Source organism: Cryptomeria japonica, chromosome 2, assembly GCF_030272615.1.
Source record: "Cryptomeria japonica chromosome 2, Sugi_1.0, whole genome shotgun sequence".
NCBI lineage: Eukaryota > Viridiplantae > Streptophyta > Pinopsida > Cupressales > Cupressaceae > Cryptomeria > Cryptomeria japonica.
Window position 1 is genome coordinate 105,819,243 of NC_081406.1, and position 144,179 is coordinate 105,963,421.

Below are 144,179 nucleotides of genomic sequence, written 5' to 3' on the forward strand. Positions count from 1 at the left end.
TGAGGACTTAACACTTTGAGGTCAAGAATTGGCGAGTAGCGGTTCAGTTGCCCTCAGTCAATAGCTCTTGAGGTTAGGAAGGTTTAGTGTTTTCAGCTTGTGAGCTAGAGATAGAGTCATAAGGGCTTGTCGCTTGGTCACAAGATTTTCTAATGGGAAGTCTTTCAAGAAAAGGGTTGACAACTGTGTGTTATGTGTTTTAATGACTTGACAGGGACTACCGAGGTGTATAGAAACAGAGGGTTGGGACAAATGATGAATTGACATATGGATTACTTTGGCGCCTTTTGCTGAGTAAATATTAAAGTGAAATTTTATTCTAAGATAGTTTATAAATTTTATGTATAATTCATTATGAATTAATGACGTTATTATTTTTATGACTAGTAGCCTAGTTTGCAGTTTTAAATTTTTAATGGTCGAATGCATGAGCATTAATGGCCGAGATGACGGCCAAACAATTATAAAGGGAGGATTGTGTTAAGGATTTTGCACACTCGCAATGATTTATGAGTGGTAGCTTTCTCTCTGCAACTGCAAGTTCTAGGCCCTAGGGTTGTGAAGGTGTCAAGTTCTCTGGTATAGCTATAATTGTGCAGAATTTGAAGCTATGTTATGTAAGAAGATGAGTAAAGCGATGAGCAGCAGTAGTTCTCAGGCGTCAAGGAGGAAATCAACCGGAGAGATGAAGTATTCAGAAGAATTAATTGAATTTCTACCAAGGACATCTAAGGGGTTGTCCACGAATGAGTATGCCTGGAAAGACACATGCAGATAGTGTAGAAACTCGGAGACCCCTAATATTTTTGGTGCTTATCTATTTTTCATACATCTGGAACAACAGGGTAAAGGGGGTGCCCATGTCTAATCCTTGGGACTTTAACATGGCTAAACTAGTTGTGCCTAATGTATACATGGATGTGGACCTCGTTAGAGAGTTGGCAAAGGTATATTGCCCTATAACTAGGGTAATTTGAAAGAAGGATAAATCTTCCCTAGTTACCATCAATAGGGCCAGTTTTGTTGAAGCTTTCCAGATATCTGGTGCAACTTGCAAGGATATAGACCTAGATAGAGAAAAGTAGGATTACGAGAATCATAAGAATGTTCTAAAGAAGCATGCAATTCCTCGATACATGCCTAGGTCTAGCAATTGGTCTCTGATTCCAATTCCTGACAATGTGGAGGAGTCGATTGATTTGAGTAATTTCCATTTCTATATGAAGTGCACAATTTATGGATTATGTAAGGTGTTGGGTATGGATGGGAGCAATATGGTTCTAGCTGAGCTTCTGATGATGGTAATGAACATCCAACACCCAGATATCAATGTAGATTATGATTTTGTGGGATATTTGGTGCTGAACATCCATGACGTCTTGGTGGACATCTAGAAGAATGCTTTTGTCATTAATTTTAAACATTATTCCATATTGATGCACCTGATTTTGTACTAGAATGTGAACAAGATGGACAAAGAATTGGTACTAGAAAGAGTGGAGGTCGGCATGCCTATGCCAATACAAAAGTGGACATAAGTGTGGAATAGTAGCACTTATGATTGCTCTTTTCTTTATTTTCAAAATTGGATTGTTTTACCTATCATAGATATGGTAGGAACAAACAAAGAAAGACTTATCTTGTGTGTGAGGAGGCTTTTGAGGCCACAACAATTTGTCTATAATTGGTCCATTACTGATAACTAGGGGGATATTTATTTCTCTGATAATTTTACTGTCATGAGGGTATATGGGTGTGCTCAATCCCCACACATTTTACCAAAATTTGTTCCAATGAGATTAGCCATAATTGAATTCATTTGGCAGCTTAGTTTAGTTGATAAAGAATATTTATTAACTTACAGAAAGGGCACTTTTTTTGCCTAGGTTGTGGGTATGTAGTTCCTGACTTTAGCATTGGCAAAAGAGCCTTAGATGAAATTAATAATTGGTTAAAACAATATAGAATGGTAACTGCTTATTCGAGGTTTTGTGACCCTAGGCACTTTATCAAAATTGCACTAAAGAGAATGACACCTTGGGCACAAGTGAAACATCATGAGCCTCTTGATGAAGAAGATGTAGTAAGGAATTTGATGGAAAGGACTGTCGTGCAAGAGAGAATAAGGAAATGGGGTAATTTGATGAGGTTAGAACAAGAATTCAAAGAGAGTGACCCCACTTTCATTGGTTTTTATCATCAAGAGGGTTATTTGGAAAGAATGGAGAAAATGCTCAATGCTTATGAGGACTTAATGGCTCAAACACCAGGACAAAAGGAGCCACAAGAACCAGAGAATGAATTGTCCTATTGATCAGCTGGTAATGGATGTTGAGATTGTTGAGAATGGTGATGAGGTGGAATCTATGAGGGAACCACCTATGAAAAGATAGAAGGTTAGGCAACGGGGAGCATTGGTAAGGAAGGACCTTGCTAAGGAAGTGGTTGTTGAGAAAGGTAAATACTTTCAAGCTATCAGACATAGTCTTAGGGAGAAGCTAGCTGAAGAAGAAGTGGGAGAAGTTGATTTACCTTTGGCTACTCACATGGATGAAAGGATTATGCAATCAAAGTCTTTTATGGAAGATGGTTCTTTAAAAAAAACAAATGAGTTCAAAAGTTTCCTTGTCAAACTTAAGCAGAATGAATTGAGAAAAGAATTGGATTTGGGAGAGGGAGGTAAAGAGAAAAATGAACAAATTGTTCAAACCCTCCTGGTGTATGATCCCGACAGTGAGTATTTAATGGTAGAACAAGTAAGATTCCTTGTAGATAGAAAATAGTGGAATGTTGTTGTTGCCTGGGTGGGACATTCACTTCACATTCATTATTGATCAAATCAGAAGGCAATCAGATCCACTTTTCAGATTAGAGGTTGATGTAGGAGATTTTGTAAGAGGATCAGGATTTGATCCCAAATCCAAGAGACTTGCAATCTGGTCACTTTCCCTTGCCACACAGAAGCCCCATCTCATGAATATTCAAGGGGAGAGAAGGGGAGATAGATTAACTTGGAATCTGCAAGACACTGGGGGTAATGAAATTGTAGATTTAATGACACATATCTCCTATATGAATAAAGCTAAAATAGTGGACTTGCAGAAAAGAAAAGTTGAAACATATAAGGAGCTAGTTTTAATTGCAAAGATGTATGAAGTAGAGATAATGAAGAGTGCAGTGATGGAGGATCAAATCAAGGCGCTGACTGAAAAATTGGCCAATATGCAGAGTACATCCCATGGCCATACTGCAAAGATGGTGGATGCTGCCACCAATGTACCTAAGGAGTTTTTTCCTGTTTCTACTGAGGTTGCATTTCCTGACCAGATCAAGATTCAGGTTGAGGAGTATGTTGGGAGGATAGACATGTTGGAGGAAACCATAAATGAGAAAGGGGTGTTTTCTCTATTGGATGTTCTCCAACATAGAATTGATATGTTAAAAAGTCAAATTAAAGATGTTCATAACTTTCACATTTCTTGAAAGAGAGCTGGTGATGTGTGTTTTTCTACCATCTCATTTTTGGAACCATTATTCAATGTGTGGTCAGGAAGGAACAAATTAATGGATAAATTGGAAGTTGCTATAGTTTACAGGGATGACCTACCAGAGAAAATAAGTGACACCAAGGAGATTGTACGCACTATGAACTCTTTGTTTTCATTCTTCAAGGGCAAGGACTAGCTAATAAAGGGAAAACTGTAGAAATTAGTTTATGGCTATAGTGTTTTCGTTCCTACCATATATGACAAAGAGGGAAATCTGAAGCAAATGGATGTTTGGAAATATGAAATGGAGATGATAGTAGAAAATACAGAGACTTTACTACACCTAGGCAGTGCCATAGATATTCATGGTTTTAATGAAGTGTTGGACACACTATGCAAGGCTGAGGTGGATTTTTTAAAGTTTATTGTTGATGCACTGGCTATAACTGATGCTTGGTGGAATGTGGTCGTTGGATAGTTAGAGGGGGTTAATAATTTTTCCTGGCCTATAGATAAGGAAGTAGCCAGATGGGAAATAATTATGAACAAGGGCAAAAGGGCCCAAACTGAAATTTGAATGATTATTTTGGTTTTGTCTGTTCTGAGTAGTAGAATGACCTCGCACCTAAGTGATGCTAATAGGGAGGATACATGTTTGAAAATGAATCTTGATTTTGATGTGACAACTGTAGATGACATTCATTGAGTTAAAGACATTATCCTGAATACCCATAGACAAAGGTGCCAAGTCAAAGTTTTAGTGGTTGCTCCAATTTCCAATTTCCTAAGTGATCGGTAGCTTGTTTGCATTCCTTGATTAAAAGGAATACCATGATCACTTAGGAAAGGCTGAGAAATTTTGTAAAGTCTAGGTTCATTGAGTCATAGGTCTTAGTCATTGATAGGAAAGATACATGGTAACATGTGTATTATGTAATTATTTATAATTTTTTAGAGAAATATAGAAGTTTGAATAGTGTTCTTCGAGTCTTTGAGTTGCAAATTTTGAATCTCTGAACATTGTATGATGGAAGTGATTATATAATATCAACACAAATATGATTTACAACTTATTTATCTCCTTTGTGTCAAATTAGTGAGTTGTGAATAAGTACAACCTCCACAAGTAATAAAAATAGGGAGATGTCACAATATAAGTGATCCTTCAATTGATATAATAGTTGATTCATTGTGGATGAGAATGTTTTCTTTTTTATATGATCATTGTCTCAATATGAATAACATATATAGTCTATTATACCATGATACTTGCATCATTATGGAGATGTCACAAAAGAAGTGACCTTCCAATTATAATAGTTGATTCATTGTGGGTGAATATGTTTTCTTGTTTGCCTTTGATTATGAAAGTGATTTTTTTGAGATCTGATTTTATAATTGCATTCTTTTTATATTAGATTTGATTAGCGTTTGGATCTACCCTCATTCGTGTTTCATTATTACATCTTGCTTAGGGTTTGGGCTTTCATTGTGTTGTATATATTTGATCTCACCTACCCAACCTTAGACTGTGTTCTTACTTCTTTGTATATAACATCTATCATGGAATTGGATCCTCAAAAGATATTCCCTTTAATTGAGTTGCATGCATGTGTTACTAATTATGTTGTATTCATATCTATTGTGGTGTTTGACCCTTTCATTCTTAATACTCTTATGCTTTTATATGCTATGGCTGTTTATGTAATATATGTGGAGGTTTTATATCATGTACATGTTTTCCCTCCTCCATAAAGTTGGCATTTCCTCATGCCTATAATCAACATGTATCTCAACCTCTATATCCTTGCAATTATATGTGTATATATGAATATAAATTATATATATATATATATATATATATATATATATATATATATATATATATATATATATATATATATATATATATATATATATATTTGTGAACATTCAAGATTTCCTGTATCTTATCCATCGATATGTTCAACAGGTTTTGGGACGTCAAAACCCTCTTCCCTTAAGTAATCCACCCACCAATTACAATGAGGTGCATCCTTAATATGATTCCAGACTAACAAAAATTTTGCATTCTTGGGCATAATAGGAAGCATGAAATGAAAAATTATATACAACAAATGAAAAAATTCTTGATTTTGTTCATTTGAAAGATGATAGAATTATACACCAAAGAGAAATAGATCAGAATTTTATTTCTATTGAATAAAATTACTACTTCTATCACAAAATAAATTTACATATAAATCCTTCAAGAACCTGCACAAAGCTTGACACTAAATGCTTTTCATTTTCTCTATAAATGACTATACAACTTTCTCCCTTCACCTAGACTCACTACTGGAACTAGAAAAGGAACCCCAAAGGCACCAGAATCTCAGAACCCTTAAGAGACCCCCCAAAAAGGAACCCTTATAATGGCCTTGATTTCTCTATTTATAGAAGAAAAGGGAGCAACAAGCTTCAAGCCAAGAGACACATGTCAACAGAACATTTACTCTCAACAATTATGCCTAAAAGGCCATATGCAATTTTGTTACAAAAATATTCTTTATCAATGTGTTGGCACTCGTGAATCAAAATTTTCAACTGAAAATTGGTAGAAGCAAAACTGCTTGAGTCATGTCATTATCACCCTGATGACTTTGGATGTAGTGTGAGATGTTAGGTTTTGTCCAATAGAGTGTTTCCCTTCTCGAAAGAGATACTAGGTCCTAGAAAGAAGTAAAGCCACCCCTAAAATAGAGGAAGAGCTTTAGCCTTCATGCTCAAGATCAAAGAAAGTGGAAAGAGGAGCTCAAACCTTCATGGCTAGGATCAAAGAATGTGGAAAGAGGAGCTTTAGGGTAAACATAATATGTTGGGGAGGAGTCACAACTTCCATGTCATCACAAAGATGACTGACTGCCACTCCCCACCCAAACAAATCGTTCTTTCATTCCTCTGTGGGCTTCTTCTTTGAACACCCTGCCATCTAGTGGCAGGGTAGAAGCAAAGGATGTGCCATGCATGACCTTTCTTGATAAGAAAAGGCTTTCACGCCCCCTTTGGAAATGCTTCTCACTTTCACAACCCCTCTGACAATAAACCAACTCACACAGGAGAACAAAAAAAAAAAAAACACCCATTCGATATCACAGAGCACAAAGCAACTCCATGCACGATCCTACTCAAACATCATCTTCCTTTATGAGGGAAAAACCAATCTCAGAAAATGAAAAAGGTTTCTTTTCTCTTCAACCAATTAAGTCACCACCCCTTTGTATTTATAAATTTTTAACACTTCATCTGGTGATGCTCATTCATGTGAAAAATTATCATTTTGGTGCTTTTCAACTCACCCTACCCGCTATGGACTCTAGAAGTCATGCATATCAAATCCACTACATCCTGCTAAGGCTCATCTTATGTGAATGATTTTGTTTTGATTTTATTCCTCCTTGATTGTACAAATTCTTCTTCAGAATCCCTGACAACAAGCAACCTCTGATTTCTCAAAAAAATATGTGATCTCCCATCTCTAACTTAGAAGCTATCAAATCCTTTTATGCCTCTAAAATCATCGTCCTTTCTTGTCTAATCAACCTTGACTTAGGAGAAACCTTCAAACTAGTCCCTTAGGAATGAGTCGGCATCCAAGCCTTAAAAATTCCTTGTACATAATAGCTTGCCACCAAAGTTGTTGCTAGGTCTCATGTTTGTTTAATGTTAGCATTTTTAGGTCGTGAACTAGCGACTAGATAGTTTGTGGTTAAGATTTATGGTTATCGCCAATTCGTGAGGTTAAATGTTTGAAGATGTGATCAAGCTATGAGCTGGCGACAAATTGGTTTGGGTTTAAACCTCGAGGTCTCTAGATTTCTGGGTGTTAGCATTTTATGTTAGCGAGCTAGATATTCTTGATGAAATTGCTTTGGTTGAGAGGTCTTGAGTTTGTCTGATGTGATGCATTATGGCCGTGAGAGTTAGCGAGTAAGTCATTCCATATAGCTGTCGCTAGCTCTCATGTTTGTTTAATGTTAGTTAGCATATTTAGGTCACGAGCTAGCGACTAGATAGTTTGTGGTTAAGTTTTATGGTTATCACCAACTCGCGAGGTTAAATGTCTGAAGAGGTGATCAAGCCGCGAACTTGTGACAAGTTGGTTTGGGTTTACATCGCAAGGTCTCTAGCTTTTTGGGTGTTAGCATTTTACATTAGCAAGCTGGAGATTGTTAATGAAATTGCTTTGGCCACGAGGTCTCGAGTTGGTTTGATTTCATGCATTATAGTTGTGAGAGTTAGCGAGTAACTCATTTCATACAGTTGTCTCTAGCTCTCATGTTTGTTTAATGTTAGCATTTTTAGGTTGTGAGCTACCGACTAGACAGTTTGTGGTTAAGTTTTATGGTTATCACTAGCTCGCAAGGTTAAATGTCTGAAGACATGATCAAGCTGCGAGATTGCGAGTGAAGTGCTAGTGGTTAAGAGTTAAACAATTTTATGTTGGCGAGTACGCGACAAGGGTTAAAGTTACCACTATCTCCTGGTCACTGCAGTGATGTGGACTTAACGTTTTGAGGTGGAGAATTGGCGAGTGGCAATTCAGTTGCCCTCAGTCGCTAGCTCTCGAGGTTATGAAGGCTTAGCATTTTCATCTTGTGAGTTGGAGATAGAGTTGTAAGGGCTTGTCACTAGGTCACAAGATTTTTTAATGGGCAGTCTTTTAGGCAGAGGGTTGACAACTATGTGCCATGTGTTTTAATGACTTGATGAGGACTGCTGAGGTGCCAATATATTTTTTTTACATTTTGGAAAAAGGTTGAAATCGCCAATATTTTTTTTTTATGGTTTGAAAATAGGTTGAAATCGCCAATATATTTTTTAATGGTTTGAAAATAGGTTGAAATCACTAATATATTCCTTTTATGGTTTGAAAATAGGTTGAAATCACCAATATATTTTTTTTATGGTTTGAAAAAAGGTTGAAATTGCCAATGCAATTTTTTTTTTTGGTTTTAAAAACATTACAATTCGCTAGGATTTTTCACAAACTTTGAGCGATCATGAATGATTCACCAATGGAGATTATTATTTTTTCTCCGTAAACCGCAAAATTTCGCCAGTAAAATTAATATTTTCCTCGACAATTATACACCTTTCGTTAGGTTTTTACACCTTGTCTAGGGGGGGGGGTGTTTCTTAAAGTTTTCCCTAAAAAGGACCCATCTTGAGGCCTCATAATGGTCACCTAATTTGGGTGGGGACCCAGATCCTATGTTGGCCTGTATCAAAAATTCAATTTATTTTTTGACCTGCAAGTATAAAATAACGTCTACCCCTCTCATTTTAAATGTAACAATCCTAATTCGAATTCATAATCAACTCAAGAGAGAAAAAATGAGGTTCTACATTCAAGTGAGCAAGCAATTAGTCTTCTATTAAGTGTTGGAGATGAAATTCATGTTCTACATTTGACGAAGGCTATCTACATGAAACCCTTATTCTTTGTGAAACAAAAAAACTTCATTAAAGGTATATCATTAGCTTTTCATTCATTTTCAACCTTTCCCTCAAAAGGAAAGTATTAAATTACTACATTACCTAATTTACATTTTCAATTCAATTTTATGGTTAATTCCAAAACTAGGGTTTGACCTTAGGAAAGCCCCTATTCCCAACAATTCCCCCCTTCTTTCTATGTGCAAGAAACAAGTACATAGCTATGTTCAAGGGATTAGCAAGATTCATAAAGAAGAACATGTTCACCTTTTGACGACGAGAAATTCAGAGGACCAAGGCAACCGGCTGCACAGTCCCAAAAAAATAGGCCAAACTTCTAGAAACAAATCTGAACCATCCTCTTTTACTCAGATCCAAGTTGGTGGCTCTGTATGACATCGGTAGCTCACTCTTTTGCCTGATCTCCTCAATAATTTATTATTTTTCCCTAATATTTAACAATTCACATTCAATTCAATTTAGGGAAGAAAGAGCCCCATTTAGGAGGCCTAGAATCTAATTAGAAACTTGGTCTATCAAGCCTAGATCTATTAGATTCCATATCTCCCCTAATATAATGGTAAATTAGGCTTGTTAGTGGTTTTATTATCTTAATTTAATTATAACCCTAATTTTGTCACCATTATAGTACAAATTAGTGGGAGAACATATGCAAAGGTAAGAATATGGAAGACAATTTTTTGTCACTTATGGGGAATGAGTTCATCCATCTATTAAATTTTTTTAATATATTGTTGATAGTTCCACATACTAATAGATGTACGATTCATACTAAGTGATTCTCATGCAAGTTTTATAGTTGGGGCATTATATAAGACAAATGTATCTCAATACGTTTCACTATTATTTAATGCTTAGTTTGTTCTTGTTGTATACATCTATATGGCTATAAATTATGTTTATTTTGAATAAATAGGACTACTTACCTATTCCTTCATTCAGCTATTCCTATATTGATTGTATATCAATATCATCAATGTAATTCACTTATTTGTTTGATTTTGATAATTGATTCACCATATCTGACATAGCCAAAAACTAACTATCTAACCCAAATAATTTGAATTGTGTATATGAGAGATTATCCTCATAATAACAATATTGATCTTTACAATAAAAAAATAGAAGAAATCAATTTAGCCATTTGACTCCCTTTTACAATTTGGTATAAATTTGGTTATAGGAAAAATAAAATATAAATATACATATAAATTTGCATTCAATTTAGGAAAACACAAAATTCTTGAATTGCTATAAATTTGTAATACAAGGACATTCAATAAAATAGTATTTTCACATACATACAAACCACAACCAATCATATACACTCTAGTGTATACCTAGAAATCATTTTAGAGTTAATTGGCATGTTTGAACCATGATATCTATAAATCTATATTTAAATATTGTGGCCTTGGTTGAATACCTTAAGATCTTGAAAGAGGGCGTCATTGTTTGGTTGTATATATTTTAGAGCTCACAAGGCAAAATCTAGATATAATTAGAGATTATATATATAAACATGGAACAAATTTATTCTAATAAAATAGATCCAAAATAAGAAAGTTTACCTAAAATAGAATATAAGAGAATTTTTTTATTTTCATTCATATACATGACTATCTAAGACATGCATATTTGAAATGCATAGATATCACCATCTTTAACAAATGACATATTTACTAACCACAAAATTAAAGTAATCTTTCTCTTCATCAATTACTATTTAGGTGTGATTGTACTTAACATATCATATAACATGATCTTATCCACTCCTCGAACAACTCAAGCTAATCTAATTTAATATTTATAATTAGATAAAATAAACCAACATTTTCCCCATCATACCTAGCATTGGAATAAATATATGACAATTTTAACACATGTTTAGAAAGCATTGCCAAACAAATGCTGTCCAACATCGAAAGAAATTAATCCAACCGCTGACATAATTTATCTAATATTAAACTATTATAATTATGATAATATTTTTTGTGGGATTAAAGAACATTAAAGAAAAGACATTATCAAAGGAAAACTGAGTTATGAATATTGAGAACATTTAAACTATATCAATATAGGCACTTGAAAACAGTAACGGCCATATTGATGTATGCAGGAGAGTCAAACCGTAACTATTTTCAGAGCTGACTCACCATGCGATGTGAGAGGAGCATTATATGGAAAGACCTGCAATTGTATACCCAAAGACTTGTAGAAATCCACAATCACCTTATCATTGAAATCTTCAGCATTCAGCTTTGTCCTAGGCTTCACTGGTATTGGTTGGAACAGATTGAACATCATATTCACATAACTTTTTCCTATGTTTGCAAGCCAAGACTTTATAGAAATCTTTACCGCAGAACTAGTAAATATGAGCTTTAACTTTTGCGGAAACTTGAGTTTACAAACCAGCTTGCCTTTATACCCACCCAGATTCACTATTCTCCACTTCTTTCTTCTAACATTAAACTCATCAAGCGCTTTATATGTGCATTCTCCATTAAATTTATCAAGTTTTCTGTATCTTAGCCTCTGCATAAATCTCGTCCCAGACATGGAAAAAATTCTAGTAGCTGAAATCTCCATCATCGTCAGTATTATCTTCTGTGCTCACATTTTCTTATGTCTACGCTATTTATACTTGTATGAGGTCTACTTGGCGATAATTTCATATCTTACTATATCTCTACATAAATTATTTGTGAGTAGGAAATTGCAGTATACCACGTGGAAGGTAATTAGTATAGTGTTGTAGAGAATGCATGGGAAACTCAGCTCTTACAAGCTTGGAGATAATCGCTCACTAAATGGACAAATAGATGGGATTTTCAGCAGCTTGGAATTATGTCCACAGTTAAAATTAAAAAAACAAGATTGTCTCAGTCGAATTTACACGGCTGATTTAAATCAAATTTTCTTGTGTTTAATTCATGATGGTGTTTCTTTCAACAAGTGACAATGTAGTGGATGCTGTTTTTAGTTTAGGTTCTTATGGTGTCATGTTTTGGTTCTTGAAACTAAAATTTACATAGAATGAGAACAAGCTCCCCTTTTCAAATCAAATTTGTAAATCATCTTTATTTTCGAGTGCAATCTGTCAGATGAAAATTGAACGAGGTTAATGCTATGACATATATTTTGACTTTCAAATTTAGAATTTAAATTTCACCCTAGTCTCATGTAGACTTAGGTTTATCTAGTAATTATTTGTCAACATCTATGTGAAAACATTGAAACTATATGCCTAGGTCATGTATAAAAAGAGACATTGCCACTTAATCATTTATGAATCATTGATAGTATAGCATTAACTATCACATATTGTATTCTTTCAGAATCACTCTTGCCCTTGTTGTAATCTCTCTCTAGTGTAGCGGATTTTGTTGCATCAAATAGTTGTCAAAAATGTTTCTAAAAAGCCTATTTTAATAGTAGGTCATTGCATCACCTTACTGCATTTTTTTTTTTCTGATAAAAGTAGATAAGACCACTGCATTATATTAATAATTTTTTTTTTTTTTACACGTGTCTGGTTCAAGGAGCACTGAAGGGAAAGAACCAGTAAGAAAACCATTCAATATTTCTCAAGATAACATAAGCCTATCTACCCATTACAAAAAGCCCAAGGGCCCCAAAGAAACCTTCCCAATTACATAACCAGCCTCATTAGATATAAAGGAAGTTGCCAGAAGAGGCATACAAAAGAGAACTTGTGAGAATGAAACATCAATCAGAAGTGCACCGATCCCAGAAGAATCGAAACTGGATCACCCTTGTCTAAGAAGCACAAGCCTCCAACCCATTGATTAGAATGAAACCAACAACTAGAAGATAACCTATGATAAGTGAACCCGCCAAAACAAATATTGTGAGAAAACATAGAATAATCTAGATAAGGAGAAGGGAAGGATGCTGAAGACCCTGAGGAACCAGAATAAGACCAAGCCAACACCCTCAGCAACAACCCTATTGGGGATAGGGCTCCTAGGAAACTTCCTTTCAAGTTGTGTTCTTTAAGAAGATGAATAAAGCAATGAGTAGCAGCATTTCTCAGGTGTCAGAGAGGAAATCAACTGAAGAGATGAAGTATTTAGAAGAATTTATTGAATTGCTACCAAGGACATCTAATGGGTTGTCCATGAATGAGTATATCTAGAAAGACACGTGTAGCCAGTGTAGAAACCAAGAGACCCCTAATATGTTTGGTGCTTATTTGTTTTCATACTTCTGGAACAACAAGGTAAAAGGGGTGCCCATGTGTAATCCTTGGGACTTGAACATGGCTAAACTGGTTGTGCCTGATGTATACATGGATGTGGACTTGGTTAGAGAGATGGTGAAGGCATATTGCCCTATAACTAGGGTAATTCGAAAGAAGGATAAATCTGCCCTAGTTACCATCAATAGGGCCAGTTTTGTTGAAGCTTTCCAGATATCTAGTGCAACTTACACGGATATAGACCTAGATAGAGAAAATCAGAATTACGAGAATCATAAGAATATTCTAAAGAAGCACGCAATTCCTCGATACATGCCTAGGTCTAGCAGCTGGTCTCTGATTCCAATTCCTGACAATGTGGAGGAGTCATCTGATTCGAGTACTTTTCATTTCTATATGAAGTGCACATTTTATGGATTATGTAAGGTGTTGGGGATGGATGGGAGAAGTACAGTGCCAGCTGAGGTTCTGATGATGGCAATGAACATCCAACACCCAGAAGTCATTACACATTATGATTTTGTGGGATATTTGGTGCAACACATCCATGACACCTTGGTGGACATTGCTCGCAATGGGCCAGCGTCACTTGTGGGGATTCACGACATGGTTTAATAGCCTCTTGTGGATTCTATAAGTGTAGTGGTTGTATTGTGCATTGACAGGTCGATCTTTTGGTGCAACGACAACCCTAGCTTGTAACAAGTGGTATCAGAGCTTGGTCATAGGTTCAAATCACATAGGCCATGACGAGTGACACTGGGAGGAGGATTGTTGGCAGTGGGCCAATATCCCTCGTGGCGATTCGTGACATGGTTTAACACCCTCCTATGGATTTAATAAGTCGAGTGGTTGTATTGGGCATTGACAGGTCAATCTTTTGGTGCAACAGCAACCCTAGCTTGTAACAGACATCCAGAGGAATGCTTTTGTCATTAATTTTAAACATTATCCCATATTGACGCACCTGATTTGTACTACAATATGGACAAGATAGACAAATAATTGGTACTGGAAAGCGTGGAGTTTGGTATGCCTATGCTAGTACAAAAGTGGACACAGGTGTGGAATAGTAGCACTTACGATTCCTCTTTTCTTTATTTTCAAAATTGGATTATTTTACCTATCACAGATATGTTAGGAACAAAGAAAGAAAGAATTATCCTAGGTGTGAGGAGGCTTTTGAGGCCACAACAGTTTGTCCATAATTGGCCCATTACTCATAACTGGGGGATTTTTATTTCTTTGATAATTTTACTGTCATGAGGGTATATGGGTGTCCTCAACTCCCACACATTTTACAAAAAAAATTTCAGTGAGATTAGCCATAATTGAATTCATTTGGCAACTCACTTTAGTTGATAAAGAATATTTATTAACTTACAGAAAGGGCACTTTTCTACCTAGGTTGTGGGTAGTTCCAAACTTTAGCATTAGCAAAAGAGCCTTAGGTAACTGCTTATTCTAGGTTTTGTGACCCTGAGCAGTATATCAAAATTGCACTAAAGAGAATGACACCATGGGCACAAGTGAAACATCATGAGCCTCTTGATGAAGAGGATGTAGTCAGGAAATTGATGGAAAGGACTATTGTGCAAGAGAGAAGAAATAAATGGGGTAATTTGATGAGGTTAGAACAAGAATTCAAAGAGAGTGACCTCACTTTCATTGGTTTTTATCATCAAGAGGGTTATTTGGAAATATTGGAGAAGATGCTCAATGCTTACAAGGACTTAATGGCTCAAATGCCAGGACAAAAGGGGCCACAAGAACTAGAGGATGAATTGTCCTCTCAAGGCAATAAGCCTATTGATTAGTTGGTAATCGATGTTGACATTATTGAGAGTGGTGATGAGGTGGAATCTGTGAGGGAACCACCTGTGAAAAGATAGAAGGTTGAGAAATGAGGAGCATTGGTAAGGGAGGACCCTGCTAAGGCAGTGGTTGTTGAGAAAGGTAAATACTTTCAAGCTATCAGACCAAGGTTTAGGGAGAAGCCAACTGAAGAAGAAGTGGGAGAAGTGGATTTACCTCTTGCTACTCACATGGATGAAAGGATTATGCTATCAAAGTCTTTTATGGAAGATGGTTCTTTCATAAAAATAAATGAGTTCAAAAGTTTCCTAATCAAACTTGAGCAAAATGAATTGACAAAAGAATTGGATTTGGGAGAGGGAGGTAAAGAGAAAATTGAGCAAATTGTTCAAGCCCTCCAGGTGTATGTTCCTCACAGTGAGGATTTAACATTGGAACAAGTAAGATTCCTTGTAGAAAATAGTGGAATGTTGTTGTTGCCTGGGTGGGAAATTCACTCCACCTTAATTATTGATCAAATCAGTAGGCAATTGGATCCTCTTTTCAGATCAGAGGTTGATGTAGGAGATTTTGTATGAGGATGAGGATTTGATCCGAAATCCAAGGGACTTGCAATCTGGTCACTTGCGCTTGCCACACAGAAGCCCCATCTCATGAATATTCAAGGGCAGAGAAGGGGAGACAGATTAATTTAGAATCTGCAAGACATTGGGGATAATGAAATTGCATATTTAATGACAAATGTGTCTTATATGAATAAGTCTAAAATAGTGGACTTGCAGAAAAGAAATGTTGAAATATATAAGGAGCTAGTTTTAATCACAAAGAAGTATTAAGAAGAGATAACAAAGAGTGCAGCAATGGAGGATCAAATCAAGGACCTGACTGAAAAATTGGCCAATATCATGATCACTTAGGAAGGGGCTACGAAATTTTATAAAGTCCGGGTTTATTGAGTCATAGGTCTCATTCATTGTTAGGAAAGATACATGGTAACATGAGTATTCTGTAACTATTTATATTTTTTTAGAGAAATATAGAAGTTTGAATAGTGTTCTTCAAGTCTTTGAGTTGCTAATTTTAAATCTCTAAACATTGTATGATGGAAGTGATTATATAATATCAACACAAATATGATTTGCAGCTTATTTATCCCTTTTGTGTCAAATTAGTTAGTTGTGAATAAGTACAACCTCCATAAGTAATAAAAATAGGGAAATGTCACAATATAAGTGATCCATCAATTGATATAATAGTTGATTCACTATGGATGAGAATGTTTGTTTGTTTATATGATCATTGTCTCAATAAGAGATCACATATATAGTCTATTATACCATGATACTTGCATCAATATGGAGATGTCACTAAATAAGTGACCTTCCAATTATAATAATTGATTCATTGTGGGTGAATATGTTTTCTTGTTTTCCTTTGATTATGAAAGTGTGATTTTTTTGAGATCTGATTTTATGATTGCATTCTTTTTATTTATATTTGATTAGAGTTTGGATCTACCCTCATTTTTGTTTCATTATTACATATTTTTTTAGGGTTTGGGTTTTATTGTGTTGTATATATTTGATCTCACCTACCCAACCTTATACCATGTTCTTACTTCTTTGTCTATAACATCTATCATGGAATTGGATCCTCAAAAGATATTCCCTTTAATTGAGTTAAATGCATGTTTTACTAATTATATTGTATTCATATCTATTGTGGTGTTTGATCCTTTCATTCTTAATACTCTTATGATTTTATATGCTATGAATTTTTATGTAATATATATGAAGGTGTTATATCATGTACATATTTTCCCTCCTTCATAAAGTTGGCATTTCTTCATACCTATAATCAACATGTATCTCAACCTTTGTATCCTTGCCATTATATGTGTATATATGAATATAAATTATATATATATATATATATATATATATATATATATATATATATATATATATATATATATATATATATTTCTCTGTGAACATTCAATATTTCCTATATCTTATCCATCAGTATGTTCGGCAGGTTTTCTGAGACCTCAAAACCCTCTTCCTTTAATTAATCCGCCCACCAATTGCAATGAGGTGCATCCTTAATATGATTCCAGCCTAACAAATTTGCATGAAATGAAAAATTACATACACCATAACAATACAACAAACGAAAAAACTCTTGATTTTGTTCATTTGAAAGATGATAGACTTATACACTAGAGAGAAATAGATCATAATTTTATTTCTATTGAATAAAATTACTAATTCTGCCACAAAATAAATTTACATATAACTCCTTCAAGAACCTTCACAAAGCTTGACACTAAATGCTTTTCATCTGCTCTGTAAATGACTATACAACTTGCTCCCTTCACCTAGACTCACTATTGGAACCAGAAAAGGAACCCAAAAAAGGCACCAGAATCTCAAAGCCCTTAAGAGAGCCCCCAAAAAGGAACCCTTATAATGGCCTTGATTTCCCCTTTTATAGAAGAAAAGGGAGCAACAATCTTTAGGCCAAGAGACACATGTCAATAGAACATTTACTCTTAGCAATTATGCCTAAAAGGCCATATGCAATTTTGTTACAAAAATATTCTTTTTCCATGCGTTGGCACCCGTGAATCAAAATTTTTAACTGACAATTGGTAGAACCAAAACTTCTTGAGTCGTGCCATTATCACCTTGATGCCTTTTGATGGAGTGTGACATGTTACGTTCTGTCCAACAGAGTGTTTCCCTTCTCGGAAGGGATACTGGGTCATGGCAAGAAGTAAAGCCACCCCTAAAATATAGGAAGAGCTTCAACCTTCATGCCCAGGATCAAAGAAAGTGGAAAGAGGAGCTTGAACCTTCATGGCTAGGATCAAAGAAAGTAGAAAGAGGAGCTTTAGGGTAAACATAATATGTTGGGGAGGAGTCACAACTTCCATTCCATCACAAAGATTACTGATTGGCACTCCCCACCCAAACAAATCCTTCTTTCATTCCTCTACGGGCTTCTTCTTCGAACCCACTTCCATCCAGTGGCAGAGTAGAATTAGAGGATGTGCCATGCATGGCTTTTCTTGATAATAAAAGGCTTTCACGCCCCCTCTGGCAATCCTTCTCACTTTCACAACCCCTCTAACAATAAAAAAACTCACACAGGAGGAAAAAAACAAAAAAAAACACCCATTCGGTCTACAAAGCACACAACAACTCCATGCACGATCCTGCTCAAACATCATCTTCCTTTTTGAGGAAAAAACCACTCTCATAAAATGAAAACGGTTTCTTTTCTCTTCAACCAATTAAGTCACCACCCCATTGTATTTATAAATGTTTAACACTTCATCTAGTAATGCTCATTCATGTGAAATATCAGTATTTTGGTACTTTTCAACTCAGCCTACCAGCTATGGACTCTAGAATTCATGCCTATCAAATCTCTTGCATCCTGCTAAGGCTCATCTTATGTGAGCAATTTTTTTCTGATTTTATTCCTCCTTGACTGTACAAATTCTTCTTCAAAATTTCTGACAACAAGCAACCTGTGATTTCTCAAAGAAATCTATGATCTCCCATCTCTAACTTAAAAGCTATTCAATCCCTTTATGCCTTTGAATCCATCTTCCTTTCTTGTCTAATCAACCTCGACTCAGGAGAAAACTTCAAACTAGTTCCTCAGGAATGAGTCGGCATCCAAGCCTTAAAAATTCCTTATACATATTAGCTTGCCACCACAATTGTCGCTAGCTCTCATGTTTGTTTAATGTTAGCATTTTTAGGTCACGAGCTAGTGACTAGATAGTTTTTGGTTAAGTTTTATGGTTACCACCAACGCACGAGGTTAAATGTCTAAAGACGTCATCAAGCCACGAGCTGGCGATAAATTGGTTTGGGTTTAAATCTCCAAGTCTCTAGATTTTTGGGTGTTAGTGTTTTATGTTAGCGAGCTAGATATTGTTACAGAAATTGTTTTTGTTGCGAGGTCTCAAGTTTGTCTTATGTCATGCATTATAGCTGTGAGGTTTAGAGAGTAAGTCATTTCATATAGTTGTCGCTAGCTCTCATGTTTGTTTAATGTTAGCATTTTTAGGTCACAAGCTAGCTACTAGATAGTTTATGGTTAAGTTTTATGGTTATTGCCAACTCATGAGGTTAAATATCTGAAGAGGTGATCAAGTCGTGAGCTTGCGACAAGTTGGTTTGGGTTTACATCGCGAGGTCTCTAGATTTTTGGGTGTTAACATTTTATGTTAGTGAGATGGAGATTGTTAATGAAATTTCTTTGGTCACAAGGTCTCGAGTTGGTCTGATGTCATGTATTATAGCGGTGAGAGTTAGCAAGTAACTCATTTCATACAGTTGTCGCTAGCTCTCATGTTTGTATAATGTTAGCATTTTTAGGTCGCGAGCTAGTAACTAGATAGTTTGTGGTTAAGTTTTATGGTTATTGCCATCTCACGAGGTGAAATGTCTGAAGACTTTATCAAGCTACGATCTTGCGAGTGAAGTGCTAGCAGTTAAGAGATAAATAGTTTTATGTTGGTGAGTACGTGACAAGGGTTAAAGTTACCACTATCTCCAGGTCACTGCGGTGACGAGGACTTAACATTTTGAGGTTGAGAATTGGTGAGTGGCGGTTCAGTTGCCCTTAGTCACTAGCTTTCGAGGTTATGAAGGCTTAGAATTTTCAGCTTGCGAGCTGGAGATAGAGTTGTAAGGGCTTTTCGCTTGGTTGCGATATTTTTTAATGGGTAGTCTTTCAAGCAGAGGGCTAACGACTGTGTGCCACGCGTTTTAATGATTTGATGAGAACTGCTAAGGTGCCAATATGTTTTTTTTACGTTTTGGATAAAGGTTGAAATTGCCAATATATTTTTTTATGGTTTGAAAATAGGGTGAAATCACCAATATTTTTTTTTTATGGTTCGAAAATAGGTTGAAATCACCAAAATATTTTTTTTATGGTTTGAAAAAAGGTTGAAATTGCTAATGCAAATATTTTTTTCTGGTTTTAAAAACATTACCTTTCGCCCATGGAAATATTTTTACAATTCGCCAGGATTTTTCACAAACTCTGAGCGATCACAAATGATTCGCCAATGGAGATCATTATTTTTTCTCCATAAACCACAAAAATTTGCCAGTAAAATTAATATTTTCCTCAGCAATTATACACCTTTCGCCAGGTTTTTACACCTTGTCTGAGGGGGGGGGGTTTCTTAAAGTTTTCCCTGAAAAGGACCCGTCTTGGGGCCTCATAATGGTCACCTAATTTGGGCAGGGACCTAGATCTTATGTCAGCCTGTATCAAAAATTTAATTTATTTTTTGACCTACAAGTATAAAATAACATCTACCCCTCTCATTTTAAATGTAACACTCCTAATTTGAATTCATAATCAACTCAAGAGAGAAAAATTCAGGCTCTACATTCAAGTGAGGAAGACATTAGTCTTCAATCAAGTAGTGGAGATGACATTCATGCTCTACATTTGATGAAGGCTATCTACATGAAACCCTTATTTCTTGTGAAGACAACAAAACTTAATTAAAGGTATATCATTAAGTTTTCATTCATTTTCAACCTTTCCCTCTAAAGGAAAGTATTAAATTACTACATTACTTAATTTACATTTTCAATTCAATTTCATGGTTAATTCCAAAACTAGGGTTTGAAGGAAAGCCCTTATTCCCAACAATTTCCCCCTTCTTTATATGTGCAAGAAACAAGTACATAGCTATGTTCAAGGGACTAGCAAGATTCACAAAGAAGAGCATGTTCACCATTTGATGACAAGAAATTTGAAGGACCAAGGCAACCGGCTACATGGTTAGAAAAAAATAGGCCAAACTTCTGGAAACAGATCCGAACCATCCTCTTTTACTCAGATCCAAGTTGGTGGCTCTACATGACATATGTAGCACATTGTTTTTCTCTATCTCTTCAATAATTTATTATTCTAGCCTAATATTGAACAATTCACATTCAATTCAATTTAGGGAAGAAAGATCCCCATTTAGTAGGCCTAGAATCTAATTAGAAACCTGGTCTATCAAGCCTAGATATATTAGATTCCATATCTCCCCTAATGTAATGGTAAATTAGGCTTGTTAGTAGTTTTATTATCTCAATTTAGCCCTAACCCTAATTTTGTCACCATTATAGTACAAATTAATGGGAGAACATATACAAAGGTAAGATTATGGAAGACAAAATTTTGTCACTTATGGGGAATGAGTTCATCCATCTATTAAACTTTTTTAATATATTGTTGATAGTTCCACATACTAATAGATGTACGATTCACACTAAGTGATTCTTATGCAAGTTTTAAAGTTGGGGCATAATATAAGACAAATGTATCTCTATACATTTCACTATTATTTAGTGCTTAGTTTGTGCTTGTTGTATATATCTATATGGCTATAAATTATGATTATTTTAAATGGATAGGACTACTTACCTATTCCTTCATTGAGCTATTCCTATATTGATTGTATATCCATATTGTTATGAGCACACAATCCCAATGTAATTCACTTATTTGTTTGATTTTGATAATTGATTCAACATTTCTCACATAGCCAAAAACTAACTATCTAACCCAAATAATTTGAATTGTGTATATGAGAGATTATCCTCATAATAACAATATTGATCTTTACAAAAAAAAATAGAAGAAATCAATTTAGCCATTTGACTCCCTTTTACAATTTGGTATAAATTTCGTTATAGGAAAAGTAAAATATAAATATACAAATTTCAATTTAGGAAAACACAAAATTCTTGAATTCTTATAAATTTGTAATACAAGGACATTCAATAAAATAGTATTTTCACATACATACAAACCATAACCAATCATATACACTCTACTGTATGTGAATCACTTAGAAATCATTTTAGAGTTAATTGGCATGTTTGAATCATGATATCTATAAATCTATATTTAAATATTGTGGGCTTGGTTCAATAGCTTAAGATCTTGAAAGAGGACAACATTGTTTGGTTGTATATATTTTAGAGCTCACAAGGCAAAATCTAGATATAATTAGAGATTATATATATGAACATGGAACAAATTTATTGTAATAAAATAAATCTAAAATAAGAAAGTTACATAGATATCACCATCTTTAACAAATGACATATTTACTGACCACAAAGTTAAAGTAACCTTTCTCTTCATCAATTACTATTTAGGTGTGATTGTACTTAACATATAATACAACCTGATCTTATCCACTCCTCGAACAACTCAAGCTAATCTAATTTAATATTTATAATTAGATAAAATAAACCAACATTTTCCGCATCATGCCTAGCATTGGAATAAATATATTGCTCTAATATTAAACTATTATAATTATGATAATATTTTTTGTGGGATTAAAGAACATTAAAGAAAAGACATTATCAAAGGAAAACTGAGTTATGAATATTGAGAACATTTAAACTATATCAATATAGGCACTTGAAAACAGTAACGGCCATATTGATGTATGCAGGAGAGTCAAACCGTAACTATTTTCAGAGCCGACTCACCATGCGATGTGAGAGGAGCATTATATGGAAAGACCTGCAATTGTATACCCAAAGACTTGTAGAAATCCACAATCACCTTATCATTGAAATCTTCAGCATTCAGCTTTGTCCTAGGCTTCACTGGTATTGGTTGGAACAGATTGAACATCATATTCACATAACTTTTTCCTACGTTTGCAAGCCAAGACTTCATAGAAATCTTTACCGCAGAACTAGTAAATATGAGCTTTAACTTTTGCAGAAACTCGAGTTTACAAACCAGCTTGCCTTTATACCCACCCTATACCCACCCAGATTCACTATTCTCCACTTCTTTCTTCTAACATTAAACTCATCAAGCCCTTTATATGTGCATTCTCCATTAAATTTATCAAGTTTTCTGTATCTTAGCTTCTGCATAAATCTCGTCCCAGACATGGAAAAAATTCTAGTAGCTGAAATCTCCATCATCGTCAGTATTATCTTCTGTACTCACATTTTCTTATGTCTACGCTATTTATACTTGTATGAGGTCTACTTGGCGATAATTTCATATCTTACTATATCTCTACAGAAATCATTTGTGAGCAGGAAATTGTAGTATACCACGTGGAAGGTAATTAGTATACTGTTGTAGAGAATGCATGGGAAACTCAGGTCTTACAAGCTTGATATAATCGCTCAAAAATAGATGGGATTTTCAGCAGCTTGGAATTATGTCCACGGTTAAAATAAAAAAAACAAGGTTGTCTCAGTCGAATTTATACGGCTGATTTAAATCAAATTTTCTTGTGTTTAATTCATGATGGTGTTTCTTTCAACAAGTGACAAGGTAGTGGATGCTGTTTTTAGTTTAGGTCCTTATGGTGTCATGTTTTGTTTCTTGAAACTAAAATTTGCATAGAATGAGAACAAGCATTATATACTCTCCTTCTCAAATCGAATTTATAAATCACCTTTATTTTCTTGTGCAATCTGTTAGTAGAAAATTCAACGATGTTAATGCTATGACATATGTTTTGATTTTCACATTTAAAATTTAAATTTCAAGTAGACTTAGCCTCATCTAGTAATTATGTGTCAACATCTATGTGAAAACATTGAAACTATATGCCTAGGTCATGTATAAAGAGACATTGCTACTTAATCATTGATAGTATAGCATCAACTATCACATATTGTATCTTTCAGAATCACTCTTGCCCTTGTTATAATCTCTCTCTAGTGTAGCGAATTCTGTTGCATCAAATAGTTGTCAAAAATGTTTCTAAAAACCCTACTTTAATAGTAGGTCATTGCATCACGTTACTGCACTTTTATTTAAATACAAATTTCACAATTCTAAGCTATTCTAATTATTCCTATTTGCTTTCATTACACATTTTCTTCATTTATTCAAATAATTAAATTGATCAGGGAACTCTCAAAGATCTTCATTAACAGCATCCATTTTTAAATGCAACTCCTCAGACCCAAACAACTCATTGTTTGTAAATATGAAAGGTTTTCATAGAATAGAATAGAATTTGTAGTGAACGTTTAAATGAAAGAATTAGATTTCTATATGTAGATCGAGATCAGTTTGGAAACGAAAAAATTGATCCAAAGTGTAAGCCCACCTTTTTGTTACAGTTACTACAAGATGTATATTAATGTTTTTTTTGTTGACATTTAATAACTACAAAGGAGAACATGATATTTTATTTTTTTATGTTAGCTTTATCTTATGATTATAGTTTTCTCAAATTTATTTTTAACTTTTGATAATAGCAGCAATAGGTATATGATGTCATCACCTAAATTATGAATTATGTCATAATATTTTAACATTCTAATTTATATGAATTTATTTGGATGTATGTGTTTTACATGTAGTAATTATTATGTGGATCTAAGAATCCATAATTATAATGAGTGTTATTAAAATAGTATTGCATATTAGTACATTAGAGATGTGTATGGCATGCATGTATATGCATTATTCATTAGAATTTGGTTATTAATCTTTCTTTTTATTTGTTTAATATATAAAAATCATGAATAAGCTAATGAGAATTAATCTAAAATTAGTAATATTGATGTGTTTCCATCATATTAATCCACTTGTTAGATGAGACAAATACATATGGAAACCAATATAATGACATGTCTGAATTAATTATGACCTTAAAAACCCTTATCACTTTCTGATAAATATTTTAGATATTGTCTAATCTTTTAGTTGATAATGATGGGTTATGATGTTCAAAGTAATAAGCTTAATAAATTATTTACTACATTATAAGGCTTTGCCTTTTTTGTATTTTTATATCTACTACATTATTTTTATGTATATGAGGAGTATCTCTCCCATTAGGGTGTTTAGAGGTTTTGTGCGTTTTAACAATACACTCACTAATGGAGATCCCAAAGAATGAATGTTCGACCATGCAATATAGACTTGAAAAAATGGAAAAGAATAAGTATAAGAAAAATAACTTATCATTAACTCAATATCATTAAATCATTACAATTGGATCATTAGAATGTTTGATGTAGATTATAAATTTAGATTGGCTCATATGCCACCATGGTTTTAATACAAGTTTTCATGCACATTTACAACCAAAATAGTTGTTATGACTATAAATTGTCAACTACCCATTGTCTAAATATTTCTCAAAAGCTTGTATCTATTTCAAAATCAACTATTGGGTTCTTTATATATTAACTCCAAGCTCTAGGAGGTATTTGTAGCCAAGGCTGGCTAAAACTTAACTTTGATGGTTCCTATCATGAGAATCTAAAGTAGACGAGAGGGGGTGGTGTCCTATATGACCATGCTAGGAGGCTCATTTTTTCTTATGATTTCAACTTGGGGTTACAAAATTTATACATTGCTAATGTGGTTCTAGTTTTGAGGGGCATCCTCATTAATAAAAACAAAGCCCGATGAGAAATATCAAATTATTGAAGGTGACTCAATGAATTTTTATCAATCTATTGAGTAAACAAGTAAAATCTAGCTAGTAGGTGAAATATTTGATTGACGATGCATGCTCAAATATCTCAGCTTTCCAAAATAGCATGGTCCTTCATGATTTTAGAGAAGGCAATAAGGTTGTGGAGCTACTTGCCAACCTAGAAACATAAAATTAATCATTACACAATTTTGGAGGACATGTCCTCACTATCAACTAACTTCATACAAAGTTTACAGATGGACAAATATGGCATTTCAATTTAAGTCTTGTCACCTTTGGTGAAGGTGAAATGTATCAAAATCATAATAAATTTTATATTATTTTATTTCATTCCCCATGGTTCTAGAACCCACTTCTATCTCTTTCGTATGGCTTTGGTGTTGAATATTATTCTTTGTTGTGTCTACAACCTCGTGAGTATGAGTATTGTTTTGGTTCAAATTGAAGCAAAAGAGAATGAGAATGCAAATAAAGACTAGAAAGTTTGGGATATTTTGGATGTGGGAAACTTTACTCCCCACATTCTATCTATGAAAGGTTTGATCCAACCCAACCTATGGAGTTTGTCGGTTCATGAAAGAAGGGATTGGTAATGGTGCATGTAATTTTATTCTAGGTCTCAATAGAGACTATTGCACTAGTGATAGGAATCCCAATTGACGGTGTGCACTTGCCTACAAAAACTAATGGAGATTATAAAGAGGCTATGTGGAATTTTTTTAGAAAAGGCAAGAAAGTGAACTATCTTCAAAGTGGCTTCAATTTTTAGAATCTCCCATAGGCTTGGATAGGAGTTGTAGAGATTTTAATGTGTTATGTCACCTTGAAAGGAAATAATAAAAGGTTTCATGTCTTCTTTTTTCCAATGCTTAATCATTTTCCACACTAGATGACGTTAAATTTTCATTTTTGGTTTTCTACTTTTGTAGAAGAGTCTATGTCAAAAATTGTTGGGTCTCAAAAATCTCCTCTTCACTAAGGGTTAATTGTGTCCTTGTTTCAATAAAATTTAGCCCACACTCTAGCTATTAATCTCAAACCTATAATTGCAAGCCCATTCAATCTCACGCAACACACTAGCGCTAAACTCCCCATTCTAAGCACCGATTCCTCATCTGCTAATCTATCCCTCGAGTTGAATTTGAACCCCTCTCTTAGGGTTTCCACCTTAGCCCCAACCTTTATTGTTGACCTCACCATAGAGTCTTCAAAAGATAAATTGAAAGGAAAAATGGTGAGGCTTTTTCAACCCCTGGGTTGTTATTTAGAGCCCCAAAACAACTTCTATATGTTGGATACAAATTGTAGTGAGGTTTCATGCCCACTTTTCACATGATGGAAAGAATGACACAACCTAAACTCACCTACAATTTGTTTTAGTTAGACACCTCAAATAGAACTCCGATGTTATGTAACTTGAAGTTTCAACAACCATAAGTCCCTATAACTAGTTTGTGCACCTAATGACACACACATCATGAGACCAATAACATGCCATCCCGAAGGTGGGGTGTGGTAGTTTGATTACCAAAGCATGAACTTTTCCAATTTCCTGCCCTAACCAAGGTAGGAAACCTAAACATTAAATAACAATTAACTATGTTTAAACTATCGTAAAATAATCCTCATTATGGGATCAAACAAACCTTTCCATAATAGAAATATAAATTTATTTAACTAATTTAATTGCCTAGTTTGATTGGACCAATATACATTACTATGATTAATACTACAATCTTCTAAATTTGATATGGTATCTTTTAATTATCTTATGTTTAACCATTTTTGTTTTCTTATTCACTTTTTAGAGGCCAATGATGAAATTAAAAATAATAAGTCATATTACGCGATAAATAAATTCACCAACAACCTAACTTAAACTTTAAAGTTATTTTAGTTTAGAAAATTTTCAATTAACAAAATTGAAATCAACTAGTGTAAATAAAATAAAATAATTTACAACTTATTTTAATTTTGTAATATACCAATGCAAAAGCTCCTAAATTTTAAATCGACATAAAGCTAAGATATTACATATTAATTACTCTTATATGTATAATGTATCTACAATTATTTATCACTTTATTGAGCTATACATTCCATATTGTTTTCAAATAAATCTCTTATATCAACAATTAAATTAGAATTCCAAGATTTTCAATTAATTATTATGATGCTTATCTGTAAATTAGAAACATTCTATAAAATAAATATCTTATTAAAGAACAATTAAATAACATAATTATTAAAATTCATTATATTAGAATTTAACTAAGAAGGTCTTCAAGATGCACTAAAAAATTAGAAACTTTATTTAAATGAAAAAACCAACAAACCTCAACAACTATTTAAATTTAGCTTCCTACATTGGTATAAAATTGGCAAGTGGATGAAAGTTCAAAGGGATATAAAGTGTGTGTGTATATGATATGAATGTAGCATGAAAAACACAGTTTATAGAGAATTTAAGGAGGGCTTTTTAATGAGTGAATGTATGAGGGTGATTGCTATCATGCTGTAAGAAGAGGATTGAGACCTACATACCTAAAAATCGATAGTTGGTAACATTTTTGAAGGCAAGTGTGAGGTGAAAGCTCCTTCTGGAGGAAAAGTTCATGATTCACGTGACAAGGCAGAGGATAAGTCTGAGTTTGTGGCACACAGGACTTTATCAGTTTTGTGTTACTAACAAATCTCCATACCATAAAGCTATAGATTTTGATATACATGTTGGCCATATTCCATACTATGAGGAGCATGCGAAAGATGATCATTTTAATCCTTTTATGCAACAAATTGCTAAATTTGAAGAAGCCCTCTACAATGTACAATTTGAGCAGCATTGGCTTGAGGCTCAGACTGAACGTCAAGCAAGATTGGAAACACAAGAGTGGAGCTTAGTTTTTCAACTCATTTTGGAAATTTCCTAGATTTTTGGTCACTTGGGAAAGTTGGGAAATGAATTCTGATAAATTGTAACTCTCAAATGGTACAAATCAAAGTTCTCCCCATTTTTATGATTTATGCAAGCTTTCAGTTTCAATTGAACCGGGATTTCTTAGTTTCTAACAGAATTTTAATTAATCTAACTTGATAGTTGTATAATGCTTATAATTTTAAATAATGACTTCAAAAAAAAAAAGTTGGCTATGAGGGAGATCTATAGGAAAATATAGTTGGAAAGTGCCTCCTTCAACATTGTTAATTGTGTTTTTGTCTACAAATCCCTAGCTAGATTATAAAAGGTTTAATTGAAGACACATTACGGATTCTAAGATTCTTTGATAATTTTAAAATATCCCATGGGTAAGTGTACAAAGATGGGGGATCAAAAAGGGGTCTTAAGATGCCACTTTTTTTTTTCTTTCTGAAATTAGCGAAGTTAGTGAAGTCTGAACTTCGACAAGAGAATGACCATAGTTACACTCAAAATATGAGAATGCAGCAAGAACAAGAGTTATAGTACTCTGAGTTTACTTTCTAAAATACTATTTTTTTTTTTAAATAGTGAAGATTAATGGTCTCAAAAAGGGGGAGCACACAAAGTGGTGCTGTTTTTTTAGAAAAAAATAGCATAGCACCTAGTGTACTCCCCCTAAAATGTCAACTTTTATTTTGGAATTTTATAATCACTCTAGTGATAAATTAGCTAACACCATGTAGTTTATGCCAAATTTTTTGGATAATGTTTTAATGACAATATGGTTTTTTTACTAATTTTTGAAGTGGACACATCCTAAGAAACAAAAAATTGAGTGTACTCCCCCTAAAAATTTGTGAAAACTAATTAAAAATCAATTATTTTTTTAAAATTGTGTAGACTGGAGTTTAGTTTCTAAAATTTTTTTTTTTTCAAAATTTGATAAACGAGTGAAAATTTATGGCCAAAATCCTAAATGTTGGTTTTTGACGAAAAATAGATACACTAACAAAACAAATTATTGATGAAGACCTTAACATTATAAAAATTTGAAAATAATTATGTGGTTGGATAGCTAAGAGAGTGTTTGATGATTGTATGTTGTTTTTTTATTGCATTGAAACATGTGAAAATATGACAGAGAGCATAACCAAAAAGGTAAGAAAATTTTCAATACTTGCTAGAAAACATGTCTCAGGTCTGAGAAGGGTGTCCAAGCCTTTGGGTTGGATTCCCAAGGAAGATCCAACCCTTTGGCTTGGTATTTTCTAAGGTAGAACATTTGGCACATGCTGAATTTGGTGTGTGCCAAATGAAAAAAATGATAAATTCCATTTGGTGTGTGTCATATATGTCCCATGGCAAATAAGGCACACACCAAATGTATTTCATAGCAAATTTTCATCTTAGAAAGAACAAAGTGTTCTCTCTCTTAGAATATATGAATAAAATATAACATTTAAGTATATATTGTCAAGATGTTTGAGAGTGGTTCAATATCTCTAGGAGTTATAATGCAAATTCTAGTTTTTAGAGTATTCACATAAATTTCAAACAGTCAAATTTTAGTAATCAACATGCTCGTATCAGCATTATCTCTTTGGTATTTTCCCTACTTTCCCCCCTCTACCCCCTCTCTCTCTTAGGTCTCTCCCTCTCTACTTTCTTCCCTCTCTAACATATCTTTCCCATCTCCCTCACCCTCTCTCTCTTTTGTCTATCACTCTCTTTCCCTCTTTCACTTGGGCTCTCTCTTTCTCTCCCTCTCAAGTTTCTCTATCTTTCACTTGGGCTCTCACTCTCTCTCTCTCTCAAGTCTCTCACCTTCTCTCTATGGGTAAGTTCACAAAGATGGTGGTCAAAAAGGGGGTATAAGTGGACACTTTTTTTTCTGAAATCACGAGAACCTGAATTTGGAGGCAACATTTAAAAGTCATCCACTCAAGATCTAAAGATAATCAAAGAACAAATATTGTAGTACTTTGAATCTAGTTTCCAAAGTACTAAAATTTTTTCAAAATTGAACTTTTTCAAAATTGGATAAGATTAAGGGGGTCAAATCCTTCGCACACGAAAAATAAACTCTGATTTTTTCTGAAAAACATAACATAGTGTCTAACGTGCGCATCAAAAATGTCATAGTTAGATTTAGTATTTTGACAAATCCTTTGGCAGAAAGATAGTTAAGAGTTAGCATTAGAAGATGTGTATTTTTTTGTAATTTTTTGTTGAGAATTTTTTTTTTAATGATTTTTCCAATCGAACACATCCTAAAAATTATATACCTATTTGTGCGCAAAGCATAAGTTGCACTAAAAAAATAAAAAATACAATTTCTTTTAGAATTGTAAAGAATCAAGTGCACTACAATAATATATAAATTTTTTTAAATTTGGATAAGTATATCAAAAGTTATTAAAAAAATGGTGCACGTATGTTTGTGAGAACTATGGAGACACTGGTAAAAGAAATTCAATAATAATATGTTATTGTTGTTCAAGTTTTAAGAAAATTATATGGTTAGAAAGCTCACTAGATGGGTGAAAATATGGTGGCAATTTTAGAAATACCTACTTGATGAAGTGTAAACCTGATGATGACAAATTCGAGAAACCAAGTTGATAAAATAAAATACATCAAAAAGGAGAGAAATGGAGGGAAATCAAACTTCCAAACCGTAGCTTTGTCATCCAGGCCTATTTCAGAGCCTAAATGGTCAAAAGCGCGTAAGGGGTACCTATGGTATAAAAAGAGAATAAGGGATACTTATGGTGTAAGAAGCATGTAAGCTCTATCTTAACTATAAACAGCGCATATGTGCTACTTTTGTTTAAATTCTGGGAGTGTGTATATTATGATATTGTATATATAATATGTGTATATACATATAATATATAATTTATAGATAATATATAAATATATAATATATAATATTTATATATATGTATATAATAATATATAATATATTAAGTATATATACACACATATGTGTGTATGTATGTGTATTGTCTCCCTCTCTCCCCCTCTCAAGCGTGTACAAGGTGACTCTCTCTCTCTCTCCCTCTCTCCTTCTTCCTCTCTCTCTCCCTCCCTCTCCCTCTCTCCCCTTCTCCCTTCCTCCATACTCTCTCTCTCTCTCTCTCTCTCTCTCTTCCCTTCGTCTCCCTCTCTCTCTCCCTCCCTCTACCTCTCTCTCCCTCTCTCCCCTTCTCCCTTCCTCCATACCCCATCTCTCTCTCTCTCTCTCTCTCTCTCTCTCTCTCCCTCTCTCTCCTATCTCTTCCTCTCCCTCTCTCTCTCTCTACCTCGCTCTCTCCCCTTCTCCCTTCCTCTATACCCCATCTCTCTCTCTCTCTCTCTCTCTCTCTCTCTCCCATTCTCCCCTCCTCGATACCCCTTCTTCTTCTCTCTCTCTCTCTCTCTCTCTCCCCTCTCCCTTCCTCCATTCCCCATCCCCCTCTCTCTTATTCTCTCCCTCCCTCCCTCTCTCCTCCCTCTCTCTCCCCCCTCTCTCTCTCCCTGCCCCCTTCTCTCTCTCTCTCTCTCTCTCTCTCTCTCTCTCTCTCTCTCTCTCTCCTTCTCCCTTTGTCCATACCCCATCCTCTCTCTCTCTCTCTTTCTCTCTCTCTCTCTCTCTCTCTCTATTCCTCTCCCTCTCTCTCTCCCTCCCTCTCCCTCTCTCGCCTTCTCCATACCCACTCTTCTCTCCCTCCCTCTCTCTCTCCCTCTCTCCCTCTCCATCTCCCTCTTCCTCTCCCTCTCTCTATCTACTTCCCTTTGTCCCCTTCTCCCTTCCTCCATACCCCCTCTCTCTCTCTCTCTCTCTCTCCATACCCCATCTCTCTCTCTCTCCATACCCCATCCCTCTCTTTCTTCTTCTCTCCCTCCCTCCCTCCCTCCTTCTATCTCCCTTCCCCCTTCTCTCTCTCTCTCTCTCTCTCTCTCTCTCTCTCTCTCTCTCTCTCTCTCTCTCTCTCTCTCCCTTATCTTTACTACAAATAGCACATCCAAGGTACTCAGCCTATTAGTTCGATGCCTTGCCATAACATTTTTTAGGCGTAGGAGTGCATATGCGCTATTTATGGTACTAATGACACACACGCGGTTACTAATATAGTGCATACGAGGTACTCAAATATAGTTTTACTTTCCCAAGAGCCTCAATGGCCTCAAAAGAAGTTTTTGAGGTCGTTGAAGGCCCCACTGCAACTGTATCTACACTTCTATCACTATTTTATACTTAGAAGTAAGTGATTTTTTTGTTTTTGCATGATTTGAATTGATTGAATTATTTTTCTTATTAGTTTTGTCAATATTATTATGACTATTTAATAATTTTAATTAAAAAAAATAATGATAAGATGCATATTTATGATTATTTGTTTGTTTATGAACTTTTCTTTCTATATATATGTAATATGATTCTATTTAGGACAACCGATATCAACCATGGGAAAGAACAAGTTAGGAACGAACAAGCGAGGAATGATGGAACAATGAGAGGCTGAAAAGGAAAGACAAAGGCTTCTTATGAAGAAATTACATGACATAAGAACAATGGGAGAAGAAGGTATGTCATCCTCAACATCTCAATTCGGTTTACCAAATGAACATAATGCACCTAATGCAATTGAAGAAGATACCACATTGAATATCAATTAAATGATGAACATACACCTTCTCTATTTGATGAATTGAATGTACACAATGCACTGATGTTAACACCTCCTAGAATCATTCGTAGGAAACCAAAGTATCTAATTGACATTGATGAGAATATATTAAAGTCAATGCTCGATAAAATGAATGAAAGAACTTGTAGGAGAATGGTTAAAAGAATATGGCAAAACTATTTTGAAAACTTAAATCAAACCGCAATATGTTAATTATCATCTAGAAGTAACAGTGAAAGAACTATTGTGAGAAATCTATTTGATGCATATCAAGCTATTGGTTCAAAATCATTCACTAAAGATTCTAATGCTACTCGACGTGTCATTACATCAACCATAATGAGGAAGAAAATAAAAAAAGATCGTTTGATAAGAAAAAAAAGTAAGTCATTAAACGTTAGTAGAACAACATTAAGTAAAGCATTACATAGGCAAGAAAAAATAGAGGAACCTAACAATAATTCTCTTTGAGCATCCTTGGGTAGAGTACCACACAAAGACAAGGTTGTTGTTGATGCACTAACAACATTAACTAAATTTTTTTGGCATGATAACACAAGAGTTTTTCCCAACCAAAGAGATGTTGTTAGAAGGCGAATCGGGTCTAGAAATTGTGAGCCACATGCCAAACACTATTTGGATATGACTTAAACAAAATTTTTATGAAAGATATCTTCAAAAGTTTCCTCAAATAAGAATTTCTCAAAGATTTTTTGAAATGGAAAAACCCTTTTATATTAATATTAATCATGTATGCACCACGTGTTGTTGTAGGATGAATATTGAATTTTCCATTCACTATTATATTTTTTGTCATATTTGTTCTACTTTTCACACTAACGATGTTTTGCAGGAATGCAAAATACAAGAACCTCCTAAGTCGGTAAGAGAATTTATTTCAAGTGTGCTATGTAATAGACATGATGGTTGCATTTATTATAAGATGTCTTGTTTGGAAGGTTCTTGTGCTATATGTGGTGATTTGCAAAATTTACTAGGATGCGTACATTTGGAGAGCACACATGAAATTGGTAGGAAACTAGTTTCTTTTGGGCAACACAAGACAATCACATATGGAGTTAAAAATGCAAAAGATTTTAAGAGATGTGAGCTAGTGAAAAATGATATGTGTAGCTGAATTTATGAAAATGTTTCAAGAGAAACTAGTTTATGAGTACATAATGCATACACATAGAGCTCTATGGTTAGATGAGAAATTCAAGTTATGTAAGGACACATTTCCTCTTGGCACCATTGCCTCTATTATTGATTTTCCTAAAAATTATACACTACAACCTCAAAATGAAGTGCAATCTATGTATTATTATTCTACACAAGTTTATTTTATTGTACACAACATTCAAGCATGTAGATGATAGCACGAAGGAGGATAGAAAGGTTGTAAGACAGTATCACTTCTACATAAGTGATGATTGTACTCATTCATCAGAGTTTTTACAAGGATGCTTTAAAGTTTTCTGTGATAATTTAAAGGAAAGAAACATACAATACAATCGACACATAATATGGTCAGATAATTACACAACACAATTCGAGAATGCAAGGATATTTTATTGGTTGATAAGGATGCACATGACAAGTGGTGGTACAACATTTTTGGAATTTCACTGAGGCTGGATATGGTAAGGGAGACCATGATGGTGCAGGAGCATGTGTAAAAAAAGCCCTAGCTAGAGAAGAATTGAAGTACGAAGGTGGTGTTGAGTTGATAGATGTAGAAACAATTGTGCAACGGTGTGTCTACGATGGGTCTAGGTAATCCACATACATCAATGGTTCATAGATATTTTTGGTTGATCACTGAATATAACATTGAAAACTATCTAGATTGCTGTGTAGTTGTAGGATCGAGTGACATGCACTCATTTATGAGTTCAAATGCAAGTTCACTATTAATTTATATGAGATAGATGGTATGTTTCTTCTCTTCATGCATGTATTGTTTGTGGGAAGAATGTGAATCACAAGAGTGGGTTGACAAATGGTCTTGTAGACCGTTGGTTCCCATTGATACATATCAAATTTCCAAAGCACTACAATTGAGCCAGATGTAGACATCAGTGGATTTTGACTATGTATCCGACCTAGTGGATTCAGGTAATTTTTTAGTTAATTTTTTTGCAAGTATTCTTTTTGGTTCGTTTTGTTGTACATCAAACTTTATTTTTGGTATCAATTATCACTTTATAAAATGCAGGTCATGTGTATGTAGTTGTTGTAGAAGAGAACAATGAAGAAGGAATGGATTATTATTTGTGTGGTTGTGTTGAGCCTAAAACAAAATTGACAACCACAATCATTGACGGAGAGGGTATTGAGTACCCAATAGGGTCCATTGTCGTGACAAGAACATGGATTAGGAGATACCCTATCAAGCATTCTAATGTTTGGTTGTTCGGGGACTTTGAAACAAACAGACATATTCTTCATTTCTCTAACCTTTTTGTTGTAACAAATATTCAATTAATGAAGTATCGTGGTAGACCTCATAACAAGATTTTATGGAAAGTTCATGAATCTGACCACGAGGCAATACTTGACACAATATGGGTTAGAGCCAATTCTGAAGGCTCACTTGATTGATTCTATGGTTTAGAGTAGAATGATTTTGAGAATTTTCTATATATCATCGACGAATTGTTCTATATTCATTTTTTATATATATAAATTCCCATGAGCTGATTTTTACATGTTTAGGGGCATAATTTTGTATATTTATATGGCAATGAGCTGATTTGTACATATTTAGATGCCAAATTTTGTATATTAAAATGACGATGAGTTGAATCACACACATTGTAATGCCAAATTTTGTATAAAAACTCATGAGATGATTTGTAAGAAATTTTGTTGTATATTCAAATAGCCAAGAGTTGATTTGTCCATCTTTAGAGGCCAATTTTTGAATATGTGACAATGCTTTGTGACTATTTTTTGTGTCTATGTTTTGTGACTATGTTTTGAGTTTATGTGATGTGATAAGGTCAACCATGACCATTATTGATAAGGTCAATCATGAGCATTCTTGATTATTGTATAATCATGGAGAATTATTTGAGTCATTATTGGGTCATAGGAGTCATAGATTGAGTCTAGATACAATTTGAGCAAAAAATTATTGTCATTATTGGGTATGACTCTCGATATTCCGATGCTTTGGGATGCACGAGACGAGCATGCCTAGCGTAAACAACCCACGCAAATGCACTTGTGACATCGTTTTGTGCACATGATGAACCAAATCAATTCTAGCCTCTCTTGCAACTTTGCATTGCATGCAACTAACGGTTTTTGTAGCAGGCGAAAAAATGCTACCAATTGAAAATGGCTCTGATTCGTCAAAAACTAAGATAGGAAATTATAGAGGAGCCTCATGCAACCCCACTTGTTCAAATGGATCAATCATATGTGTCTTGGATACGAAGAAACAGTCCATCAAAGTTTGACAATTTTTTGGACTCAGGTACTTGAAATATCGTGTCGGTAGGCTATGACTCTCAACGTTTCAATGCTTTGGGATACACAAGAGGAGTATCCCAAGTGTAAAAATACCCACCCGAATGCACTTGTAATGTCAACTTGTGTACATGACTAATCGAATAAATTCTATCCTATCTTGCAACTTTGCATTACATACAACTAACAGTTTTTGGAGCAGGTGAAAAAATGTTACCAATTGAAAATGGCTCTAAGTCGTCAAAAATCGAGATAGGCCATTGTAAAGGAGCCTCACAAAAACCCACAAGTTCAAACAGATCGGTCATATGTATTCTAGATTGGAAGAAATAGTCTGTCAAAATTTGATAATTTTTTGGACTCAGGGCACTTGAGAGATCGCATTAGTAGGGTATGACTCTCGACGTTCCAGCACTTTGGGATGCACTAGAAGAGAATTCCTAGCATAAGCCTTCCCCCCTAGATGCACTCGTGATGTGATTTTGTGCACAGGATAAATCAAATAAATTCTAGCATGTCTTGCAACTTTGAGTTGCACGCAACTGATGGTTTTTGTAGCAGGCGTAAAAACGCTACCAATTAAAAATGGCTGCAATCCTAGAGAGAGAGAGAGAAAGAGAGGGGGGAGAGAGAGAGAGAGAGAGAGGAGAGGGAGCAAAGGAGAGGGAGAGGGAGAGAGAGAGAGAGAGAGAGAGAGAGAGATTAAGACATCATAGGACATCATGAACCCTTATGACATTAAGACATCATGAACCCTTATGAGATTAGGGGAGAGAGAGAGAGAGAGAGAGAGAGAGAGAGAGAGAGAGAGAGAGAGAGAGAGAGAGAGAGAGAGAGAGAGAGAGAGAGAGAGGAGGAAGAGAGGGGGAGAAAGAGAAAGAGAGAGAGAGAGAGAGAGAGAGAGAGAGGAGGAGGAGAGGGGGAGAAAGAGAGAGAGAAGAGGGAGAGAGAGGGAGAGAGGGAGAAAGATAGAGACAAAGATAGAGAGAGAGAGGAGGAGAGGGAGAGAGGGAGAGAGACAGAGAAAGAGACAGAGACAAAGACAGACATACAAACAAAGACAGAGATAGGGACAGAGAGAGACAGAGAGAGAGGGGCAGAGAGAGAGACAGAGAGAGAGGGGGAGAGAGAGAGAGAGAGAGGGAGAGGGAGAGAGAGAGAGAGACCATATGACCCCTAACGACATGATTTGGTGTCTTAAGGGGTCCTATGGTATTGTTAGGGGTCATATGGTGTCCATAACAGTGTCATAACGGGTCATATGGTATCCCAAGACACCATATGACCCCTATGGACAACATAGGACCCCTTAAGACACCAAATCATGTTGCTAGGGGTCATATGGTGTCCTAAGGGGTCATATGGTGTCCCATGAACCCTTATGGCCTCTTAGGACACCATATGACCCCTAATGAGACCATATTTAGTCGCTTTGGGTCATATTGTGTCTTAAGGGATCATATTGTGTTCTAAGGGGTCCTATGGTGTCTGAAGACACCATATGAACCCTATGCACACCATATGACCCCTAACAACACCAAATCATGTCATTAGGGGTCATATTATGTCCTACAACCCCTTAGGACACAATATGACCCCTAACGACATGATTTGGTGTCTTAAGGGGTCCTATGGTGTCGTTAGGGGTCATATGGTGTCTTTGGACACCATAGGGGTCATATGGTGTCTTCGGACACCATAGGACCCCGTAGGACACAATATGACCCCTTAGGACACAATATGACCCAAAGCGACCCAATATGGTGTCATTAGGGGTCATAGGGTGTCCTAAGAGGTCATAAGGGTTTGTGGGACACCATATGACCCCTAACGACATGATTTGGTGTCTTAAGGGGTCCTATGTTGTCCATAGGGGTCATATGGTCTCTTGGGACACCATACGACCCGTTACGACACCGTTATGGACACCATATGACCCCTAACAACACCATAGGACCCCTTAAGACACCAAATCATGTCGTTAGGGGTCATATGGTCTCTCTCTCTCCCTCTCTCTCTCTCTCTCTCCTCCTCTCTCTCTCTCCCTCTCCCCTAATCTCTCTCTCTCCCCCTCTCTATCTCTCTCTCCCTCTCCCCTAATCTCTCTCTCTCCCTCTCTCTCTCCCTCTCCCCCCTTCTCTCTCTCTCTCTCTCTCTCTCTCTCTCTCTCTCTCTCTCCTCCTCTCTCTCTCTCTCTAAAATATGACTAATAAAATACGATATTGGATTTTATCGGATATCAAATTTCTGCCATCGCCATTAATGTGGCAGTTCAGTAAATAAAAGGCAGCAACGGGAAAATTTTTGGGAAATCAGATATTCGATTTTTGTAGTCAAATTTGTGAATTTCAAATTTTGGCTCAGGAATGCTTTGGTATTTGGCTTGGAAGTGACAAGCGTGGAAAGTCAACTGAAAAAAATGTGTTTTTCAGTATTCCTTGATTTTCCAGACTTTACACTAGTGGCTGACAACTTTTTTTGTAGCCACAATTGATAAAATGAAAAGGGTTTTTTAAGGACATTCCCAAATTTTCAACAGTATAAGGCTTGTCTTATTTTGACTTTAATAAACAATTATTATTTATTTTCTAATTGAATTCTGATAATAGTCCTGATTGATATACTGATTGAAAAACACTCATAACTTTCAAACGGTATAAGATTTTTTGAATCTAAAATATGTGTCACATCCTATGCTTTGTCTACTATAGGGAAAAATTAAAAAAAATTAAATTTCATAAGGTTTTGACCAAGTTAAGGTGGTCAGATGTAGGAGTTTCTGAATTTATGAAAAGCTGTAGCAAAAAATTCATAAATAATTATTTACTTTATAAAAAATTAAAACAAAATATGTGTCACATTCAGACACGAGTCTAATACTTATATTATAAATATTATAAAAAAATATTATGATTTGATTGTGATTAGGGTGGTCAGACATATGTCTACTTCTTATTTTTTTCTTGAAATTTTAGTACCACTACATTGAAATTTGAAATTTTCATAAAATAGGATTTTTTTTTTCCAAAAAGCAACTAGTAGCTTAGAAACTACATTCAATTTTCTATATATTCTCTTCTTACATATTTTAAAAATAATATTCACAACTTATTCAAATTTTCATGTTGTGTTGCATAACTCTGATTTTCTGAAATTTCATTGCCACTTAAGAGCCTGTTTTGGCACACCATGATCCTGCACATACTCTATACATGTCAGTATATAAATTAAGTGCATGTCTTTTTTTTTATACAATCTAATACTTCATTAAATAAATTTGGTTTATGTAGATAAAGACTACACCAAATGTTCGAGTCAATATTGCATCTACTCCTACACAACTTGGCACACCTTTTGGGGTATAGTATCAATTTCTATCTAGACATTGTACTAGCTTTTTAAGTTAATATATTATCATCGTATACTATATAAATTTTCATGTTGATACATTGAATGATTCTTTCTCCAGGCTTCAAGTCACGAGGGACCCTCTACATCACATCGAGAAGAGGGTGTGACAACTGTGACACCATCTATTGTATGTATCTTAGAATTCATAAATTAAATATGTTCTTACAACATTGTAACTTAACTTGAAATTATTTAATACACATATATATGCTCAATAAATATGATTTCATTAAATGCATGTTTGCAGGTGGACACTACTATCAGGATAGGTTATCCTAATCAATTTTATCAGAGCCAAATTGAATGTCCATCAACATCCTTTGAGGTCTTAATATGTAATACTTTATTTGACTTTATTTTGACTCTTAATTTGACATTTAATTGGACACTTTGAATTTGAACTTGTACAGGACTTAGCTAGCACTACATTTGGTGTTGATTTCAATTTACATACACATTAAGGTGCACAAGATACTGTTAGACAAGATGAGCAACCTTATGTACGATATTTTATTATATGATTTTTAATTTTTTTTTATAAAAGGGGTTAAAAATTTATTAAAGATCAAGCAAAAAAATTACAAGGAGGACTAGAGCCCCAAGGCCACAAAAAAAGCCCTAGGCCTAGACCACGATCAACAAACATCATAACTCTCCATGTCCTCAGCAAGAATCCTCCACAAAACTTGACAGTAATCTTGGGGGAGATGCTCCCAACCTTCAATCTTCCAGTCACTCTCGTTTGCTGAAGCCCACTTAGCCAAACAATCAGCTACTCTATTCCATTCCCGAGGAATGTGGATGAAGGACACCTGCTCCATTAAAGAACTAATCTGAAGAATCTGATGAACAATCCCATCCAACTGCCAGTTAATCCCACTCACCTTCTGCCCAGTCAACAGATTAACAATAATTTGTGAATCCGACTTACAAATAACCTTCCTACTACTGAACTCCCAAGCCTGCTCAAGGGCATAAAGAATAGCCATTCCCTCCATATAATTATTGGACTGCCTCCTTTTATGTATAGAAAAGAAGAAAATGACCTCTCCCATAAACTTCCTACCCACCCCACCAACCCCAGCAGGGCCTGGGTTACCCCTAGAGGAGCCATCGGTGTTAAACTTGATAATCTCATCCTGAGGGGGTCTTCACTTCCCCACCCTTTGGACCTTCTTCATAGCACATCTACCTCTTCTGACACAAGCGGAGACCAGAGACAACTCATGCCAGCCCAACCTACTCACAATATCTGCCTCATCTCTATGCAAAGGAAAATTCACCTTACATTTAGCTTCAACCATCTCCCTAATCATAACCATGGTTCTAATCCACACTTACTGCACTAACAGTCTGGCCTCACAAAAGATCCTTCTGTTCCTCTCCAGCCAAATCTTCCCGAGTATGAAGATGGGCCCAATATACTAGACCATCTGGAGGAAGGAAGACAAGATAGGGGGTCTACCTAGACTGCTCCAAAAATCCACCAGAGAGTCAGCATGAATGCACGAAATCTTCCACACCCCCCACCAATAGTGCCAAATAAACATAGAGAAGGGGCATCTGAAGAACAGATGTGAGGAGTCTTCCTCCCCATTACCACACAAAGCACAAATAGAAGGCCCCAAGAATCCCTGCTTGTGGATATTATCCCAAGTTAGGCATTTGTTCAAGGCCAAAGTCCAAGCGAAGCAATTGCAATTCAGCCAAGAAAAGTTGTTCCAAATCTATTTCCACTAGTGCACCTCTCTTCCCTCCAATCTTCAGTTCAAGAGTTCCCTATACCCACTAGCCACAGTATAGATTCCCTTAGGATTCGGAGACTAGGCAAGTCCATCCCTACCCTTGAGGGCACTACAGTGTCTACTCGCCAGGATGTCTTGCAACTCACCACACTCTTCCTCCATCCCAACAATTAGCCACTAACTAGGAGTCTTCCACCTTTCTAGCTCCAGCCGCCCACACTAGTAAACAACCTTAAATTCCCTCACCCTTGACCACCCTGCCTCCAAAAATCTCTGGCTAAGGATCCCAAGATTAGGAAACTGGACAAGGATGGGGGGGTACCCATCCCAAGAGTCGATCCAGAAAAGGACCTCTTCCCCCCTCCTGCAGATCCAAAAGAGTCCCTCTTTGATAAGAGAAGCCCCCTTCTTGAGAGTATACCAAATCGTTGAGCCTTTTCCCTCAAGCGGATATCTTGGAACCTCCTGAATGGGGATCCTCTGCATATATTTGTAGGCCAAAAGCTTAGCCCAACCATGATCCTACTCGACACACCACCTCCAGTACAATTTAGCTACCAAGGCCTCCCCAAATAAGATAGCTTGCCTTAAACCAAGCCCCCCTGATTGCTTCGGGCTACACACCAGGTCCCAATTGACAAGACTCCATTTGGAGGAGGATAAATTGCCTGCCCATAGGAACTGCCTTGCCAGAGAGTCCAAACCCTTCAAGAACCACATAGGAGCCACTTGAAGCATACAACAATAGATTGGGAGAGCCTGAACCACTGACTGAATCAGTTGCACCCTCCCAGCGAAGGATAACCATCTCTAAGTCCAATGTTCCACCTTCGAGTGAAATTTATCCAAGATACCCTGCCATGACTCCTGAGGAGAGTTACCAAGAGAGATAGGAATACCAAGGTAAGTCAATGGAAAAGTTCCCACTTGGAACCTCAAGATAAGAGCAATCCTCCTTTGAATAGCTCTAGGAGTGTTGAAGAAAAGAATAGAAGACTTATCTTCATTGATCAACTGACCCAAGGCTACCAGATAAACATCCAAAACCTTCCGGAGATTCATAGCTTCTCTGATCCGAGCAAGCCCCATCAAGGCCGTGTCATCCACAAACTGCAGATGAGACTAGGGCTGCAAGTCATTACCCCAACTCCACCCCTGAATACTACCTAGACCCACATTATGCTTGATCAGCCTCCCCAGACCATCAACCATGAGAATGAATAAGTAAGAGGAGAGGGGATCCCCCTGGCGAAGGCCCCTAGAAGCACCAAACAACTCAGTGTGATCACCATTGATTAGCACTGAGAAAGAGGTGGATGAAACACAACTCATAACCCATTGGATCCATTCCTCAGCAAAGCCAAAAGCCTTAAGGATCCTCTAGAGGAAGGACCAACAAACTCTATCGTAAGCCTTAGCCATATCCAACTTGATAAACATAGCTTTTTCCTTGGAGGAAGCCATAGAGTGAATGGTCTCCATAGCAATGACCACACCATCCAAAATTTGACGCCCTTCTACAAACCCGCTCTGTTCCTCTGAGATAACTTCACTTAAACACTTCTTCAACCTCTCTGCAATTAGTTCAGAGATGATCTTGTAAATCACATTACAGAGAGATATAGGGCAAAATTGGCCTAACCTATCAGCCCCATCACACTTAGGGATTAGCGCAATGAAGGTCGCATTCAAGGCCCGTAGCATCTGTTTGTTCCTTTCGGACTCTTGGACTACCTCCAGTAAGTCCAATTTGATGATTTCCCAGAACTCTTGGAAGAATTCAACTAGGAAACCATTAGGTCCAGGAGCTTTTCCTTTCCTCATGTGAAAAACAATCCTCTCGAGTTCTTCCAACAAAATGGGGCCCATAAGCTGCTCATTCATTTCCCTACCAACAAGAGGAGGGATGCAAGCAAGAACCTGGTTTTCCTCCTCCAATTCCCCCTAAAAATACTCACTGAAGAGGGATCAGAAATACTGAAGAGCCTCCCTAGAAATCTCATTCAAGGATAATAACATCTTACCTCTATCATTGACCAGAGCAGGAATGCAGTTTCCATGGCATCTCGCTTTCATAGAATTGAAAAAGAAAGCAGTGTTCTTATCGCCCACTTGAATCCAATCAATACAAGCTCTTTGTTTGCAATAAATTTCTTCCCTAAGTTCCCATTCCTCTAAAACCTTGAGATCCCTATCCTCCTTCCTAAGCAAGGCTTCAGACAAACCCTGCTCTCTGATTTCACTGGTGATACTGTTTAACACTATTTGGGAAGCTTTCTTAGCATGAAAAATATTCTCAAAACCTTGCCTATTCCATTATTTCAGCTAGAACTTGACAAACTACAGCTGCTTGGCAAAAGTATACATAGAAGTGTTGAAGGCCGACCTCCCCTTCCTCCACCACTACTTAATAAGAGCATGCAGATCAGGACTCTAAAGCCACATAAGCTGAAATTTGAAGGAAGGGGAGCACACAACCTTGGCAGAAGAAGGGACTAGCTTGATAGGCTAGTGGCCAGACCCTCTCTAGTCGAGAATCTCAGAACTTGTGGACCACCCCCCACCGACCCAAGAACTGGAAACCAAGAATCTATCCAACCTCTCAACAATCCAACATTCTCCCATTCTCCTATTGTTCCAAGTGAACAAACCATTGCCAGGCTTAATGTCAACTAGATGCAGCAAGGATATACTATCCCGAAAGAGAAGAGAAGAGGGATCCAACCGCATGACACCCCCCTTCTTCTCACTCAACTCAGTGATAGCATTGAAGTCTCACACCATAATCCAAGGATAAAAAGGGGCCAATCTTCGCATACAAGAAATATGAGACCATAAGTTTTGCTTACCCTAAAAATCGATGGGGGCATAGATATTAGTAAACAAGATAAGATCTCCAGTCTCAAGACTAGAGGCCACCCCGGATAACAAAAATTTGGAGGCCACCTACCAGATCAGGAAAATCTTTGAAGGATTCCAAAGACATGCCACCCCTCCGGAAGAGCCAGTTGCTCCAATGCACTGACACTCACCTCGCCCCCAGAGCTTCGACACCAACCCCATCATACTCTCCACCAAGAGTTTAGTTTCTTGCAAGAACAAGATATCAGGTGAATGATTCCTAATCAATTCCTGAATAGCTTTTTGTCTAGGGTCGTTGTTCAAGCCCCTTACATTCCATGAAAGCACAATCATTTAGGAGGGTTGGAAAAGTGAGAATCCAAAGTCTTTATAGACCCTGACTCAACAAAATTCTCTCCCATCAATTTGATTTTTTCCAAGTCCTTCTTTCTGCCAACCTTTGAATTTTTCTCCGAAGAACTTTTCTTAATATCTTTCTGATGAAGACCCAGATGAACAGAAGACTTGTTAGTTTTAGCTCTGGCCGGATCCAATTTTAGAGTAATTGGGGAGCCCTCTCCCCGCACCAAATTCACCTCCGCAACAGGAGTAATTCCCACCTTGGCCCCTACTATCTGCTCTGTCTCCATAAGTTAGTTGCCAATCACTAGCAAGGCCTGGGTAAAATCCTCCATAACTCCTTCCGGACCCCCCCTAAAGCACCTTGGTCCTAAGAGGTTAACCCCGGATTCACTTCCTGTTGGCTGAGCTCATCCAATACTTCAAATCTATTAAAGGTGTCCTCCTCTTGTCTCTCCTGAAGGGACCTCTTCTGGCCACAATTTTTGTTCCTTGACTTAATTGAAACAAACCCATCAGCACCCACAACCTTGGCCAACATAGTAGCTTTTCCTTTATCAGCCTTATCTTGACTTTAGGCTGGTTGTTGCGGTTGGCGCACCATTGGTTTATATCTAGGGCACTTACGCAGTAAATGACCATACTCATGACACAGATGACAACAAAAGGGTAAAGTCTCATAGTCTAACTATTGCACCCATGAGTAAGAGCCTGCATACATATCTATAGCATCTGGTAAATGTTTACTCAGATCAATTTCAACACAGATGCACACAAAAGTCATTACCTTTCTCCCTAGGGTTTGCGATGAAGATCCCACTGGCTTCCTAAGCAAAGCGGCCAACATCCATAACACATCCTCTCGATAACACTCCACTGGAAAGTAGGGTAAATGAACCCACACAAGAACTCTATTTGGGAGTTCCTCCAAAGGGTTAAACCCCACATGCCATGGTTTGACGAACAACCCCACCTGCTTGCAAAAATATAGACCCCCTTCAAAAACCCTATTGCGATCCTCCATGCAGTTGAAAGTAACCATGAAATAGTTGTTTGCTAGCAGCATGATCTCCATCTCCCCATCTAGTGCCCAAGTCCTCTATGCCCAATTTTCCAGGAACTGTGAGGATACCCTCATTCCTAAAAATTTGCAATATAACGAGTGTTTTGAGTAGTACTCAACGTCCTCAGCTATCATCTCAGCAGGAATAACTAGCTTCGGCCTCTCACTGCATCTCTCTAGACACCCATTAATCTTCAAAGGGCGAGAACTAACACCACTCCCATCCCCTGGTTCTGATGAAAAAATACTATTGGTAAATATCTTCAAACTCTGAGGTAGGGGTTTTGAGCCCACCGTAGCACGAAAGTCCATGGCAAGAGCCGCCTGCGAAGCCTTGCCACCAAAACCTGACATTGGAATGCACAAGAAAAGACGAAAGGGAAAAAGGAGAGCCTAGGACTCCAACCCTAAGGTCACCTAATGGATGCGCAGCCTCCAAGACTACACCCCTCCCGAGCACCTTCAAAGGGAGAGGCCCACCGAAGCCCCCAAAGGCATGTGAGACCCATGGGAAGCAGTAGACCTGAACCCCTCTCCTGCGCCGGCCGAGCTCCCCTCAACTACCACCGCCACGACCCACTCACCCCCGGCCGAACCCTACCCTCCGCACTTCCCCGCCTCCCTGCACTGCATCCCCCGTCGCACCTACACAATCGCCTCCCAAGAGCTAGGGCCTCAAAACCCTAGCTCTGCCTTTCGCGGTCTCCTACATGCGCAACATGTTCCTCAACCCACTATTATATGATTATTTAATCAAATTATAAATTTTCATTTTTATATAATAAAGAAATAAGCACATGTGTATGTTCTCATGTTTCTTATCTTGTATATAGGACGACACAACTCCTGAGCATATAGTACATGTTGAACAAGTTACTAGAGTTGATGTGCACACACATACTGTAAGTTTGTAACTTAATTTATGAATTCCAATTGTATTTGATAAATGATTATTTTTTAATAGTTAATCAAGTATTTTAATATTATTTTTTTCTTGTACAGCATGAGACAGGTGGATCTGGTCCACGTCCCGAGGAGAAGACACCACGAGATATTATTGATGATAGCACTTATATTTTACTATTTATTTGGCTCTAATATGATGTACATGTATTATTTTATATGATATGTATGTTTTTATGGGCTTTACACATTTGTTTACACATGTACTTATTTTTTAACATTGTACATATTGTCTTGGATGTGCACATATTTTATATATATGGATAGTTGCATAATAGGATTAGATCATATATATTTTTTGGACTATATATATATATATATATATATATATATATATATATATATATATATATCTATATATATATATATATATATCTATATATATATATATATATCTATATATATATATATATATATCTATATATATATATATATGCACATTAGATATTGTTTCGAGTTCATCATGTTACCATCCAGATATATGGATTAGATATTATATGGATTATGTGGACTTGAAATTTTATTTATGGAATTTTATTTAAATAACTTGTGATTAGATAAAATAGAGGTGTACATCATGAACTAACAATGATGATAAGACCAAAGTATCAAAATATATCTTATAATTGTAACATATTTTAAAATAAATTAAAAAGTATTAATCATCATAGATATGCAAAATATATAATTACCATTACAATAATAATGATGATAAGAGCAAAGTATCAAAATATATTTTTAAATATATAATTACCATCTCAATAACAATGATGATAAGAGAAAAGTGTAAGGAACAGAGTAGGTGGTATGGTGGGGTCCAACAAGTAGAACCAGTGTGTTATGTATGAAATTAAATTTACCCCATAGAATATATAATATATTGAATAGAACTTAATTAAAACATAATTATCTCGTTCATAAATTTGACCAATAGTCTCTCATTTATGTATATTACACAAAATGTAATCAAGCAGACCTATCTAAAATCTTTGACTCTATATCCTAAGGGACTTGCAAAAAAAAACATATCGTATAAAATACACAATCATAATTCAACATTCAAGTGAAAGAATATTACTTTACTCAAGTAAAGTTTAAAAATTTAACCTTAAACATATTTGTAAATGCACAAATAACAGTATTCATTGATGCCATGTACATGTGGAAGACCTGAAATAAAATAAAAAATAGTCTATTTAAATTATAATAATAATGATATATCTCTCAAAATACTACATAAAGTATGCACAAACAATAGTAGTCATTGAGGCCAAGTCTACTTTGAGAGACCTAGAAAAAAAAAATACATATGATTAGTTTTTATAATGGTGATGCATTCAATTTAAAATACAACATAAAGCATACATCATGACTCTTAAAAGGGAGTTGCCTTAAGGGTACAAAACTTTAACTTACTTGTAATTATTCAAAATGAACATAAAGTATGCACAAATAACTTGGTTTTCATTGATGAAACATAAAGTATGCATAAATAACATAAAGTGTGCACAAATAACATAAAGTGTGCACAAATAACATAAAGGTTTTATAATTAGCATGCATGATTTAAAATGTTATATAAAATATACATTACAACTTTTAAAATGGGGGTGGATTAAGGGTTCAAATTATAACTTACTTGTATATATTCATTTTGTTATACCATCTGCATCCTCTCTCTTTTGCAAAGCATCTATAATTGTCTCATGCTCTTCCATAGAGAGAGTCCATAAATGTTTATTAGCAGGTCTGCCACAATATCTATACAATTTTATATTAGTTGCCACTACCAAATGCGAGTAATGTATAATATTCTTCTCTAATTCATAATCTTCAAATGTTGGCAATCCATTATTTCTTGTTAGATATTCGCGTAACCAGGTGCCAACAACAACCATAGATCCTGTTGGATAGTCATAACCATCATCATCTACTCGAGGAGTGGTTAGCTTATGTTTTGGCTCTACATAATCGATCCAACCAATACTTTGTCCCCTCTTCATTGTCCTCTAGTGCAACAACAACATAGACATGTCCTGTACACAAAAAAAAATAAAAAATATTTAATGAGATATAAAAACAAAAATATACACTGTAAGATTTCATATATGTACTATTTAATAAATCAAAACAAATTTCAAAAACAATTTTACCTTGTTGTATAAGATCTGAAATGCAACCATAGTCATTTCATGCAAACATCTGATCCATATCTTCATCATTTATTTCATGCAGATCATTTGCATCTATGGGTTTTAATGATCTTTGTTGCCATTCTTCAACCCTTTCTTTATTCTCACAAAATTCCCAATCTCCAAAAAAACATAAATGACAAAAGCAAGCAAGCTCCCTTGTGAATATAGTCCATGTGTTTGAATTAGAACTCTTAAATGAATGCCATTTAGCTGAACCAATGATGGTATTACAATCATGTTGAATAGGAATACTATCTTCCTCTACCAACCAGAAGAAATGTCAAATTGTAGAGTTCTCAGTTGATCCTTTTGACAAATTTGAATTGCACCAATCTACAACTACACGAGCATCCCTGAATTTCACTACATCCTTGAATTTCAATTGTTCTCTAGCGAGAGCTCTTTTTACATAGCTCTTTTTACATAGGCACCAGCTCCATCGTGTTCCCTCTTACCATGTCTCGCTTCAAAAAACTCCATAAATGTTGGACATTTGTTTTCTTGTGAACTCTGCATAGCCAATAAAACATTCTTGCATTTTTTAATTGTCCAGTGTAGTTATATGACCATTCATATGTTGTTTCATGTCTATTTCTCTTTCCTTAAGATTATCATGAAATACCTCGAAGCAATGCTGAACAAACTCTGACGAGTGTAATCAATTATCACTAACATAGAAATGATACTCCCTGAAAAAAATTTGTTATCTTATGTACTATCATTGTCATGTCTATATATAATGTGCACAAATATGGCTAGTTGCATTGAGTTGTAGTATTGTGATTAAATTTCCTCTTGTGGTTTCAGAGTATAATTTTCTGCAAAATGCACAACTGATACTATTGTTCCAACTGGAAATGTGATCTTGTATATGTGAAACTATCCATCAAGCCATTGGGCATGTTGGGAATGTTTCACATATTTTGGAACAATCTGACTTCTAAATTCACTGATAAATGCATTCACACTATTTTGTTCTGTAATCAATTCTAAATGTTTCCCCATCTTTCCATCCTTTAGAGGGTATTCTATATTTTTTAATCTCCTAACATCAACCATTTTTTGTCCAAACTCAGATGAAACATGTTCATACAAACATTCACCTATCAAAGAATAGTTCCCACATAAATTGAAAAGGCCATAAATGCATTAACTGGAAAGAAACAATTGCTCATTAGGTGGTTTACAAAATAAACTTGCAATAAAATCTTTTATAGTTTCAGGTGGAACATAAACATCACAATCCTGTACAAGATCGTTACCATGCAACATACAATGTATATATCGAAAAACATCATAATAGTAACGAAACTGAACATGAGTTTTACAACAACAAGATATTCTTTGGTTATTCATTTTAACATACCAGGGTTTGCATTTTTCAAATGATCTTTGACTAATTCATAAATTCATTAATACAGATTCATTACTAAATTTTTTAAAGAATTCAGTTTGAGTCATGTCAAGAAGATGTTTTGGATGAGGATCACAAATTTTTAATCTCATCTTTAACTTTAAAACATCTCTATTATTTGATGAAACTCTAGTGTTATCATGCCAAAATTTTGTGATTAATAGTTTAGTTTCATTGTTTAATTTCATGTTCGACCTTTGAAGTCTACCATTAAAACTCCAACCATGGTTTAATGGATCAATTTCAATTGTGTCTCTTCTTTTGGCCGCTCTTGACAAGGTTCTACAATGTAAGTTTAAATGGCCACTTATATCACTTAACATTATTTTACTAACAATTGTTTTGTCAACTATAGCAGTTGTTATAAGTCTACGTGTCGTATTTTTATCTTTAGACCGACTTGTTTTTTCTGAAAGAATCGATAGCACTAGAAACAATAGATACAACTTGCTTATATGATTCATCTTTTTTTTTTGGTTTTGCATAAATACCTATTTTTTTCATGACTTTACACATTTTTAACATTTTTATTAATTGTACCATTAATTGATATTGGAATCCTAACTTTTTATTATAGATTAATTGTTTATATAATCTGTTCACATGTGTTCTAATTTGTCTCCAAGAAACTAACCCATTAAGATTATCTACCACATTGCTATCAATAGTAAACAAATTAAATTCATTTTCTTTTAGAGAGGGTGGTGTAGTAAAATTTAATTTTTATTTCTTTTCGTATTGGTGTATTAAATTTATATCCAACTTCATTTAAATCAGCAATTTTATTGGCATCATAGTCTTGGGGATTTTAAAACATACCAGGATTCACATCCACATGAACATTTTCATCAACATTCATACTCGTGTTTGATTCTACATTGCTTGCATCCATCATGATCTCTTCAATGGTCTCATCTACAATAGGCACTGAACTAGATGCTTCAGTGTTCTTCAATTGTCGTTGTTGTGATCTTCGATCTCTTTGGCGTTTTGCCTCCTCTCTTTGTGCTTGAATTTCGTTCGTTGTCATTGTCTTCCTTTGTTTCTTCTGACATTTCTTTGAACCCATATTTACAAACTCCTCTTCAAAAAATAATATTTCCTTTTAGCGAGTTCTTCTCAAATTTGTGTAAAAAAGATAAAAAAAGTAGTGCCAAATGCTGTAAAAAATGTTTGTCAGTATGGATTCCAATGATAATATGGTAAATTGATGCAATCTATCTTTTTTTTGGACAGTAATGGTAATTTTAGGAACGGACCCCCATTTTCAAAACGAGGGCCGGTTATTTATATAATGGGCCCCCGTTTTAAAACCGGGGGCCTGTTCCGAAAACCAACAGTTAAAAAAGGAACGGGCCCCGCTTTCGTAAATGAGCCCCCATTTTCAAAACGGGGGCATGTTCTATGGAAGTTGATTCCACAACTTGCCACTTGCCTCGGGATTAGGTCCGGGGTAGACCTGGGATGGCCACACCTAAGACATGGACCTGCAAATTCAAATCTCCATGAATGAAAGCACAATTATGAACTTCTAAAATAGTTTGCGTGTCTCTAATTAGAGAATTTTAACACAAAATTAAAACCCATTTCAGATTATACTGTCTAGATTCTTAATATGTAATTTTAATTTTTTTTTTATTATTTTAACTATTTTTCATTTAATATATACTAAATCAGGTCCATAAACTTGAAATATTAACTAATTTTGTTAATTTAATAAATTTTGAAAAAAAAATTACATGTCATCAATCTACACAAAATTATTTTCTATTAAAAACAAAAAATTGAAAAATGTTAAGTTTACGTCAAATTATATGGGCCGTACACGTAAATTTTTTTTAAAAATAATTACTGTCATTAAAAAATCAATTTAAAAAAATATTTAAAAAAATAAAAAATAAAAACATGCTCATCAATATTCAGTGTGTTACAAACCATTTCCCAAAATGGTTTGAGAAAATAATTTCAATTGTGTCAAAAAGTGTGGGTCGTACACATGCATGGTATGGTCCTGAAATAGACATTTTTAAAACATAGTTTTTAGAACTCCATTCAAAAAATTATTTTTTCTTATGTGGGTATTAAAATAAAATACATATTTGGAAAGTAGACTCAGAGGGCTATCTTTTATATTACTGACTTTTTCCAAGATTCAATCTCCATGTGTTTCAAAATTTAAGCTCAAATGAGACAAAACCTGAAAATTAGGGAAAACACTTCTTGCACTGACCCACAAGAAAAAAAGTAGAAGTGTCTCAGATCTGATAATGGAGATGAGTATTGCAGTAAATCATTTGCGGATTACTATTCTTTCAATGAAATTTGAAGGCAGAAGACAGTTCCACAAACCCCACAAGAAAATACCGTGTCTAAGAGAATGAATAGGACCATTGTGGAGTGTGCAAGGGAGCATGAGATTGTATTTCTAGGCAGATGTTGTACATACCATGTTATTATTTGATAAACATGGGACCTTCAAATCCTTTGAATGGTGGCATTCTAGAGGAGGCATGAACTAGTAAAAAGGTTAATTATTCTTTTCTAAAAAACCTCTAGTTGTGAAGCTTTTGTCCATGTTGATAAAGAAGATAGAACTGATCTTGATGCTAAATCTAAAAAATGTACCTTCATTGGATATAGGATACATGACTTCGGTTATAAATTATGGGATTTTGAAAATCAAAAAATAATTATAATTAGAGATGGTATATTCAATGAGAAGCTCATGTATAAAGAATAGATGTAGGAAAAGAAGCATGAACTGGTCAAATAAGGAATATGTGGTGTTGGATGAGATTCCTCAAAAAAAAATGCCATCGATACTTGATGCTTAGCAACAAAAAAATATCTCATAGACTTCTGCAAGTGTTAGACATTCTACGAGGTTAAGTAGACCTCTTGAAATATTTTCTCCTTTTTATTCTATTTTATTATTTGATTCTGGTGAACTAGAAGGATATGAAGAAGCAATGCAGGTAGATGCCAAACAATAGTGGGAGCTAGGCATGAAAGAGTAAATAGATTCCTTGATGCATAACCAAACTTGGGACTTAGTACCATTACCTATAAGAAAAAGAGCCTTGCCAAATAAATGGGTTTAAAGGAGGAGGATGGAGGTACAGAAAGATATAAGGCCAAACTTGTGGTAAAAGTTTTTCATAGAAAAAGGCTATAAATTTTGATAAAATATTTTCTGCAGTTGTAAAAATGAATTCAATTAGAACTATTCTAAGAATAGTTGCATCTTCAATAACAATATGTTAAAATAGGTTTTCTCCATGGCGATTTGGAGGAGGAAATATACATGAAACAACCATAGGGATAGGAGGTCAAAGGTAAGGAGGAGTTAGTGTGTAGGTTGAAGAAGAGTTTGTATGGCCTAAAGTAAGCACCCTGGCAATGGTATTTGAAATTTGATAGTTTCGCGGCTGAATAAGGTTACCACAGATGTCATTCTAATTATTGTGTTATTTTAAGAGATTAGATAATGACAATTATTTTATCCTATTACATTATGTTGATGACATGCTCATTGTTGGGTCTAACATGCAACATATAAATGAACTTAAATTGAAATTAGCAAAGTCATTTTCTATGAAGGATTTAGGTGCAACTAAGCAAACTCTTGATAGGAGGATTTAACAGGACAGGAAAAATGGAAGATTACCTTTGTCCAAAAGTGAGTATATAAAGAAAGTGTTGAAAATATTTGACATGCAAAATGCAAGATTAGTTAGTACACCTTTGGCTAGTCATTTCAAATTGACTAAGGAGATGTGTCTAAAGACATAAAAAGAGGTAAATAAAATGTCTAACATTCTATATTCATCAGTTATTGGTAGTCTAATGTATGGTATGGTATGCACATGGCCAAATGTTGCACATGTAGTGGGAGTTGTGAGCAGGTATATGGGTAGTCCAGGAATAAAACATTAGAACGTTGTCAAATGAATTCTCAGGTATTTGAGAGGTACTACTACTAGGGCATTATATTTTAGAGGATCAAACTCTTGACTACAAGGATATGTTGACTCTGATCTAGTAGGTGATATTGATACAAGGAGGAGTATTACAGTGCATGTCTTTACTATAGAGGGAATTGTAGGTAGTTGGATTTCTAGACTGCAAAAGGTTGTTGCACTTTCAACCATTGATGTTGAGTATGTGGTTGCTACTAAAGCTAGCAAGGAGATAATTTTGTTACAAAAATTTCTGGAGGAGTTAGGAAAGACACAAGAGGATAGCCCCTTGTACATTGATAGCTAGAGTGTCATTCATCTTGCTAATAATTCTACTCTTCATTCAAGGACAAAACAGATTCAGCTCAGGTACCACTTGATACGTATTTTTTTGGAGGATAGCCATTTACAACTTGAAAATATTCATGCAAGAGACAATCCTATAGATATGTTCACAAAGGCATTCACATAGGAGAAGTTTACTTCTTCATCAGTTTCTATTAGTCTTCTTGATTGAAAATTATGAGACTAAGGAACAACTAAGTCTAGGTGTTTTATCCAGTGGGAGCTGCAAGAGCAGTTGTGTAATCCAAGATCAACCTCCAAGTGGGAGATTATCTAGTATGTGGTGACTACTCATACAAGTACTATGCACTCATAATGTATCCTTGCTATGATTCATGGGCACTCTTGAACACAATGTACCACTAAGAGGGGGGTGAATCGGTGAATCAGTGGTTCGTAATTCCTTTCTCTTCAAAGCAACCTCAAAAAATAGATTGTTATCCTAAGCACTAAACAATCAAACTAGTAAGACAAATGAGAATACCAAAAGAGACAATCATACAAATGCAACCCATAACACTAGATGTACGAGGAAAACCCAATATGGGAAAAACCTCGGTGAGAAAAAATGCTAGAGACTACTGCTCCAATCCATCCTCATGAGTGAAACACTGAATTACAAAGATTTAGATCACCAACCCAAGGAGCACCAACAAAAGGAGCACCAACCCCTTCACCAAGCTCCAACTTGGTGATGTATATTAATATACAATTTTGATGCAATTATAGCTTCTTCTTGTAAATGAGTTCTCCAACTCTTGATCTAATAGATTACTGTCAGTTGACAATATTCTCTTCTTTACTAGATCTCACACTACCAGTTATGAGATCACTCTCTCTGATTCTTGGCCTCTCTTCTCTCTCTCACCCATAGCCTTACAACCAACTATATCACACTGGGATGCCTTCTTGATCAATCACACCTCACTGGTTAGCTTGTCTGTTATACATGCTATTGTTTGTCGGTACTCTATCACTACCAGTTAAACCCTCACACCAGTTTTCTTGTTACCTCACTTTGCAACTTTTTTAGAATAAATTCTAAGGAAGATGATTCTTCTCTGCACTCAAGCTCTCTTCACTCTCCTTCATCGCATCAAGCATCAATATTTTTTGTTTCAAGCTCATCTATATATAATCTTAAAATTTCCACCAAGAACGCATTCAATCACTGTTGTTTTAGGTTTTACTTTCTCCAACTCGATCCAAATCTGATTTTATTTGATCAGCTTTTATAGGGATAAGATCTTCCTAACATTTATCAATCACTAGCAAAGCTTCGCATTCCAATGTGCATTTTCTAAATCTGGAGGTCTACAACAGACTTTTCTTCTTTTCTCTTTCATTTGCCATTAATGGCTTTTCTATTTCCTTCACCAAACGGATACGAAGATCAAATCTTCTAGCAGGATCAGTTCAATCACTTTTCTAGTTGGCCTTCCTCGAGCCGAAATCCTTTGGCATCCTCTATAACTTGCAGGTCCCTCATTAAAGTCGACCTGCTTGTAGATTTGTTATGTCGATGCACACTCCACTGACTTGTGCAATACCTCCACCTGGCATCCAACTATCATGCGAGTAAGTGCACCAAGATGGTGAACAAAAAAGTGGCCACATGCCAAAAAAAAATAAAAATTTCATAACCTGTGTGGATTCTAAAATTTCAAAAACATGCTAGGCTTGGTAACACCAAGCCTAGAGAAAAAACAATTAAAAAAACCAAAAGTTCCTCAAAACCCGTATGGGTTTTGAGGAACATTTTTTTTAAATAAATTTTTTTTACGGGTTTTGAGAAACATATTTCTTTTGTTTAGGCCACGGGTTTTGGCCATTTTCAATGCCAAAACCCGTGGAACAATAGCAAGGAGAAGCCAAAAAAATCATTGAACCCCCACGGGTTTGCAACAATTTTTTATTGTCCCATCATCGAAAGCAATTTTCAACAATAGCACCCCGTCGAACAGGTAAGATTTGATTTGTTTGATTATTTTTCTTTGCATTTTAATTAAATTAGGGTTTTTGAATTGATTTAAGTTTGGTTTTTATTAATTTGATGTTAGATTCTTCAAGCAATCCCCAAAATCGAAATAGACAACAAAGACCTCCTCCTGCACAAGCAACACAAGAAAACCCTGTTAACATTGCACAAGAGCAACAAGAAAACCCTCAAAATCCTAAAAATATTGCTCCTCAACAACCATCACCACCCCAAAACCCTCCACGTCCTCCATTAGATCATCTAGATGCCACACAAGAGAATCTCATCAATCTCCTTACACAAAATAGTGCCCAAATTTCTATATTGGTGAATAGGTTGAGGACCTCTAGGCTTGAGCACCACTCAACCCATACCAAAACACTAGAAACAATGGCTAATAGTGCAAATGAGGTATCTAGGGACGTTATGAAATGGGGTTCATGGAGGGATAGATGTCGAACATTTTATGCAGATGGGTTGTCATATGATCAAGTGAAGAAAAAGGGCATAGTTAAAGCTGACATATGTGCTCTTTTCATCGATCCTGTTACCAATAACAACCTAGAACTAAATACGACTCAGTTTCCTATACATTGGTGTGTTCATGCTAGGTTGAAAGATGCTTTTTGGGATAGGTGGTATATGGTCTTTGACCAACCACCTTATAATAATTGGGAGGTGCCTCTATATTTTTTGAGAAAGTTGTATTGTGAGTTTATCCTCGGTAAGAAGCTGAATTACTTTGACATCCGACAATTTCAGGGCAGAGGGAGAGGCTCTGCGTAGGATAGACCTGGGGCCCATAGGGTGGTAGATCCACAAAATAGGAGGCATACAGCTCCTAAACCCATGGTTCATGTCACTATCCCTATATCCTTGAAGGAGTCTATGGAATTACACACTCTTCAGGTAGCTGCATCATTGACTGATGTCATTGTTCAGCATGGCACACAGCTGGTCAGAGTAGAGGATGTACCAGCACCTACAACACCTCCTTCATCAACGAAACCTCCTTCATTAGCAACACCTCCTTCCTCAGCAACACCTCCTTCATCAGCAGTACCTCATGCATCATTTGGCACGAGCCAACCCATTCAGCATATGTGCCCCACCTGCCAGGGTGTATGTTTTGGTGTAGACACTGACGCGGACAAGGATGGTGGGACATCTCATTCATGTACATGTTGCAGGAGTAGATGACATTCTTCCACTACAGAGGATGTGGCCTTGACCAATGAACTACTCAATATGTTGTACCATCTCTATCAGGCACAGGTGCGTTTAAATCTGTTTATGACTTGTTATCAATTAAGTGACTAAATCTTATAAAAAGAAATGAATTTTTATTTTTAGAACAATTTAAAGAGACATATAAATAAAATGCATTGTAGGGTGCAACAGGTGGTGGGAGTACACCACATACTATTCGGTCGACTCCATGGTCACGAGTAGTTTCACCACTAGAGGTAAAGATTTGTAAATTTGTTAAAAATATAATAATACATTGGATTCAAAATATATTTTGTTAATTATATGTATCATTACTTGATATTTTATAGGGCTTATCAGTGGCTGAGATGTCCCAACTTGATGATATCACGCTTTCAGCCATTGACTTTGGCCAAGATAGCTATGCGGTACCATTTAGATTTATATATTTTCTACTTAAGTGATATATTAAATACATTCTCTTTTCCCTTATGTTAATTTTTTTCCATTAGTTTACCCCACCTGCCTCGAGGAAATCTCATGTGAGAAAGCCATCCTCTAGCACTCCGAGGCAGAAAAAGATATCCTCTCGGACACCCAAATGACAGAAGGTAATTCACTACAATTTAAATTCAATTATTGAAATTTATTATGATTAAACATGTATATGTAGATATTGATAAATGCACTTAATTTATTTGTTCTATATACAGAAACATATGGGGTTTATGGAATTAATGAATGCACCTAATGTTGATGAGGTTCAATAGAGGGAAGAGGTGATATCTTCATATTCACTTTGGATTGCATTCTTGCTTGTTCAAAATAACTAAATCCTTTTATGTCTATATCATATGTTATCATTTTTCATACAAGAAATGGTAATAGCTGCATCAGATTCAACTAGGCCTCCTAAGGTTATAGGAGAACTATACGAGGCTTCGGTGTGCATTTTTTCTACATATGTTAAAAATATTTGTTTTATCTATTTTGTCAACAACTTTGGGTTATTAACTTGTATGATTGTCTTTAAACTATTACAGGCCCCTTCCAAACTTCCTACTGTTATTCTACTATTCCATTTCAGTAGAAGTCCTACACGTATATTATGGGATCCAACACGACCAATGCAAAAGGTATGTCTATCTTAGATCAACTCCTTTTCAGTAAGTGCACAACGGAGTTGAAACCGTCTAGTTAACTCCTTTTAGATCACTTACCATGGATATAGGAAATGGTCATAACTGATTCATCTATGACTTTGTCTTCTACGACCACAACACATCCATCTGAGGCTCTGGTATGCTTTAGTTTTTTAGTCTATTCATTTTTAGTTATTATGTGTTATTTGACATATATGTCATTAACATGTATTAATGTTGTTATACCAGTTACAACCTCCTGTAGGACATCCCGTAGATCCTCAGCCTCACCGAATTGCAGAAGATAGAGATGAGGTAATCAACATTTCAACTTCAAACAATTTAGAATTCAGTATTTAGTTATTTTGATGTTATATTGAGAAGATATATCTGATTAGACATTTGAATTGTCCTTGTGTAGCCACCTGCAGAGCCACGTACTTCTTCAAAGAGGCTTGATTTTGATGATCCGCCATAGTCATAGATACCGATAGAGACATATAGTTATAGTTGTGGTCATTGAAGGGCCAATTTTTTATATATTAGACATTTGTATATGTATATATCAGCTTTGATAGACATGACACATGCCACATTTTTGTAACTATTATTGATTTGGTATCTATGCCATTTTTTGATATATGTACACGATTATTGTTCATTTTGATATATATGAAACCTGATATTCGATCCAATTTGTTCATTGATATATATGAAACATGGTATTCCTGAAACTTAGTTATTTGCTATTGAAATGTGATCAAATTTGTTAGTTGTGTATATGTCTTGAAATGTGATCCAATTTGTTCATTACTAGTAACTCATATGGCGTATACTTTTAAACTATCTATTGCTCATATTGTGTATACCCAAGTACTGATACTGGTAATGTTGATATTCTGTATTTTGATTGAGTGAATTTGCTTTGAGCCCTTCATGCATGAAGAGAATGGAGTGAAGTTATTATTTCATAAACTCGTTCTTATGGAGTGAAGTTCATCATTTTAAAAACCAATTAAGACATTTCATGCTTAAGTTCATCATTTCATGCTTATGGAGTGAAGTTCATCATTTCATCACCTATAAAAGAAGAGTTGAAGCACTTATGGACAATCTATTTGAATCTATGGGGTCGTGTTGTCGCTGCCTAAAAAATCCTATCTCAGTTTCCAGCAACTCGATTCCGTTTTCTTGTGGTGAGATTTTTTCTGTCGCATCAAAAACTGTCAAAAGTTGTTAGTGAGAGGTGGCAAAATAGTGCATCTTTTGTTCTGCTTGTCGTGGGAATTAACCGTCAATGCGAGCACATCTAGGTGAATGGGTTTATGCTAGGTGTGCCATTGTCTTGCTCCCAAAGGCATCCGATCGTTACGAGCCACCTCGTAGCTATGTTTTCCCTTAAGCACTCAAAGTGGAAAAAATGGTCAAACTTTGACATCCCGTAACTCAGAGACCGTGGCACTTATGGATGATCTTCTTGAACCTATGGGGTCATTTTGTCACTACCTACAAAGTCCTATCTTGGTTTCAGGCAACTCGATTCCATTTTCTTGTGGTGAGATTTTCTCTGTCGCATCAAAAATTGTCAAAAGCTATTAGTGAGAGGTGGCAAAATAGTGCATCTTTTGTTCTACTTGTCGTGGGAATGAACCATTAGTGTGAGTTCATCTGAGTGGCTGGGTTTATGCTAGGTATTCCCTTGTCTCGCTCCCCAAGGTGTCTGATCATTACGAGCCACCTCATAGCAACGTTTTCCCTTGAGCGCTCAAAGTGGAAAAAATGGTCAAACTTTGACGTCCCGTAACTTGGAGAACATGGCACTTATGGATAATCCATTTGAACCTATGGGGTCATGTTATAACTACCTACAAAATTCTATCTCAGATTTGGGCAACTCGATTCTATTTTCTTGTGGTGAGATTTTATCTATCGCATCAAAAACCGTCAAAAACTATCAGTGAGAGGTGACAAAATAGTGCATCTTTCGTTCTTCTTGTCGAGGGAATGAACCATCAGTGAGAGCACATATGGGTGGTTTTTTTTATGATAGGTGTACCCTTTTCTTTCTCCCCAAGGCATTCGCTCGTTACGAGCCACCTCGTAGCGACGTTTTCCCTTGAGCGCTCAAAGCAGAAAAAATGGTCAAACTTTGACGTAGCCTAACTCGGAGACCCTGGCACTTATGGACAACCCGTTTGAACCTATGGGGTCATGTTATCACTACCTACAAAATCCTATCTCAGATTTGGGTAACTAGATTTCATTTTACTGTGGTGATATTTTTTCTGTCGCATCAAAAACCGTCAAAAACTGTCAGTGAGAGGTGGCAAAATAGTGCATCTTTTATTCTTCTTGTCGTTGGAATGAACCATCAGTGTGAGAACATCTGGGTGGTCAGGTTTACACTAGGTGTGCCCTTTTCTCACTCCCCAAGGTGTCTGATCATTACGAGCCACCTTGTAGCGACATTTTCCCTTGAGCGCTCAAAGTCAAAAAAATAGTCAAACTTTGACGTAGCGTAACTCAGAGATCGTGGCACTTATGGATGATTCATTTGAACCTATGGGGTCATGTTATCACTTCCTATAAAATCCTATCTCAGATTTGGGCAACTCGATTCTATTTTCTTGTGGTGATATTTTTTCTGTCGCATCAAAAACCGTCAGTGAGAGGTGGCAAAATAGTGCATATTTCATTCTCCTTGTCATGGGAACAATCGTCAGTGTGAGCACATTTGGGTGACCAAGTTTACACTAAGTGTGTTCTTTTCTTGCTCTCCAAGATGTCCGATCATTACGAGCCACCTCGTAGTGATGTTTTCCCTTGAGCGCTCAAAGCGGAAAAAATGGTCAAACTTTGACGTAGCCTAACTCGGACACTGTGGCACTTATGGATGATCCATTTGAACCTATAGAGTCATGTTATCGCTGCCTACAAAATTCTATCTTGGATTCGGGAAACTCGATTCCATTTTCTTGTGGTGAGATTTTTTCTGTCACATCAAAAATCATCAAAAACTGTCAGTGAGAGGTGGCAAAATAGTGCATCATTCGTTCTACTTGTCGTGGGAATGAACCATCAGCGCAAGTGTGTCTGAGTGGTTGGGTTTACACTAGGTGTTCCCTTGTCTTGCTCCCCAAGGTGTTTGATCGTTACGAGCCACCTCGTAGCGACATTTTCCCTTGAGTGCTCAAAGTGAAAAAAATGGTCAAACTTTGACGTAGCGTAACTCAAAGATCATGGCACTTATGGATGATCTATTTGAACCTATGGGGTTGTGTTATTTCTACCTACAAAATCCTATCTCAGATTTGGGCAACTCGATTCCGTTTTCTTGTGGTGAGATTTTTTTCTGTCACATCAAAAAGTGTCAGTGAGAGGTGGCGAAATAGTGCATCTTTCGTTCTACTTGTTGTGGGAACGAACCGTCAGTGCAAGTGCATCTGAGTGGCTATTTTTACACTAGGTGTGCCCTTTTCTTTCTCCCCAAGATGTCTGATCGTTATGAGCCACCTCGTAGTGACGTTTTCCCTTGAGCGCTCAAAGCAGAAAAACGGTCAAACTTTGACGTAGCGTAACTCAGAGACCATGGCACTTATGGACAATCTATTTGAACCTATGGGCTCTTGTTATTGCTTCCTACAAAATCCTATCTCGATTTCGAGCAACTCGATTTCATTATCTTTTGGTGACATTTTTTATGACGCATCAAAAACTGTTAGTGAGAGGTGGCAAAATAGTACATCTTCCATTCTGCTTGTCATGGGAATGAACCATTAGTGCGATTGCATTTGGGTGGCTGGGTTTATGCTAGGTGTTCCCTTTTCTCACTCCTCAAGGTATCCAATCATTACGAGCCACCTCATAGCGACGTTTTCTCTTGAGCGCTCAAAGCGAAAAAAAAGTCAAACTTTGACGTAGCGTAACTCAGAGACCATGGCACTTATGGATGATCTATTTGAATCTATGGGGTCATGTTGTTTCTTCCTACAAAATCCTATCTCAGTTTTGGGCAAAATCGATTCCGTTATCTTGTGGTCAGATTTTTTGTATCGCATAAAAAACCGTTAGTGAGAGGTGGCAAAATAGTGCATCTTTTGTTTTGCTTGTCATGGGAATGAACTGTCAGCGCAAATGCATCTGGGTGGCTGGGTTTACACTAGGTGTTCCCTTGTCTCTCTCCTCAATGTGTCCGATCATTACAAGCTACCTCGTAGTGACGTTTTCCCTTGAGCGCTCAAAGCGGAAAAAAAGGTCAAACTTTGACATAGCGTAACTCGGAGACCGTGGCACTTATGGATGATTTGTTTGAATCTACGGGGTCATGTTGTCACTTCCTACCAAAATCCTATTGAGCATTTGAACTATTCCTACTAGCCCTTCAAATCGAGTAATTCAATAATAAGTCGAAACTTTCCCAAAACACTTGGAAAAAAAATTGCATATTCATATTCAAAATTTGCAAATCAGCCCCATGGACACTTTCATATATAAAATTTGGCATCTTATATAAACGATCAAGCTCATTACTATTTATATTTATAAAATTTTGCATCTAAATATGCAAATTACAACTTGTTGTTGGTTTTTTATACAAAACTTAGCATCTAGATATGCACATTACAACTCATTGTTGTTTTTTTATATAAAATTTAGCATCTAGATATGCACATTACAACTCATTGATGTTTTTATATACAAAATTTGGCATCTACATATGCACATTGTAGCTCATATGCATATTACAGCTCATATGCATGTAGAGCACATCCAAAAAAGTGAAGTTACAACGTTTCGCAAAAGATATATACAAAATTGTCAAAATTATTCTACCATATTGTAGAATTATTCTTCTAGATGGCCCAAAATAATCAAGTGAACCTTTTGGATCAGCTCTAACCCTTAGTGTCTCAAGTATTGCCTCGTGGTCTGATTCACAAACTTTCCACAAATCCTTGTTAAGAGGTCTACCATGATATTTAATCAAATGAATATTTGTTGCAACAAGAAGGTTTGAGTAATGAAGAATATGTATGTGTCTCAAAGTCCTCAAACAACCAGGTATTAGAATTTTTGATAGGGTACCTGCATTTTATAGAAGAATAATGCCAAAATCAATACAACGACTGCTAAATAAATGATTTTAAGAGGTCTCAATACAACTCAACACAACAACGTGGTACCTTTTAAGCCATGTCCCTGTCACAACAACAGATCCTATTGGGTACTTAATACCCTCTCCATCAACCAGAGTAGAAGTCAATTTCTTTTTTGCCTCAATACAACGACACAAAAAATAATTTGTTCCTTCTTCATTGTTCTCATCTGCAATAACTGCATATACATGACCTGCATTTAATAGAAGGATATAAGTTAATACCAAAATCAGCATAAGTTAATACTAATAAATTAAGCTCAAAATTGTAGCAAATTGCAACCCTTTACCTGGTTCAACTATGTCTGATACATGGTCAAAATCCACTGATGCTTCAATCCAGTTCATTTTTAGTGCTCTAGGAAGTTGATATGTATCTAGGGTTTGCATAGGTCTACAAGACCATTGGTCAACCCACTCTTTTGATTCACATTCATCCCCCAAAAAATGCATACACGAAGAGCAAAAGCATGCAATATGTCTAGTATAAATAACTAGTGATGTTGCATTTGAACTTCTAAATGAATGCATGTGCATGTAACTTAATCCAATAAGTGTACAACAATCTAGATAGTTTTCAATGTTAGATTCACTTATTAACCAAAAATATCTAGAAACCATAGACTTATCTGCATTACCTAGTCCCACCATAGAGCTACACCATTGCACAATTGTTTTTGCATCTATTAACATTGCACCACCTTCGTACTTCAATTCCTCTCTGGTAAGAGCTCTTTTCACACATGCTCCCGCACCATCAAGCTCTCCCTTTCCATGCTTTGCCTCAATGAAATTCCAAAAATGTTGCACACCACTTGTCACATGCATCCTAGTCAACCTTTCCCTTAAACTATCATAGAAGACTGTAAAGCATCCTTGCACAAACTCTGAGGAATGTGCACGATCATCACTAATATAGAAGTGATATTATCTTATAACCTTTTTGTCCTCCTCGATGCTATCATGTGCATGCATGAATGTTATGTGTACAAAAATTGTAACTTGTCTAGAGTGGTAATACATAGATTGTACTTCATTTTGCGACTCTAGTGTATAATTCTCAGCAAAATCAATGACAGAGACAATAGTGTCGAGGGGAAAACTATCCTTACACAACTTGAATTTCTCATCTAACCATCTAGCTCTATGTGTGCGACCTATGTACTCATATACTAGTTTCTCTTGAAACATCTTCATAAAATCAGCTATGCATATATCCCTTTTCACTAACACACACCTCTTTAATTCTTTTACATCTTTAACACAATATGTTACAGACTTATATTTTCCAATAGAAACTAGTTCCTTACCAATTTCATGTGTGCTATCTAGATGTAGGCATCTATGCAACTATTGCAAACCACCACATGTAGGACAAAAACCTCTCAAACACATCATCTTATAATAAATGTACCCATCATCTCGTCTACATAGTACACTTGAAATAAATTCTCTTGATGACTTAGGAGGTGCTTGTCGACCACATTCCTGCAAAACATCGTTAGTGTGCAAAGTACAATAGATATAGAAATAAATATCATAATGCATGGAAAATTCAACATGGACCCTACAACAACATGTAGTACGTGCATGATTAATCTTAACATAAAATGGTTTTGTCATCTCAAAAAATCTTTGACTAATTTTAATCTGAGGAAAGCTTTGAAGAAAATTTTCATAAAATTGTGTTTGAGTTGTATATAAATAGTGTTTTGGATGTGGCTCACGATTACTAATTCCAATTTGCCTTCTAACAAAATCTCTTTGGTTGGGTAAAACCCTTGTGTTGTCATGCCAAAATCTCTCAATTAACGTTCTTAGTGCATCAACAACAACCTTGTCCTTGCGTGGGAGTCTACCGGAGAATTCCCAAAGAAAATTATTGTTAGGATCCTCAATTTTGTCTCGCCTCTCTAAGGCAAAGTGTAATATGGTTCTACTTATCCTTAACAACTTGCTTGTTTTGCTTATTAAATGATTTTTTCATTTCCTTTCCCATTATGGTTGATGTGAGGACACGATGAGTAACATTAGCATCTTTAGTGCGTGATTTTGAACCAATGGCTTGGTATGCATCAAAAAGATTTTTTACAATGGTTCTTTCACTATTATTTTCGGATGTTCTTAACCCCAAAATTTTCATTGTCTCTCTAAATTTCAGATTTTTAATCATTTCAACAACTAATTGGCATCTTCCACTTTGATTTAAGTTTTCAAAATAGTTATTCCAAATTCTTCTAACCGTTCTTCTACACGTTCTTTCAGCAATTTTATCATGCATTGGCTTCACAATATTTTCATCAATATCTATTAGGAACTTTGGTTTTCTACGAATTATTCTAAGAGGTGTTAAGATTGGTGCATGCTCTTCATTTTCATTAGGTGCATTATGTGCATTGATCACATCAAATTCAAATGGTAATTCTTCTTCAGTTTCATTAACATGTGCATTCACTGAATCATTTCAAATGGTCTATGTTCATTGCATTCATTAGGTGCATTCATCATATGTATTTGAATTGGTGTATGTTGATCATTTTTATTTGGTGTATTAATCATATCAATTTCAATTGTTGAATGTTCATCACTTTCATTAGGTGCATTAGATGACGTACCTTCATGTAATCTCTTCATACACTCCCTTTGTCTTTCCTTTGATGCCTCTCTTTGTTCATTTGTTCCTCTCTTATTCTTTCCCATTGTCCTACACATCACATCATGATGACAATCCACAATCAAATAGAAAAAAAACAACAAATGATCATCATTTTGTTATAATATAAAGTAACAATAATAAAATAACTTCAAAAAAAACCAAAATACAAGATAAATAAATCATAATCAAAGCAAAAAAACAACAAATGATCATGATTTTGTTATTATCTAAAGTAACAATTATAAAATAACTTAAAAATCAATCATTCCAAAGCAAAAGTGACAAAAGAATATGAAAACCTGACTATTACTGTCCCAGAAAATCATGTACAAAAGTAGTGGGGCCTTCAAACAACTTGCAATGCTATTTTTTAAGCCGTTGGGACTAAAATATATAAAGATTTTCCCATAACCCGTATGGGTTATGGAAACCTTATATGTCAATGTTCACAATTTCTCATAACCCGTACAGGTTATGTAGAACTAGAAGTTTTGGCCTTAGTTCTACTCGTACGGGCTATGCAGAACTAGGAAAAGGAGAGGGGGAGGGAGAGAGGGAGGGAGAGGGAGAGGGAGGGAGGGACAAGGAGAGAGAGGGAGGGAGAGGGAGGGAAAAGGAGAGGGAGAGAGGGAGAGAGGGAGAGGAGGAGAGGGGGAGGGAGATAGGGAGATTGGGGAAAGGAGAGAGGGAGAGGGATAGACAGAGAGAAGGAGAGGGGGAGGGAGAGAGGGAGATTGGGGAAAGGAGAGGGGGAGAGGGAGAGAGAGGGAGAGAAGGAGAGGCGGAGGGTGAGATGGAGATTGGGAAAAGGAGAGGGGGAGAGGGAGAGAGAGGGAGAGAAGGAGAGGGGGAGAGAGAGAGGGAGATTGGGGAAAGGAGAGGGGGAGAGGGAGAGAGAGGGAGATTGGGAAAAGGAGAGATTTGGGAAAGGAGAGAGGGAGATTGGGGAAAGAAAAGGGGGAGAGGGAGAGAGAGGGAGAGAAGGAGAGGGGGAGGGAGAGATGGAGATTGGGGAAAGAAGAGGGGGAGAGGAAGAGAGAGGGAGATTGGGAAAAGGAGAGATTAGGGAAAGGAGAGGAAAAGAGGGAGAGAGGGAGAGGGAGAGAGCGAGATTGGGAAAAAGGAGAGGGGGAGGGAGAGAGGGAGATTGGGAAAATGAGAGGGGGAGAGGGAGAGAGGGAGAGAAGGAGAGGGGGAGGGAGAGAGGGATATTGGGGAAAGGAGAGGGGGAGAGGTAGAGAGGGAGAGAAGGAGAGGGGGAGGGAGAGAGGTAGATTGGGGAAAGGAGAGGGGGAGAGGGAGAGAGAGGGAGAGAAGGAGATTGGGGAAAGGAGAGGGGGAGAGGGAGAGAAAGCAAGATTGGTAAAAGGAGAGGGGGAGATGAAGAGAGGGAGGGAGAGGGAGGGAAAAGGAGAGGGGGATAGGGAGAGAGGAAGGGAGAGGGAGAGGGAGAGAGGGAGATTGGGAAAAGGAGAGGGAGAGAGGGAGAGAGAGAGATTGGGAAAAGGAGAGGGGGAGGGAGAGGGAGAGAGAGGGAGATTGGGAAAAGGAGAGATTGGGGAAAGGAGAGGGGGAGAGGGGGAGAGGGAGAGAAGGAGAGGGGGAGGGAGAGAGGGAGATTGGGGAAAGGAGAGGGGGAGGGAGAGGGAGAGGGAGAGGGAGAGAGAGGGAGATTGGAGAAAGGAGAGGGGAAGAGGGAGAGAAAGTGAGATTGGGAAAAGGAGAGGGGGAGATGAAGAGAGGGAGGGAGAGAGGGAAAAGGAGAGGGGGATAGGGAGAGAGGAAGGGAGAGGGAGAGGGAGAAAGAGGGAGATTGGGAAAAGGATAGGGAGAGAGGGAGAGAAAGAGAGGGGGAGGGAGAGAGGGAGAGGGAGAGAGCGAGACTGGGAAAAGGAGAGGGGGAGGGAGAGGGTGAGAGAGGGAGATTGGAGAGAGGAAGGGAGAGGGGGAGGGAGAGGGAGAGGGAGAGAGGGAGATTGGGAAAAGGAGAGGGAGAGAGGGGGAGAAGGAGATGGGGAGGGAGAGAGGGAGAGAAGGAGATGGGGAGGGAGAGAGGTAGATTGGGGAAAGGAGAGGGGGACAGGGAGAGAGAGGGAGATTGGGAAAAGGGAGATTGGGGAAAGGAGAGGGGGAGAGGGAGAGAGGGAGATTGGGAAAAGGAGAGGGGGAGAGGGAGAGAGAGGGAGATTGGGAAAAGGAGAGTGGGAGAGGGAGAGAAGGAGAGGGGGAGGGAGAGAGGGAGAGGGAGAGAGCAAGATTGGGAAAAGGAGAGGGAGAGGGAGATTGGAAAAATGAGAGATTGGGGAAAGGAGAGGGGGAGAGGGGGAGAGGGAGAGAAGGAGAGGGAGAGGGAGAGAGGGAGATTGGGGAAAGGAGAGGGAGAGAGGGAGAGAGGGAGAGGGGGAGAGAGATTGGGAAAAGGAGAGGGGCAGAGGGAGAGGGAGAGAGAGGGAGATTGGGGAAAGGAGAGGGGGAGAGGGAGTGAAAACAAGATTGGGAAAAGGAGAGGGGGAGATGAAGAGAGGGAGGGAGAGGGAGGGAGAGATTGAGAGGGGGAGGGAGAGAGGAAGGGAGAGGGAGAGGGAGAGAGAGGGAGATTTGGAAAAGGAGAGGGAGAGAGGGAGAGAAGGAAAGGGTTGGGGAGAGAGCGAGATTGGGGAAAGGAGAGGGGGAGAGGGAGAGAGAGGGAGATTGGGAAAAGGAGAGGGGGAGAGGGAGAGAGGGAGAGAGGGATAGAGGGAGAGAAGGAGAGGGGGAGGGGGAGAGGGAGAGGGAGAGAGAGAGATTGGGAAAAGGAGAGGGGGAGGGAGAGGGAGAGAGATGGACATTGGGAAAAAGAGAGATTTGGGAAAGGAGAGGGGGAGAGGGAGAGAAGGAGAGAAGGAGAGGAGGAGGGAGAGAGAGAGAGAGAGGGAGAGAGAGGGAGATTGGGAAAAGGAGAGGGAGAGAGGGAGAGAAGGAGAGGGGGAGGGAGAGAGGGAGATTGGGGAAAGGAGAGGGGGAGAGGGAGAGAGATGGAGATTTGGAAAAGGAAATGGGGAGAGTAAGAGAGGGAGGGAGAGGGAGAGAGATGGAGATTTGGAAAAGGAAATGGGGAGAGTAAGAGAGGGAGGGAGAGGGAGAGAGGGGAGAGAGAGGGAGATTGGGAAAAGGAGAGGGAGAGAGGGAGAGAAGGAGAGGAGGGGGGAGAGAGGGAGATTGTGGGAAGGAGAGGGAGAGAGGGAGAGAGAGGGAGATTGGGAAAAGGAGAGGGGGACATGGAGAGAGGAAGGGAGAGGGAGAGAGAGGGATATTGGGAAAAGGAGATGGGGAGAGGGAGAGAGGAAGAGAGAGGGAGAGTAGAGATGGGGAGAATAGGATAAAGAGAGGGAGAGGGAGAGGGAGAGGGAGAGAGAGAGAGTATAGGAGAGAGAGAGAGGGAGAGAAAGAGAGATTTAAGGTAACGAAAGAGGGAGGGAGAGGGGGAGAGGGAGAGGGAGGGGGAGAGAAAGAGAGAGAAGGGGGAGAGGGTGAGAATAAGATAGGATAATGTGTGTGTGTGTGTGTGTGTGTGTGTGTGTGTGTGTGTGTGTGTGAGAGAGAGAGAGAGAGAGAGAGAGAGGAGGAGAGGGTGAGAGACATGAGGTAGAGAGAAAAAGAAGGAGAAAAGGTGAGAGAATAAAAAAATAGAGAAGTGTGAGGGGGAGAGAGATGAGATAGAACTCAAGGAAGATAATTAGGGCTCAGAATAGAATAAGACAATGATGGGGAAGTAAGACGAGAGAGAGAGAGAGAGGAAAAGAAGAGGTACATGCATGTATACAAACATATATACATATATCTATATAAATATATGTATATATAACTATAGATATGCATATATACGTACATAAACACATATTATCTAGGTATGTCTAAAACATGTGTAGTAAATGTTAAGTTTACAAGCATACATTATTATGTCCTCATAACCCCTACGGGTTTTGTGAAACCAAAAAAAATGTTTTTAGTTCTTCATAACCCATACGGGTTTTGTGAAACAAAAAAAAATATTTCTAGTTCTTCATAACCCATACGGGTTATTTAGAACTATGAATATTACTTTTGGTTCTTCAAAACCCATGTAGATTTTGGCTTGGTAAGAGGGTTGGAAAATGACCCTAAGGCTTGCAAGCCCATTTCTCCCCCTTTTTTGTTCCTTTACAAGTTTTTTCATCCTCCACCATGATTTCTTGACTTCGTCGTCATCAGGTTTACAAATGATGAAGTGGGTATCTCTAAAATTACCACCATAATCTCACACATCTTCTTAGTTTTCTGACCATGTAAATTTTTTAATTTTTGGACAACATTAGCATAGTAAACTTTAATTTTCTTTATCAGTGCCTTGACAGTCCTCACAGACATATGTCTACCATTTTTTTAAATAACTTTTGATATACTTGACCAAATTCAAAATAAATTATATATTATTATTCTAAACTAGATTCTATACACTTTAAAAAAAAAAATTGTATTTTTTATTATTTTGATGCAAGTTATGCCCAACGCACGAACAGGTACCAAATTTTTAGGATGCAGTCACTTCCAAAAATAATTAAAAATAAAATACTCAACTAAAAATTAAAAAAAATACACAACTTCTATATATTACTCTTACCTATCATCCTACCAAAGGGTTTTTCAAAATACTAAATCTAACTATATATTTTGTGCAGCGCATGAAAACAACTATGTTATATTTTTCTGAAAAAATCAAGAACAGTTTTTTGTGCGTGAAAGGTTTGACCCTCTTAATCTTATCCAATTTTAAAACAAATTACTAGTTTAGAAACTAGATTAAGAGTACTACAATTCTTATTCTTTTTTCAACTCCTAGTTTTGAGTGCATGACCTTCAAATAGCTCTTTGAAGTTCAGGTTTACCTGTTTTTCAGAAAACAAGTGGCCACTTATACCCCCCTTTTGTTCACCATCTTGGTGCACTTACCCATGCTTGTCGACATCTACCTCTTCTTTTATTCCTATGTAGTTTTGACACTCTTTATCAACCAAGGCCAAGGTATACTATCGGTTTAGTTCATCTTACCGGTATGACCATCAAACATCCTCTATGTTCTACTTCACCGGTTGTTGTGCCTTCATAACAAACAAAAACCTACATCTCTGTTTATGCCTTACCAGTAAGCCTACTTTACTGGTAGATGACACAAGTTATGTGTACTAGTATCCTTCCTTTTGTCTTGCTCTTTTTATATCAATCACCATATCTTACTTATTCGTAACTTTGCCAGACTAGTTTGACATCAATGACAACTTAATGTCAATAATACCGACAATCTCCCCCTTTGGCATTAATGTCAACTTACTACAAGATACTTCATACTGGTAGACTTCTCCCCCTTTGACACAATGACATGGTATTGTCCACTCCCCCTTTGATCCATACTGAACTCCCCCTGAGACAGTTACCATTGATTGCAACTGATACTGAGATGAGGTTCAAGAGTTATAGATGCTACTATGAACTCCCCCTGAACCATATCAGACCTTCATTTCTCAAGTGCATAAGGAAGATGACACAACTCCCAACTTGTGTGTTAGGTACTCAAAATTTCTTATCGATAATGGTTTCATGAAAATGTTTGCTACTTGTTATCTGGTAGGGACATAATCCATCCTTACTTCCTATCCTTCAACCTTCTCTCTGAGAAATGATACTTGATAGCAATGTACTTTGTCCTAGAATGCATCATCAGATTCTTTGATATGTTGAAGGGACTCAAATTATCACACCAGATGAGAATAGGGTCAGTGATGTCCACCTGTATGTCCTTGAGAGTTTTCTTCATCCAAAGCACTTGAGAGCAGCACGTAGCTGCAGCAATGTATTTTGCTTCAGTAGTTGATAGGGAGACAGAATCTTGCTTCTTGCTATGCCATGAGACCAACCAGTCACCTAGGAAGAATGCACCACCACTTGTGCTCTTCCAATCATCAATGCAACCTACCCAATCAGCATCAGTGTATTCTTCCAAGATTAATTCTCCTTGTTGAGGGTACCACAATTCATAACTGAGTGTTCCTTGCAGGTACCTAAAAATTCTACTAACTGCATTCATATGTGACTACTTTGGTGCAGCTTGGAATTTGGCCACCATGCATACTGCCTGTACTATATCTGGTCTAGAAGCAGTTAGATACAATAGACTTCCTACCATGGATCTATAAAATGTCTGATCCACCACTGATGATTCATCATTCTTGCTTGATTTTCTTTCGGTCACCATGGGGGTACTTATCGATTTGCAATCCTCCAATTGAAATTTCTTCAACATATCCTTTGCATACTTGGTTTGTGAGATAAAGATTCCCTTATCTTGCTATAATATCTGCAAACCGAGGAAGTAGGTCAATTCACCAAGCATTGACATCTTAAATTTTGACTGCATCTGATCAGCAAATTCTTTGCATAGGGTATCCTTATTACCTCCAAAAATAATGTACGTCATCTACATACACAACCACAATGATCATGTGGTTTCCATCTTTCTTTATGTATAAATTGTTTTCAGCACTACCCTTTTTAAATCCTTTCTCCTTCAGGTATTGATCCAATCTTGAATACCATGCTCTAGGAGCTTGCTTTAAGCCATACAGGGCCTTCTTCAACCGGCACACAAAGGTCTCATCATCATGTAGCAGAAACCATCCTGATTTCTCTATGTACACTTCTTCTTCCAAATTTTTGTTTAGGAAGGCATATTTTACATCCATCTAATATACTCTTTAACCCTTATAGGTAGAAAAGGCTAAAAACATCCCAATTGCTTCTAATCTAGCTACTGGTGCAAATATTTATTCAAAATCAATTCCCTCTACTTGAGAGTGTCCTTTTCACACCAATCTAGCTTTGTGCCTAAGAATTTTACCTTCTTCATTCCTCTTATTCTAGTAGACCCACTTTCTGCCAATGATGTTCTTGTCTTCTGGTCTAGGGACTAATTCCTAAGTCTTATTCTTCTCAAGCCGTTGCAGTTCTTCTTCCATGGCATCCATCCATTCTTGTCTTTTGCTAGCCTCATTGAATGTTTTAGGTTCTACTTCAGTTGTGAGGAAAAAGTTGACTTTTTCATCATTCCGGGAAAGTCTTCTTCTAGTTTGCACACCATCACTCTTATTTCCTAGAATTTTCTCTTTCGGGTGATTCAACTACACATACCGGTTGGGAGGCTTCTTGGATGCTTCTTCTAGTTCATTATCTAATTCAAGTTCCTCACCTTTATCATTGGAATCATCATACCAGTTTACCTGTGATTGACATCCTTTGTGCATATCCTCATCAACTTTTACATGTACACTCTCAATGACTCTTCTTAGTCTTTTATTGAGGCATTTGTAGGCCTTGCTATTATATGAGTAACCAAGGAAGATTCCTTCATCACTCCTGGAGTCAAAACTACCTAGACCATCCATATCTCTTTTGATAAAGAACTTGCTTCCAAATACTTTGAATTATTTGACTGATGACTTTCAGTCATACCACAACTCATAAGGCATCATTCTATTATTTGTTCTTAATTGAACCCGGTTCAAAGTATATGCAGCAGTATGAACAACTTCCTTACAATATGTGTCTGGCAGACATGCCTCATTTAACATAGTTTTGGCCATCTCTTTGACTGCCATGTTCTTCCTTTCTACCACACCATTTTGTTGTGGTGTCCTAGGGGCTGAGTATTTCCTTCTAATTCCATGTTTTTCACAATAATCTCCAAATTCATTTGATGTGAACTTTCCACCCCGGTCTGATCTTAGACATTTTATCTTGTACCCACTTTCCTTCTCCATTATCTTCCTAAATATCTTGAATCTATCAAATGCTTGTGACTTATCTTGTAGGAAAGTGACCCACGTCATTCTTGAATAATCATCAGTAAAGAGCATAAAATATCTTTCACTGAAAAGAACTCTTGTCCTAGTTGGACCACATAGATTTGTATGCACTATTTCAAGTGGTCTTGAGTTGTTTCTCTCTTTTGTCCTAAAGCTCACCTTAGTCTTCTTTCCTCTCACATATTCATCACAAAATGTGTTTACCGGTTTGATGATGGTTGGAATATTCCTCACACACCCCTTTTTTTTTACTACAACTAAGTTATCAGAGTTTATGTGGCCTAAGCTTCGGTGCCACAACCAAATTTCATCAACCTGTCCTATCATGCATTAGGACTCATAGCATTCCTTTAAATTGTAAACATTGCCAGATCTGTTCTATTTCCTCCTGCCACAACCTGGCTAGTACTCTCTTTCTTTATCTGGCAACCGATTGAGTCAAAGGTGAATTTATAACCTTTGTCACACATCTAACTCACACTGAGCAGATTGTGCTTTAGGCCTTCCACATAATATACATCGTGTGCCTTCAATTTTCCATCAATATTTAGAGTATATTTTCCCTTTATTTTGATGGATGAGTTGTCTCTGAATCTTACTAAACCACCATTCCAATCTTCAAGTTTAATAAATTTATTTTTATCACCAGTCATATGGTTGGAACAACCATTATCTACAACCCGTAGATTTTTCCTTTCAACATGTAAAGCAGTCTGCACTATCAGGCTTGATTTTGCCTTGTCCTTTTCTTTCTCAACCCATACCGGTTTGTTTTCCTTCTTATTGTTAGCTGCTATTTTGTGCTCCAGTTCAACTACCAGTTCTTGATCAGGATTTTTCTTCTTCTGCTTGATCTTCCTATTTTTACAAAGCTTTGCTATACGTCTAGACTCTTGACAGTAATAGCATTTCACATTTTCATTTAAAGATAATCCTTAAAATTATTGTAGGGCATCAGTTTATTATTCCTACATTCAAAACTCCTATGACCATATCCATTGCACCAATAATAGATAACATTCATATCCCAGAGTTCATTAAAAGGATTTCTACTTTCATAACTCATAGGGGGCTTATTGGTTAGTCTATAGTCAGCTAGATTCAATGCCCAAATTTGTTATATCGGTAACAGTAACCATGAAAGTTTGAAACATATCGATTAGGTTGCCTTGATCTTGCAAAGGACTGCCTCACTGAGGGTTTTCCCTTTATGTTGTTGACTCTTGTGAATCTTTCATGATCAACTCTTGCATTTCTCCTTGGATCTACATGTTGGTACAATGAGTGTGGCCTCTAGTTCATTTCTTGTGTATACCCAATTATGTGGCGATTTCCAACAATATCTGCATATGTCTTTTTACCGGTATCCTTGCTTATAGTGAATGTCTTCTTCTCTTCACCTTCATTTGAAGAGGTTAACTTTATCTCCTTACTGAACATGTCTTTTCTATTTGAACTTTGACCTTCTTCAAAGCCTAAGCCACCGGTATCTTTGGATTGCTTCTGTTTGCTCAATATCTTGTCTAAGGCTTTGGTGTTGCCTTCGTATTTGCTTCTTACTTTTATTTCTTCCTTACTTTCTTCAAGATCCTTTTTGAGCTTCACTATTTCTCCTTCTAGATCTTGATGCTCCTTTTCTTTCTTCATTAGATCAGAGGATGTAACTTCACATATCCTCTTGGCTTCTTGTAACTATAGTTTCAAGTCAAATATAACCCGATTGGACTCATTCAGGGATTGCTTCAAGACACCTTGTTCATCTACTGCAACAAGCTTGAATTTCTTGATTTCTCTTCTTGTTTTACTTAGTTCATCAAGAGAACTTATAAGATCACCTTCTAGATCTACTTCAGCCTCAATATCTTCTTCTTCCTCATCTTCACCAACCGGTTCATCAAGTGCTATAAAGAAATTAACTTTTCTGTCATTCTCATGATAGCCATCTTCTCATGCACTTTCTTCATCTATGACATCATCCTCAATAGTGTATAGGTTGTTCTCCTTCTGGTAGCATGTTCTTCCTTATCAGTAGACATTTCTTTCTTTATCTTTACTAGCAGATCTACTAAAAACTCTTGACTCATCTCCACTAGTTTCACTATAAGGACATTTTGCAGCAAAGTGTCCAACTTTACCATAGTTGAAACATTTGAGTGGTATCTTTCCTTTATACTTGTCGGATCCTCTTTTGAGATTTCTTACAAATTTTTCTACCTCTGCATTAGAGTCTTCACTGGATCCTTTATGAGAAGCTATTTATTTGCCCTTCTAGGTGGAGTTGAATGTTGCCTCTTTCCTTAAGGATGCATGATCACTAGTTGTTCTTATTTCATAGGCTATTAGTGACCCAAAAAGCTCATCCATTGTAAAGATCTTCAGATCCTTGGCTTCTTCTATGGAAGAAACCTTTGTATCATACTTAGGTGTAAGAGACCTAATTACCTTCTTGACAAGGATCTCATCTACAATTTCTTCCCCATGTCCTTTGATGGTATTCACAGTTTCATCAAATCTGTAAAGGTACTCTACAATCTTTTCATCATCCTTCATCTTGGTGCCTTCTAGTTGGCCCCTTAGTGCTTGTAGCTTGGCCTCTTTGATTTTTGTATCCCCTTCAAATAACCTCTACATTTTATCCCAAGTCTCCTTGGAAGATGCATAGTGCATGACCTTGACAAACTCATTATCAGACAACCCGCTCAAAATAGCATGTTTTGCCTTTGCATTATTCTCATACTCCCTCTTGGCATCAGGGTCAGTGGGAGGGACACTAGGGACACCATATAGAATCTTGACAGACATCCACACATATAAACAAAGGGAGGAAATATAGGTCTCCATTGTTTTTCTCCAAAAGGCATAGTTGGATCCATCAAACATGGGGGATTTTGAGGAAGAAGAATCATTTCTTCCCATTGTGTTCTAAGTCCAGAATCTACCCAAGGTTTTTAAACAACCAAGAACCTAGGCTTTGATACCAATTGTTGAATATAATGTACCACTGATAGGGGGTGAATCAGTGGTTCCTAATTCTTTTCTCTTCAAAGAAACCTTAGAAAACTAATTGTTATCCTAACCACTAAACAGTCAAACCGATAAGACAAATGAGAATACCAAATGAGATAATCACACAAATGCAACCCACAACAACAAATGTATGAGGAAAACCCATTATCGGAAAAACCTCGGTGAGAAAAACTGCTGGAGACTACTGCTCCAATCCAGCCTCACGAGTGAAACACTGAATTGCAAAGATTTAGGGCACCAACCCAAGGAGCACCAATCCCTACACCAAGCTCCAACTTGGTGATTTATATTGAAATATAATTTTGATACAATTATAGCTTCTTGTTGCAAATGAGTTCTGCAACCCTTGATCAAATAGATTATTGTCGATTGACACTCTTCTCTTCTCTACTAGATCTCACACTACCGTTTATGAGATCACTCTCTCTGATTCTTGGTCTCTCTTCTCTATCTCTCTCACAACCTCAAAACCAACTATGTCACACTAGGATGCCTTCTTGATCAATGACAGCTCACTGGTTAGCTCGTCTATTAGACCTACTATAGTTTGTCGATACTCTATCACTACTGGTTAAACCATCACACCGGTTTGCTTGTTAGCTCACTTTGCAACTTTCTTAGAATAAATTCTAAGGAAGATGATTTTTCTCTGCACTCAAGCTCTCTTCACTCTCCTTCTTCTCATCAAGCATCAATATTTTCTATTTCGACCTCATCTATATATAATTTTGGATTCCCGCCAAGAATACATTCAATCATTATCATTTTAGGTTTTACCTTCTCCAACTCGATCTGAATTTGATTTGATCTTCTTTTCCAGGGATAAGATATTCATGACATAAATCAATCACTAGAAAATCTTCGCATTCTAATGTGCATTTTCTAAATTCGGAGGTCTGCACCATGCTTTTCTGATTTTCTCAGTCATTCGCCATTAATGGCTTTGTTGTTTCCTTCACCAAATGGGTACGAAGATCAAATATTCTTGCAGGATCAGTTTAGTCACTTTGCCAGCTTGCCTTCCTTGAGCCACAATCCTTTGGCAGCCTCTGTAACTTGCATGTTCCTCACTAAAGCCAACCTGCTTGCAGATTTGTTAGGTTAATGCACACTCCACCAACCTATGCAATACCTCCACCTGACATCCAGCTATCATGCATGTCAACATCCACCTTTGCTTTTATTCGTATGTCAGTTTGACACTTTTTGTTGACCAAGGTCAAGGTAGACTATCGGGTTAGTTCATCTTACTCGTATGATCATCAAACATCCTCTTTGTTCCACTTCACCGGTTGTTGTGCCTTCATAACAAACAAACATCCTACATCCCGATTTATGCCTTATCGGTAAGCCTGCTTTACCGGTAGATGACACAAGTCATGTGTACCGGTAGCATTCCTTTTGTCTTTCTCTTCTTATATCGGTCACCACATCTTACTTACTGGTAACTTTGCCAAACTAGTTTGACATCATTGACAACTTAATGCCAATAATGCCAACAGACAAAACCCCGAAGAGAAAAATGCCATTTTTTGGTTTAAAAACCAACATTGAAAAAAAAAACCTAAAAAAGTGAACTTTGTATGTTGCCCTAAAAATTACATGTTAGAAGCGGTTGGAGTGTAAAAGGCATTGTGGTTGTGTTTTACTGTATTACTAGATAATAAGAAAAGATTGGATGGTTGTGTTCTATGGATGTAGCCCATCTTGAGTGAACCACATTAACCCTCTATGTTATTTGTGTTGTGTATGATTCTTCATCTTTTGTGTATTCAAATCTACATATAATTGTTAATTTGTATTTTTTTGAGATCTGCCTAAACCATAACACCAATATGGGTGGGGATTGAAATAGAATGGAATCCACTTCCTTTGAGAAATGGAGGAACATGACGAAGGTGTGGGATGAAGTTTTAGGCAAAAGGATTACTCCCTACATCGAAAAAATTAACGACCATGACACTAGGGATACTTGGCTCTTCAACAAGAGCCAAAAGAATGACACTTTATATATTTTTGGAAGAGAATTTGTGGCTACTAGTAAGAAATAAAATTGATTGTTCAAATTGGTGATCACATTTAGGAGTTGGTTAAAAAGATCATCAAAAGGTTGATCTGGGGGGGATTGACAAGTTCTTTAAATAACTTGAGATTTTCCAACTCTCTATCTTGGTCCAAGGAAAGGCTCATTTTGCTCATATCAACAAAGATCATTTTATGTTTCTTTTTTTTTTCTTGTGCATGAACCAGAAGAAAAACTTAGTATTGCAATCTCCTTACTTTACTCATTTGTTTCATGCTCACTATTTCCAACATATTTCCTCTTTCTCAACTATATTATAAAGATAACTTAACAAATATCTTTATTTCATAAAATATATTTACAAGGGCCATCATGAGATCCATATTCTTTTGCACAATTTGGAGCACATCTTTGATCACCTTATTTTGAGAAAATATATTACCAAAGGAAATTTTACTCTAGTCTCTTAGTTTATTCTTAACATGATTCAATTTTTGAGAAAACCTCTATTTTGTAGTTCCATGAATATCAATGTTTCACCATTTAGAAAATAAATGCTTCATGTCTAGGTGTAGTTTGAACCACATTATTTAAAATCTGAAAGGGTAGAAGGCCTTATGTTGAATTTTTTTCTAATTTAAAAATAAATAGCTATAGTCTGAGCCAAACTTGACCCAAGATGACAACTTACAAAGATTTGTTAGGTCCCAAAAGCAAGAGAAAAGAAATATGTCTAGTCTCACTTGAATATTGTTGGCTCTATTTCAATTATTGGACCAAGTAAATTGTACTCCAAATATATTAGAATCAATTAAATCCCCTCTAAACATGAAAGCTCCTAGATCAATCATGCTATTGGTAAACTCCACGCTACCACTAGACTTATCTAAGGGGTATGGGGAAGATAAAATTGCACACTAGTAGCCATTTATAACAAAAAAAGTAACTTCATATAATTAGAAGCTCATCCTAGAAAAGGTAGCTTTGGATAGCATTTTTGGGGGCATATATATTAGGCCAATCAATTTGATCCTTATAATTCTTAAAGATAGCACTCAAAGACTTCTTATCGACTAAGAGAAGTCTCCTTGAGACTGTATTAGGGTTTCATAGGGAAGAAAGACCACCAAAAGCACCATCCCCATCTCCCACACAAACTTGAGAGAAGGGCTAAATGAACTTACTAACCTTTTCTAGAGCTTCAACACAATTTAATTTCTAGAAGAAGTAGAATATTAGGTTTATGATTTTTTTAAGTCATTAATGATATTTTTCTTGTGGATGACTATTCAATCCTCATATGTTCCATGATATAATAATCCTTTTTTGTTTCTTGGAGCATAGATAATTTGTAGTGCTTTTCATTCCCATTGGTTATATTTCACCTAGTTGTTGGCTATCTAGTCTTCCTAGTAGATCATCCGTTGTATTTAGAGACTAGTCCAACATCCACATATTTGTGTAGGCTCACCTTAAACATAGGGGAGACAAGAAAAAATAGGGGGTAGATGAAGAACAAAATTCAGGCCAATCACAAAAGTTGGATTTAAAGGTGGTGAATGCAACAAGAGAGTAAGAGATAAAAGGTATGGATATATTATAGAGATTCAAACTGAAGGATGAAGAGGTAGGGGAGACAAACACCAGAAGGAGGGGGAGGGAATAGAGAACATGGAGAACAACTAGGTCCAGAGAAGAGGGCAATGAGGTTACTAAAGTAGGGGGGAGAAGGAAAACAATAGGAGGGGGCAGGGGAAGAAGAGAGATCAAAATCAAAGAGGGAAGGGAGGAAGCAAGAGGTGTTATTGAGGAAGAGAGAGAAGAGGAGGGGATAATCTCTAATAGGGCCTAGAGACAAGAATGAGCTAAATTTGAAGAGGTGGAATCAACCTTTTTAACATAAGTGAAACCTTCAAAAGAGGACTTAACCTTCACAAAATAAGTAGGAGGATTTGGATTCTAGGCACCTCGAGTGCAAGAACTAGAGGGATGAGAAAAAATGGAGCATAACCTACATGCCCTAATAGGGCTTCCAAATTTAATAGGTTGAGTCCACACCCCTAGTATAGATTCCAAATTAATAGAAATGGGGTTTTTTAGGAGGATCCATGTTAACACATAAGTTGGGAAAAAACTATTTTTTGCAGCTATAACATTATATAGGGTGGGGAACTAACCAAAAGAATTCATAACACTAGCAATAATTTCCTCATCCAAAAAATCCAATAGGAGACCTACTAAGTTGATCTAGACCAAGATGGCCTCAGAAAATCTATTCATAGGGTTAAACCCTAGCCACCATTTACAAAGCACTAGAATTTGTTTCCCAAAAAGCCAAGGCCCATCAATTAAGATTTTAAGGAAAAATTTTGGGGGAGAAAAAGAAAAATTGAACAAACCTTTTAGGTAGGTAGAGATAGTCATATCGCCTTTAACAATCCAGTGAGCATCCACCCATCTCATGACCACTTCAATGTTCAGTCAATGTCTAAGGAAACTCCGAATCAAGATATTTTCCATCTTTACTAGAGAATGGTTTAGAGTCCCATCTTGGATTTTGATGGTCACTCCTTTATCATGAACAATTTGAATGTCTCCTTGAGAGAAGTCCTTTTTAGAGGCAAATAGATCCTTCCAAGGGTTAGAGGATTCCAAGGAGGTTACCCTAAATTATAAAATAGGAGAGGGCCCACAAACAAAAGTAGAATGGGTCCCATCCAAAGGCATCATGCCCTTGAGTGAATACACATGGTTTTCCAAGATAACATCTTCCTTGAGATCCCCACTCAAAGAATCATTGCCATCATGTGAAACAACTTTTTCATCAAACATTTGAATCTTGCACACCTATGCAGTAGTCAATACTTCCTTACAAATATTAGTGAAGGCTAATAGAAGAACCGATTCCTTACAACCACTTCAATCCTTACCAAGTTGCAGTTCCACACAAGAATTTTCCTACTCAGAGTTCATTTCAAAATTAATGATGATAACCATAGTTCTTTTAATTGAATTCATGTATCATAATTTGGTATTATGTTAACATATGAAAAAAAAAATGAATTTGTCAATTTAAGAAAACAAACAGTGCTTGAATTCCAAGAGTTTTGTAATAAAATGACATTCAAGAAAAACTAATTTCCTCATGCATACACACCATGTCCAATAACATGCCATTCTAGTACATGTGAGTCACTTAACAATCATTTTATATTTAATTTATATGTTTGAAGCATGGTATTTGTTAATATATTTTCCAATATTGTTGGCTTTGTAGAACTTCCTAAGAGATTGAAAGAGGATAACATTATCTAGGTGTATATATTTTGAGAGTACATGAGACAAAATTTAGAGATCATTAGAGATAAATTATATGGACATAGAGAAAACTACATCTAGAGTATGAAAGTTAACCTAAATAGAGTAGGGACGAATATTTTGGTTCTTATCCATACACATGACTATCTAAGACATATCCATATTTTGAAGTACATAAATATCACCATCTCTAACAAATGGCATATATATTGACCACAACTTCAAGAGTTACAAATTAGATATGATGTGGACCTCAAGTTAATATTTATAATTTGAAAAAATAAAGAAGCCAACATAACTTACAGCATAGGTAGTGTTGGAATAAATATTTTATAGCTGAAAAGTGATAAAAAAAAATTGTGTAAATCTGCTCTATAAAGATAGAGATGCTGATATCTACATATTCCAACTTATTTCCATTCAAAAAACTAGGACATTTTTATAAAGTATTACCGAATAATGCTATCCAACATCAGCAGAAATTGACATTCAACAACTAAAATAATTTTAATATGTAACTAATATTATTATGATAACTTCCTTGGTGTGTTTACAGAACATTAACGAAGAGACAAACTATCCAAAGGAAAACTGAGTTATGCATATTGAGAGCAGGTAAGCTATACCCAGTTAGGCACTTGAAAAAAGTACCCAAATTCATACAGACAGGGGAATCAAATCCTAACTATTTTCAGATTTAACTCACTGTGGGATGTGAGGGGAACGTTATCTGGCAAAGCCTGCAATTGTATACCCAAGGACTTGTAGAAATCCACAATCACCTTATCATTGAAGTCTTCAGCTTTCAGCTTTACCCTGGTCTTCCTCGGTATTGGTCGGAACAGATTGAACATTGTATTCACATAACCTTTTCCTATTTTCGCAAGCCAAGACTTTGGAGAAACCTTTACTGCAGAAGTAATAACTCTGAGCTTCAACTTTGGCATTAATTTGAGCTTCCAAACCAGCTTGCTTTTATACCCACCAAGACTCACTGTTCTCTGCTTCTTTCTTTTTACATCAAACTCATCAAATCTTTCATCTCTGCTTTCTGTATTAAAGTTATCAAGCTTTCTATATCTTAATCTCTGCATAAATCTCCTCCCAGACATGGAAAAATTTCTAATAGCTGATATCTCCACCATCGTCACTGTTATCTTCTGTGCTAAGATTTCCTTATGTCTATGCTATTTATACTTCTATAGGGACTATTTAGCGATAGTTTCATATCTTGCTATATCTTCTACTGAAATTACTTGTGAACAAGAAATATTGGAAGGTAATTAGTAGCTGGTTGTGGAGAATACATAGGAAACACAGACACTGATAAGCTTCGAGATAATCGCCCAGCAAATGGACAAACAGATGGGATTTTTAGCAGCATGAAATTAAGTCATTAGCTTAATACAAAAAACTGTTACCCAATCGAATTTTTATGGCTGGCTTAAGTGAAAATTTCTTGTGTTTTAATTAGTGATGGTGTTTCGTTCAACAGGTGAAAATGTAGTGGATGATGTTTTTAGTTTAGGTTCTTATGGTGTCGTGTTTAAGGTTATTGAAACTAAAATTTACATAGAATGAGAACAAGCACTTTATTCTCCACTTTTCAAATCGAAATTTTAAATCATCTTTATTCTCGAGTACAATCTGTCAGTAGGAAATTGAACTAGGTTAATGCTATGACATATTTTGAGTTTAAAATTTAAAATTAAAATATTACATTAGTATCAAGTAGACTTAGCTTCATTTGTTCATTTAATGTCACACCTATGCCAAAACATTGAAACTATGTGTCTGGGTCATATAAAGGGACATTGCTGCCCAATCATTATCAACTTTTTTAAACCTATTACATAATATCAGTTATCACATATTCATAATGTATCTGGTAGAATCACCCTTGTCCTTGTCATAATGTCACTTCGTTGGAGCATATTCTTATTGCATCAAATAGTTATCAATGGGTTTTCAAATCTTAATTTAATACTACATCATTGCATCATCCTATTGCATTCTTGTTTAGATGCAAATATCCAAATTCCAAGCTATTCTAATTATTATAATGCTATTTACATCCATTAAACATTTTCTTCTTTCTTTTATTCAAATAATTAAATTGATCGTGGGGCTTGAATTAGTTAGAAGGGCCTCACTTAGCAAGCTCCCAATGATCTTCATTAACACCATCCATTTTTCAACATGAGTCCATAAACCCGAGCAACTCTTTGTTTGCAAGTATGCAAGGTTTTCATATTGCAGAGTAGAATTTGAAGTGAAAGTGTAAATGAAAGAGTGGATTCCTATTTTTAGATGCGAGGATCATTTTGACAAGAACAAAATCGATCCAAGCTGTAAGGCCCACCTTTGCATTACACTTACTACACCATTCTATCAAGTTTTTTCTATGATATATACTAATCCATTTTGTTCACATTTTGATATACAAAAAGAAGTACATGATATTTTGATTTATATATTAGTTTTATTTTATGATTATAGCCTTTTCAAGTTTATTATTTACTTTTAATGATAACAGCAATAGATATATGATGCAATCATCTAAATTATGAATTATGTTATACTATTGTAACATTCTAATTTATATAAATTTATTCAAATGCATGTACATTACATATATATTTATTATGTAGGTTTAAGAATCTGTAATTATAATAAATGATGAAACTAATTTTTATACATATATTACATTAAAAATGTTTATAACATGTATGTATATTTATTGTTAATTAATATTTGTTAGTTTGTCCCTTATGTTTTTAATTTCTTTAATATATACAAATCATAAATGAGATAATGAAAATTAACTTAAACATGATGTATTTCCACCATCTTGATCCACTCATAAAATGAAATGAATCCACATAAAACCAGTATAACTGCATGCCTACGATGTTTGGGAACGATATGATTGCCAAATTTGAGTCAATTCAAATTTTGCACGTTTTCAGAGAGGGTAACAAGTCTGCAGACCACATGGTAAATCTTGGCGTTGCTAGAGATAATGAAAAGTGGTGGTGGGAAGGGGATTCCTTTCCATTTCAGTTTGTGAATTGGCAAGGGGGGATGTCGAAAATGTCTCTCTGTTTGAGCATTAATTATGACAACTTTTCACATGTGTAAAGCTATTCATATAAATCTGCGGTGGTGACCTTCGAGATTTTTCCTGTGGGTCTAGTTTGTTTTCATCTTTTTGAAGCCTAGTTAATTAGTGTTATTGGTAAAATTTAAAGAGACAACAATCTTATGGGGGGAGACAAGAACAAATTGGAGCAGTCTTTAGGCGAGCTTTGGGAGAAAAATTAAGAGGTCTAAAGGGAAGTTGGTGACAGAGGTATGGAACCTTTTGTCAGAAAACTCCACGGTCAGAACCACCAGCTCATGGATTTGTTTGTTAGAAATTTGAATTATGGGGTTCTAAGTGTGTATGGGGCGGAGTTCAGGATTGATGAACCCTTCATCGCTGAGATTTATAGGCTTAGCATGGAAGGTTAAAAATTCTATAGCAATAAAGGTAGTAAAGGTAGTAAAGTATTTACTACACTGTAAGGCCGATTAGCGTTACAAATTGACTTGTTTTATCGATGTTGTGCGTTCATTTGTCTTTTGACAGTCCTCCAAAGGGTTCACAATAGATCTGATCATTGATGACGTTCGATTAATAGAGTGAGCATTGATAAATGCGAAGCAATATGGTAGAGATCACATCAGCAATGACCTCACCATCAGATATAGACAGCTCTACAAGATTGGGCGGTTCACGTCATATCTAAGGATCCTCTCAAGGATTGTTGGTGTTGGTTAGTTCACTATCGGTCCATTGAAAATTAATGTTGCCCATAGAATATTAAACATATGGTAAGGCCAAGCGTACAAGCATTAGAATAAAGATAGCCAGTGAATTTCTAGATGTTTAATTAAATAGGCGAGCCCATGAAGAATATCAGTAAAGTGTCAGTGGGATTTAACAATGATTATCAATCATCCAAGACGATCCATAGACAAAAGGAGTAGATAATAGTTTCTGAAAAACAAAGGTACAGAGACAGAACACTGAATGCTGGAACAAAATAGAGCACTGCCACAGCAAATACACAATAATTGTATTAACACAAACACATAAAATATCTTTATTTAATTCAATCAATGGGTTACATACTATCTCTGTTATGAGGTCTTTTTTTACCATCAAAACACTTATTTCAGACGCTTCAGATTCAAATACAGGGGATCTTTATATAGAGATAATTGCACCTAAAAATAGATTGGAACTGCACTTTTTTGTGAAACTGGCAGAAAAACATGCACAACTGAGCCTGCTCACAGTTAAGTGAAATGCAAACTAATCTCTAAACTAATAGTCTAAAATTAGAACTGCAGCATGACAATTATCGAAATGGATGGCAACAACATTGAGTGAATCGTATGCATGCCATTGAAAAGATCATGAATCACTTTCCAGCATACTCCCCTTTGATGTTGAGACTAACAGTATGATCTCAAAGCTTTGACAAATTAGATCCTTTTTTCTCTGAACCCTTGCAACTCACTAGGCAACTCATTTCTCTCATTCGCGAGACAAGACATAGTCTTCCCTTCCTTACTTTAAAGAAGACTAATCAAACTTCAATGTGTCAACCACAACAAACAATCATTAACTACTTGACTAGAACATTCAAACTTTGATTTATCATTGCCTTTGTGCACATGCAAATACTTAGGCTTATACAACCTTTTGAACATGTTTGTTACTTTTTTCCAACACGATACATCCTAGTAGAACTCAACATTTTCCACTACATTCTCTCATAGAGCACTATAAGGGGAGTCTTAGAACAAGAAAGAGGACAAGGGACACTCCAGGGAGGAGCACTAGAGGAACGGGCAATTTGGGAAAAACTCTTGGCCACCCTACCAGGAATGTAAGGACCAAAATCAGTAGACCCCAAACTAGGGGTAGCAGCTCCATCAAACACCAAACCTACACCAACACGGCCAGCAACACCATCCACAATCACACTAGGAGGCTAGGTAGTCGAATCTCCATGAAGGGCAGTAGTGACAACACTTCTAGACACAATGTGTGGACAAGGATAGGAAAACCCTCCACACGTATAGGTTTGGGTGCCAAAATAGGGGCCGCAAAACGAGCATGAACCCCACACACAAGATTAGGGGCCAGGGTATCCATTCGAGCAAGGTAAACAATTTGGGTAAGGAGTACTTCAAACAAAAGATTCATTGTGATTCTTCACGTTTGTTAGACTGCAATACATTTGAAGTTTTAAGACTGTTTATTTTCCCATTTCAACAACCCAAATTCACTTACAAGAATAAATAACAACAAACAATTATTTATTCTAACTTGTAACTAAACTATATGTATAAATAGTTATTCTAACTTGTAACTAAACTATATGTATAAATTAACATTTGTATGTTAATTTATTTATGATCATAATTATTTTAGGATGCATTACATTATCAATGTAATATTATATGTTTTGATTAATAAAAGTGGGATAGGTTCGTACTATTACATATCCACAAAGTGACACCAAGAGCATATGAGGAATATACAACTTGCAAAAAAAATTCCCACCAAAGCACAATAAAAAACCTATAGAACGAATAGAGAGTCAACAACTAAATTAAAAGACCAACAAACAAAGAAGAACTAAGACATCCAAAACACATAGAATAGCCACCGAACACAAACACAAAGCGATGGTCTACTACATGGGGGTACCCTTTTCCTGCCAAACTTGGCACAAACTAAGAACTTTATTAGGAAAAAAGAATTTTTTTACTCGACTCGATCCTAGAGCCAGAGGAAACAAACATGGAATCAGGGGTAGCTTTAACCAAGGAAGTCGTGGGACCGAAGCTCATGGCCAAGGACTCCATGCATTTTCTTTTCTTCACCCTTTTCCTTTCCATCTCATCATGAATAGCTTGTAGGGAGGCATTGTACTTACTAGCCATGTTCCTGCAAGCATGGTTGACATCCTCAATTTTCTTTTTAAGGGCCTCCTAGGTTTTCTTGACCTCTTCTAGCTCGAGCTTGGTCCCTACCATCTTGATCTTGGAATCCATATCATTGATCTTTCCATCCATCTTATCCCACTACCCCATAATGCCAAGAAGATCGTTGGCAATTCTCAAGATTTTGTCATCATGCCAATTATCCCCTCAAGTGTTAACATTGGCCTCGGCCTCACCCGTCGCCTCTAATCGATTGATCATTTTGATGGCCACCTTCATTTGCACAAATATTCATTTTACCGGGTCATCTTGTCTTTACACATCCTCATGCAGGTCCTTCACTATTTTAGTTAGAGCAGAATTTGATCTTGGAGGTTTGGTATTAGCAGGGGAGGGAGGCTTTCTGGGGGAAGGGATAGGGTCAACACCAATTTTAGTAGGGGACCAATCTAACCATGTAGTCTTCGAGGAGTTCAAATGTTTTGAGGAAAGAGACTCATAGCTAGAGTTGTTAACAATCTCCATATTCTATTGCATCTCAGGCTAAACATCTACATCCTAGTCCTTTTTGGTGGCGGAAATGGCCTTAAATTTGACCATTTTAGCAGGGTTTTTCCTAGCGGGCATTTTAGAACCTAAATAAGACAATTCTCTAGAGAAAGTAACAATATGATCCATGTATCAATTGGGATCATAAGTGGACCCAATCTTAACAAAAGGGAGCCCACCAGAGGAGGATAAAGTCGGGTGGAAATAATACAATTTGCGAATAAGGCCCTAATGGAGAGGAGTTTTACCCTTAACAATGGCTTTAAAAATAGACTGAGACAAAGAAGACATAACCCAAAAGGAAAAAATTATCCTTACCCTATGACAAAGATAATTTCACACGGGTAAGATGGTGCAGTCATAGTTAGGAGGGACCTCAATGAGATTTATCTGGACTGCACAGCAAGAGTAAACACAATGAAAGCAAGACAAGATGATGGACGCAATGCAGAATTGATTGATTATATCATGAAAAACTATTTACAATCTGTCGGCAACATGCGGGCTAGAAGATTCGGCTAATTGGTCGGATACAAAAAGGCTCAATTATAGTCTCGGTCAATACCGAACCTCTTTATCTCAAGATAAATCTTTCTGGTTCAAACAACTTGCTACTACAAGCTAAATTACATTGATTTATATGGTCTAGAGGGATCTATTCATCCTAAGAAGAATCAAACAATGATGAGCATGATGAAACATGTAAAACCACCAGGTCAGCCTCCACCAATGAAAATCCTCCAAAAAATCCAAAGGATGGAGTGCGGATCAAAGGGAAGGTCAGCCACATTCCAAGGAATGTTGGAAACAACAAATTGGAGCTCCACAAGCTATGGAAAGGATCCACAAGATTCGCCAATAGAAAATAGGTCCAAGCAGTTCTGGTGTTCTAAGACAAAAACCTATCTTGGAATCCGGAAGCGATAACTTGCTGGAAAATGATTTAAATGTCTTGTGGTTTAGGAATAAGGAAAATAATCATGATTACAATAAAAATCAAGCTCCACAAGATTCGGTGAGCAAATGCAAGAAAATGCAGAAAGAAGTGCTAGAATTTTAAAACAGAAAACAAACTAAAAAGAAATGTTTTTGGTTGATGCAAGATTGCCAAGAACCGGGGATACTCCTACATTAGAATATTTGTATATGGAACCTCCTTTTCCTGTCATCCAAGGTGAAGTACTTCATAAACAACTGAGTTGTCTTTCCAAATTCCATGTAGCTCCTCCCTGTTGTAACCGCTTTGAAGCCTGGAAACTCCTCCACTAGGTTCAAAGAAACATATCAAAGTCATCCTTGTAATTCCATTTGGGTATTTTGGAAGGGATACATCATCAAGGGCCAATCTAGTCACCTTTGCAATAGTCTCCATCGAGACCACAAAAGTGACACTGCTAATTTTCACATTACCATTATGCCAGGCATGAACAAACATACTAGAGAACTTAGGATCGTGATCGATCATCCTCTTAGCATAAGTATCTAGATTGCCTTTAATGACCTTATCCCAAAGCTCCCCATTGTTGTTAAATTCAGAGTATTCATCCGGTTTGGTCTAAATCAAATTGCCACCCATATCCACAGAATAGAAAACCAAGTTGAGAAAGTGACAAGGCTAGGGAACATAGTGGAAGGTGGTACCAATAAAATTTAAAGACAATCGCCTTAACCAACAAGGAAAGGAAAAGGTGAAAAAGGCAAGTACCAAAAAGGCAACATTGGGATTATTCATCATTAATAGACAAGTCCTTCATAATCATGGCATGATCATCTATCAAGATTTTATTCAAGTGAATCCAGATTTCAAAATCATTAACATACATTCCCAATCTGGCCAACTTGTCCACCACACGGTTGCCTTCCCATCACACTTGGAAGAACCTGACATCTATGAGAGTAGGAAGGATAGCACGACACTTGGTGATGAGTGGATTAGATTTCTAGTTCAGTTTAGCCACCCTTTTAAGCATCATGATTGTATTGCTAGAATCACCTTCAATAATGATGTCTTTAAGCCCCTTGTTCTTGGCTACAATTAACCCATGGTAGACAACTGCAACTTCAGCCAAGCTCAAGGTCTGAGTTCCAAAATTTTCCACATATCCAAGGACGTGGCTGCCACGTGGGTCTCTAATCACTCCACCCCCTCCCACTCGACTTGAATTGCCACAAGATGACCTATCAAAATTTAGCTTCAGCCAACCAGTGTGAGGGGATCAATGTATTATTATATGTTAGTACTTAATAATAATATATATAACAATATCTTTCTTCAAATAATTACATCCTATGGTGGCAATCAATTGAAGGAGGCATACATGATCACTAACATTATTGTTTTTGAATTATATTCATCTTTCCTATCAAAATTTACAAAAACTTTTATTTATTATCTTGTAGGAGTTCATTGGAGAAACTATATAAAAGAAAAGAACATGGAAGGGGAATCCTTATCATTTAAGGAGATTGAGTTCATCTATCTATTGGATTTAACTTATGTATCAATGAGAATGCTACAAACTTAGAGATGTATGATTTAGGCTTAGTGATTATCATGCACTTTGAAGTGGGGAAAATATATAACAATGAGAAATATACTCTCAATACATTTTACTATATTTTTATGCTTAATTTGTTTTTTTATTGTAATACATCAACATATCTACAAATAATGCATTTTTAATTTTTTTTTATTTTGTATGTTTGGTACTTGTTAAACCTATCATTTCATTCACCAATCATTATGAAGATGATGTATCCGTATTCTTATGTGTAGACAACCCAATTTAATTTACTATTTATTTGGTTTTGATTATTACTACAAACTATTTCACATGGATATAAACTATTTGGCTAGCTCATGTCATTTTCATGTATGAGAGGTCATCCTCATAGGTACAATATTGATCCTCATAGATAAAAAAAATAGAAGATAATAGTTTAGCCATCTGGCCCACTTTTAACAATTCGATTCCAAATTAACAATAAATAAAAGTTTATAATTTGATGTTAAACTAACATAAATGAAAATACATGAATTTGTATTCAATTTAAGAAAACACAAAATCCTTAAAATCCAAGAAATTTGTAATACAAGAACATTAAAAAAAAAATTCATTTCCTCATGCATACATACTATATCTAATAACATGCCATTCTAGTACATGTAAATCACCTAGCAAGCATTTCAAAGTTAATTTCTATGGTTGAATCATGCTATTCCTTAATATATTTTTCAATATTGTTGGCTTGATAGAATATCATAAGAGCTCGAAAGAAGATATCACTGCTTGCCTAGTTGAATTTTTTTTGAAAGGACACAAAACAAAATTTAGAGATCATTAGAGATCAATTATATGAACATAGAGGAAACTACATCTACAATGCAAAAGTGAACTTAACATAAACTAAAGAAGAAACATAGAGAAAACTACATGCTATGCAATTGATGAAAAAGTCAATAAGAAAAATTAGTAGAGAGATTGTTTCTTTGGCATTTGTGGAGCCTCAAATTGATGAGATATGAGAGAGGGTGAAAAAATTGATTCGGACAACAGAAAAATTGCAAGTAAGTAGTAATGAAAGCTTTAATTATAACAAAAGTTCAATAATGGTTTATATTTTATACTCTTTTATGTCATTAACTAAAATATGTACATGTTGTTTTGCAGCAATTTATGCATCCTCGTGAAACTGGTGGCCATGATTAGGGTGTTGCAAGTAGTTTAGGTGATGATGATTTTCTTGGCTTATCACTTGCTTGGCTTATCACTTTGAGTACCCAAAATACATCATACTTGATACTATCAATGTTCATAATAAAGGTTCATCCTTGTTTACAATTCTTGCACTTTTCATATATTTAATGTATTATTCTTCAGGTGTTGTCAATGTTCCTGTGCAAATGTCATCGACACCTCATCAGAGGTTAGCCCCACCTTTATTGTCAATTGCAATGTCGGCAACACACAACATGCAGACATTCTCTAATACATGTCATATTGGCCCGCCCACTGTCGGTAGATCCCTTTTTTTCCCTATCTTTTATTATGTGTTTATTTCCCTTCAAGCGTTCTTTCTTGGGAGCATTTGATAATGGATTCATTTTCTGCAGCAGGAGATGCACATGAGGATGCGCCAGAGGCAACTACTACTGATAACACACCATCATTTCCTAGATCTTCTCGTATTGCTAGTATGGGAACATTGCATGCCACATTGGTGGTGAGCAACGAAGACATGATTCCCTTAAAGATGCAAAAGGTTCTAGGTACTTTAAAATTATTATTATTATATATAGTCTAATTGTAATTTACTTTCTGATCACTCATTTTGGACTAATAATCCAATGAATTTTTCTGTAGGAAATGATATTTTTTATAAAAATCTTAATGGCATTGCATTGCAGATATTTGGGCCCACCATACGTAAAAGGTGGAACATCATATGTGAACTAACCCTAATCCACTATTTTTATTTCATATCATTGCTAGAATAGTTTTCCTTTGATCCATTTCTTGAACTATAATAAATGTAGCTTTAGTTCCGATCTGAATCTAATAGGTTTTTTTTTTCTATAAAAAGTGGAATGACCAAGAAAAAAGGTTAAAAGATGAATTGACAAACCAACGGGCATACACAACTTTGCACCAACGGCCAAACCGTTGGATCACCAGCATCCTTGTTGGTGCAAAGTTTTTGGTCGGCATCGGAATTTCGACGCTAATTGAAGAGACATCCAATGAGGATGTTGTATGTCCGATGACACTTTCTTGTCGGATGGTCATCGTAGTTGTAGTCAATGCATATTTGTGGTGAGCGTTGAAATTATGACGTCCATCCGATGACATTTTTGGCTAGAGGAGAGATCATGGACGCCATTGGAAGAGTTTAGGATGTCGTATGAATTTAGACATTAAATGGCATCGTCGAAATGTCTAACGATGAGTTTTCAATGGGTATCATTTGTTGACAGTAAGATGAAAAGTAGTCAAAATTCTGACAGGCCATCAGAAATCAATCCCAAATGTACTAGTGAATAGACAATTTCTTCAAAATCATGGCGTGAGCCTCTATCAATATTTCGTTCAAGTGAATCCAAATTTCAAAATTATTAACATACATGCCCAATCCTACCAGCTTGTCCACTACACAGTTTCCTTCCCATCGCACTTGGAAGAACCTGACATCTTTGAGAGTAAAAAGGATAGCACGACACTTGGTGATGAGTGGATTATATTTATGGTCTATTTTAGCCACCCCTTTAAGAATCATGATTGTATTGCTAGAATCACCTTCAATAATGATGTGTTTAAGCCCCTTGTTCCTAGCTATAATTAACCCATGGTAGACAACTACCATTTCAGCCAAGTTTAAGGTTTGAGTTCCAAAATTTGCCACATTTCCAAGGATGAGGCTGCCACATGAGTCTCTAATCACTCCATCCCCTCCTGCTCGACTTGAAATGCCATGAGATGACCTATCCAAATTCAGCTTTAGCCAACCGATGTCAAGGGATGAACGTAAATTATTACATGTTAGTACTTAATAATAATATATATAACAATACCTTTATTCAAATAATTACATCCTATGGTGGCAATCAATTGAAGGAGGCATACATGATCACTAACATTATTATTTTTGAATTATATTCATCTTCCCAGTCAAAATTTGCAAAAAGTTTTATTTATTATCTTGTAGGAGTTCATTGGAGAAACCATATAAAAGAAAAGAACATGGAAGGGTAATCCTTATCTTTCAAGGAGATTGAGTTCATCTATCTATTGGATTTAACTTATGTATCAATGAGAATGCTACAAAATTAGAGATGTATGATTTAGACTTAGTGGTTATCATGCACTGTGAAGTGGAGAAAATATATAACAATGGGAAATATACTCTCAATACATTTTACTATATTTTTATGCTTAATTTGTTTTTGTATTGTAATACATCAACATATCTACAACTAATCCATTTTTTATTTTTTTATTTTGCATGTTTGGTACTTGTTAAACCTATCATTTCCTTCACCAATCATTATGAGGATGATGTATCCATATTCTCATATGCAGACAACCCAATTTAATTTACTATTTATTTGATATTGATTATTACTCCAGCCTATTTCACATGGATATATATAAACTATTTACCTAGCCCATGTCATTTTGTTGTATGAGAGGTCATCCTCATAGCTACAATATTGATCCTCAGAGATTAAAAAAATAGAAGATAATAGTTTAGCCATCTGGCCCACTTTTAACAATTCGATTCCAAATTAACAATAAATAAAAGTTTATAATTTGATGTTAAACTAACATAAATAAAAACACATGAATTTGTATTCAATTTAAGAAAACACAAAATCCTTAAAATCCAAGAAATTTGTATAACAAGAACATTCAATTAAAAACCATTTCCTCATGCATACATACTATATCTAATAACATGACATTATAGTACATGTAAATCACCTCGCAAGCATTTCAAACTTAATTTCTATGTTTGAATCATGCTATTCCTTAATATATTTTTCAATATTGTTGGCTTAATAGAATATCGTAAGAGCTTGAAAGAAGATATCACTGCTTGCCTAGTTGAAATTTTTTTGAAAGTACACAAAACAAAATTTAGAGATCATTAGAAATCAATTATATGGACATAGAGAAAACAACATCTAAAACATGAAAGTTAACCTAACATAGACTAGAGAAGAATATTTTGATTCTCATCCATACACTTGACTATCCAAGACATATCCATATTCTCAAGTACATAGATAGAACTATCTCTAGCAAATGACATATATATTAGCCACAAATTGATGAATTAATATTTAGATGTGATTCTTCTTATCATATAATACTATAAATTGCACCTTGGTGTGCAATTGGTACGGTGAATAGGTGTGGAAGGTCAATTATGAATTTTTATGGTCTATTTTTTTATATATTTATGTAGTACATAAGGTCATTTGTTAGGGTATTTAGAAAATGGTGTTGTTTGTACAAAAAAGGTCTCCATGAGGAATTGATTGCTTTAAATCAACTATACATCCACTTTTAGATATCCAAACATGACTTAAACAAAACCTTTAAATTCAAAAGATAATCAATCTCCATTATTAATAAGCCCATGTTATGTTTAGAATAGGGAGAGCGAAAGAGAAGAAGTTATAGGGATAGAAAGAGGGAGAGATAGAGGGGTAAGAAGATATACATACATAGGAAGATAGAGATGTAGATGTAGATGGAGAAGAAGAGGGACATGGAGAGAAGGAAAGGAATAGATAAAGAGATGAAGGAGAAAGGAATAGATAGAGAAGGAAGAGATAAATATATATAGAGAGAGATGGGAAAATAAAAAAGAAAAAAATAGAGAAATAAATGCAAAGAGATATAAATAAGGAGAAGTAATATTTTTTTCCCCTCCATCCACAATAATATTTTTTTTTCCCCTTGAAACTATTCTAAAAACTTGAATGCAATTAAATATATTAATGTCTGAGGCAAGCCACATGAACTCCATACAAAGTGTGGAATGACATTGCTAAATTTTATTGGCATGATTAGATTTCTCAATAGAAATAATACATTGATTATTTTGGAAGTGGAAGAAAATCGCCAAGAGGATCTAAAATAGAGAGAGTTGTTTACTATTTGAACAAGAAAATTTCTAATTCTTGTACAATTAACACTTTTAGTTTTTGAGTAAGATATTGACTTCACATTAAAGAGACCAATCTTGCTAGTACTCTTGAATAGAAAAAATAATTTTCTCATTTTTTGAGTTGGATATTGACTTGACAATAAAGGAAATTTTTTTAATATTATAATCAACAAAGTGTAAGTAATTGTATCACTTTTTAAAGGAAAAGCAATTTGAAAACATTAAAGAAATTTCAAAAGTTATAATAAACTATTTTTTATTTTTAATTAAGCCTCGTCAGCATTTTATTTTATGAACATACAATTAAATTTGTGTTGACCTATATGAATTGGGATTTTTTAGTTAATAAACTGACTATATAATTTAATTCATTTGTATGTCATCAAATGAAGTACAACATCTCATAGTAACTACAAGAGTAATAGTCTGAATCACACTTTAATCGACATCATTGTTTTACTGGAAAAAATAATAACATAACAATTATATTAAACTTATTGTGGAAAGAATCATAATTGTACTATCTATGTTTATTATTTGTACATTAATAAGTTACAAATAACATTTAACAAGCATGTTTGTCATAAATGCATCTTAAGAGCTTATAGTTTTATTTTATACTAAATTCCATATCTGAAAAATATAAAATGGTATATATTGATCTTTAATCATAGAAACGAAGGCATATCAATGACATAACCTATTTTTATCTTAGACAACAAAATTTTAACATTATGATGATCAAGAATATTGTAGAAGTGAATAAAAAGAAGTTTACATCAATCATAATCTCCAAATGTGTGTCAACATATTGATTTACAACAACTAAGTGTGGGAGTGGAAAAGTCCACTTTTTCACACTAAACCTTTTTTTGAAATGTTAGAATTTCTCATCTTGTCAACTCTATTGAATTTATCATACTTGACTTACCTTTCCCAGAAATTCACTTTTCTCTAAACCCTTTTTAAAAATTTCAAACTTTCTAATTTTTGTATGCATGCCAAACTTCTCATCCCCAACGTGTCTTTCCCTCCAATTTTTCTTTTCCTCTCATATAATTATCCATAAATCTATCTTAACCCTAAGTGTTTCCTAATGTTAACTATAATTATAATATAAACCTATATCCCAAACTCTATCTCTAACTAGAACTCTAATTCTAACCCTAAATCCACCTCTAACTCTAAACTTAACCCTTATCCTAATTCTAACCTTCTAGCCCTAATTCTAACCTTAAAAATAAAAAATAATTCTAACCCTAATCATACTTCTAAATCTAAGACTTACCCTAACTCTAACAATAACCCTAACTGTACTTATAATTTCAAGTGTAATTTTAGCCATGATACCAAACTTAACCCTAATTGTATCTCTAACTTTACTTCTAATTATATATCAAGCCCTAACAATAAATCTATTTCTAAACTTAAGCTTTATCCTTACCTTAATTTAATCCTACATAAGCTTCATCCTAATGCTAGTTCTAATTGTGCCCTAATTCTAACTTTAACCCTAATTATAATCATAATGTTATTTCTAACCCTAACTTTAATGTTTATCATAACTCTAATTGTAAACCTAGCCCCAATTCTAAATGTAATCCAAATTTTGGTCTAGCCCTAACCCTAACCCTAACCCTAAGTGTAACCTTAATTATAACACTAATCATAATCTTATTATAACCTTGATTGTAATTGTAAAATTAATGTCTTGGGTTAATTTCACATACATTTATGTCATTTGTGGTTCTGTTATACATCATAAACCCATTGTTTACACCATCAACCCAATTTTAAAATTAGAATTAAAAAATATCAAGTAATCAACTTTAGCTTTTAAGATAGTAGATATGTAAAAAATTTGAAACTATTCTAGTGATTAGGACACACAAATAATGGTATTTTTTTAAATAAGGATTAGTCTTCTATAAGTATATGTTAATTAATAGATGAAGGATTGATCACATATAGGGAGCCCTTCACAATAATCTCTAAAATTATTTTAATACATAAAGCTAATTTGGTGGGGAGACATTATCATAACAACCTAAAATTATTGATTTATATTCAATGACTAACTTTCTAGGGTGTCCAGTTTAAATAGATGTATAATGTGTGCTTTCTATTAAGAGAAATATCTTATTTTGACCTTCATAAGCATCATCAATGGATGATTGAATTTGCAAGTTAATTGTCAAGACATTGAAATTTGTGCAAAGTTTGTTACATAAAGCAATGTGAAATTTTTACATTCTTAACATCATCCAATTTTTTTCTTTATAAGTATCTTAACATCATCCAATTTTTTTCTTTATAAGTATCTTAACATCATCCAATTTTTTTCTTTATAAGTATCTTAACAACAATTGAATCTACAAGTTTTCATTACATTGAAATTTGTAGCAATTTTGATATGAACATATTTAGGCTACAAAAAATCATCTGGTGCATCACAACCTCCAACTTTGGTAAATGATATATATAATCAATTATATATTTTAGATGGTTGGGATTAGATGGCAACCATGAAGTGTAGAGTTATTATATTCATTTAATTGAGTAGTATATTGGAATCATCATATTTGATTTCTCTCTAATTAGGTCCTATGAAGATTGAAGTAAATTTTTTACGTGTAGATTGGATTTATTTGGTGCACATGTTGGGTAAATGCAAATAAGTATAGGGAGACTCACTTAGTAAGCTAATCTTGTATCACCCAGTTCATCCAATCTTAAATTATGCCCCTAATTTTATTTATACTTCTACATGTTGAATTTTAGTACATAGTTCATATTAAAATATTTTCAAATTAGACCAAAACGCTAATTGTTAATGGGCAAGAAATTTTAGTCTTTTATTTATTTGTAAGCTGATAAGTAATTTATTATTCATATGTTAAATTATGACGTTTCATAAATCTAATTTTGTAGTTTTCAATCGAAATTATTGATTTATATTGTATACATAGTATTTTATACAAAATTATTTTTGATGAATATAAATTGTTCTTACTAAATTTAAGTCTATAATTTTTTAATCAAAATCATTGACTTTTATTTTGAAGTAGTGATTTCTAGGAACCCATTTCTTACGAGTAATGCTTTATATTTTATAAATAGTAGTTTCTACAAAATTTGCTTTGATGAAAATTATTTTTTCCTATTGAATTTAAATTATAATTTTTGAATCAAATTCATTGATCCATGTTTTTAAATAGTGGTTTATAGGAACCCAATCTCATACTAATATTTCTTGAGTCTCAATGCAAGATGTGATTAAAATTTAACGATTAAGTATGCTTAAATCGTTTGTATAAAATTCTCTTTGATGAATATTAATTGTTAATTGAATTTAAATCTATAATTTTTTAACCGAATTGATTGACCTATATTTTTAAGTAATGGTTTATAAGAACCTATCTCTCACTAATTATGTTTGAGTCTCACGCTTCACATCTAAGATATGATTAAAATTTTACTATTAAGTATGCTTTCATCCTGAGTGTTAGACTTTGTGAACATCACCTAGATGCATCAACTATTAGGTAAACTATTCATTCTAAAAAATTATATCACTAAAAATTAGACATAACTCTAAATTTTAAATAAACAATTTAATTTTTAATAAGAAAAAAATTCTACAATTTCGTAGCCCTCCAAATAAATTACCTAAACCATATTTGACTATCTAAGATATAAAATTCATGAAGTATTCCGGCATTTGAATTCTCAAATAATTGACAAAACTTAGTCTTTAGCAATTAAAACTTCCATATTGAAATTCAATCTAAAGTTGATAGAAACTGTAACACGAAATGATGAGAAGCAAGCCATTGCACATGATAAAACTAAACAAAAATATTGCAAATCAAATTCAAGTTAAAAAATCTACAATTTTACCTTAACTTGTTATTATAGCGATGGCACATTATTTACTGTGTCATCAAGCATTACTCCTTTGCCAATAGTACATTCATTTTTTTACAGGATTCCAAGAAAAACTTAATCTATCTACTTGTTATTCCATGGCATATATATGAATGGTAAAATTAAACGTAAGATAAGAAAATAAACTTAATCAAAAACCATTTTCTACCTTACTACAGCCTAGAACAAGATCTTACAAATACTTCATGTATTCACTAAATTTTTCTCAAATTACTAAATTGAAACATATCTCGATTTTGCAGATATCTACTTCACTTGTTTAATCTACCCATGCACCTGCAATAAATGTTATATTAATAAATGATTGGAAAACCTCCATGCAAAAGGATAGCCTTGCTTTGAAAGGACAGTAAATTCTTACCGAGTATGGTGATACTTGCCAAACCTGCCATATTGCACACGGGAATGATGACACGACTACTTTCTACCATAATAATTAAATTCATTTAATGAACATAGGTATGTCTGCAAATCTAATTTTCTGCTTTACACCTTGTTAAACATGAAAAAGCAGCCATTCAAAACACAGCTGCAGAGTAGATCGACTCAGAAAACTTAGCAAGAAGGTCGAGCTTGAAAATTAATTGTACAGAAAAACCAAATTATAACTGGGAATTGTGTTAGGCCTTGCCATTAGCTTTTCCATCTTGATTAGTATAGGCATCACTGTACTCATCATCAGTCAGATCAGAATCTGTGACTTAGGTGTTCCACAGCCAGTGTTGTCTCCACACTTTCTCTATCATTTCTTCAATTGGCACATTCTTTGTTTCCGGAAGGAGGAATAGGACGAATGTGGACATGATTAAAACCTGACCAGCGGAAAACAGGAAAATACTGTATTTGAAATGGCAAAGCATTGACAAGAATGCTTGTGCAATGACAAATGTGAAAAGAAGGTTGATGCACACAGTGACACTTTGTCCAGCAGATCTGGTTTCTAGTGGAAATGTTTAGATGGGAATCAACCATCCAAGAGGCACCAGCACTATCACAATTGATATGCCCTTGGTAATCTCTTCATCCTCTTCCATCCCTGTTGGCAACAGAATCCCAATGAGCACCTGCAAATCCAAAGCAAAATTGTTAAAATTTGTAATTTAAAAATATGGAAAAACTTGGTCACTGAATAGCTTGAAACTACAGTGGACAAAACATTTACACCACCAGTAATAACTGAAGAGTAGAGTGAGCGTTGTTTTTTAACCCCAAAGTTTGAAAGAGAAGAGGAGCATAAAACATAATGGCATTGAAACCGGTGAAATGTTGAAAGAATTGCAAGCACATTGTTATGGTCAATTGGCTACATCTGCACAATCATCCCCAAGAAGCGGATAACCAAGGTATTCAGCATCAACCCTTATCTATAAAGCACACAAATGAAAATATATCACTCTGAAATATTCTTCTTCCAGTGGTTGCTAAGAGGAAATCATGCCCTTGTATCATTAGGTGACCTGTAAAGAAATGGAGGAAACAAATGAAGATAATATTTCACTCTCAAAAACCCTATCACATTTGTTATCAATCAGGTGTCCTTGTCTCGTAGATTACTGTGTTCTCCAACTACAGAATCTGCAAGCTCAAAACAACTTATATTTGCCGCCTTCAACTTGAATTTGGGTAAGTGCTCTCTGGAGAAGAAAAAGCAGATTCCTCGGGAAATGGTTATTCTCTCGTTGCAGGATGTGTTATGTTTATCGTGGTAGCCATTGCTTTAGTCCTCCTGCTCTGGCCCTGCTTTCAAGAAGGTTCTATTAATTAAATCGCCCAATCCTTTCAGTATGGCCAGGGGAAGAATGACGTCACATCTTCTTGTAAGGACCAGAAGGAAAGCGCATTGGTGGTCATGCCTGGAGATGAAAACCCCTCTTTTATTGCTCAGATTTCTTCTTTAAAAGGGGAAGAGCACACTGTAAATATAATTTCATAGTCCATTCTTTGATTGAGAAATTATTGTTCTTTAAAAGTCTAATACTTACTTTTAACTGAATATGCTTGAATTGATTTGAATGGGCGATGGAACAAATAGAGATTAGATATTTGATTGTAATTTTCTGCTTTGAGGATAAACAACCGAAACCCTTTTTGGCAAATCTTTTTATCTTTTTACAGTCTCTTGGAATCCTGTTTTTTTCATTTATTTTCTTCACAAATCCTCACTACAAGGGCGGCGACTGGTTGCAGGTCTGAAGCATCCTTCATGGCGGCAGTCCGAGAAGCGAGATGCAGTCAAAGTTCGTCTGGGAGAGACACAAGGGTGGTTGTGCGTTGGCGAGGAAGGCTTCGCAGCAGTTATGAGGCCGCTACCATGCCCAGTTCGATTTGCAGTGTCGCCTAGATATCTGCGAAAGTTCATCCATTAAATCTCATTTTGAACGCAAAAAAGTCTGTCATATCTGACAATTGAGTGGATTGATAATGGAAGACAGTGATCATTCCAAGACGACTCTCTAACAAATGATATGAACCATTGATCGCAAAAATGAGATTGTCTATTTCATATAAGAGACGCTTTTAGCATAATTATTTGACTTTATCCACTCTTTTATAACTCTGTTAATCTAATTTTAATTTCTCACTGTTACATTCTATTAATTCTAAAAGATTGTTCCATAAACATTTTCTCCCATAACCATTTGTGAAACTCAAGTTAATATTTAAAATATGAAAAAATAAAGTAACCAACATATGCTAATCATAGGCAGTATTGGAATAAATATTTTATAGTTGAAAAATGAATCTGCTACATAAAGATAGAGATGTTGATATCTATGTATTTTAACTTGTTTTCATTAAGAAAAAACAAAATAAATGCCATCCAACATTAAAAATAAAATAACATTCAACAACTAAAATAAATTTTATATGAAACTAATATTATCATGATAACTTTCTTGGCGGGTTTAAAGAACTTTAACGAAGAGGCAAACTATCCAGAGGAAGACTGAGTTATGAATATTGAGAGCAGCTAAACTATACAGAGTTAGGCACTTGAAACCAGTACCTAAATTAATGTAGGCAGGGGAATCATATCCTAACAATTTTCAGATTTAACTCACTGTGGGATGTGAGGGGAACGTTATCTGGCAAAGCCTGCAGTTCTATACCCAAGGACTTGTAGAAATCCACAATCACCTTATCATTGAAGTCTTCAGCTTTCAGCTTTGCCCTGGTCTTCCTCGGTATTGGTCGCAACAGATTGAACATTGTTTTCACATAACCTTTTCCTATTTTTGCAAGCCAAGTCTTTGGAGAAACCTTTACTGCAGAAGTAGCAACTCTGAGCTTCAACTTTGGCAGTAATTTGAGCTTCCAAACCATCTTGCCTTTATGCCCACCAAGACTCACAGTTTTCTGCTTCTTTCTTTTAACACTAAACTCATCAAATCTTTCATCTCCGCTCTCTGTATTAAATTTATCAAGCTTTCTGTATTCAGTCTCTGCATAAATCTCTTCCCAGACATTGAAAAATTTCTAATAGCTGAAATCTCCACCATCGTCTGTATTACCTTCTGTGCTAAGATTTCCTTACGTCTATGCTATTTATAATTGTATGGGGACTACTTTGGTGATAGTTTGATATCTTGCTATTTCTTCTACTGAAATTACTCGTGGGCAAGAAATCTTGTATGCCACGTGGAAGGTAATTAGTAGCTTGTTATGGAGAATACATAGGAAACAGACACTGATAAGCTTCGAGATAATCGCCCAGTAAATGGACAAACAGATGGGATTTTTGGCATCTTGAAATTAAGTCATTAGCTTAATACTAAAATGTTGTCCAGTCGAATTTATATGGCTTGCTTAAATAAAAACAAATTTTGTTGAATTAATTATGGTGTTTCTTTCAATAGGAGAAGATCTAGTGTATGATGCTTTCATTTTTGGTTCTTATATTGTCGTGTTTACGGTTACTGAAACTAAAATTTACATAGAATGAGAATCAGTGCTGTATTATCCACTTTTCAAATCTGAATTTTAAATCATCTTTATTCTTGAGTGTAATCTGTCACTAGAAAACTGAACTAGGTTAATGCTATTGCATATATTTTGAGTTTCAAATTGAAAATTTAAATTTTATCTTAGCATCAAGTAGACTTAGCTTCATCCGTTCATTATATGTCATACCTATGTCAAAACATTGAAACTGTGTCTGGGTCATATAAAGGGACATTGCTGCCAAATCATTATCAATTTTTCTAAACCCATCACATAATATCAATTATCAGATATTCATAATGTATCTCGCAGAATCACTGTTGCCCTTGTCACTTCGTTGGAGCATATTCTAATTGCATCAAATAGTTATCAATAGGTTTTCAAATCTTAATTTAATACTAGGTCATTGCATCATGCTATTGCATTCTTGTTTAGATACAAATATCCAAATTCCAAGCTATTCTAATTATTATAATGCTATTTACATTCATTAAACTTTTTTTTCTTTTTTTTATTCAAATAATTAAATTGATCACGGGCTTGATTTAGTTAGAAGGTCCTCGCTTAGTAACCTCTCAATGATCTTCATTAACACCATCCATTTTTCAACATGAGTCCATAAACCCGAGCAACTCTTTGTTTGCAATATTGCAGAGTATAATTTGAAGTGAAAGTGTAAATGAAAGAGTGGATTCCTATTTTTAGGTGTGAAGATCATTTTGACAAGAACAAAATTGATCTAAGGTATAAGGCCCACCTTTGCATTACACTTACTACACCATTGTATCAAGTTTTTTCTATGATATATATTAATCCATTTTGTTCACATTTTGATATACAAAAAGAAGTGCATGATATTTTGATTTATACATTAGTTTTATTTTATGATTATAGTCTTTTCAAGTTTATTATTTACTTTTAATAATAATAGCAATAAACATATGATGCAATCATCTTAATTATGCATTATGTTATACTATTTTAACATTCTAATTTATATAAATTTATTCCAACTTGTTTCCATTTTAAAAACCAGCACATATTTATATATCATTACCGAATAATGCTGTCCAACATCAGCAGAAATTGGCATTCAACAACTAAAATAATTTTAATATGAAATTAATATTATCATGATAACTTTCTTGGTGGGTTTAAAGAAAATTAACGAAGAGACAAACTATCCAAAGGAAAACTGAGTTATCCATATTGAGAGCAGGTAAACTATACCCAATTAGCCAGTTGAAAAAAGTTCCTAAATTAATGTAGGCAGGGGAATCAAATCCTAACTATTTTCAGATTTAACTCACTGTGGGATGTGAGGGGAACGTTGTCTGGCAAAGCCTGCAATTGTATACCCAAGGACTTGTAGAAATCCACAATCACCTTATCATTGAAGTCTTCAGCTTTCAGCTTTGCCCTGCTCTTCCTCGGTATTGGTCGGAACAGATTGAACATTGTATTCACATAAACTTTTCCTATTTTCGCAAGCCAAGACTTTGGAGAACCTTGACTGCAGAAGTAGTAACTCTGAGCTTCAACTTTGGCAGTAATTTGAGCTTCCAAACCAGCTTGCCTTTATACCCACCAAGACTCACTGTTCTATGCTTCTTTCTTTTAACATCAAACTCATCAAATCTTTCATCTCTGCTTTCTGTATTTAAGTTATCAAGCTTTCTGTATCTTAGCCTCTGCATAAATCTCCTCCCAGACATGCAAAAATTTCTAATAGCTGAAATGTCCACCATCGTCACTATTATCTTCTGTGCTAAGATTTCCTTATGTCTATGCTATTTATACTTCTATAGGGACTATTTGGCGATAGTTTCATATCTTGCTTTATCTTCTACGTAAATTACTTGTGAACAAGAAATTTTGTTGTGGAGAATACATCGGAAACACAGACACTGATAAGCTTCGAAATAATCGCCCAGTAAATGGACAGACAGATGGGACTTTTGGCAGCTTCAAATTAAGTCATCAGCTTAATACAAAAAATGTTGTCCTGTCGAACTTATGCAGTCTGCTTAAGTCAAAATTTCTTGCGTTCAATTCGTGGTGGTGTTACTTTAAACAAGTGAAAATGTAGTGGCTGGTGTTTTTAGTTTAGACATTTAAGGTGTCGATATATATATACTTATTTTAAAATAAATTTTTATTTCAAATCATTTTTGTTATATGAGATATGTAGAAGGGCAATATGATATTTTGATTTTGTATGTTTATTTCATGATAATTTATGTGGATTGTTTAGTTGGTACATGATCTTTATTAATTTAGTTTTTTTTTTTAATAAGTAAATAGTAGTGATGGGTTGTCCTTTCCATTAATAATATAAAATATTACATCAGTTTATTCTTTCTCTATTTTATTTGGTAATCTTAGTCTACTATCTAAAATACACCCAGCCAAAAAACTACTTCTTAAATTGGTGCCGCAAACACACCAAAAATGTCTCAAGAAAAATAGAGATAGACCTAGAATTACATATCCATATTGTAACATAACTATAATAGAGACAAACTATATTCACTATGCTTTATAGCAGAAGTACCACATCCAAAATTATGACCTCCACTATATCCTCTAACTTCATGGCTACTACATCCACAATTGTGAAATCTAACACATCCACTTGCCAACCTTGCCTTTCATTTCATCCAAATCAGAGTCCAAAGGCTATACCTGTGAAAGTTTGAAGTTTGGATGTGGTTATCAGATTGAGGAGGCACCTACAAATATTCGATCATTTTGGGCCAAGATTGACCCTACCATTTTACTCAAGAGGCCCAAAAACCTCAAGATCGACTATTAATTCATCAAAATAAGACACCATCAGCAGGAGGTAAGAAAAAATCACTACTTGGTTGCCATTATTGCAAATTGATGGTCGACTTTGTAGTATTGATAATCGGATATATTTTTTATAAAAATAAAAAAAATAGATTCTTTTTAAATCAAATTAAAAAATTAAGTAAAGAATTTAAATAAATTTGTTATTTAATTTAAATATATATATATATATATATATATATATATATAGCAAGTTTTGCCTGCTAGTACCATAGGATAGCTAATAGGTACCTACATCCACAAGCTTGTTAGGCCCTTCATCTTGCAATCTACTTGCGGTTGTAGGCATAATGCCTGCCACAACTAGGTCACCCTACCAATGGATAGATTTATTTTTTTTATTAAAAAAAATATTTAAATATGTTTTTAATTAATCATTTTTATTGTTTTTAAAAAAATTTAAAATTTTATTAAAAATTAAAAGCTTTTTTTAATAAAACTTTGATTTAAGGTTCTTGTTTAATAATGTTTTATTATTATTATTATTTTAATATGGAATTAAACTTTATTAATTTCTAATATAGTTTCTTATAAATAATAAATATAAATATGTTTTTATTATTTCTAATAAAGTTTTTTAAAAGTTCGTGAAGTTAATTTTTCTATATAATTTTTTAATAATTTTTTTTTTTAAAAAAGTTTTCTTTGTTATGCTTTAATAAAGTTTTTAATAACATGATTTTAATTGAATTTTAAAATATATTTTTTTTAAAATCAATTTTCACATTAATAATTAAATTTGGAAAATAAAATTTTCCTCTTGTCAAGCTTGTAATGTAGCGACTATCTATTCTTCAAACTAGTAGTCTGGGGGGCAATTGCTCCTACTTTTTTGGCAACATCCCAATCAGAGAGCATCTTCAACAATTATCTTTAGGGCATTTTTGGTGGCTTCTTCATCGAGTTTCTAGATTTGCATAGTTATTGTTGTTGTAATCTCTTGTATGAGCTATGTTGTAAATGAACTAAAATAAAGTGGCACTTCATTGTACGTTGTTGCATTATATGCTTCCTAAGAAATCTTCCTGTATTCAATAGGTTAGATCCTACATTGTGAGGATCGATGCATGTTTCTGGTTGAGATGAGTATACAACAATTTGTAGTTTGATAGTATCTAAGTGATGCTCATATAGGCGTCTCATTGATTCTGATTTCTTTTATTTTGCAATGAGAGACTCATCATTAGTTCTTCATCAAGAGATTCTATAAACACTCATGAGTTGATAGTTTCAACACAATCACCATTCATGTTAATATTTTTTGCAGTGGTACCTAATTCTTTTTATCACAATTTGACATCTTATTGGTGCAACATTGGATCTATTTATTCCTAAGGGGGGGAATGATATTTGACATCATTTGATCATCTTCAACATTCAGTGTGGGATTCCATCATATTTATAGGAGAATCTACATTTAGGGGGGGGCTACATGGTCTCTCTTATCTCTTATGGGGATTGGGAATGTTTTCCTCACATGGGGTTTTGTCCACCTCATTGAGAGTATTTTGTAATTTTATTTCTTTTGGGGAGGACTTTTGTCCCACTAGATTTTCTCTCTCTCTTTTCTTTTCAAATATTTCTTTGAATTTGTACATGGGGTACTAACATGTACTAGTTGTCGTGACCCATCTTTCATTGTTTTCTTTTGTGTACATTATATATAAGACGAACTTAAGGGGGGCATTGGTGTTATTAAGGTGGTGTACCTTGTTAGCTCTTCACCTAGGTTCTTATTACATATTTCACTTAAGATTACTTAGGGACCACATAGGACATTTCCACCTTCAATGGACTTATCATGTTATCACTTTCCCACCATATGTTGAACTTCCACCTTTAGTGGTTTTATCATTTTATCACTTTTCCACCTTAGGTGGGTGATAAGTTATAATCTTATGTACCATGTCATAAGATTAAGAAAATTCACATAATCTAATGCAATCCTATGTTCCGCCTTGGCCTACTTAACCATAGGGTCTTCTTTTTACTCTCATTCAATTTTATATATTATATTCTATTGCATCCTTCATAGGAATACAATTTATTCTTGTCACATTGATCTTCTAATATTGTTGTTCTTTCCATTATGCCTCTAGATCTTTGGTGGATATCTCCATAGACAAATCTTACACAAGAATCCTCATGGAGGTCAAATAAAGATGAGAGAGCATGGTCAAAGTTTTTTAACTATTAATATTTTATTCTCTAATTATAATTTTGGTTCCTGTTAATATTCATTTGTGTATGATGTGTCTTTAACTTATGTTTTTATAATTTGGGCAAACCCTATGTCTTAGGGGTTCTATTTTGTTTGTTGCAATTTGGGTAAACCCTATGTCTTAGGGGTTCTATTTTGTTTGTTGTAATTTGGGTAAACCCTATGTCTTAGGGGTTCTATTTTGTTTGTTTCTATCTAGACAATTCAATAACATTTTTTGTACTTCTATTGTTCATTTTTATATATTTTATTTTTTTAAAAAAATTTAGCATAAACTTGTTACATCAAATCAATGTGGATACCTCTCTTATACAACCAATTTCTCTCTATATTTTTGTCTTGCACAATATGAGTAAATAGTCATTAGGTACAATCACATCCATACTTATCTATGTCATGCTTGATACTCTCATATAATCTTCTTTTAGATAGACCATGGATCCATGCTATGCGAGGGTTCATGTCTACTCCTCATCACATAATAAATTTCATATAGAACAATTAAATTTATACATGAGAAGCTGATAAATATCTATAATTTTTTTATAAATAGAAGTAGAATCTAAATGTCCTCTTGATTCTACAATTCCTTCTTGAACATACATCACTTCCTATTGATAGTGATATTTTACTTGAAGAATAATTCTTAGGTGATGATTAAGGTATGTTAGGATTTACACCTTCCTTTATTGGAGAGTATATGGCTCACCATTAGAACCCACGACTCAAAAATTAGCTTCAATGACATTTATACTGTCTTCAACTTCTTCTAATGAATCAAATATTAATTTTAAAATTACTTTTGATTCAAGAAATTCTTTTGACTTTTCTACTTCATATGATATTTTAGACTCATGAGTGTCCACCATTTTTAATAGAAATGACATCCATTTATGGTCAGAGTTTATATAGAGGAAATAATTACGGTATAATTGAAAAAAGATATTAAGGCTCCAATAGAATGAAATTTGCATGATGTTTTATTTGGTCTTAGTTACGATCTTTTGAAACCCACCAATGCTTTCCACCAACCATCTCTCAATGTGAATGCGATATCCACTTCTTCTAAATTTCTCACTTTAAGTCATCCTCAATTAATTTATATTAGTTTTACTTCTAACATACCTTCATTTAAAACCATCAAACTCAACATTAAGATCAGTAAGAGAGAAGAATTGGGCCATAAGACAAACTTGAAATGCGGGAATGACTGGGAATGGGCGAGCAGGTGGGAGCGAACAAGCTAGGGTTTTGATGGCCAAAGACCCTAGCGATGGGGATGAGTACAATGATCCAAATGGTGTGGGAGTGGGCCTCTTGGCTCGTGATCGATGCTTTGACCAGCGTACAGTTCATGCCCTCTGCGTGAATCTGTGTGGGATTTGTTTCGTTGAAGATTTTGCCTCCCTATGTTCGAGTGTGGATGTGCGGATGGGGTGCTCGTTTAGAGACATTTTGTGGGTTGTTTGGGATGTGCGGAAGGGTGTGTGGGTGGAACTTTAGGGAGAAGCACTCTTTTGTTTCTGCCTCTGTTGGTGGGGATGATATTGTTGTGTTCATTGCGTTTAGCTTTTGTCCTCCTTCTAACTCGTTGTCTTGGGGATCGACTTTGTCGAGTACCATTGGCGGTGGCTTTTTCTCCTCTAAGTGTCTTCTTGTCAGGATCTCCTTTGGCATCTCTTTGTTGTCATTTGGGGGTATCTTTTCTAGTGCTATTTGGTACCCTCTTTTATCTCTTCAATCCTTCTTGTCTCTATGATGAGGGTTTTGTTGTCCCCTCCCAACTTGCTCTCTTGGCTGTGGTTTTTGTGCTTCATGTTATGTATCTTTGGGATTCTTTGGTCTTTCTTATGGAGGTGGTCCTATCTTCTATTGAGGGGGAGATGGATGTGGATGGAGTTGTCCCTTCTCCTTTTGAGGTGAAGTTGGATTCTTTTAGTTTGGCTTGGAAGTGTTGTTGGGGGACTAATGAAGTATTGGGTCTGGACAATAAGGGAGTTGATGCTAGACTTTATGTTGTATTCTTCCATGTATTTCCTATTGAGGTGGAGATCCTATATGGTAAGCTAGAGCCTAGTCTCTTGGAAAAGGTTTTGGGAGCCATGCCTCTTTCTATTGTTTTGGATCAGGAATTTTTGCCTTTCGAGGTGGAGATATTGTTTGGGTATGGTGCTAGAATTTACCATTCTCCTATTGAGGTGGAGTTGAGTGTTGCAGCTGATACTTGGAAGTGTTGGCAGGGGGCTATTGGTACCCTATTTTTTGCCTGTTGGAGAATAGAGGATGGTATTCTAATTGGTTTTCCTACTTTTTCCCCTATTGGGGTGGGGATCTTGGAGGGTATAATTTGCTTAGCTTTGTTCATTCTCAAGGTTGAGGGTGCCTGGAAAAACCCTACTTTTCTTGTTTCTTTTAGAGATAAGCTGGTTGCTAAAAGTTTTTAAGGGCCCAGTTTTGTCAATGCTTGTTTTTTGTTAGGTTTTGGTTTTGTAGCTTCTTGTGGCCTGGATATTCTGTTACAAGTTATGGGATCCTGGAAAACCCCCTCTTGTTGGCTAAGGGTTCTTGATAACCATTATTCTCTGTTGTTTGTAGTCTATTGGTTGCTGACTTAGACCCTCGATTTGGGCCAACCTATTTTGTAAGGTCTTACTCTTGATGCATGGCTAGTGTTCAGTTGGTTGAGGTTACGATGACTTGTTGTTTATGCTTTTTGCAGCCTTAGGCTTTAGGCTTTGGATGCCCGTAAGTCCATAAGGTTTCAAGTCCTGTCTAAAACCTATGGTTCGCTGGCAGGTTGGATTGTTCTCTATATGATGGCAGATCTCTGTTTGTAAGGGTTTCAGGGCCCCTTTGAAACCTATTTTATCCTAATAAAAAACATACCATCATTTAACATATTTTTAATGGATGGTCCTTTGGTTGAATCCATGGGAGCTTATAAAAACAATACTTAATACCATCATAACCATGGATTCCCTTATGTTCTAAATACTAAAGCATATTTTGGGAAAAATGTAAAATTATCCGAGGATATCTTGGAAATGACTCAAGAAATCCCTCATTTGGTTGATGTTACGAAATGTAGTATCTTCCTTGTAGTAGATAATATTGGCATCTTAATGGTACACATAATATTAAAAAGGTTATAAGAATAAAAAAAAATATTCGTTGATGAACTTTAATATTCTATTCTCTCACCTTAATTTCTTAAAACATTTTGTGTGGACTTATTCAAATATGATTGGTATTGACCCTCAAATTTTGATGCATAGTATAATGTTGTATCATGATGCCAAGCTTGTTAAAAAAATATTTGAAAGATGAACCCAAAGATAGTATCAATTTTTAAGGCTAAGATTGAGAAGCTCCTAGAGGCTGTCTTTATCCACCCAATTGACTATTCTTCTTGGATTTCTAATATTATTCTTGTTGCTAAACTAGATAACTATATTTGAATGTGTACTAATTTTCATGATCCTAATAATGCTTCTTCAAATGATGGTTGTAGACACCTAAAAGTTGCACAATGAATTAAGTAAATTTTATTCATTTAATTATTCTTAATTCTTCCTATTAATTAAATTAAGATTTAATTAATATACCCTTTTTCTATCTAAGCCATTTAATTAAATTTACATTTAACTAAATACCCTCCCTCTAGCCATTTTAGTTAAATTAAAGATATCAATTTATCCCCTTTCCCATTTTAATTAAATCTACATTTAATTAAAATCTCATTTGCATTTAAATAAATCTAAATTTATTTATAAATCCCCCCACTTGCAAAATCCTACAAATGCAAGTTGCAACCAAATTGAAATAAAACAATTTATTTTAATTAATTCTATTTTCCCTCACCCACTTGCATTTTCCTACATCTCCCACTTGCATCCTAAATCCTGTTCCTAATTCTTTTAGAATCCATCTAATCCTAATCAATTAGCCCAAACCCATCCATTATCCCTTTTCCCTAAATTTGAGGAGGTCACTACTCAAATTTGAAGTAAAGTCTTCAAAAAGCAATAAAGCCTTTATTTCTTCAACAAGTTAACCTTGAAAGTCTTCATAACTATTAATGGTTAACTCAACCCTCTAGCATGATTAGAGACTGTTTCTCTTAACTCAACCTTCATCTAACCCAAGGGTCTCATCAAGAATTTATTGCTTTGACCATGGTTATCCCTTTAACCTTTGCACAAGAGTTTACCTCTTGGGTAAAAGCTTTATCCATTGGATAACCCTAACCTAACCTTAACCCTTACCTCCTAGGGTAACCATGAGGTCTTCTCAAGCATTTAATGCTTCTTTCATCTCCTCTTAAGCAACCTCTTGTTGACAATTGTCACCATTTCATTGGTGAGAATTGAAAACATGGATTGATTAACTTTCAATCCTGGCCCTTGTTAAGATTATCCAATCTTGGCCATCCATTGCCCTATTTTCCCTATAAATAGAGCCCATTCCTTCTTCAAAAAAAAAAAAGTCTTTGTGCATCAAACTTATTGTCTCATAACATTAAGCATATTATCTCTCTTTGATAGAATAACATTTTAGATCATTTTGATATCATTCTAATCTTAGATATATCATTTTTTCTCATATCATGTTAGCTTCATCTTAGTATCATTTTCATACTAGTTTAAGCTTCATATCAATATCTTGCATCCTATCATCATCTAGTTTCATATCTAAGTCATCACTAGGATGTTGGTTGCATTCCATTTAGATCTTAGAATCATTTTAATCTCGTTCTCTAGGTTGTCACCTTAAAGAATCAAGTGCTCTTCCAAGCTGAGAGCCACCTTGAATCTTGAAGATCCTTGGAGATAGAGGAGCATGGAACGATATTAAAGAGTTTAGATTCATTTAACTTGTTTTGATTGATTTCTAATCTCTAATGCAATGTTTCATGTGTGTGTTTGAATTGTTTCCTCCTATTGCATGTTGATACCACATTTTTGACATACATTTCTGGCGCCCACCATGGGGCCCGACCCCATATATCAAATCGGTTTTTGAATTTAACCACTTTTGCAGATCCGCGGGAAACAAGAATTAGTGTGTGGGAAACATTCCCTAGCGCATATGGTTAATAGTCTAGCGCATCCCGCTTACTGTTTAGTGTGTTGGGTTCATCTTGTAGCACGTCCAGTCTTTACTATAGCACATTATCCTACTAACATTTTCCTGTAGGTCTCGGCGCAAGAGAAATACCAGAATAGCGCATCCGAAACTTTGTGTAGCGCATCTGTGCTAAACCTTAGTGCATCCATGGCACATATTAGTGCATAGAAACCATCTTTTAATGTACCTGATCTTCCTTTAGCACATATCCCTCTTTGTTATTTCAGCGCATAGGAGTACTATTTTAGCGCATTAGGGCCACATAATAGCGCATAGGTGCTTTTTCTTAGCGCATAGACATCATTTCTTAGCGCATCTGTGCAATACATTAGTGCATAGATCTAACAGAGGCAAAAATTTGTAGAAGAGTAAAAAATTAGGCTTGGGGGAGGACAAATATATGGAATCTAACATTTAAGTATAAGTGAGAGAAAAGAGAAGAGGAAATTCTTTCTTATACTTTAGGTTATATTACATATATATTGTCAGGATGTTTGAGAGGGGTTTCGGGCCTCTAGGAGTTGTAATGCAAAATCTAATTTTTGGAAGATCCTCCAAATTTTAGACTTAGTCAAAATTCAGGTCATTTCAGGATCAGGATTGTAAAATTTGTAACCGAGATCAGAATTTAGACTTGTGTAAGCCCACACTAACATTTGATCACTGACTATGTGCAGGTTCTAATCTTTTTTGTGCAGAGGAAGGAGTTAGTTTAGAGGCTTCAAGTTTCTTTTTTTACTTTCTTTCAACAAAAGTTGGTTAAAAAGAACTCTCTCCTTTTTGCAAAAGTTAAAATAAACCTCATCATTTCATTTGGATGCATAAAATGAACTTCATGCCTTCCTTTTTGGTGTTTTAAATGAAAATTCATCTTTCTTTATTGCATGGTAAAAAGAACAACAAAACAAACCTTTCATTCCTGGAAGTTAGGAAAAACACTTCATTTTGGAAGCTCTAAAAAGAACAAGAAAACTTACTTTTAGAAAGGTTAAAAAAAACTTCACCTTCCTTTGGTGCCTAAAAGGATCAATCTCAATTCATTGCAAAAGGAAAAATAACCTCATCTTCATTTTATGCAGAGCAAAGAGGGAAAACTTTCCCCTATCAACTTTAATTTTGTTGACTAAAATCACGATTTACTTTTGTTGACCAGGCTTGTTTTACAAAAGTTTTTGACATACACACTTTGCTATGAAGGGTTAAAAAGAACATCATGCTTTTTCGAGCAACATCTCCAAATAGAAGTTAGCAAATCATTGTCTAAAAAGAACAACTTAATTGCCTTGTCTTGAAAGTGGAAGGTATATGCTCTCCCCTTATCTGGGTGATCAAAAAGCCAAACCACTCTTACACTTTCAGTATTTCAAGCAATAAAACCTTTAGCAGGCCTGCCTTCCCGAGGGGTTGAAAAACTCTTAAAGCCATTCTTTGGTCGGTGTGAAAGGAACGACCTAAGTGGGGAACGACTTTGATGCCAAGTATTCCAACCCACTATAATCAAAAGTGGAAAGTGACGAAAGTCCTTTTCAATGGTTGCGTGCAGCAATTAGCCTTCTCCCAGTATCTTTACGATACATAAAGCCTTTGTTCTAAAGGTCGGGAAGCCTCCTAAGGGATTTTATCACTGACGACCGAACAAGAAGCCTGACTAAGAACCTTAGAATTAGAAACTTTGAACCGATTCAGTCGCCAAACATTGGCAATATCATAGTGCAAGGGTGGGGAAGAATCCGCCCCCAAGATTACTCACCATATATCTCCCAAGATAGTTACTCAATTGTGAAGCAATTCACTTTGATTTAATTTCTAGCAAAAGGCAAAAAAATGGGTGCCCCCTAGGGGGTGACAAGGTTGTTTGAGCTGATAGAGTATTGAGACTAGTGGTCTATGATATTGTCAATGACTTTTGAATAAAGAGTCTCTCTGATGTGTCTTTTGTTGTAAATCAAACCAGTGATAACATTGGGGATTTGAACACATCCTCAAAAGAACATACACTCAATGTTTAGCATTAGGATGACCATTGGCTTCATGTGTGCTGTGTATTCTTGTCAAAAATGTTAAAGCATCTTGCAAAGTATCCAACAATCAAACTCAAAAGTCAGTTCAAACAAGGCAAAATCATAAAGTGGAGAAGATTTCCAAATCCAACAAAACATCTTTTGAGATGGTTATCAACATTTCAACTATCTTTAGGAAAGACTTTCATCCAACAAGATTAGGGGAATATCAAACCAAGTGATCAAGAGTTTATCTATTCGATTTAGTAAGCTTGAGTATCCAAAATGAAATCATCCATCAAAATCACAAGTGTTAAAAATTCCAAAAATTGCAGAAAAATAACCAAGTCAAAATATATCAAGGTAGTTTAGCCTGTGAGAGCAACTTCTTAGCGTGTGGGGACCATCTTTTAGTGCACTAGACCTTCACCTTAGCACATTAAGTCTTATCATTAGTGCTTTATAGAAATCCAATTCTAGCAGTTTCAAGTAGCGCATTTTGAAAATATTTTAGCACGTTGTAGCATCAGCTTAGTGTGTGGAAGCCAAACTTTAGCGTGTAGGGTTTAACAGCTAGCGCATTGGTGGCCCATATTGGTGCATGACCTTTTTGAACCAAGACAAAAGAAAAATAAACTAGTTAGCTCGTATCAGGGGGCAGTGTAGCACGTGGAGTCTTTTCTCTAGCGCGTTGAGAATTTTTTTTAGCGCATCTAGTCTCTGGCTTAGCGCATGGTCAAAACTCAGAAAACTAGAGAGAAAAACAAGCCTTTCTAGAAAAAGTTTTCAAACTTCTTGAGTATCCTTTCATGTCCAATATCAAACACGATCATAAGAAATCAAATAAAAAACACCAGAGAAATCATTTCCAAATAAAACAAATCAGTCTTAGAACAAAAGTTGTCAAATCCAAAACTAACTAAAGATAACACTTTTTCCTATCAAAATCAGGTTACATCATCACACTGATCAAAAGGTCCGCCATCCAACGGATTCTATCAAACAAACAACATACCAAGTTTAAAACTTAAGTTGTCAAATCAAGTTTCCATATCGGGAGACTTTATCCATATCATTTGACACACTTTGTTGTGAGGGGGCATCTAAACCTTCATTTGATAAAAGTAGACTTAAGTTTCCAAATGAAGTATCTCAATCAAAACATCGAAGGAAACCATTGATCATTCGTGCATGACCACTCCTCATATTTTGAGACGAACAAGTCTTCATCACAAAACTAAGTTAAAGAAGAGACAACCTAGTCCTAAGACCCTTATTAACAGGAGTAAATTTCTCTAAATCAACCTATCAAAAACATCAACTTTGATCATTCATATGACCATTCATTATCAAACCAAAAAAGAAAAGAAAAATAAACTCAGTCAAAGGAAATGAGTCCTAACATAAATCAAGATCACAATATCATGACTTCCCAATGTGATCCCATCTTCGATCAAGATCCCACCTGTCAAGAATCTTATGATGATCCCCTAATCTTTTGGTATTCCATCCACGATGACCCCTTTCATCTCAAGAGTAGAGTCCCATTCAACATCCATCTCTTAAGCAAAATCATGATATTCCTTCCATATCTTCCACTATTTTAATTCAAAATCAAGAGAAAAGCACAAACTCAAATGATCCTACTCCAAGTCAAGATCAAGATCAAGGAATCTCTTCATCCTCCAAATCTATCTTAGGTCCTTTCATTCCAAAGTCAATCTCTTCATCCTCTAAATCTATCTTAGGTCCTTTCATTCCACAATCAAACTCTTCATCCCTTCCATCCATCTTGGGTCCTTACCTCCATCCATCACTAATCTATCACCTCAAATGATCCATAAGCAAGATCAACAAAGGAACAAATCTTCGAACTTCTTTCAACCCTCTATCTAAATATCTTCCCAAATATATTCTTCCATCATTTCCTCTATCTATTTTGGGTCCTTATATCCCAAAATTTTATTTTCCCCTATCTCTTCAACACTTCTCAAGTTGTGTACCAACACTCATCTTAAATACATTTCCCTCTATCCTCGCACAAATATTCAAACATTCTATCTATTATCCAACACCTCTTTTCTATCCTTCAATCCCTATCATTCAATCCTTTGCATAAATCTTTCATCTATGAAATAGGCATTTGTGTCATTTTGTCACATGCTTTCCCATGCCCAAATCTCATCTTTAGTCCTTTTCTTAGATATCTATTCATGAAATGCTTCAGAATCCAAGGTTGTTCCTCTTTAACATTTTCTTTGGTTGGGATACACACTCAATCCAGAAAAGAACCACTTATCATATCTTGGTATTGATATCTTTTGATTACTATATCTCATACACTTAATTGATTGCTCTAAATCATTGTGATCTCTTAAATTGAAGACATGGCTAGTGAAAAATCTAAAATCTTGCTTCAATGCCATTGTAATTATCAGACCCATGTAAGTTTCATCACTTACAAGCCAATGCAAGAAAAATAAAGAAAAAAAAGAAATATCAAAAGCATGAGCAAGCAAATGAATATCAAGAAAAGAAAAATGCAATGAAATGCAATATCAAAATGATTGGCTATGGGAACATGCAATTAACTCCATCGGGGCTATGGACGCCTGGCTAGCAATGGAGCAATATTTGGGAGATTACAATGATAACCGCATCGGGGCTATGGACGCTCGCTGGCAGCGAGGCTCTATCCAGGATGCTTTTGAAGTTAGGGTGACTCGTGTAGCTAGCCATGTTGGATTCTGAAGATTACAATGATCATATGAGCTAGAATGAACCCACTTGCACACACATGGGTAATCAAAGACTAAGTACCTTGATCCAGTTTGGGATTCTACTTCCTAGTTTCTAGAAATGTTCAGTTGAAATTTCCAGAGGTTCTAAGTGTGGGTTGGGTCTTTATCTTTGAAAAGTTTGATAACACTTATTCAGATGATGCTAAATGTTGTGACAATCTTACATATCACCTCTTTACAAATGGAAACCTCTATGCTTGGGGGCAAAGTTCATCCACTCTATTCTTCTTACCATATCTCCCATTATCCTTCCTCTAATATCCATTACCTTAACTAGATTCATCATTATCTATATTCTTGCTTCACCTCATCCATATCCTCTAATCCATATCCCTTATCCTATCTATTCATATCTTCTATCATCCAATTATTTCTACAATCTTGCTTCACTTTATCCATACTATCTATCCTATCTATTCATATCTTCTACCATCCAGTGCTATCTATGATATTGCTTCACCTTATCCATATCCTCTAATCCATATCCTATTATCCATACTATCTATCCTATCTATTCATATCTTCTACCATCCAGTGCTATCTACAATCTTGCTTCACCTTATCCATATCCTATAATCCATATCCCCTTTTCCATCATAAATCGTGATCAAAACTATGGACAAAAAATCCATTTCCACCTCAATGGTTCAAACATCCATTCATAATATTCCTTGTCTTTCTATACATTGGGGCAACCAAATACATCTTTCTTCTAATCCAAAAACTCAAAAAAATCAAAATATCCAAAAAACTAAAAAAAAATCAAAATATCCAAAAAACTCAAAAAAAATCAAAACATCCAAAAAACTCAAAAAAATCAAAATATCCAAAATATAAAAAAAAATCAAAATATCAAAAAACTAAAAATCGACAAAATTGACAAAATCAAAACATGAAAGCATGACCCATCCATCAAATCAATTCAACAACAGGAAAAATCTCAAAGTTTGCAATCAAACTGATCACATGTCTTGTTAATTAATTCATTACTCGAAATAAACATCAACATCAAACATGTCTTATACAAGGATAGGTACACTCGAAACTAGACAGATCGATCTTATACGGGGTACTCACTCTTTGAAACCAGATATTCCTATAAATCATCGAGTCTTGATAATCAATCCATCTATCAACTTCAAGATCAACATATCTTATACAGGGATAGGTACACTCGAAACCAGACAGATCGGTCTTATACGGGGTACTCACTCTTTGAAACCAGACATTTCTATCAATCATCGAACAAATCAAAACAATGACATAGATCAATATGACTGCTGGATTTCATTATAGTTAGCCTTATCTTTATCAATTGATGGTAGTACATGTTTCACAAATCATATTGTACATATCATATCCACCCATCTGAGACATCACCAGAAATTCACAAAATGCTTATCAATCTTGGACATACTTAGCATAGTCACTGTCCTTGATTTATCTGAATTAGCTATCCAAATCATATACCACCATGGCTTGGTGATCAACGTACATATCCATATTGAAGTAGTATCAACAACAAGGGCAAAATTCTGACCTCGCTGGGGGCCTTTCGCCTTCAAGATTTTCAATGTCAGACCAAACACATAGCAAGACAACAAGGATCAAAGAACCAACAAATGACAAATGCCAATGCAAGAAGGCTAGACATCACGAACTTGAACTAATTTCAACTAATCAAAGATCCATTTGCAAGATGTTTTAATTGACAAGAATACATTTCCAATAGCATGCATGATTACTTATTGTTGTTAATTTTTTCTTATCATATCTCCTGAGCACCTCCAGGATGTCTTACGACTAGAGAAGCAAGGAAGAAATGTGATGTTTTATTTGTCTTCTATCTATGAGTGAAGTCTTTTATCATGCAAATTTGTCCTACGAAGCAATCAAGTGGCATATCACTAAGGACATTTTGGATTTGTATGGGACAAAGGTTAACTCTTATCTATTTACGCAAGCAACACTCAGGTTGTCTTGGTTCAATTATACCTCGATGCTTGTGTCGTCTTGCAATATCAAAATCCATGTAAGCTATACTTAGGTCGTTATGGTTCAATTATACCATGATGCTTGTATCAACTTTCAACAAATCAAGGCTTGATGGTGAAAACAAAGGAAGCATTGGCACTTTGATCACAAAAGATGGCAACATTGAGAACGAGAATGCATATTAGGATTTGCATTAGCTGCATATCATTATCATCTTAATCTTGCATTAAGTTGCATATCATTTGAATCTTTCATTTAGTTGCACATCATTATCATTATCATACATCTCATTTTCAAGATACATCTCACATCTCATAAATCAAAGCAATGCATCATCACATTTTTCTTATCATGAATCATACATTCACAACATAATCAAAATCAAGAGAATTATTATCTAAGCATCAAATCATCCTCATAAAATCTCAGATCAAAACATAATCCATATCATTCATCATTCATCATTTCATCCCCCACATGCATATCTATCGCATCATCATGGAATCTTTCTTCACTTTCATATCTTCATCATTCTTCCAAACTATCTTCTATCATTCTTCCAAACTATCTTCTATCATGTCTTATACAGGATGTATCTTTCCTGAAACCAGATGTTTTGATCAGTTCTTATATAGGATATATCATTCCTAAAACCAGATGTTTTGATCAGCTCTTATACAGGATGTATCTTTCCTGAAACCAGATTTTTTGATCAGTCTTATACAAGATATATTGTTCCTGAAATCAGACACTTGATCATCCATATCTTATACAGAAGGTATCATTCCTGAAACCAGATGCTCGATCATCCATGTCTTATACAAGTGGTATCATTCCTGAAACTAGACGCTGAATCATCCATATCTTATACAGGAGGTGTCATACCTGAAACCAAACTTGATCTTAATATGATCAATCTTAATCTCAATCCAATCAATCTAATCAATCTTATCAAACCCATGCATGTCATCACTATCCACTCTTCTATCTTTCAAATAGCATTCTTCTTCTTTCAAGAGATCATTCATGCCTTTTGTGCATGAACGACCTCCCAAGGGGGCATTATCATATCAAATCTCAACATCAATTTCATATCAGTTTCATATCAAATCAATTCTTCATATCTGGGGCATCATAAATATCGCTCATCAAATCTAGGGCATCATATCGACTTTTCATATCAAATCAATTTTTCATATCCACAGCATCATATCGACTTTTCATATCAAATCAATATTTTCATATCCACAACATCATATCGATCAAATTTTGACATCATATACAATAGATTTTCTTTGAATCAACATGTTCTCACACGTTAACTCAAAGAGGGGCAAAATGTAGACACCTAAAAGTTGCACAATGAATTAAGTGAATTTTATTCATTTAATTATTCTTAATTCTTCCTATTAATTAAATTAAGATTTAATTAATATACCCTTTTTCTATCTAAGCCATTTAATTAAATTTACATTTAACTAAATACCCTCCCTCTAGCCATTTTAATTAAATTAAAGATATCAATTTATCCCCTTTCCCATTTTAATTAAATCTACATTTAATTAAATCTCATTTGCATTTAAATAAATCTAAATTTATTTATAAATCCCCCCACTTGCAAAATCCTACAAATGCAAGTTACAACCAAACTGAAATAAAGCAATTTATTTTAATTAATTCTATTTTCCCTCACCCACTTGCATTTTCCTACATCTCCCACTTGCATCCTAAATCCTATTCCTAACTCTTCTAGAATCCATCTAATCCTAATCAATTAGCCCAAACCCATCCATTATCCCTTTTCCCTAAATTTGAGGAGGTCACTTCTCAAATTTGGAGTAAAGTCTTCAAAAAGCAATAAAGCCTTTATGTCTTCAACAAGTTAACCTTGAAAGTCTTCATAACCATTCATGGTTAACTCAACACTCTAGCATGATTAGAGACTTTTTCTCTTAACTCAACCTTCATCTAACCCAAGGGTCTCATCAAGAATTCATTCCTTTGACCATGGTTATCCCTTTAACCTTTGCACAAGAGTTTACCTCTTGGGTAAAAGCTTTATCCATTGGATAACCCTAACCTAACCTTAACCCTTACCTCCTAGGGTAACCATAAGGTCTTCTCAAGCATTTAATGCTTCTTTAATCTCCTCTCAAGCAGCCTCTTGTTGACAATTGTCACCATTTCATTGGTGAGAATTGAAAACATGGATTGATTAACTTTCAATCCTGGCCCTTGTTAAGATTATCCAATCTTGGCCATCCATTGCCCTATTTTCCCTATAAATAGATCCCATTCCTTCTTCAAAAAAAAAAAAGTCTTTGTGCATCAAACTTATAGTCTCATAACATTAAGTATATTATCTCTCTTTGATAGAATACCATTTTAGATCATTTTGATATCATTCTAATCTTAGATATATCATTTAATCTCATATCATGTTAGCTTTATCTTAGTATCATTTTCATACTAGTTTAAGCTTCATATCAATATCTTGCATCCTATCATCATCTAGTTTCATATCTAAATCATCACTAGGATGTTGGTTGCATTCCATTTAGATCTTAGAATCATTTTAATCTCGTTCTTTATGTTGTCATATTAAAGAATCAAGTACTCTTCCAAGCTGAGAGCCACCTTGAATCTTGAAGATCCTTGGAGATAGAGGAGCATGGATCGATATTAAAGAGTTTAGATTCATTTCACTTGTTTTGATTGATTTCTAACCTCTAATGCAATGTTTCATGTGTGTGTTTGAATTGTTTCCTCCTATTGCAGGTTGATACCACATTTTTAACATACAATGGTTTCTTCTCCTTAACATTAACATGATAGTTGATTCTCATGTAGGCCATGCATTATTCTCCTTTATCATTGGATTCTCTTGACACAACCAATTTTTATTAATCTTCGAGATCATTATAAATCAGATTTTATAGCATCGTGTGAAATATTTTGTCAAGTACTCACCAATTTTGTATTTAAAAACATTGGTGCAACATATAAACATTCTACAACTCTTATTTTTCATGATTGAATTCATAAAAAAATGGTGGACTATGTTGATGATACCTTGGACAAATCTAATTGTGCAAATACCATGTTAAAATATTTCACCCAATATTTGAACTCGTTTGTAAATATAAAATACACTTGAATTCAAATAAATGTAAATTTGTTGTTGATAGTGGAAACTTATTATGATTCTTTATTTTGAATCGTGGTATTGAGTAGTTACAATGAAAATTGATGCTAAAGTTAATATCCCACCTCCTAAAGATATTTCTCAACTTCATATTTTTCATGGAACGATTCATGTTATTCTCTTTTGATAGCAAGAAATTTTTTATGAAAATTTTTCAAATAGACCATCAATCACATCACACGTCTTGAAGATTATTGGGCCAACTATGTGAATAATTGTGAAGTGTAAAAAAGAAATTGGACGAGACTCACAGTTAAGCAAATTGTTGATTACAAATTGAACTTAGACATTATAGGTATTGAGGATGATGAGTCTGATCTAATAGTTCCAATCTATATTAGCAACATCCAAATACAACCAATTATGCCTCTATACTAAGATCTCATATAGCCAAGTGATATCAAAATTAATTTTTTTATAATCTAAGAAGGACTCAAGAATGTGTTGCCTAGAACTCTAAAGATTAAAATGTGCAACAAAAGCATGGAAAAATGTGAGAGAACAAGAAAATCCAAATCAAACATGGATGTTATCAAGCATAATACTTATACACAATAGGTAGTTGCACTAGAAGGAGTTAATTAAGATTAAGAGTCTCTTCAGAAGAGAAAAGAACTAGTGAAAATGTGTGAAGGTGGCCCAACAAAAGACAAGGAAAAAGAGAGTGAAAAAGGGAAATGATAAGAAGTACGAATAGAATAAATTGTTGACGATTACGCTAAACCAAATCCAGACATTCATCTATTGCTCTTGATTCTACATAGAAAAATATTCTAGAGAAATCCTCACCAAAGATAAATCATGTTTCTACTTTTCCTTATATACCAAGTGTTACAAAGACTCCACCTTTGAGGAGAGCTGTACATATTTCTCCAAGCTCTTAATCAAAGAGATCCCCTAAAAAGAGAAAGATTAAAAAAGTTAATGTGTCAAACATAGATATAGTTGAACATATCATAGAGGTCCTGCAAGCCCAATGAATTGAAAACTACCTCTAGGATGAGGGAGTATAGTAGAAAAGGAAATATTGTTGTAGAGATTGCACACCCATCTACTCAGAAAGAAACTAGTCAGGCTATAATAGCTAACTATAAAATGATCAAGATTAACTTGGGACCCCAAAGTAGAGATGAGGATGTTCACAATTTTTAGGTAACAACTTCTAAACTAGTGGAGAGAACATCTAAGGATAAGAAAGACAAGGATGAACTAAAGAAGGTTGTGGAACTTTTCACTAGTTGTCTATGGGACAAGGTATATCCTATCCACCGACCAATCGATTAAGAAAGTGCTTCTTTTGATCCAAGCTTATCTATTGAGAACAAAATAATGATCATGGTGTCAAATATAGCTCCTATGATAGTGTTACCCAAGAATTGATAAAATATTTGAAGGCTAATGGATTGAAGAATGCTATTAACACAATAATAATAAACACTAAGCATGAAGAATCTTTAAGGCTACAAGTAAAGAACTAAAGGAGATTTTGGATATGGGCTTAGGTAAGATAGCTACAAAGTAGATTATTCCAATTGCTGTTGATCCCTAATGTCCTATGTAGAGGAAGAGCATGGAGTACAAAGATGAAATAATGCAATCACATTAGCATTATATCCACAAGGAACTTTTAGATATTGGTTGCCAATTGAAGAAGAAAAATATTGCTAGTGATGTCACAATGGATAAATTTTAAGAATAATTTGGGAATAAAATAGAGGGATTGTTCGATGAGAAGGCATTTTGTAAAGAGAACAAGAAGAAAGTTGCAGCAATTTGCACAATCCTATCTTGGTACTAAAATCACCTAGCTAACTTCACCACTAAGATATATAACATCAAAAGCAATAAGATATTTTGGAGGATAAGAACTAAGAAGATCGTGTCATTCATCAACACACCGATATCCCAACAATAACCTAAGAACTCAAAAATTTCATAGCCACAGTAGCAGTCACCCATGAGGTGCCCGTGGATGGAACCAACATAGGTCAATAAGAGTAACACCTCAGCAATAGTTTTTTTCACTTTGTGAATTATTAATTTTCCTAAGGTTTCAATTGTATTAAAACTTTTTTAAGTATATTTTTAAAGAAGAAGTTTAAAGACTTCGTGACAGTTACATTTACAAGTCTTTATATGTGTAAGAAAAAGACATTTATTAGATTGGAAATTTTTATCCACGTCATATTGTGGTATTATATTTAGAATTGATTAGAGGAAATAATATTTATTTCCCATTTTAAAATGATTTGCAGGGTTTTGTACATGTAAAATTTTTAAGTTCATGTTATGATATTTATTGCAAGTCTCTATGTTTCAATTAGTATTTAGTTATTGACTTTCTATATGAACATTGCATCTATTCATTAAGAATTCATTTCCTTTCTTTATGTTGTGAAATATTAAATTCAAAAGTGTTATATTTTTCATTAGTATTTCAATTTATGTGTTTGAATTATTGTGTGAAATTAGTTCTATTTATAATACTGATAATTCAATTTATGTGTTTGTAGTTGTTCGAAGGATGCATTTGCATTTATTGTTGATCTTGCATCAAATTTATTTCATGGGTATGAGTAGATGTTAGTTACCTTTTCCTTCTTCTTGGTTAAAAGAATACACCAATTTATAATTCTAAAAATTTAAAATTTGATTTGAAAAGGGAGTTGTACCTTAACAAAATTCAGAGGGAAGTTAACTAATAACTTGTCCACCTATTGTTAATAATGTTGTCTTTGTTTCTAGGTTGATAGATTCAAAATTTTATTTATTTCAAAAGGGACAAATCCATTAACCATCATGTAATTTCAATATTCATCATATACAATCTTCTTGCACTACCTTGTTTTGTGTGTACAGGCACAAATATTGAGACATTTTGTACTTTTGTTTTCCATATGTATGAGATGATAGCATGCAAAGAGGGGACCTATACTACATGTGGGTGTCCATGGTTAGGGAGTTAAAAAAGTCTCAAAATCATTGTCTTAATATTCGTTTCCTATTGTTGTTGATATCAAGTTCGAATTACTTATGTAGAGATAGATATTTTAAGCACTCTTATAACTACACATTTGTATTGAAATTGTAATAGTTAATTTCATTCATAATTATAATCATTATCAAAGGATTACCATGTTGTATGATATAACATTTGATTCATCCTAATATTTTTTTATTAAGATATAGTAGGGTTTTGAAAGCTTATGGAACAAAACAAGGTTACCAAAAGAATAACCATCAACAACAAGAGAGAATCCAAAACATCATTACAACGAAATACAGAACAACAATTGTTGTGAAACTGAAGAAACAACAACAACTAGAAAGATTCTATTAAATTATAGTTCGCAACCAACTTCACCCCCGAAGGAGTAACCTGAGAAGGAGTGACCTTCAAGGAATTCCATTTTTCCCATGTCAAACGATTGTCCAAGAAGCAGCGTCACAATGAGTTGAAGATTTGGGAGCAGGCGAGGAAGCCCCATCGAATCAAATGAAAGAAGTTTCGCCTAAACAAGAGCCAAGTTTAATGGGAGAAACTTCTCATAGTGGAATCCGAATATAAGGACAACCAAAGGAAGGGAAGAGCTTCCCAAGGCAGGAGGAGTTAGGGCATCAGAAGATGAAAAAACATTCAAGGCGATCGGACCAGTCGAAGTAGCAGGGGAAGGAAGCGCCAATTCAAAAAGAGCATCTGAATCATTATTTGACTTATCGAATAAAACCATGAGCTAGCTCAAAAGGGCATTCATCCACCGGGTGGAGGAAGAACTTAGAAAAGAACCATGGGGACACATAGAGACCAAATATCCTATAGCGAAACATCGTTTATAACAAAATGAAGTGTCCATGTAATCAATCATCTAAGTCCAAGGATTTTGATTCACCTGCAGAATAATATTTCCCGCCAGAGCCTTACATAAATCAATATCGATAAACATACAAGCAAAGGAATATGAAAGAAATTACTAGTATCCAGTTCCATTTTAAAGAAATGACCTAGAGCATTACCAATAGCCTCATAAGGTGACTTACACAAAAATTGTAGAAAATTCTTAACCAAATAGACGAAAAGTCTATAGATTCATTTAGAGACTTGAAGGAGGGCATCTAAGGATGAAGAGAGAGTGAATGATGACCCCATTTTTATTCACGTATAACTAAAACAATATCGTGGTCTTTGGAGAGAGAAAATATAAAACAAAAGAACCCTCAAGAACAAGAATAGATCTTGATCATACCTCCTCCCACAGTGGTCCATTGTTCTAAAATCTATAGATGCAAATCTTGCAGTGTTGGCCACAAATAGCTAAACTTGCAAATTAAGCTATTTCACACAAAAAAGAGATATTATAAACTACCTCTAGACCTAGAGCCACCACACGTGTTGTAGAAGTGCAGAGGAATTATTTTTGGGTTGCACCCAGAATCGTACGAGCATCATTAGAGTCGTTACATAACAGATCGACAAAGGAAATTTTAAATGGTGAAGATGTAGTTGACCTCAACAAGCACCACTAGGAGCCACCGAATCAGTGACATCCTAATGTTAATATAAAATCTTGGATCTCAAATATATTCTTCCTTTTTAAAAATTCTTTTTACATTACAACTAGCATCAAATAAATTATTTTACTTCTGGACATTTAACCTCCATGTCCTTGTGGCTCCTTTCTTCACTCCTCTCCTACTTGATTGAAGAACGTTGAATAGTGTCATCTTATGGTGTTTTCTATAGATTTGAACTTTGGGTTGGAGTCTCCTACTAACTCTAACCCGCCTTCGAATTATGTACCTACCTTGGTAGCTCGTGATATGTCTACTCCAATGGCCTCTACTCGGGTGTCCCAAGTTTTGACAATTCGTCTTGCATCTACTCTAGGTGTCCCACCTACTATGACCCATGTTTTGTCAACTTGTGTTGTTGTTGTTCCTTTCGTTCCTAGAGCTCCTTTGACTTTTGGCCTCGTCTCATCCGTTGTTCTGGACTCCCTTTTTCTATAGTATCAGGTTCCCCTTCTAGGCTCGATGATTTGCTTGTAGGACTCATCTGCTGCACTACACTGCTCCTTTTGAATCTCTGGATAAAGATCCTTCTTCATGGCTATGATATCAGAAACGAGAAACGCGAAATGCAATGGCAACGGCAACATGATCAGAAACGGAAGTTTAAAACGTTGCGTATAAGAAACAGATTTTTAATATATATATATATATATAATACAATTAATTTTAAAAATAAAAATTATAAAACATATATCTCTATAAAAAATCTAAACATTTTTTGTTTCATTCTTTCATTTTAAAATAATTTGTATAAAACACTTCACACAATAAGTATAATAAAACCATCAGAACAAAAATAAATTTGTGTGATACTTAACTCTGCATACAAAAATTGCAAATTAATGTAAGCTCCAACTTGGCTTTATTGACAGTTATAAACTCCAGCTTGGACTTTATTGACATTTATAAACTAATGTAAACTCAAAAACTTGTTTTGGTTTGTTTGGATCTCGTTGTGCGTGGTTGTAGTGTGATTTGGTTACTTTCTGAGTAACCATCTTGTTACGCCCTTTTGTTCTTTTGATCTTCCTCTGGTTTGGTTCTTTTGTGCAGCCCTGCTACTCTATTTCAATTTTGGTTGTTTTCTCTTGACTCCAGCATTAATTTTTCTTGGTTAATTGCCTTGTTTTGTTGTTGTCTCTGTGACCGGTTCCATTTCAGTCTAGTTCTCGTGATTTATGTTTTTGATCTTATAATAGATTGGGGCCGTCCCCACAAATTTTAATAAAAACATGAAAGAGAAAGATAGAAGTCATTCTATACAACTCATGATTGCAAAAATATAATATAACAAACAATGCCCATTGCTCTTATTGACTTCTCTCTTTTATTTAACTTAGATACCTTTGTTTTGCTTTCTTGAATGAAATTAATATGCTTGTTGGGTTGATAAATATAATTCTGCGTAACTCCATCTTTAATATAATGGATTCTTGCCTCTTCTTCTGTAAAAAATAGTTCAAAGCTTTTGCATATTTATTTCTTATGTAATCAGCAAATTACCATTGTTTTTTTATTTGCCTTCAGTTGCCTTTCCTTTATAGAGAGTTATCTTCGCATTTTCAAGTCTCTTCATTATTTGAATTAACTGTGAAAGGGTGCAAGAGCAAGTAAAGGCTGTCAAAATTCAAAGGATTATTTATGGTTCTGTGCATAGAACACACACTCTTGACATAATGTACGTAGTTCAGCTTTCTAAGGAGAAAAGGTCTTTATTAATCCTCAAACACTACAATAGTTGAAGGCAAATTGATTATTTAGTTTTTTTGACATGAATAAGGCGTATGGGGAATGATAAGCTCCGGTTTCATGAAAGCAACAGGTATTCGATTCAAACCTTACAATTTTCCCGGTCAAACAGATCATCCATCCCTTTCAAACTTGATTAAAACGAGTTAGATTTTATTACTGTTTGGACCAGTACATGGTGAATTGATTTGGCAAGAATACATTAGACAAAAGTGGCACAAAGAAGTCGCAATTTGTAAAATTCAAAGATCGGTTCAGTCAACGAATAAAGGCACGTTATTGTGGGAGCGGCAATTGACGACTAAAGGGAGGGCCGCCATGAAAATTAACAGATCATTAAAACTGATATTTCTTGACTTATTTGAAGCAGAGACCCACGCCTACCTACAATAAGCTTTCCTGGCTACTCAAAAATAAAGTTCCATCAATATATCAGGACAGTTACAAATGATAGATGGAATGATCAAAATGGAAGAATTATCCCCAACGAGATAGAATATATTAGACGGTTCGTTGGTTTTTATCTAGTGTCTCTTGACCAGCAGGAAATGTGTAAGATTATATAGAACTCTTGGGTTGGTAGGTGTGGTGTCTCCATGGATACACAGTGTTGTGGGTATTGTATTTAAGTGCTATAGGTGAGTTGTTGCATAGTGGTTGATGCTAGTGCGGGATTTGTTGATGGTAGTTAATGTAGATGTTGAATTGGAGATGGAAAGGTTGGTGATGTGTTGACAAGGATGGTGGTATTTGGAGGAAATGATGAACCTGTCTCAATTTAGGTTAGAAAATATTGTACTATAATAGACAAGTTTCTTGAATTTTAAGTTTTTTCAATTATTATAGTTCATATTTATTATGAAAAAGTTGTGTAGAATTGCATTTTAATTATTTAATTTATAGATTAAGGATAAACAATAATTAGAGATGGCTTAATAAATTATGGTTTTAATTTAATTATTTAAGTTCAATTTATAAGTCTAATTTATAAATCAAATGTCTAGTTTTACATCTTTGTTTAAATTAGTACTACAATCTCAACTATTAATTAGTCATCCAAAATGCTCTTCCATTTCTTTATTAACAACCCATCAAAGTTTGTCAATGATCTTATAAGTGGAACACTCATCTTCAATGACTTTTACAATGTAACTTGTATTATAGGTCTTACACACATTCTACAAGATTCTTCTTACATGTAGCATAGCATATATTTTAAGAGGCAATCAATGTCTTTTAGAGATTCCTCCTAGAAAGGTGCATTACCCATGAGAGGAAAAGTTACATAACAACAGATAAAACTATAATATAAAGGGTGCAAGTTATCAAACACAACTATTCTAAATGATGTGTTGATTGTTAAAAAGTGATTATTTAATACTTTTATTTTCCAATTACAACACATGTGAATAAATTAAATAACAATTGAAGCATTCATATACTCACTAACCTTTGTTTCAATACTTTCATGCTTCCTTAATATCTATTATAGAACCATGAAAGCCTACATGTTTGAAGTACAACTGATGATTAAAATACATATTCTTATAAATGATGAAGCTCCCACTAATGACTATGACACAGCCCATGATAAAATTTTCAATACATTCTCCAAAGTGGCACAAACACCACATTTTCAATACATTCTCCAAAGTACAAAAATCATGTCCTATCAACCCATTAACCATTAGTCACATAGAGTAACAAAACTAAACTGTAATTATCAAGAGTGCATTTTTGGATTCGATTGTGTGAAAGATTTTTGCATCAACGTTTCAGATCACACTAAACTGCTTGCGGTACCAACATCATGGGGAAACTTCACGTGCTTCAAAACATGAGCACTTATGAGATATGTGGAGCATTCACATAGCTCATACAGCTAGAATGCACAACCTTCTACTTGCTCAAGTACATAAACACTTGTAAAGGTGAAGACAAAGCCTACCGATTTGACTTTATCACCTTGACACTTTGAAAACTGATCTTGTGATACACTAAATTATCTAGAACTTGAATATACCATTACTTAGAAATCTCATATCATGTCCTCAAAACCACTTAACCATATCATTCAGTAAGGTGAAATACAGAGGATTCCAACTTGTCCTTTGAGACCCTTTAGTCTGCCTTAGTATCGTCTAGTACACTGTCATCTCTTACTTATTTGTGGAAGGAGTGGCTACTTTAAACTTTGGATATAACATCCTTTTAGATTTATGATATTATTTTATGATCTAGAGAATATTGTCTGTCAGAAAGATGAAGAAATGCAGGAGTATGTTTTGGTGAACACTTGTTCAACCATCTCTACGAATGAAGTTGAGAGATTATTAAAATTGGCAAAAGAAAAATTCAGAAGAAAGAGAAGAGTTAACAAAATTATGCTTGGCGAAATCAATGAAGTTGCAAGAGAAACATAACAAATAATGAAAGACTTCTTGCTTGAGCTAAGATATGAGGTAAATCAACCTCGGGATGCCTCCGACTTGGAAGGACATAATCTTGACACTTCCGTTCCAGAAGTACATGTAGAAGTCTCTGGTGGTTAGGTATATCAACAGTCTATTGAGAAAGAAGCAACACTAAATACACCCTCTAAAAAATCTAGTTGTGGATGTCTCCAGTGAAGCTACTCAGGACCCTCCTGAGATAGAATTGATTGCAGAAATGATAGCAAAGGAGATAGAGAAAGTTGAAAAGAGTGTGAATGGAGAGGTTGTGAAGGAGAAGAATAATGAATGAACAAAGAAACCTCCGATAACCATAACTGCATCCATTGTCATCGACAAAGGTAAGGAGATTGAGGTAGAGCATGACTTTTCTCATGATCTGGTTGATTTGAGCACTCTTTCCCCTCTTCAAGCTTTGAAACTTGCCACCCAAGCTTAGATCAAGGTAAATGAAGATCTGTTGAAATCTCAGTCTGAAGATAAAGAAGTCATCTCTCTTGCCATTGAGGTTTTGGAAAAACTTTTGCCCAGTATTTGTTAGGATCCTAGTGCTTCTCCCTCCAGAAAGCTTAAGAACTTGTTAAATGTTGTTAACTCCAATTTTGTATCATTAGAAAAGGTTGTGGATGATCTGCACAAAAAAGGTTTAATGAGATAAGATTGTAGGAAAATTTGAAAGAAGTTATAGAAGGATAAAGCAAGCCAAGAGTCTGCAATGAAGAGTGTAGAAGTGGCATTTGATGAAGGCAACAAAATTTTCAAATCATGTCTATTTTTTCCCAAGTTTACTACAGACATTGATCGACAAATAAGAGATCTTGAGGGCAAGCTAGCTGTTATCGGTCATTCTTTTTCACCTCAATCCGTCTTCCCAAGTTCCCTTGAAGAAATTTTTTTGGATTATTCTGATAAAATAAAGGGTCATGACAAGGAGAGAATGTTGAGCAGAGGAGGGGAACTGAGGAGATTGATAATTCCCTAGATGGATACCTTGTTGGGAGCTCAACATGATGCAATAAGTACCTTAGGTAAACCAGTGCCATTCGATCTTCAGAGTGTTAAGATTCATGCATTTATGTATAGTGCCCTAATAAATGTCTTTGATTGTTTCCTGAAAGGATGGAATGAGTATTTGAAATCCTTAAATGTGACTTACTCTGACATCTTGAAGTTCATGTAATCAAGTGCATTCATTCATTCTTTTGTATATAAGTTTTGGTGGATTCCCACCCTTTGCCATTGATGTCAAAGGGGGAGAGAGAGAGAGAGTAGTGAAAAATGGAGCAATAATTTCAGGGGGAGTCAATCAGATTGAATGTACAGAGTTCAATTTTTTGGTGTTTTCTAGATGTTGGATACTTATCATTTTTTACCCTATGTTGCCATCAATGCTAAAGGGGGAGATTGTTGGCATTCTGGTGATGCTCTGGTGAAGATTGATGGTGTCTGATTCTTGTAGATTCTTAGGAGTTGCCATTGATGGTAACTCAATCTACTGACCTAATCTGGTATGAAGTTTTGGTTAACCAGATGTCTTGTATTTTTGGACTAAGACTGTTAGTGCAACTTGATATACATTTTTATGATTTTTGATGAAGAATTATTGTTTTCAGTGATTGATGATTAATTGGTTAGGTATATGAAGTAGATTATCACATCAATCCACCCTCTGGTATTGATTCCTACACCTATTTGAAGGTCTGGTATCCGGTAGAATAGTAAAATAGAGTACTCTTCATTTTTTATGGTGTATCATATGACCAGATTGCTTATGATAATCCCGGTGATTGAAAATATGTTTGGAGTGATATGTGAGACCTATAGGAAGCATGTAATCATTTATTTTGGGTCCGGTATACGGTTCGGCAATAGATTTAAGCCAACTTGTAGCTACACGTTTTATTTTTTTATATTTGGTGAAGCTGACTTGTGGGTGATTAATTTTGGAGTCTCTGAATATATAAGATCATTTGGGATGATGGATTAGGTATTGAATATAGTATATGTGGTGTGTTTGGAGCCATTGAGCGCAGTTTCATGTGCACACTCAGAATTGTGTTGATCTGGTAAAACATAACAGAGCAGAATATAGCAATTTATCAGATTAGTGCAACGGATCATCTTGTGCCTAACCAGAACTGATATTTGGCATAGTCAGATGCTATTTTCCAATTCTTTACTTACTATAATTAGTTTGTAATATTTTGTAAGGCAATGAGCCTTCCTCCAGGGTTGTAGCCATGTTTTGTAACTTGAGCAGTGAGCTCTAGGCAGTGTGCTTGAATGCAAGTGAATTCCCCTTATGTAATATTGTCTTGCTACTGGCCATAGTGGAATAATATTTTGGGTTCAAATCCCACTATGGTTTTTCCCATTTGGGTTTCGATGTAAAAAATCTTGGTGTTATGGTTGCATGGTTACTTGTTTTGTGTTTCTACACTTTACTTTCTTTATTGTCCATCCGATGGTTAAAGAATTATATTAACAAAATCAACATTTGCAGAACACTAATTCACCCCCCCACTTAGTGTTCATTGATTCCAACAATCTTGTTGTTTGAAAGATTGCAAACCAAAATACCATGTCTCTAACTTAGAAGATAAATTGTCAATGCCTTAGGCAACTCCTCTATAACTTACCACTCTATGCAAAACACCAAACTAACAAGATATCACTATAGAAATCTTGAAAACATATCAAGACATATGTAAGCACATCCACATCTTATCCTTGTCTTCCACATTACTACAATACTGAACTGCACCTTTAGACACCACCACACAATTTACACCAATGACAATACATTGTTAGCACCACATCTACAACACATTTCATTTTTTAATATTGTGAAATATTAGACTCAATTTTTTTATTAGTATATTGATATTTCAACCCACATCATGGTAGTTGTTGCAAAAATCATTTTTTATTTATTTTTGATCTTGCATGATATTTATTTCATGGTTATGAGTAATTGTTAGTCACCTTTTCCTTCATTATGGATAAAAGCATACCCCAAATAATTCTAAAAAACTCAATTTTGATTTCAAAAGGTAGTTGTACAATAATAAAATCTATAGGGAAGTTAACCAACAACTTACCTAGCTATTGTTAATATTTTTGTCCCTAGTTTTAGATTGATAGAGTCAAAATTTATTTATTTCAAAGGTGAAAACCTATTAATGAACATTTTATTAACATCGGGTCTAGGGAATTTGTTTGTGTGCATGGCGGATGCATGGGGGCCCTTTGCTTGTGATTTTCTTGCCTCTGTGCATGGGGATCTCACTTATATTGTGTTTCCTTCTAATTTTGTTTGGCGGTGTGTTGGGTGTTGCTTGTGCGGTGTTCTTAGTTGGAACTTTGGTGGCTTCGAAAGTTTGGGCTGTTTCTTTTGACCAAACTGGGGCTTCTGGTCTGGTACTCAAGTTCTTGTCTGGTTGGGTGGGGGTTGGCTTGCCTTCCCTCTATTTCTTGTGGTTGTACATACTTGGGTTTCTCTGCCCTCTAGTTTGTGAGGATTTTGGGTTACTGATCTTTGTGTATTGTAGGGCCTGCATGGATGTCCATAGATGTCCTTCTGGTGAATCAAGTATGCCTTTTAAAGATGTTGTGATTAGGAAAATTCCTTCTTTATGTATGCAGGAGAACCTTATTTTTTGTATGATTGGTTTAGACATGGGAGAAAATTCTTATAAAGTTGGAGGATTTAGGCCATCAAAAGTTAATGGGTGCTTGGCTAAGAGTGATATTAGGCCAATTTTGGTGATCCAGATAGACACTGTTACGGAGGACATTCATTATTTGTCTAATCACACCTTGACCTGCAATTTTTTGGGGATTCGGGTTTCTTTTCCCTTCCTTGAATCGTGGGCTAGACGTACTTAGAGTCAAGAGGGGGAAATGGGGGTACTTTTAGCTACCAATGGGTATTTTCTAGTGATTTTTTCATGCATGTCAGAGATAAACAAGGTTTTTGAAGGAGGACCTTATTTCTACAATTAGATCAACCTCTTTACTAAGACATGGCATATTGGGTTTAATCCTATTGGTGTAATTATTTATTCTTCTTGGATATAATTACACTCTATTTAAGTTTACTTAGGTACATGCATCACATTGTAGTTTGCATATGAGACACATGGGAGATGTGCATACATTGGGAGTGTGTATGTAGGATAATTCCACCTTTGGTGGGTGATCTACCCCATGTGGAATATTCTACTATTTCTCCTACCTACCCTTGCATCTCATTGAGCCACATGTCATCATTTTGTGCTCTCTTATCTCTTAGCCTTTCCTTTATAAGCAGGCTCATCTATATTGTATGTAATTCTTGATGACCCAGCTGATCTCTTTTGCATCTTGATAGGAATATAGTTTATTCGTCTCACATTTTATCTCTCTTGTCATTGTGATATCTTGTGGTCTCTTTGATCTTGGTTTCTTCAAACATAATCTCACAAATCATACAGAGGACCTTTCATCAAAGGTTTTGGTTTGGATGAGACTCCCTTAGTTCCCTTTGGAATTCTAGAGGGATGAAATTTTTAATCTTGTTGTTGCATAACTTGGGAAACCCGTGGGCCCTTCATGACAAAATATGGAGAAAAAAGTAATCACCTATGCTCATGTGTGTGTTGAAATTGATATGAATAAACCTTTACCTGATTCTATGGAAATTTTATTGCGAACAAGCTCATAGATTCAATAGCTTGATTATGAAACATTGTCATTTCCTTGTAGTATCTCTCATGAATATGGGCATTCCTAGAGGATGTGTCCCAAGTCCAAATTTACAAGTTCTTCTAAATTTGGGAAGACTAGTTCTCCCCCAAATTAAGATAATGGGAAGACTCCTATGGTGAAGGATAAGGAAGGTTTTATCCTAGACAAAAAACATACCAAGGGTTGAGGTAAAAAGATAACTTTTAATGATAGGCAGAATTATGAGGTTTTTAATAGGTTTGATGCCCTAGATGATTTGGATCAGTTTGATGGCACGATTGCGAATCAACCTTTGGGACAAGACCTTGTTGGGATAGGGGAACCTATTGAGGAAGAGGGTAATGTTATGCTAGTGGGAATGGAGGAGGAATGATTAGTTATTAAAATGGATACCGAACTCCTTGTGGGTAACCTTGAAGTTCTAGGAATAAGTGGTGGTTTAGCTATGAAAGATAGTCTTTCTCTCACCAGTCATATTTTAAATGAGGTAAAAGATTCACAGGATGGCACCAAAAGCAATGGTACCCCACCAGGGTTGGGTATTCACCAAAAGGCTCTTAGAAAGGGTTCTATGGAGAAGCCTCCTAAGGTGGGATGAAAAAAAGATCAAGAAAAGGTGAAGCTTGTAGGAGAGACTATAGTGGAGTTTGGAACTACGAAGACCATTGAATCTCATTTTTCTTCCTCCCAAAAATGATTTTTATTTTGTGGAATGTAAAGGGGTTGAATAGAATCCCTACATAAAAGGCTATTCGTGAGCTGGTTGTCTCCAATTTTCTTGATGTCCTTTCTATTTAGGAAACTAAGTTATCTGTGGATAGTATGTTGAGTAAATCTAGAAAAAATTGGGCCCGATGTCAATGTTAATGAATCGGGGCTCAAGGTAGCTCAGGTGGTATGGCTTTCCTGTGGGACCCATCTAAACTTATCCCAATTTGGTGGATTTATAGTATATCTTCTATTTTGATGTTGGCTACAAGTTCTGAAACGGATGAGAACCTTATTTTCACTAATGTATATGCTCTAATTTATTTTGTTGGAAAAAAATTTCTTTGGTCACATATTAGATATGTTCATTCCCTCGCCCCCCTTTTCCCCTTGATTTTGGCAGGGGATTTTAATGCAATCTTAAGTCTAGATGAGAAAAAGGGTGGTAATTCAACGATTGATCCTGTAGTGAATCTTTTGAGAAACAACATTGAGTTATTGAAAGTGGTTGATGTTAAACCCTCCAATGATGTGTTTAATTGGAATAACAAAGATGTGATGCATAGGAGATAGCTAAGAGACTGGACAAATTTATTATTTCTTACTACTAGATGGGGGATAATTGGGTTACCACCTTAGAAATCTTAGATTGGAATGGATTTGATCATTGGCCAATAAAGATTTTTGCTTCTTCTTTTCGGGTTTCCAAGAATCCTTCGTTTAAGTTTTAGCTGATGTGGCTCTATAACCCTTCCCTACAAGATCTTATGATGGTGTGGTAGCCAAAAGGGAAACCAACCTTTGGTACTGCAATGCATTCAATTATTAAACAACTCCAATAAATTAAGTATAGGCTCAAGAGATGGAACAAAAATTTCTTTGGTAATATCTTTTTAGCAAAATGGGATGCTTAAGATAGAGTTGACTCTATCACCCACAAAATTAGATACCAAGGTTTATATGAGGACCTCTTCAAAGGGGAGTTTTTCAGCAGTTAAAGACTTAGAGGAGTGGGAACTCCGCTAAGAGATCTATTTCTAAACAAAAGTCAAAAGCTGGTTGGCTCCAAGAAGGTGACAGGGACACAGTTTTTCCATAATACAGTGCATGATAGGAGACATGAGAACTCTATTACTTCTCTCATTTCTTTTGAGGGAGTTATTTTATCTTCCTATAGGGAAATTGCCCAAGAAGCCATGAGATTTTTTCCTAATTTGTAAATAATGAATATTTTTGCTCTAATAGGGAGGAGGAAAGGCTTGTGCTAGATAGTATTCCTGCTATAGTTAGCAATGAAATGAACGAGGACCTGCTTAAACCTATTTATTTATATGACATTGAAAAGGTGGTTCTTAGAATCAAAAAGGGTAAAACTATTGGTTTAGATGGGTTTCCTATATAATTTTACCACGAGTTTTGGAAAATTGTTAAGCTTTATCTATAGGAAGTGGTGCAGGAATCTTATAAGAACGAGTAGATTCTTAGGGTGATGAACACCACATTTCTTGCCCTTATTCCTAAAAAGGAAGGAGCTAATTCTCTCTAGTCCTTTCCTCCTATTTCTTTGTGCAATGTGGTCGACAAAATTATCATGAAGTTGATTGTGGAAAGACACAAAACATGGTTTGATAAATTAATTTATAAAGAATAGGGTTAGTTTGTTGCCAGAAGACAAATCTTAGATGGGATTATCATAGCTTCATAATCTATTCATTATATGGTTGTTTCTAAGGAGACTTGGATATTTTTATTAAGTTAGATGTTCCTAAAGGATATGATAGAGTAAAATGGATTTTCCTTCACAAAGTGTTGGCATCCTTTGGTTTTCGAATTGATTAGATCAATTGGGTGATGAGTTGTATCACTTCCTCTTTTGTTGCAATTCTCATCGATGGTGAACCCACTAATTTATTTACTACCTCCAAAGGACTCCGTCAAGGTGACCCCTTTTCCACGTATTTGTTCCTTTTAATGGCAGAGGGTTTGGGGAGATTCATCAAATCTTGTGCTCAGAAAGGGTTGATCTAGGGATGGAAGTGGGGTCATGGCCTCTGTCCCTGCTCTCATATTTAATTAGTGGATGATACTGCATTGATGGGTAATGATAAATTAATGAGGTGACCAACTTTAGAGGAGCTTTGGATAAATATTAGAAATCTTGAGGGCAAAAAATCAATGAGGAGAAATCTTTAATCTTTTTTCTTTAATACCCCTTCTCTCATTTAGGTCAGGATTGTCAAGATATTGAGATTCCAAATTGGTGCTCTTCCTATGGTTTATCTTGGAATTCCTATCTCAAATCATTGCCTTCTTGGGGGATTTTGGCAGGATATTCTAGATAAGCTTCGGCGTAAGGTTAGTCATTGGACTAATCGGTGGCTCTCAACTGCTGCAAGAGTGACACTTTTTAAGGTGGTGGTTCAAGCTCTTCCTATTTACAATTTTTTTATTCAAACTACCCCTATCATCTTTATTAAGTAATTTGAGGCACTCTCTAAGCAATTCTTGTGGACAGGTAACTTCTCTCCTCAAAATGGAGTATGGTGAAGTGGGATTCTATTTGTCTCTACCTATATAGGATGGTGGGCTTGGATTACATCTTGCAAGTATGAATGGTCATGCTTTAATAGCTAAAATATTTTGGAGATGGTGCATCAATTAGGAAAAGGCTTGGACTAAGATCCTCAATGTTAAATACCTTGGGAGAGTGAACGGTAATGATGTTTCGTGGTACAATCTAGTTGGAAATGGTTCTATGATTTAGAACACTCATAAGTAGAAAGCTCTATTACTTAAGCAAGGGATTTTTTGGATTTGTAATAGAGGTGTTGGTGATTTATTCAATAAGGATTTGTGGGATAGAATCCCTCCTATTCTCTCTCAATATCTACATCTGCATACTCTTAGTGATATTTTTCTTGAAGTTGGGTGGTATAGGGTTGAGGACTTTAGGGTTACTGTTAACTTAGGGATGGGTGATATGGTCAGATGGAAAGAGACACATTAATTACCTCCTAGAGGTTTAGATAAGGATAAAGTGGCTCTTTCTAGGATATTGGCTGGAAGATTTTGTAATTCCCTGAAAGGGGAGGATATTCTTGCTTGGGGCCCCAACCCAAAAGGGAAATATTTTGTGGCTTCGGAATATTTGGAGTTGGATAGAATGACCTTTGGGAAGATGCATGTTTAGTGGTGGAAGTAGGTTTGGAATATATTGTCTTTCCCTAAGTGTAATTTTGTTTTGTGTGGTTAGTTGTGTGGAACAAATTTTTCACGTAAGAGAATCTGCGAAAGAGGGGGTTTCGTGGGCCTTCAGTTTTTATTCTTTATCATAGTTGCGAGGAGAGAACTTCCCATCTTTCCTTCCAATTTTCTTTAGCTAGGAAAATTTGGCATCTTTGGTGGGAGGCTTGGATACATTCTTGTATTCATGTCATCTCTATGGTGGATTTCTAGAATATTCTTGGTAGGCCCTTAGCTAAGACTCCCTTTGTTCATGTTGCTTGGGATATTGGACCATGCTTTATTATTTGGTAGTTATGGTTAAAGAGAAATCATGAGATTTTCATGGACAAGAATTTCCTGGTGTGTTGGTTATCAGATTTCTCTTTTGTTATGTAATTAAATAACATCAGTGTGTAACATAGAAAAATAGACAATTTCTCCTATGCAATAGTTGGAAAACCATTTAATTGATTAACCTCTAAATTTAGGTACAGCTCCCTCTAGTTAATGTTCATTCGGCTCCAAATTACATACAATCAATGGAATGCTTTTCACCAGAAAGCACTTAAAAGTGGTTGCATACACCAGTCAATACAAAATGAATGTAGGTACTGATCCATATATAATTTTTTTATATAAAGCCGACAGACTTCATATGATCGATAAAACAAAATGAAAAGACTTCCAAAATGAATCTAGATAATAACCTTCTGCATATATAAAAAGTATAACAACGCTTTCTTCAAAATAGACTTGCATAGAAATCAACTTTGAAATCAAACACACAGATTTGAAATTGAAAATAGCTGTTAAAAAGATTCACATTCACAGATGTTCCTCCACTTTCTTCATACACAAAATGTATTTAACTAGTCTTAAAGCCAGTCTTTTCAAAAACTTAGCCAACCCATGACAAAGCCATTACACCAGATACTTATAGGTCACCAGGCCCAATAGTTTTTAACCAAAGTAAAATTAACTCATTTAGAGTTAATGGAAATTAACCCTAACTACAATAACTGAATTTTAAAGAAAATAGCTAGACTTGCTGGCAAACAACTGCCAGCAATACTAGTCATGCAGACTACTCTGTTTCGGTGTTATCACTCGGATTAGTGTCTTGGATTGACACCATCACCGCCTTGGTCATGCTCCATTCTTGATGTACCTT